Source organism: Lissotriton vulgaris, chromosome 7 (genome assembly GCF_964263255.1).
Source record: "Lissotriton vulgaris chromosome 7, aLisVul1.2, whole genome shotgun sequence".
Classification (NCBI taxonomy): Eukaryota; Metazoa; Chordata; class Amphibia; order Caudata; family Salamandridae; genus Lissotriton; species Lissotriton vulgaris.
The window spans coordinates 1138009657-1138153835 of record NC_141695.1 but is presented as its reverse complement, the minus strand read 5'-3'; the positions used below and the strand labels follow the sequence as shown (position 1 = coordinate 1138153835).

General features: G+C 45.4%; 1 protein-coding gene across 1 annotated transcript; it reads right to left on the bottom strand.

Annotated features, from left to right (window-relative positions):
• Positions 1-49481: 49481 nt before the first annotated feature.
• Positions 49482-122060, bottom strand: STC2 (stanniocalcin 2). The gene is made up of 4 exons (XM_086931575.1): positions 121818-122060; positions 66994-67136; positions 56683-56894; positions 49482-55283 (listed from the first exon to the last, which is right to left on the bottom strand). Exons 1-4 carry the CDS (start codon positions 121978-121980, stop codon positions 54893-54895), a joined length of 909 nt encoding a protein of 302 aa, XP_086787701.1. The 5' UTR covers positions 121981-122060; the 3' UTR covers positions 49482-54892.
• Positions 122061-144179: the final 22119 nt, after the last annotated feature.

Below are 144179 nucleotides of genomic sequence, written 5' to 3'. Positions count from 1 at the left end.
AAAAGGCAGTGCTTAATTTGTGCCGGTGCTTTCCGGTGCTTAGCACCAGCACTTTTTTTATCAGGGCCAGATCTAGACATGAGTAGAAACTTCTCCCCTGTGAAAAGTGCTTCAGCGCTTAGCCCATAATAAATCCATGCCTGCCCTTCAGTCAGTAGTGCCGGTGGGTGGGCCACTGATTGGGCTGGATTTGGTTCTGACTGTGGGTCGGTAGTGCGGCAGCCTCGGCATCGTACCTAACTTTTTTCAATTAGACGCCAGCCCTCCTTATTGTCATTCAAGAGGGCGAGGCACACATGCACGAGTTACGACTCACGCAATGGCAGTTGAACATGAGGGCAAGGCCAGCGCTAGGCATGGGCAGTGTGGGCAGCTGCCTAGAGCCTCGCGCCTGCTCGCAGTCAGGGGGCCTCCCACCTATAAAGACTCCAGAGTGTCGAGGCCCAGGGAGCCCCCTAAGAGTTTACAGTTTTTCTTTTATATCATTTTTTCTTTTATGTATCAATCCCCCCTGTTGGCCACTCTCTGTGGGCCTACTGGCTGCATCTGCATGTTGATGACAGCAATCAGACAGGTAATTTAAGTGCCCTTGCCTGTGATGTGGCCCTGCCCCCGTATACATGAAAAGCAGAATATCCTGCAGGGGCACAGCAAAGGATAGAGTGGCGATGGCGGCGCATCACAATGGAAACTGCTCACAGAGGACAAGTGGAAAGAGAGCAGAGAGGCGAATAAAAGGGGCAAGAGAAAGGTAATAAATTGGGGGGGGGGGGTAGCAGATAGGTGTGAGTATGGCATCCAGATAAGAGGTGCATGCAGAGTAGCAGAATCAGCATGTAAAAGTGGATGGAGCAGGGTTTAAAGTGTGCTGGGTGACTTGAGTCTTAGACCCGGCAGTAAATTAAAATGGACATTAAAATAGGGGCCCTAAATTTAGGTCCTTTACTTAGCTGCAAAAAAATGGATCCATTGTCTGCACAATGAATGAAAGTTCTGAAAAGCAGGTGTTGAGACAGGCCCGCTCTCCATTTTTGCCCTCACCCTCAGAGTGAAAAAACAAATCTTAACTCTGCAGCAGTGCCATCCTTCGCTACTTTTAACCCATCGACCGCGGTAAGAATTCCACCGCGGTGCAGGTGAATTAATGGGTGGGCGTGTTTCTGACGGACCCCGTCCGTGCTCCGCACACGCCCACTGTGATGTCGGATGGCCGGGGGCCTTCAGACGCACCGAACAGGTTAATGCAACTTCAGCAAGACTTGTTATAGTTCTTTCAGTCTCATCATTTCAGAACTGAAGCATTTTCAACATTATATACAAGGAAACTGTAGATGTTGCTTATTCATCTAATGCAATTAATAACCACTGGCAAAGCCAATAGTCCTGGCTTGTTGTAGGTGTAATGTTACTTGTATTATTTATCTGGAAGCAATGAATGAAGCAGCAAAATGCCAGTTGGGCCGCACGGTATGCTATGCACAGATTTGAATAGCTTACATGATTTTAAGTCACGCCCCTTAATTTCATCGGCCATGCCCCTTTGAGAGACCCCCCCAGTTATTTCATCCCGCTTAAAGCCCTGCTGTCAGGTCTGTATGTAGGCCGTTTTCAGGGCTAGTTGTTAACCTGCTTCAATGTCAGGTGAGCCGGTTTTTACTGTTGATTTTTATGATATTAAAGAAAACATTGCCTGCAGCAAACTCATATCAGTACAGTCTTCATTATCTTACAAAAAAACGTATACTGCATGTCTTTACAAGTTGAAAACTGCCCTAGTTTGCAACTATGGGACACTTTTCTAATGGGGGCCCTTTTTATTTTGGTACATGGCCTCTTTTCTGTCCCAGTCTGATGTTGCATGTTAGGCAGGGCCACTGGAATAGTGCGATTGTGCGGTGGCGGATATTTCTGCATAATAATGCATTTGCAACATAATCCATCATCTGCTGCATAATCTACAGATTTTAACAACAACATTTCTTTCTATCTCAAACGCTTCAAAAATTAGTAAAAATGCAGCTACACATCTTGCCACAAGTGGGAAGGCCCTTTGTAAAGCTGGATTAGTCAACTTTCTGTTCCCACTGCTAAATTTGTGGGTTATATTGGTACTAATGGGTGAAACCAATGCCCAAACAGTGTTACCAAGTTTAAAAATGGCAAAAAATGAAGTAATACTATTTCAAAAGGTGTCACATTATGCAGCATAATTTGCATTTTCTTGTCGCATAATTTACTCATTTTGCCATATAATTTAGCCCTCTCCTGCTGCATAATCCCAGCGGTCCTGGTGTTAGGGTAATCCATGGCAGTGCTTTTGTTCCCGTTTATATTTCCCATGCTTTACTTAATCTTTAATTCCCCAAAAGTGCTATTTCCAGCATGTGTGTTTCTGTATTTAATTTCACAGCATATTACTCTTGGATGATGCTGCCTTTGTACTGAGTCGCCGCCAGGTGTTTATAACAAGCTACAGTTGAGCACTTTGGAGTTGAGGCTGCAGGCAGTACACATTTCACACTGTGCCTGTCTGTGGGTCAAAATGTTTTCAGATTACAAATCATTCAAAATATGGCTTCTCTGCAGAGCACACAGAGCAATGGTCCTGCATTCTAGTTGTGATTCTGTGCAAATGTGTGTGAAGGAGCTACTTATTGGTCAAAACAACAATGTGAAAGTAAAATCATTTATTGTTGTTACTCATTTAGCTTAAACAGTTAACAACCATTGACAAAACCAATACTCCTGGCTGTTTTTAGGTGTATGTCAGTTGTGTTATATTTCTGGTTTCTTGCCGATATCTTGCACACATTGATACCCAAACATGATTTCCCTCAGGGGCAATCAGGTCTCTGCCGAAGAATAGGTTTGCATGTGTATGCTACCAGTTGATTTTAGAATGAAGACAAATTTATTAAAACCTTATAGAGACAAATCAAGGGTTCTCATTTTTAAAGGATCTCATACCATATGGTGCTCTCTTTGGTGGCTGGTGGAAGTAAGCCAATCACCCACATGGGCAGAGTCAGCAAAAAAATCTTGGATTCATTTTCCAGGATCTTCTCTTGTTTTCAGAATATAATAACCATTTTTTATCCACTTGCCTTTACTACATCAATACGCAACAGACAATTATTCATGTTCTGCCCTCTCCCTAGAGGCTGTTGTACAGTCAATTATCTTCGCACTAGATTGAGCAAATGCCCTTTTCTTGGGTTTTCTGCCTTCTTGCATTCAGTACCCTTCAAATCATTCAGAATCGTGCTAGGCTCCTCATTCTAGATGACTGCATCGTTATTCCACTTCCACTCAACTTTAAGCTGGGATTTTGGTACGAAACCCTGTACCGGCACTATCCATTTGCTGTTGTGGACGGCATTAAAACAGGTCTATCTTTCTACAGCACTCCTTACGTTCAGTCCAGAACCCCATACTCTGTGCCAACCAAACTCCTGTGCCATCCTAAAATTTAGATGCCCCTGATTGGAGACAGATCCTTTTCCTTTCTAGTTGTGCTGGACTGGAACTAATACCCTCTTGAGCTATGGTGTACCTCCAGTCTTTTGGAAATACACCCAAAACTACTTTCTTTTCTCTAAATTAGTAAAGTTTGCACCTCTCTTTTAGACATCTCATAGTGCCAGAATCAGAGTGGGCGGTTAGCATATCATTTTCATTCATCCCATTCAATAGAACATTAACCAAGTTGAATTCATTTAAACTTCATTTAATCTACTTAATAGCAATTTAATATCTATGTATGTATTTTATTAGGATTAGTAATGCTATTTTAAACATGTTACTGATATCCAAACTAGGTAAGTAGCTTCTTGCAAAGCAGCTACATCAATGCCATATAAATAATGACCAATTGATATTACTTCCTATGATGTCACTTTGTGGGAGGTTAAATCTTATGCAAATTATAGGGGCCTCGCATGTTCCTATTCTGCCCGGGGCCCCACATATCCTAGGACTGGCCCTGCATTAGGGCACTATTATTTGAAGGAGTGAGTTGTGCAGTGTGCAACAGCAGGCCTCTAAAGTCATTTACCGTAACTGTAACACCGCAAGTAATCAACCAATGCTCCTTTTTTTCTTGAGCGAGGTCGCTGTGGTGCTTGCAGTGTAAACTTGGTATGAATGAGCAAGCCCTAAATCATGCCACTTTAGCCAGTACTGTGTGCAATCCTGGACAACAAAAGGGTTAGAAAATGCAATGAAAATACGTTGCATGCAATTAATTATGAGATTCAAGGTTCCTTATGTGTTAGCACTTGATCCAAAGCCCATATATTATCCCAGTACTCTAATGTTCTTTTTTGAAAGTCACAGACGGTCCCGTTCTAAGAGCTCCAAAAACTCAATCAGTAATTTCAACTGAGACATCCACACGGGAGGAGGTGGGGGGTCAGAACTAGAGTCAAAGTCGAATTTTTGATCATTTCGGTCATGCGTCTTCCGAGCCGAACCCCACAAATTCTCAATGCCAGGCATCGAGCACTAGGGGGGATCTGTATTTATACTTTGGCTCCTGATCAAGTGAGACCTAGAAGTCTTGTGAAAGTTCGAGTTTTGAAAGGACAAGTAAGTATCTGAAGTCCAGGCTCCACAGTGCCAAAGCCAGCAGGCCTCGTAATAAAGGAAGTAACTGTAACTGACTTAACACTTCGTAACCCAGTAAGTAACCAACGCTGATTTTTCTTGCATGTAGTCACTGACGTAAATTGTTGTAATTAAACTTTGAGTGTCCTGCTTATTGGAAATACAGTCCTAAATACTGGGGTACGGGGTGTTCCACTTCCCCACATATCAGGAAGGATTGTCTGCTTATTTTTTAATTAATCATGTTGTTATGAGCTGCTGGATGCAGTTAATATGTTCTCGTTTTTGGCACTGCAATGGTGTCCTGAGATCGGGAAAACTGTTGTGAAAATATTTGCAGCTTTCGTTAGCTGCCTTGAGGATGGTCTTACTTTATGGTGGTCCAGACAGTGTATGAACATTATAATTTGGAAATATATTCTAAGTTTAGTGGAAACCTGAGATCAGCTGGGCTACATGCTTCTCTGTGTACTGGTGATTTGTTGTGACTGGTTTTGTGTGTCATACATCAATGCATTAAACCCCCTTGATTGCTTGATTTCAGAATCTATTTTGATTTTACTTTTCACGGGAGATAGAGCTGGAATTGGCCAGAGTGAGCTGCACTAAAGGTTTAATGTAAAGTGTGATAGAAGACATTAGCCTTTTGGACCAACAAAGCCACTGTTAGCTTTTTAGAGGCTCATGGGCAGGGCTGAAATTATATTTCCCTAGGCTAGCAGTTTGATTTCTCTCTACTCTGCCATCAACTGCCATTTCTATAATGGGCAGTGGAAAGTGTCACCAAATTAGTAGGTTAGTGAGGGTCTTGCCGTGAGGCAGTGAGTAAACAAACTACTGTCCTGTCACCGTGGGACTTAGGAGTGCACCTTCCCAGGCATTAGTGGGGGTAGAAAGTACAGAGAAGTAATTCAGTGTTTTTAGATTCACTTACAGAGAAAGTGGTGGCTTTCATTTCTCTATATTAAATAGGCACTATTTGAGGTGCATGATGTCATCTACTAATACATTTTTTATCAGCACCTGGGTGCCCTCGGCACATTAGTGTGTATGAAAGTGCAGAAACCAGTAGCACCAGTTGTTGGTGTACAAAGGAAAGACCATTGATGATACTCAACATAAAATTAACAACTGCAGCTTTCTACTCTGTATCAAGAGGAACATGAGCAGGATACCATTCTGCACGGCTATCTATGTAAGAGATGCAGGAGTGGACTGGCCTACAGGAAAATCTGGCAGCTCCTGAGTGGCTGATCTCACAGATCTATAAATGGGCTGGTTTTGTTTATTGGTTTATGGGCCTGTTTTACTGTTTGGAGTGATGGTTTTTACAGTTGATTTCCTGATATTAACACAAACACTGCTTACAGCAAGCATGCTTGCATACCCTGCAAAACACTTATACAGCATGTCTGTACAAACGTATAACTGCCCTGATTTGCAAATGTGGTCCACATTTTGTAAGCTATCTGATTTGCTAATGTAGGCCACTTTTAATATGGTGCCTACCTGGCCTACTTTATATTCCAATCCAGTTCTGAGGAGGTGGCAGTGGAGCTTCAGGCGTTACAGCTAGGAATAGATTCAGCCACCAAAATATATTCAGGGGCAATTGCATTCTGTGGTAGAACTTGAAGGAGTTTTCAATAGCCCTCAGAAGCTAACGAATAGTCAAGCATATTTGGGAGTATTTATTGCCCATAATACGAAACATCTTTGACACTCCAAGACATGTCTTTGGAAAAGTTTTGCACTAACTCTGTTTCTCACCTGCCACTTGACCAAAAACTACCTTATATGGAAATCGCAACATATTCTGTGAGGCAAGTGCTCTGAGAGGTGACAATGCAGTAGACATGACTGGCTCATGAACATGTCAAGCTGAGCCTGAAGTTTTTGGCCTCTTTTCTGTGCTGCAGTATGTCCTTTTGAAGTCATAATTCTGTCAGGAAACTTTCTGATTGTCTTGTTGGCTGGTCAATTTCGACGTATCGGTCCTTTATAAGTAAGTGAACAATAATTTTAAGCAAACCACTCTGAGTTGAGATACCTTTCCTTGCATGCTTCCACTGAAACACATACCTTTCGCCCTTTGGGAGGTCCAAGCACAAATCACCTGTTTTGACAAACTGGATTTTTTCTATGATTTTAGGCCTGGCTTGACAGTGCGGCTATCTGGAGACGTATTGTTACTAGTTTTTTAAAATATGCATTCACTGGGGTTTTGCTACGCCCATATGAGAATTTCTCTCACACCTTTTGCAGTTGCCTGCTTGACTTATGATTCACCTTCCTATGGAGTGCTTGGATTTTCATGCTTGCGGGATAACTTTTCATCTGAAAATACACTAAGTCATCACTCACTTAGTTGTTTAGCTCACACATCCAGTCTGTAGAGGATGGGATTGGATGGAATTATTTTCAGTATTATTCTTTATTGCAGTTGGCTTTTTAAATTATTTTTCTCACTATTGCAGTGAGCTATAGTCACTACCACCATCATTACGAACATCACCATTATCGTCATGCCTCCTCCAGTACCACCATCAACACCAACCTCCCTACCACCCTTATCACTACTATTACTATTGTCATCAATACCACCACTGTAGCATTTGGACATGCCTGTGTTCACTCTACTTTCTGAAAGCCAGACTATTGGCTTTGACTTTGTTTGTTTCAACGAGAACCAAAAGCACAATGTCAAGCTCTGTGATGCCAATCGTTCCTTGAAATATTTTGCACCCTCATGCCAAAGCCACCTATCATGGTCTGTCTGCTAATAAATGTTCCTGGGTTTAAGACAGGCCTAACATATTATTCAGACAAAAAATTGACAATTAGGATCTTCCATTGATGATTTGCAAAGGGATCAATCATGTGGCCAATATTGCATGTGTCATTCTGAATTGGCATGAGGCATGTAGAAACTTGGACTTGTTTTTTGGAGGTAAGATCCATGTAGTGCCAGGTGTATCCAATTTAATATTGTCAACACACTTATTTCTTGTTGTGATATCTGTACAATAATTACAATGACATTCTGTAGAGGCTTCTGTTTGTGCTTCCATAACCTTCCCTAGAAGTGGCTGACTGAATGCAACCCCTAGATTGTAGTACCTGTTTGACTATATTGAATGGCCATTAGGTGTTGATGTTGCAGTCACTTCAATTTGTTCCCTTGCCACAGAGACTACCTGCATAATCAGTTGTAGTCAACAGATTCTTACATGTGCACAATGAGCTTAGAGAATTCCAGATGTTTCTCAGATATTTCATAGGCCCGTCTGGTTTTGGGGCTATAACCTCATTACCTTAAACACTTTATTTCTGTACCACTGATCTAATAGCAGAAACACCTTGAGTTCAGGTAGGTCTGGCTGTCTGGTTTGTGTGCAAACTAACAGTTGGTAAACATGTGCTGTGTAGAATCAACTGTGAGTGGCCAGCATTTATTTATAGGGTACTCTAGGAGTCATGAAGGGTAAAAGCTTTCACCCTGATCTGCGATATTGGATGAACTCCGGCACTGATGTGAATTTTCCTGTTGAATCTAGCAAAGGTAGTGACAAACGGAATACCCTAAACTCGATAATAGCTGCAGATGTACAGGTTTGGTAGGATATCTGTGATTGGGTTTGGTGTGGGAATGGTGTGTTTAACATCACAGGGGACAAGATAAGTGGGGGGTGTAGGCCACTTGCTACAGCTGGAACAATTTCCAACTGCAGCTTAGTGCTTCTGAGGATTCCTCTCTAATTTCTTAGCAATTATGTAAAAGTTGTATCTTTGAGCTCATGACACACAATTAGAGTCTGCTAAAAATTACAAAACAAAGCACTTTTGCATATACCCCAGTATTGTCCTTCCCCACATTAGCACATGGAGCACTGGAATATTTTGCTTGTCTCTTTTCAATACTTTAGTCATTTTAGCTAATTTGTTCTAAAATTGTGATTTGATTGAGTCTTTTTCAAAATTTCTGCAAGGCAGCGGAACCTCCTATAAAAACATATTTTGATGAAGGCCCCCTTGTTGGAATTTAGAATGGATATTACATCTGGCTTTCAGCTGTGCCAGTTGAGGTGGAGCCAATAGAGGATGTGGGGGGAGCCAGTATAGAAAGAGGATGAGCTGGGGAAAATGGGTTTGGCCTCCGACAAACAGTTGAGCACCTAGACTTTTACAAATTAAGCACTGACAGTACTCCTCGTGTTCCTAAATGAGTGCTGGATTTGGAAGTATTTACACACAAATTGGAATAAATCCCTGGGAGACAGAATGTGGCTACAAATATTCTTTGTAGGGCACTCATGGAAGATAGTGATGTTGAAGAAATGTTGTATTGCCTAAATTTCGAAGTTGTCGTTAACTGCAATTTCAGAGAAGGGTGGAGTTGGACAAATATATGGAACTAGATCCCATTCTTAACAAAATTAAAGATAACGTTGTAAATGGATGGTCGGAAAAACTTAATGAAATTAACTTCTTGGCTGCTTTATGCATTCTCCCTTTATTCTCAGATTGTCCTATTTCTAGACAATCTATGTGAAAAACTGGTAGACATGACATTGATAGCGCCATTATGATCACAGATGTGGTGGTTTTCTCTGCTGTCACCTGGAAGTTGCCCCTCTGTGGATCCCCTGCCCTCATCTCTCTCCAATGTTGTACTAGCCCTTCACCAATCAGCTTGGCATTTGATAGAAGAGGCTGCAGCATCAGTGAGGCCTCTCCTCATCTTTGGTTGTTTTTGTCCAAAAGCCTTGCAGGGTTTCCACTGGGAAATCATATGAAAAACATTGGTCTTCTTTTTTTCCCTAGAGTCCGAATCAGGAGTGTAATACAAGCTCCTGCAGTCCCTGTGGGGCAGAGGGACACCGTCTATTCAGGGGCCCCATGCCTTTTATGGTGGCCCCATTCAGCCCAAGGTCATTGAATATCATTGAGATATAGGAGATCCAGGGGCCCCTTTTATATTTTGCATGGGCCTCATAATTTTACTTTATGCCACTCGTCAGAAGCACTCCTTGGATACGCCAGGGGCGGCTCCTCCATAATGGCTGAGGAGCATCGCCCCACTGGTCAGAGTCTGTCACAGAAAAATTTAATGATATTAAAACAATAATATAATATTATTTTTCTGTGACTGGGTGACGGTGTTTTGGGGTGGGGCTGGGCCATGACAGGTAGGAGTGGTGGGCACTTAGAAGTGCACATGTAAGTTTGGCTGGCAGTCTTAGGCCGGCCAAACAGACATGCGCACTTCTATTTCTCCAACACAAATATGTTCACAGCCAGGTTGGAGAAAAGTAGCAGGCTCCGAGGCAGTGTCTGAGTGGCATACCAGGCCGCTCAGACCAGGGAAACAGCCATTACAACGTGGCTGTTTCCCCACATGTTATTACATCGCATGCGTTACAATGCATGCGATGTAACAACGTGTATCCATTACTACGCATGCCATTACATGGCATGCGCTTTAACAAAGCATACAATGTAATGGCGATCCACATTGTTGTGAGGAAACTGAGGCTGTTCCATTTCCTTACAACGTCGTGAACTGTGCAGACGACATGAAGCAGGAACCAGGAGAGAGGAACCACAAGGAGAGAGAGGTAAGAGGGATTGGGCTAGGGTGGGAGTTACTTTTTTTAGGGTTTAGGGTAGTGTTGGGGTAGTGTTGTGGTGTTTGTGTAGTGTAGGGTAGTGTTTTAGGGTTTAGGGTAGTGTCGGGGTCGTGCAGTGTAGTGTAGTGTTATTGTAGGGAGAGGACTAGGGGTTGTGGGAGGGTTGTGCAGGGGTTCTACATTAGGGTTTAGGGTAGGGTAGGGTAGAGTTACTTACCTAGCAAACTTGTACCAGGAGTATACCTTTACCACGCATGCCTTTGCGTTGTAATGGCATGCTTGGTAAAGGAATAGTTGTGGTAAACTTTTGCGATGTAATGGCATGTTGTTGTCATTGACATTGCGTAGTAATACCCGAATTGTAATGACACGTGTGGTATTAGTATGCGATGTAATGAGACATATTCCTCGGACCAATCCTGGTGCTGCTCTCATAGCAGGAGAGCAGTGTCTGGATTGTCTGGTGAACCTGTGCCTTCCCATAGACTGCCAGGAGTGAAGCACGGAGGGGGCCGTCGGCATCGGAGCAGCGAGAAGGAGTAGTTTCTGTCCTGTAACTCCAGTTCTGTAGTAGGGGTATCTCTGTTATAGTCATAATCTAGTGAATAGTCCCGCCCATGTGCGTGGACCCCGGCAATCAAAAATAATCTCTTAAGTTGTCAAAATAATGCAGAAACTGCAAAGACACTTAAGAGAGAATTTAAAGACAAATAATGCAGCCTATATCCACAGGCTACACTGTCCAGTACTTCAACTAGAAATTCCACCAAAAATCACCACACACAGCACAGCCTGCTAGTTTCTACCATAGAGAAACTTGCCTCCCCCAGTCAAAGACCCAGGAATGATAGAGAGGAAGGTAGGGACAGACAAGCCCCATAGGCTGCCATTATGTGGCTTAAATAGGATACTGTGCCTTTAAGAGAACTTTCCAGAACTTCTCCCAGTATCCCAGAATGCATAGCAGGTCCCTCTACTTTCAGTTCTTTTTGAAGGCGAAGCACGCCAGACCTGTCGCATTCTTTACATGATGAAAATCTCCACCGGGGAGGAGGGCGGGCGCTTATGACTATAACAGAGATACCCCTACTACAGAACTGGAGTTACAGGACAGAAACTACTCCTTCTGTAGTAGGGGATCTCTGTGTATAGTCATAATCTAGTGAATAGAATGGCAAGCCCATCCCCACACCAAAGCGGCGGTGGAGAATAAATACATAACGCCACTACTGTGCGAACAAATTTCGCAGCGAAGCCTGCCCAACCTGAGCGTCTGCCCTGGCGTCAGTGTCCAGGCAGTAATGCTTAGCAAAGGTATGAACCGACTTCCAAGTGGCTGCCTTGCAGATTTCCGCAATCGGCACATTACGGAGCAGAGCCGTCGTGGCAGCTTTGCCCCTGGTGGAATGAGCCTTAGGCTTACCTCCTACGGTCTTATTAGCCTTTTGGTAACACAATTGAATGCAGGACACAATCCACCTAGAGATGGACTGCTTCGAGGTCGCAAGACCCGTCCTGACCGACCCATAATTGATGAACAACTGGTCAGACCTACGAATATCCTTGGTTTTATCCAGATAAAATTTCAACACCCTCCTAACATCCTGGGAATGAAGAGACTTCTCCGCTGGGGATGAAGGGTTTTGAAAAAACGTAGGCAAAGTTATCGTCTGGTTGACATGAAAATCAGAAATAACCTTGGGAAGAAATTTAGGGTGAGTACGCATAACAACCTTAGCAGCATGAAATACAGTATAAGGTTCATTACAACACAACGCCTAAATTTCACTCACCCTGCGGGCCGATGTAATGGCCACGAGGAACGCCGCCTTCCAGGACAGGTGCTGCAACGAAGCCTTATGAATAGGCTCAAAAGGCTCCTTCATCAATCTGGACAGCACCACATTCAATTCCCATGAAGGCGAGGGAAGCCTGACAGGAGGGAATACTTTCTTCAAACCTTCCAGAAAATCTTTGATCACAGGGATCTGGAAAAAGGAAGTCTGTGAAGGGCATTTCCTGTAGGCAGTCAATGCAGCAAGATGAACCTTAATGGAATGGACATTAAGGCCAGACTGCGCCAAATGCAAAAGGTAAGGAAGGATGACATCTTCCTTGCAGGTCGTAGGATCATGGTTCTTAGACTGGCACCAGATACAAAACCTCTTCCACTTGTAAGCGTATGAAGTCCGAGTGGAAGGTCTCTTAGACTCCTTCAGTATGTCCATGCAGTCATCGGGCAGATTCAGATGGCCATATTGCACTATCTCAGGAGCCATGCCGCCAAACTCAAAGACGAGAGGTTGGGGTGTAACATCCGTCCCCCGAACTTCGCGAGAAGGTCCGGCCTGCACGGCAACCGAATGTGAGGAAGGAGAGACCGGTGAAGTAGGTCCGTGAACCACCACTGCCTGGGCCACTCCGGGGCGATGAGTATCATCCGAGCTCTGGACCGGGCCAGCTTGATGAGTACCGCCGGAATCAGGGGAATGGGAGAAAAAGCGTACAGAAAGCTGTTCGTCCAGTCGATCCATAACGCATTCCCCAGCGTCCCTTGTTGGAAGTACCTGGAGGCGAAGTCTCTGCACTTGCTGTTTTCGGCGGTGGCGAACAAATCTACGTCTGGAGTTCCCCACCTTGCGAAGACTTCTCCTAGTACTTCGTCGTTTATGACCCATTCGTGGTTTTCCTGAAGCAGCCTGCTCAGCGCGTCTGCCTGAACATTCTGCACACCTGGTAGATGGGTGGCCGTTATCGTCAATCCTCTGGCTAGGAGCCAGTGCCAGATCGTCTGCGCCTCCTGAGACAGAGTGCGCGATCTCGAGCCCCCCTGCTTGTTGAGGTAATACATCGTGGTGGTATTGTCCGTCTGTACAAGCAGAGAGTTGGCCTGGAAGGACGGAAGAAAGGCCTTCAGCGCCAAGTGAACAGCCCTGAGTTCCAGGAAATTGATGTGATACGTGGCCTCCGTCGGTGACCACGTGCCTTGAATCTGTAGAGTCCCGGAGTGCGCTCCCCATCCCAGAAGAGACGCATCCGTCACGACAGTCTGCCTGGGTATGTCCTTGTGAAAGGGAACCCCTTTGAGGAGATTCTCCGCCGAACACCACCACTTCAGAGACTGAACAGCATGCAGCGACAGTCGAATCTTGTCGTCCCAAGATCCTCTCCTCTGATCCCACTGGTCCTCCAAGCACTCCTGCAATGGTCTCATGTGCAGCCGTGCGTGTGGCGTCAGGAAGATACAAGAGGCCATCGATCCCAGTAGAGAAGACACCGTCCTCACTGTTGTAGATGGAGACGTCATGAGAGCCTGAGCCTTCCGAAGGAGTGATAATCGTCGCTCCTCCGAAGGAGACACGCTTGCTGACAGCGTATTGATGGAGGCTCCCAAGTACTGTATGCATTGGACCGGAGTCGGGACAGACTTGGCCATGTTGATGTGCAGCCCCAACTTGTTCAAGAGAACGCACGTCTTCTGGAAGTGTGCTCGCGCTTCCGAGAAGGAGGATGCCTTGATCAACCAATCGTCCAGGTACGGGTAGACGAACACCTTGTTCTTCCTCAGGTGTGCTGCTACCACCGCCATGCACTTCGAGAATGTTCTCGGCGCAGACTTCAGTCCGAATGGGAGTACTGTGTATTGATAGTGATTGGTGCCGACTTGGAACCGCAGGAACTTCCTGTGTTTGTGTGCAATGGGCACATGGAAGTAAGCATCCTGTAGGTCTATAGCGCAAAGCCAGTCTCCCTGTTGCAACTGAGGGTAAATCTGATGCAACGACAGCATGCAGAACTTTTCTCTGCGAATCCATTTGTTTGCCTGTCGCAAATCCAGAATGGGCCTGAACTCGTTCTTGTCCTTCTTGCGAACCAGGAAGAACCGGGAGTACAGACCTCTTCCTCTCTGAGACCGAGGTACGTCTTCTATCGCCCTTTTCCTCAACAGGATATCCGCTTCAGCCTGAAGCTCGCGCAGCTGAAACTGCGAGGTGACCGGGGGAATAGCTGGAGGAGGGCTGGTGAACCGAAGACTGTATCCATTGCAAACAATATTCAGCACCCACTTGTCCTGAGTAATTTTTCTCCACTCTGCCAGAAAAAGTTGTATGCTTCCCCCTACCGGAGTGGGTAACGGATCCGGGGGAAGTAAGTTCCTAGGGCCTAGACCCCGCCTGGCCCTTGGGCGCCGGAGCCGACTGCTGGCCTCCCCTGCCCTTCTGCCGCTTCTGGAACGGCTTCCGGAACTGCTGCTGCTGTTGCGAGTGCCCTGAAGCCTGTCCTCGTCCTCGGCCCTGTCCGCCGAACCGCCGTTGGAAGGGGCGGTACTGCTTCTTGGTCTCTTTGGGCTTTTCCAGGCCCACAGCCGTCAGCGTTTCGGCCTCCGCCTTCATGCGGGCCATTTCATCATCAGCATGTTTCCCGAAGAGGGTCTCACCGGAAAACGGCAGATTGGCCACCCTCTGCTGTGCGTCCGGTTTCAGAGACGTAAGCCGGAGCCATGCGTGGCGCCGTTGGTTGATCCCGTGGCAAAATCCGTGAGCCGCCAACAGGGAAGAGTCCGCAGCCGCGCTGATTATCTGGTTGGCCACCAGCATCCCCTCACTCAGGACTTTCACGAAGTCTTCACGCTGCTCCCGGGGCAAATGCTCCGCAAAGCGCTCAAGGGAGTCCCAGAGGGCGCGGTCGTAGCGACCCAACAAAGCCGTGGCACTCGCCGCTTTCATGGAGGTCGCGGAAGTACCACAAACTTTCCTCCCTGCCGAGTCCATCCATCTCGATTCCTTGTCCGGGGGAACCGTGGAGGTCGGGGTGGTGGCATGCTGCTTGCGGGCCGCCGTGACGATGACGGAGTCAGGCGGAGGCTCAGCCCTCAAAAAGGCCGGATCCGAGTCGGGAGCCCGGTACTTCTTTAGTAATCTCGACGGAGCCGCCCTCGTCACAGCCGGGGTGAGAAACAGAGCCATAGCGGGTTCTTCCAGGCCCGGCACCAGGGGCAGGAGAGGACGAGACAGATGCTTCTGATGTAGCGTCTCGAAGATGACCGATGTCTTCGGTGTAGGCACCGTCAGGGAAATGCCGAGCTTCGCCGCGCCCCGCAACAGTACATCCTGAAAGGCCACCAGGTCATCTATCGGGGACACTCTGGTGTCCGGTGACCCCGATAGGGTAGGTGAATAATCCCTGGTCCCAGAGGACCTCGTGTGCGAGCGAGATTCGCGCCTCCTATGGCGGTGCCTCGATCTCGTGGATGATCTGTGCCTCGATCTCTCCTTCCGCCCAGAGCGAGAGCGAGACCTGCCAGCTCGTGGGCGCTCCTTTGGTTTGCGCGGAGGGGTCTTCCTCGGCTCATCACGAGGTGTCTTCGGTTCCTCCCGGGGTTTCGGTTTCGGAGTCCCCTTGGGAGGAGCAGGCAGGGACGGCAGGGAAGTGGACCTCGGCGGAGGAACCTTCGGCTGCGGTGCGGGCCCATGCGGAGGGACCGGAGGTGGAGAAGGGTCCCCTGAAGGCAGTGGTGGATTGGGCGGAGGGTCCTCCTTAGGCACAGGGGGGAGGAGTCGGAGTCCTGGGCCGGGACAGAGTGTACACCTCCGAGTACACCGAGCCCGGTGTCCCTTTAGGCGAGGGGTGCGGAGAGCCATCCCCATCCGCAGGCGACCTCTTCCTCTTGCGACCACCGCTGGAAGTAGCGTGACTCCTGGGACTAGAGTCCCTTTTCCGCCGTTTTGGAGCGGGTGATCTGCTCCTCGACGCTGACCGCTGTCTGCTGGACGCAGAACGACGCTTCTCCGGCGTCGAATGATGTCTCCTGGACTCCGGCGTCGAGCGCCGTCTTCTCGGCGTCGACCGCCTCCTCCTCGGCGCCGAACGTCGACTCCTCGACGTCGACCTCCGTCGTCCTCTCGACGTCGGGCGGGCCGCCCTCGACGACGAGCGCCGTCGTCGTCTTGATGTTCCCGACGTCGAGGAGCCCCTCGACGTCGATCGGCGGTGTCGCCTCGACGGCGATCGACGGTGTCGCCTCGACGACGACCGACGGTGTCGCCTCGACGGCGAGCGTCGGCGCCGCTTCGACGGCGAGCGTCGATACACGTCACTGTGCCTTCGGCGTCGGTAGGAAGATCTCGACGTCGACGAAGACGATGACGTCGACGGCGGCCTCGACGTCGGCTTCTCCTTCGCCGTCGAACCGTCCCGCCGTCTCGACCCGGAGCCCCGGGGAGAAGGGGAGCACGCCGTCGTCATCCCTCTCGACGCCGTCGTCGATGCCATCGACGCCGACGGAGAATGGGATCGTTGGCTGGACTTCCTGCCCCCGGGGAGCCCCCCAGGGGCCTCAGCAGAGGCAGAGGGATCCCTCCCAGGCTGCCCAGACCCACCTGCAGCACGTTGACGCCTATCCTCCAGGCCAGCCAGCCTGATCTTCAATCTGTCCCTGAGGGTCCTAGCAGAAAGTTGCTGGCAGATAACACACTCCTCAGGGCCATGATCTTCTGGAAGGCACACGATGCAGACATCATGGGGGTCGCTTTTGGCCTTCTTCCTCTCACATGCTGGGCACTTAACAAAAAGGCCAGGCATTTCGGAGCCCCAAAACGCCTAAAAAACAGCACAAAAGTGAGAAGAGAACACCAAGCAGTAACTGCAACACTTTTAAAAGTTAAAAGTGCAAAAACGAATTCAATAAACCCTTGAAAAAGGGAGAGCTCAATGCCAGGGTCCTGTAAGCAGGAGCCGGAAAAAAGAACTGAAAGTAGAGGGACCTGCTATGCATTCTGGGATACTGGGAGAAGTTCTGGAAAGTTCTCTTAAAGGCACAGTATCCTATTTAAGCCACATAATGGCAGCCTATGGGGCTTGTCTGTCCCTACCTTCCTCTCTATCATTCCTGGGTCTTTGACTGGGGGAGGCAAGTTTCTCTATGGTAGAAACTAGCAGGCTGTGCTGTGTGTGGTGATTTTTGGTGGAATTTCTAGTTGAAGTACTGGACAGTGTAGCCTGTGGATATAGGCTGCATTATTTGTCTTTAAATTCTCTCTTAAGTGTCTTTGCAGTTTCTGCATTATTTTGACAACTTAAGAGATTATTTTTGATTGCCGGGGTCCACGCACATGGGCGGGACTATTCACTAGATTATGACTATACACAGAGATCCCCTACTACAGAAGTAAGGTTTTTTTATATTACTTTTACCCTCTAATCCCTCCAGTCCTCCCACCTCCCCTCCCCTCCCCACCACTTTCGTTGTGCTGCGGTCGTCACTTGAATAAGCAGTAGCCACGAACCCAGGTTGGTTCTGAAGTTTCTGCAGATTGATTTTAATTTGGGCCTAGTGGTATCAGTTAATATTGTTCCATTGCAGTGGCTAAGACTGTCTAGGCTCTCAGGGGGTAGGCTTTACATATGAGGGTTAAATAGTTGTCTGTTTAGCTCTAGGATTGCCCTTAAGAAATTGCAGAAGGGGATGTGTGAAGGGGGGCTTCCAGTTCTGGATCTCAGGAAATACTATTGGGTTGCCCACCTAATTAATGTTAATGGCTGGGTCTTTGCCCTACTGGAGGAATCGGCCTAAAGAGTGGACTGGTAGGCATTGTGTCCGGGCAGCCATTTGGGGGCACTATACTGTAGGCGTGGAAGTTCCGCACACTTACCATCACATACTAAAACGGTTGTCAATATTTGGTACTGAGAAACTAGAATGACTTGGTGGGAAAGAAACTTACTGAACAGACCCCGCTATGGGAAGGGGACTAGCTGAAGGAAGTGCGCACACTGAGGGGCTTCCGGAAATGGAGCCTTATAGGCATTGACGGGCTGAATGACATTTGGAAAAACGGACCAATGGTGTCTTTTGAGGGTTTGTGCGAGGAATTCCAGATGAGTGACAGAATTTCTTCATTACTGCCAATTGCGCTCGGCGCTATGCTGCCACATGCAAGACGGGTCGGTGCTCCCCGAATATACCCCATTGAAAGACAGGCTTCTTCAGGACCCCATGATACAGAAGGCTGTGTCGCTAATGTATAAAAATAATGAATAACACCCCTGATTGTTTGGGTCCCCTGCGTGAGGCCTGGGAAACTGATGTGGGCCTGCTGGAAGATGATGACTGGGTGGAGGCCCTCCAATGCCCCAGGGAAATAGCCATTAGAGCTTGCTTTCGTTTGATCCAGCTCCGCATCCTCCACAGATTGTATGCTTCAAGAATGGCACAGGTACACATTAGGGGTGGGGGCTCTGAGGAATGTGCCATGGGGTGTGGTAAGAGGGGATCATTCTTTCATATCCTATGGTCCTGCCCCAGGCATCAGAAGTACTGGAAGGGCATTGCCCGTGTGATGGAGGCGGTAGTGGGAGCACAGGTTCCCCTAGATTCCCGATGGCACATTCTTGGCGTCACTGGCGAGCTCACATGGCCAAAGAGGTCCAAATCATGGCTGGCATTGGCAGGGGGTAGCCAAGAGGAATATTGCACATGCATGGGGAGCGGCGGAGCCCCCGACAGTGGCTGCATGGCTATGCGACATGGACTGGTGCTGGGGTGCAGAATGGGTGGTGTATCAAAGCCGGGGATGCCCTCACAAGTGGGAGAAAATATGGGGATCGTGGACATTATATAGGGGTCTGTGAGGGATTTTATGTGACACCTTTTTGGGTTTTCTGGGAGGGCTTCGGGTGTACATTATTTGGGGGTGGAGAGTGTTGCGCCTCCTATTCCAAGATAATTAATGTGACATACTGCTTAACCAGTGTCAATTTGAGGTTTGCTCTCTACAAATGTATGATCACTTGCTTCATCTTCAGCTTGTTTTTTTGCATTAATAATAAAAAAAATAGTTGTCCGTTATGGGAGTTTGCTCTGTGATGTCCTGCTACTAGAGTGACTCATTACCCTTTGCCGAGACTTTCCATTGGTGCACCAGGCTTTTCCGAAATATCCCATTAAGCCTCTAGCAGATGTGCTGTTCAAGTTTTTGACACTCAAAGTGTACTTGTTAATCGTCATCACTTCTGCCAGCCATCTGGGTGAATTAGATTAGTTTATTCCTCATAGCCTTTAATTTGAGAGTGTTTCTAAACCAACTAATTTTGCATCTTGGTTCAGGCTTTTATCCTAAAATGGTATCTACCTTTCACCAGGAGCAGGAAATTATTCATTCTTCTTTCTTTTCAAATTGTTCTTTAGAATAGAAAGTCAAGTCAAGTCAAGTCAAGAGATTTATATAGCGCGCTACATACCCATAGGGTCTGAAGGCGCTTGAGGAAGGGTGTGGAATTACTTGTCGAATATCCAAGTTTTAAGTTGCTTTCTGAATGCTAGGTGGTTCTGAGTAAGGCGAAGGTGAGTGGGAAGTGAGTTCCAGGTTTTAGCTGCCAGGTAGGAGAAGGATCTACCTCCCATGGTGGTTTTGTTGATGCGAGGTACAGTGGCAAGGGCTTGGTTAGAGGATCGTAGCTGGCGGTAGGGGGTGTAGAAGGACAGTCGTGTGTTGAGGCATTCGGGTCCAAGTTCGTGAAGTGCTTTGTGTGCGTGGGTTAGGAGACGGAAAGTAATCCTCTTATTTACGGGGAGCCAGTGGAGGTTTTTCAGGTGACCAGAGATGTGTTCTTTACGCGGGATGTCTAGTTTGAGCCTGGCTGAAGCGTTCTGGATGCGTTGGAGTTTTTTCTGGAGTTTTGAGGTGATACCGGCGTATAGGGTGTTTCCGTAGTCCAGGCGGCTCGTGACCAGTGCGTGGGTGACCGTTTTTCTAGTTTCGGTGGGGATCCAGCGAAATGTTTTTTTGAGCATGCGAAGAATGTTGAAGCAAGATGATGAAACGGCGTTGACTTGTCTGGTCATCGAGAGTGAGGAGTCCAGGATGACGCCCAGGTTCCGTGCGTGGTCCGTCGGGATGGGTGCTTTTCCAAGGGCCTCTGGCCACCAAGAGTCATCCCAGGCGGAGGGGGAGGTGCCTAAGATGAGGACTTCTGTTTTGTCTGAGTTCAGTTTCAGACGGCTGTGCTTCATCCACTCGGCTACTTCTTTCATTCCTTAGTGTAAGTTGGTTTTGGCGGTGTTAGGGTCTTTGGTGAGTGAGAGGATCAGTTGAGTGTCGTCAGCGTAGGAGATGATGTTGAGATTGTGTTGGCGGGCAATGGCCGCAAGGGGGCTCATGTATACGTTGAAGAGGGTGGGGCTGAGTGACGATCCTTGTGGCACGCCACAGATGACTTCAGAGGCCTCTGACTTGAATGGTGGGAGGCGGACTCTCTGGGTTCTTCCGGTGAGGAACGAGGTGATCCATTCCAGTGCTTTCCCTTGGATTCCGACATTTCTGAGGCGCTGTAGAAGGGTGCTATGACAGACTGTGTCGAAGGCTGCGGAGAGGTCGAGGAGGATGAGGGCGACTGTGTCTCCATTGTCCAGTAGAGTTCGAATGTCGTCTGTTGCTGCGATGAGTGCGGTCTCAGTGCTGTGTTTGGCTTGGAAGCCGGACTGTGAGGGGTCGAGGGATTTGTTGGTTTCGAGGAAGGTGGCGAGCTGGTTGTTGGCAGCTTTCTCGATGACTTTGGCCGGGAATGGAAGAAGCGAGATGGGGCGGTAGTTTTTGAGTTCGGTGGGGTCAGCTGTGGGTTTTTTCAGAAGGGCGCTGAGTTCTGCGTGTTTCCAGCTTTCCGGGAAGGTGGCGGAGTTGAGGGAGCAGTTGATGACATCTCGGAGGTGTGGTGCTATGATGGAGTCTGCTTTGTTGAAGATGTGGTGAGGGCATGGGTCCGTTGGGGATCCTGAGTGGATGGAGTTCATCAGGTGGATGGTGTCCTCAGTGGAGATTGGGTTCCAGTCGTTAAGGATGTTCAAGGGGGGTGAAGGTCCTGCAGAAGGTTGGGTGGGTTGGTGTCCGGGTCGGTTGTCGAAGCTGTTGTGGATGTCTGCGATTTTGTTGTGGAAGAAGGAAGCTAGGGAGTCGCAGAGGACTTGAGAGGGGGTGATGTCGTTGGAGTTGGCTGATGGGTTGGTAAATTCTTTGACGATGTTGAATAATTCCTTGCTGTTGTGGGCGTTGTTATCTAGTCGGTCTTTGAATGCGGCTTTCTTGGCAGACCAGATAAGTTGGTGGTGTATGCGGGTGGCGTTTTTGAAGGCGTCCCTGATGTTGGTTTTTGGGTCTTCTTTCCAGGCCTTCTCGAGGGAGCGACAAAGTTTCTTCGATTTCTTAAGATCATCGTTGAACCAGAGTCTTTGTACCTGCTTGATATTGCCAGGGCAGTCTAAATTTACATTTCAGGTCCTCTATTTATCAACTCTGTGATTCTCCTTTTGCGAACTTTAGTGTTTTTTGACAGGGGTGCAGGGCTTCTGCTTCTTCTCTTACTATCAGGATTTAAGAGGATATTTACAAAAAATGTCAGAACGTGTTTTTACTCCAAAATTGTTAACACTGAGCTCCAACATTTTTTAAATGCAGGAATGTGCTGTATTTTTGTAAATAAGGTGCACCCCTGCGTTTCCCCTAGAGCTAGTGCCAAAAAAGCTGCCTGCGCCATGTTGCAACGGTGCCTGTGCTGCAGAAGGGATTTTTTATGAGCAGGAAGGGACACCTTTCTGCACATAAGCAATCTTTACTGGCGATTTGCTGTTTCTATGTGTGCTGAAGCCCACATGAAAAGAGCAAAATGCGAAAGACCAGATATTTCCTGGTCTTATTTTTGGCACTGCCCCATACTTTGTAAAAATTGGGCAGCGTCAATAAGCAATGGGTGTTGCGGTGGAATGCCCACAGCAACACCCATTGCCTGCCCCTTTGCCGCAGCAGACTGCTGCGGTAAGGGGCATATTTACAAGGTGGCGTTAAGCCACATTAAGTGGCTCAATGCCACCTTGTAAATATTGGGTTGAGAGCAACGCCAACGGAGCGTCAGAAAAGGTGATGCTCCGGTAGTGTTATGGGCTTGTAAATATGCCCATAAGTCTGTAATTTACAATGCATATTAAACACAGGTATTATGCCAGGTCATTTCACATGAGGAATGACAGTATCTTCGGCAGAGGCTCAAAACATTGATTATGCTGGAACCTGAGGCAAACCATCCATTTTCAATTTAGATTTTATGTGGAAAACAAAGAGACCCTGTATTTTGGGCCAAAAGTTTTGTCAGCTGTTATTCCCGACAGAGTTCTCCCGTAATGCCATTTCTACTTTAATTTCAGATGTGTAGATTTACTTCCGGGGTATATCAATTTCTTGCGGATCAGACTGGGTATGTTTTAGTACATCCTCACATTATGTAAATATTGGGATGAAGGCAGATGAAGGAGGTACTTTACCAATTACTTGCCAGGAATCTTCATTACGCGATTGCTCTTCTACTTCTCAATGTATTTGCTCCTTACCTCTCCTGCCCTTATTCTTCGACATTTGTTCCCAAGTTCTTGGTGAGGACAGGAAGTGGTGAGGTGATAGTGCCCTCTTACCTTACCATTTAGTGGGCAGGGCCTGGGGAAAGTCTGTAGGTGTGAGGGAAGGACTGATATTTCTTACTTTTCTAAAAATTCATGTGGTGTCTCAAATGGGGGACACGCCTCAAAATATATACAAACGGGAAACATTTTCCCTTTATATTATATAAAACATAGCTCTAACAATTGGTTTATGGTGATACTTGACACCGCTGACAGTATTACCACACCCTAGTGACCTTTTTCATCCTCCTCTACTTCTGTTTGACAGAAATAGGACAACAAGCACTGGCAAAGACAAATATGTCTTTTCTTTGGAACTTATTGGGTTTGTCAATTATTTGTAGCCATTCTGTGTGGGAGCCCCAACCCTGTGTAACATGGCTTAATAATATAAACTGCCTATGACATAGTAGTTTATTTTTGCATTTTATTAAAATCTCGGAGTTATATTGTTAAATTAAAAAAATGATTGAAATCATATTGTTTTGCAAAGCACGTGAAGGAAGCAACACGGACTACTGAAAGAAATGGGGGTGGAAGCAATAAAGAGGATGCAAGGAGAAGATGCAACAGAGAGAGAGAACAATGTGGAGAGTGGGCAATGAAACTGGTCCAGTGCAGACCTAAAGATCTTTATTGTTTTTTTAGCTCTGTGAAGGGTTTGCTCAGTTGCAAGGAATAAAGCTGAGCCTGTGTTTGTGCAGAGATTTGGAAGCTGTAACTGAAGGCAGAGGTCCTAGTATGGTCTGGACAATAGATTAGGTAAAAGGTCCAGTCACAGACTGGGATCACGGAGTAAGGGTCATATATATAATTAAGCGGTTGGCAAAAATAAGAAACTGACAACACCTTGCTTGATTATTCGCCTGGTACTATCCGAGCTCAGTATTTCAGTACAGTTTGAATAAAGTGCATGCACTGAGGGCAATGGTGGCTGGGCACGATTCACAGAACTAACTTAAGGCAAAATTCTAAACTTACTACTTTTGGTATTCTCAGAAGTTAGGATTTTGTCTTAAGTTTGTCTTAAGACAGATTTGAGACAAAATCCTAACTTAAGTCTGTCTTAAGCCTGTCTTAAGCCTGTCTTAAGTTTGTCTTAAGACAAAATCCTAACTTCTGTGGATACCAAAAGTAGTAAGTTTAGGATTTTGTCTTAAGTTAGTTCTGTTAATCAGGCCCGCTGTGTTTGATGCTGTAGTGCCGCAGCCCCGGAAGTGCTTACAGAGCCTATTTTGGGGGCTGCTATCCAAAGAAATGTAACAGTTTTGATGTTTCATTGAGAATTTTGCGGGTTGAAGCTGGCGATCACTGTCTGCCGGCATGTGCGCATGATAGAGCGCGCAGGTCACCCGGGTCACAAGTTTACCAGTTTTCACCCCGCGTACTGGGCCCTGACGCGAGAGACCAAAACTAAATTTTGCAGTGAACCGGGTGATTTCTTGCACGCCAGTATGAGTAATTCGGGGGGGGGTGACTCTTTCACCACTTACTATTCATGTACCTGACTTACCACAGGCACATTACTCCCAAACGGATCAGGAGCTAGCAGTGGACAAGTGACAGGTTTCCTAGGAAAGAATATACTTTATGAACAAAAATACATTTCCACTCTTATAATCTGTAAAATGACCACAGACGCCTGATGGGGTTAAAAGTTTTATCTAATGATTCAAAGTAAATATGTCAGGATAAGCAAGATACAAAATAACACATCAAGCATTAAGATCACAACCAAAATATAACTATGAATTAGAGCAAGGACCATTGAGTATAAGTGGATACTAAGGGATATGAGTATTTATAGAACACGCAATTCAACATAAGTATGAACTAAACGAGAGACCTGAAGTGTATACTTGGACTAAACTACTTATGCTATTCTTACTACGTTCACTGCAACCATGCTAAGGGAAAAGGGGAAAACGGGAACACACTAATAAAATATGACAGTTCGTTACTTTCCTACAGGTGGGGAGAGAGGTGGAACAGTTCTAATAAACAATTGCATATAATCTGCATTTCCAGGAGATAGGGCAATATCACAGGCAAGAGTGCTTTATTAAAGAAAAGGAGAGAAAGTGAGAGGAAGACGCGAACCCACCAGCAATAATTACCTAATTAAGAATGAAGACTAACCCTGGCCACGGGTCAGTTGGAAGGACGGGGACAAGGACCCTCAGAAAAGGAATGCCAAAATGCGAGCAGGTACAGCTCACGGACAGTCAGGACAGGATACCCCTCAGGATTTGGGTCAGGACTGGGCTTCACCAAGGTACGACCAACACCCACAGCTTCGGAAGCAACGCCTGCGTTACCCCTCTCTGCAAGTAATCTGCCAGTAACCCCGATTGGGTTTTCGAATTTCCCAGCAAAGTGCTTCGCCAGCACTTAAGACTATTTCCACCCCTAGGAGATTGTGGAAAGTATGGACAGAGTGCTCCGCAGCACTCTAGATTGAGCACCTATAGAGATCGTAGGGTCAGTGACAGGTCTGCTACTCGGGCAAGTCGGACAATTTTCCTAAGCTAAACTAGGGCAATTATACTGTGTGGGGACCCTTAGACCACCCACCAATGTTGCAAGTGACAGTTTCTCACATTATGATTGGTCAGGAGAGGTGTCCTGGTCATTGTCACCTCCTAGAATTCAGTGTTCTCATCGTACGTATTTAATTTTGCTTATCCGCCCCTTGGGTTCACGTTCCCATCCATAGGAATACAGTAGAAATTGCGAGAGTACAAGGTATAGCAACAATGTCTCTGCGTTTCAAGGTGATTTTCATCGTCTTGTGCTGGGTTCTCAGGCGCATTGGGCTTCAGGAGCCAGCTGGCTTGTTTCAGCTTCTGCGCAGTAGAGTTTCTCCCAGGTCACATGGCAATACTCAGAGGAGCCTCATCATGGCGCCGGTTATGTATTTTCCAGCCCCCAGAGACGTGATACATGAAAAGTAAGCGAGAACAAATTAAATTCACACATAAAAATGATCACACTGTATACCGTGAAAAATCTTACACACCCCTTACTTTATAACAGCAATAGTATTATAGTTTAGTGCGAAAAGACAGATAGGCTAAAGCAGCAGTTGCAAGCGTAGAGCGTGGTGAGAGACAAGCGGCCATGTTTGCAACAGTGCGCATGAGCACAGATTCCCTCCAGAATGCGAGTGCGTCACATCACATGGGTATGACCGACGCATGCGCAGACTGAATTTCAGCGAAGCGGCCATTTCTTTAGTGCAAGCTTTGTGAAAATGAAAAAACACATAGGCAAGCCTCTTGGGGACACCCGTGTGTTGGGGAAAATGCTAAATACAAGACGGACAGTTGGATTAATATGATTATAATTTAAATGAGGCTCATGAGTGCGAGCAAGTCGCTTTACGTGCGAATCCTTGCTCCATCAATCCCCTCTTTGATGATATTTACTATCATCACTATATAACGGAAACAGATGCCAACTCTCATTCTTCCATATCATTCATTTCAATTTCAACAAACTTGTTGTTGATTTTTCTTTCAGCTTCTCTATGAGAGTGGTTATTCTTCACCTTTTTGTAGATTTCATTCCTTAATTCTTCTAATTCTAATTCATCAATGTTTCTCTTCACCCCTCTTTTGTTTACAGTTCTTCTTTTGCACTTTTGACATTTACAGCAGATGAAAATTATCAATACAATCACACCTATTCCAATTATTGGCATCAGTATTTTCCACAGAATGTTTCTACCTAAGTTAGAAAACCAACTACCTATAGAGGAGAGACCTCCAGTCAGTCTCGTCCAGGCACTGTCAACCTCTAATGGTTTGAGCTCTTTTTCCAAATTAGTTATGTTCTTCGCATATTGTTTTAATTCGATACTTTTGTCAGGAATGTAGGTGCAACAATGTTGCACCTTCAGCATTCTACAGACTCCGCCCTCTTTTGCCAATAAGGTATCAAGAGCAAGGCGATTTTGCAAACCCATTGACCTGATCGCAACCATTTCAGTATTGACCAACAGGAATCCAGCAGCAGTGTCAGTAGATAACCGATCCACTACTGTAGACAATTTGCAGATTCTATGAGTGTTCAGAACTACCCCCATTCCAGGTATCAGTGCACTAAAGATATCACCTATAATTTCACCTACACTTTCACGTTTACTACGCACTAAGCCATTAGTTTCTTCATCATTGCTTCCAGCAGCATTATTCACATGGTATATCTTCGGGAAAACAATGCCAAAGTAGCAGCTTCCATACCAGTGATCCGGCAATTTGAAATAAGCCTTGTTCCCACATATATAATATATTCCGGGAAACACAGGTTCTGACCCATTTTTAAAACCCCAACCTCCAATTACCTTATAATTATATTCACACTCGCTGGAACCAATGAATACATTGTTATAATATTCTGCCCTTTCTCTATGCAGACAAAGTTTTCCTTTTCGTTCAAAATCCAGCAACAAAGCAGGATTAGCTTCGCCTTGTGAGGTGTTATCCATGTGCTCGGCCCACCTAGGGATTCTATCCTTTTCATCACTTGCTTTCTTCTGAAACTTTTCTCTTCTTCTATCTGCCATCTTTATGAACATCTTTTCCTGCTCTTGCAGAGAACAGGTCAGATTAGCTTGTCTTGCTTCATCTAAATCTATGTTACCTATAGTCAGAAAGTATTCTCCCATATAACGAGTTACTTCACTTTTAATATGTACAAGGTTCAGATGTCCTCTAATAGGAAGTTCAGAAAACACTACGTCAGCATTTGAATAGTAGTACTGCAAAGTGCTTCTATAAAATAAGCTAGCTAATATACTGCAGGAAATTCCGTAGGTTAGGGGCAAGTGGTGGTATGTCACGCCTTCAACTACAGAAGTGGGTAGCTTCATGCAGACATAGCAGTCTTCTATTTCCATAGCTTCTACATAATGCACTAATAAGTTAGCGAAAACATTTAAATGCGTCCGGTTTCTCATCTTGTGAAAGTGCAGTTCACCCTCATCTGATGCTTCTAAATTCTGTCGTGTGTGTCTTTGCTTAACTGGCTTGTCATGTCGTTCTAAGCTTCGTGGTGTTTCTGCAGTCTGTACAGCTCCTACGTCTACTGCTTCTGGTTCAGTCGGGGACAAGTTAGGGTCTTTACTTATCATAAACGGTAAAAAGACGGTTAATCCTATCCACATCACTATTAGCATTGCTATACTACACAAGCATATCTTACAGCAAGTTTTACAACACCCAAATCTGGATCTCCCAGCCATGCTTGAATCGGACATTTTAGCTTACAGGTGGCTTTTGCAACCCCTCTTCTTTTCTTTACACCAAGGCTTCGCTCTGTTTTGTCTCAAGGAGGGTCTTCGTCCGAACTCCGATCAGTGACGGACTCCTCGTCACTTTTCCCACTGTGATTGGGCTCATCAATTTCTTCCAGCACCAGGTATGTCCATTCGGAGCTTCTGTGACTTTCAGTGGTCGAGGACACTTGGCCTTCCTCGTGCACTCTTTTATTTTTCTTCTTGTGCTTGACAGAGTCTATTTCCCTCCCTGTCTGACTAGTTCCAGGTCTTTCATCTATTTCTTCTGCCTGGTCCTCAAACTGGTCCTGTTCAGGTTCGCTTTGTAGGTTTTCTTTGCTTTTAGGTGAACTGGAGTCTGATTCCTGAACACGTTCATCTATTTCTATCTGCTCTGGTTCATGCACTTCGTTCTCTTCACTGTCTTCCGCATGAACTTCAGCCCTTACCACTATCTGTCCCTTCCCAGACTCTGGAGTTTCAGGTGGAGTGTCGACGTCTTGATCTGTCCCTACTTGGCCTATTTCCTGATCAGGTGTGATGTGTGTCTTGTTGACCTGACCTTCTTCCTCTAGTTCTGTCTCACCTGGACTATCCCACTCACTGTCTAGGTAGGAATATTTCCTGGTTCGTATTGGATCATGAACCTGGTCGTCGGCAGGGTACCACTCAACGTCTCGACTTGTGCTCGGCAGTTCGATGTCAGCGAGATCCGGACTCTCCTCGGGAGTCTCCTCAGCGGCGCTGCCTTCAGCCTCAGTCGCGTTTTCTCCGGTTACCCGCTTTGTGTGGCTGGCATGGATCCACTTCGGCACACCAGCACACTTTACAGCAGTAGTGGTGACAAGAATCACTTGTCTCGGCTTTCCCCACTTTGGTCCAAGGCAACTTTTCCGGGTGTGTTTCTTTAACACCACCCAATCGCCTGGTCGTAGCTTATGTGCTGGAGTCTTGGGCCATTCGTCTTCTGTCTCTCCAATCTGGTGGGAGATAGAACGCACTTGGTCACCCAGCTGCTTGCAGTATTCTAGCACCAAATCATCAGTAATGCTTAGCAGTTTGTGTCCAGGTACCCATGCTTGTCGCATCACTCTCCCCATTAGTACCTCATGGGGGCTCAGGCCTGTTTTTCGATTTGGAATACTTCTCAGACTCATCAGCACCAGGGGCAAAGCGTCTGTCCAGTTCATTTTGGTGGAATCACACATCTTCGCCAGCCTGGACTTAAGCGTGCCATTTATCTGTTCAACCACCCCAGATGCCTCGGGATGGTAGGCACAGTGCAGTCTTTGCTTCATTTTAAAGGCCTTACAGAGCTCTTCTAGGACGTCGTTGGCAAAATGCCCACCTTGGTCTGTTTCAATCGTCTCAGGGATCCCAAACCTAGGTATCAACTCCCTGAGCAATAGCTTGGCTGTAGTTAGGGCATCATTTTTCTTAGCTGGGTAGGCCTCCACCCACCGGGAGAATAGACAAACTATGACCAGGATATATCTATATCCCTTGCATTTGGGCATTGTTATAAAGTCTGCCTGCATTCTGACAAAGGGACCTACTGCCTTTCTGATGGTACTCTGCTCCACTACAGTCCTCTTTCCTGCATTGAATTGCTGACACACTAGGCACCTCTGGCAAAACCTTTCCGCCTGGTTCCTGAACTTTGAATTATAGAACACCTTGTCAAACTCACGACACATGGCATCCCTTCCCATATGTGTTGGTTCATGTATCATTCGGACCATGGGATCTATCAGACTGTCGGGCAGCACGGGCACTCCAATTTTGTCTACCACCACACCGTCATTCCTCATTCTGCATTCATTTTCACTCCACCTAGCTTTTTCTTCCCTGCCAGTTGACTGTTGTAAGCCTTTCAATTCATCCCACGTTGACACATTATCAAACAACATCAGTTGGCAGCTGTGTCCACCCCACAACCCAATTTGGAGGGACATTTGGTGTCGGGCACCAAATTGTGCGATTTGGTCAGCGTACCTATTCCCGGCTGTCACATCATCATTTCCTGATCTGTGAGCCGCACACTTGACCACAGCCAATTCTTTGGGTAATTGAATAGCTTCCAATAATTCTTGTACCACCTTTCCGTTTCTGATAGGGGTACCTGAGGAAGTCATGAATTCTCTTTGTAACCATAGTTGGCCGAAGTCATGAACAACCCCGTAACAGTACTGACTGTCGGTGTAAACAGTTATTCTTTTGTTCTTTCCCCTCCTACAGGCTCTTGTCAAGGCGATGAGCTCAGCTACTTGGGCTGATTTCACTTCACATAGGTAAGAGGCTTCTATGGTGTTTGTCAACGTGACAACAGCATAGGCAGCACACAGACCCCCACTCTCATGTCTTAAACATGAGCCGTCCACGAACATTGTATGATCTCCATCAAGCAATGCTACTTCTCTGATGTCAGGCCGGGGCTTAGTGCTGAATTCTGTTAGATCAATGCAATTATGTTCCATTTCACCCTCGCCGTCTATATCCAGGGGAACAGGCAACAGAGTTGCTGGGTTGAGGACATTGCACCGAGAAATTGTTACATTCTCAGCACCAATCAAAATTCTCTCATACTTAGTCAGTCGACTAGGTGTGAGATACTGGGTCTTGGTTCTTGTCAGTAGAATCACAACAGAGTGTGGAACATATACGGTGACAGGATGTCCCATTACAATATTTTCACTCTGTTCCAGACTGACGCAAGTAGCAGCTACTGCTTTCAGGCATCCGGGCAGTCCAGCAGCCACCGGATCTAGAGTGGCTGAGAAATACGCTACAGGACGCCTGACCAGCCCATGCTCCTGGGTCAGGACTGAGAGCGCACAATTTTCTCTGGTGTCACAGAATAGTTCGAAACGCTTGGAATAGTCTGGCATGCCTAATGCAGGTGCGGTACATAGACAATTTCGCAATGTTACCCATGCGGACATGCTTTCGCTGTCCCAACTGACTGGGTCTTCCACTCCTTTCTTGGTCATTTTTATCAAAGGTTTGGCTAGATTTGCGAAACCCACAATCCACTGTCTGCAGTACCCCACAACTCCTAGAAACATCCTCACCTCTTTCTGAGTTCGGGGTAGATCCATTGCTTTAATTATCTTGATCCTTTCTGTGGTGACCTTCCGGATCCCTTTCTCTATCTGGTGCCCCAGATATTTTACTGAGTTTTTACAGAACTGCAATTTGTCAGGGGATACTTTATGTTCTCCCTTTCCTAGGTGATTCAGCAAGGCGATGGTGTCGGTGACACAGTCATTTTGAGTTTTAGATGCCACTAAAAGGTCATCTATGTACTGTACCAAAACGGACTCTCCGGGCAATATTAGGGTCTCAAGACATTTCTTTAAAATCTGGTTGAAAATCCAAGGACTTTCAGTGTACCCCTGAGGGACACGATTCCAGACATAGATATGGCTGTCAAATTCAAAACTAACAAGCATTGGCATAGCCAATAGGTCTCGCTTTTGGGACCTTATAAGTATTTAGTTAAGCAGCACAATATCCTTGGTGCAACGATAACATCTGTTGCATGGCTAAACACTTATAAGGTCCCAAGGGCAAGATCTATTGGCTATGCCAATGCTTGTTTCTTTTTATTAGAGTTGGTATTGGAATTGACAGAAATAACCGTTTATTAAGATTATCAGATGAATTAGGTGCCTCTGACTGGAAGTAAGTGAAGTCAACGTCCCTTTAAGGGGCACGAGCAGACGAAAACAATAAGCAACACCGCAGTAGGAGGAAGTACGGGGGCAAAAAGCAATGGGGCGGTGTGATGGAGAAAAAACATGTCCCTCAAACCAATTGCAACCAGCCGTAGGACACATAAATAAATGTATGAATTCAGTACTTGGTGTAGGTTCTCTATCAAAGGGACAACTCAAAGAATAAAGGACCTTTTTGAGTGTTTTTTAAAGACACAACAGGTCACCGGGAAGCAACAGTGCACATACGCTGCCTGCAGGCTCATTAAGTTAAAGCCATTTGCTTTGCTATACAATACCATTAGCAAAGAAAATGGCTTTAAACTTAATTAAAGTCGAGACCGTTTGCATTTTCAATGCTTGCTTTCCATTACAGACGGGTTTGGAATCCGCCTCACGTAAAGCCCTGGTTTTATTCCAAGTTCTGGTCAAAAGTGAGACGTCTAGGAGTGGTAGATTTAGGGAAATCTATAATCTCAAACCCCCTCGTCTTTGTCACTGACTGAAATAAGGAGAGTCAGCGATTTCCTAGGAGCGACAAAAATGATTGCGTTTACAAATACATCCTGTCTCGTGCAGATGTCGATCAAAACGTTTCTTACCTTACAACACTTTCTTTCCTGGAAGAGCCGTGCTGGTGCACTATGTCGTCATCGAACTGTTCTGCCTTCCTGCCCGCTAGCCGACTTTCCCTTGGAGTGGCTAGAGGGCAACAATATCAGAAAATGCCTTTCACACGCATACACCCCTAGAATCCCTGGATGGATGTGTGAAGGGGCAGCAGAATATACCAAAGGCTCTTGAAAGCATGACAAAGTTAGGAAGAAGACGCTTGCTTGTGCTTCCCCATATGGCCATGTTTGAAATATTTAGGGGCGGTCTTTTACCTCAAGTAGAAAAGAGACAAACCAAATCCCCAGAGTTTTGTAATGAGATTCACATCATTGTAGATGTTTTATTAAGAGTTGCTAACTACTATAAACAACAGCACGGCTCTGTATTGTCTTTTTTAATCTATACAACATATTGATTAGTTATGCTCTAAGGAACTTAATTAAGAAAAAACACTCTCGAAATATTGAGCTCAACTTGTGTTAGGTGTCAGTGCGCCTGTGGACAGATTCAAAAGAATGTTTAATCTTAGCAGTTATGCACAGCTTCCTCTCGCTAACAGCGATGTCGGGATAGAAACAGAGGATGGAGAAATTACACATATTCCGACCTCCATAATGTTACGTACATATTAAAGTAAGCATTCGTAAGAGAGAACGGTTTAATAATACATAGAACTACCAGTTTAAGTATCCTCTGTATGTTTTTATGATCTTTAATAGTTTTTTTTTTGTCCTTCTACAAGAAATTTACAGACTTGACCCTTTTTAAACATGACCATCACGAGCATAGTTGTTTCGTTTCATTGTCCAATGTCATGTTAAACCTTAAAGTCTGTGGTGCTGGGCAGGCAGTTCATTGTCTTGGTGAGCTGAGAGGTGGGTATGGCGCATGTGCAGAGTTACTGCATGCCGCACCTGCAGTTCTGCAGCGGCCAGCCACATGGTTGGGCTGAGGTTCCTGTCTGGTCTGTGCAAAGGGGCCAAAGCAGGTGAGAGCATTTTGTCTAACGTTTATTCAGATACACCACTCAAGAGATGTATGTGTAAAATGCCTGCCATTTATAAGGGATGAAAGAAGAGCGGATAGGACCATGAACTTGCGCAGTTTGACCTCTATGAATGAGAAGAGTGTTAGGAAAGCTGCAGCCTGCAGGATTACGAGATGCAGTTTGGTAATTTTCTAAATGCGTGCTTCCGACACAACAGTATGAACAGGAAATCTGAATGGGCAACGCTTGTATATCAAAAACAGTTTTTTAAAAGCAACAAGGACAGAAGCACTCATCAGCTCTTTAAAAGGAAACAACTAATCCATGTGATAACGAGCCAACAATAGCAACGTGGGAAGATAACACCAGATCTCTTGAATTGCAGTCTGTGGGAAAAGGGGGCCATCAGGTCTATAAATCAGCATGCAGCTCAAAGTAAAGAAATAGAAAAAAACATCTATTTCTTTACTTTTGCTATAATCGCGGTACTTGCTCTTACCTTTTAACATTGAAGCGCGGGTCCCGCGATTATAGCAAAAGTAAAGAAATAGATGACTTTCTCTATTTCTTTACTTTTGCTATAACCGCGGCACCCGCGATTTACTTTGTGTGTTTGCACATTGCATCTGATGAAAGTCTCCATGCCTAATAAACCATCTCTCCTTCAAAAAGCACCAAAACATATAGGTGCTGAATGTCATTTAGTACACGCACTTGGCCACATTGATGTAGGCCTGCCACTTAATTCCGCCCTGCTTAGGCTACCACTTACACTCTTGGGAGTTGTGTCTCTTCTGTAAAATGCCCCTCGCCACAGCAACTGACCTGAAGATTCACGTGAAGGCGTTGGTCAAATGAGCATATGTCCTTAAAATAAATAATTCATAACCTTAGGGATATCCAAATGCGGTGGTTCAGGCAGTATGTAAAACAAGGCTGCACATCGACACGCCCTCGGGACAGCGAGTTGACACGCGCCAGTTGGCTCTCTGATTGGTTGACAAGGTTCACCAATCAGAAACCTAATTTGGTAGTTGCCAACCAATCAGAGAGGCCCGTGCAGACAGCCTGAGCTTGGCGAGATGTAAAAACCAAGTTGCTTATTCTCAAGCGGCAAGCACCGATAGCTTGTGGCAATCATCATAAGACTCGCAGGTTTCTATTTCCGCCCACTCCACCGCCCACCCTATGCAATTGGTTGAAAGAATCAATCTGTATTTTGATTCGCTTAACTTGTATCTGCCAATTCAGAAATTTCCCGGTTTCTACCTATCACGTGCTTCGATTCCGGTCTTGGCTCCTCTCGATTGGTGGAACCAGTAACTCGTGCTACGGACATTTTTGTGCTGAAACGCTGCTGCCGCTTTGGGCCCCGACGATGAGAGAACCGTGAATGGCAACTCCCCCCGCTCCGCTCCCCACCCCGCGGATAATTAGAAGAAGCACAGACCTGCACCACAGAGGAGCCGGCGCGCGCACCAGAGGAGCGGGGGCAAGGGAGCGAGAAGACACGCTGAGATGAGGTAGGAGATGTGTGTGTAAGCGCCGGGGGTTCTGTGTGTGCGTGTGTGTATGCTGGGGGGGGGGGGGGGGGGGGTTGTGTGTGTATGTGTGTGTATGCGCGGCGGGGGGTTGGGCTGTATGTCTGTTGGGCATGTGTTGTGAAAAGCCTGCCGGAATCAGAGCGCGTGTTGACGCGCGCGACCTGATCCCGGCAGGCTGCTGCTGCGTGCGTGTGACAGTCTGTTCGCCGAGACGAGGTAGGGGATGTGTGTGTAAGCGCCGGGGGGTTCTCTGTGTATGTGTGTGCGTGCGTGGGGGTCTGTATGGGTGTTGTATGTGTGTTGTGCATGTGTTGTTGTGAAAAGCCTGCCGGAATCGGAGCGCGTGTTGACGCGCGCGACCTGATCCCGGCAGGCTGCTGCTGCGTGAGCGTAACAGTCTGTTGTCCTCTCCCCTTGAGTCCTTGAAAGCCGGAATGATAACAATAGTCTCGCTCTGCGACAGCAGGCCTTTGGCCTGCAATCGCAGGGCGAGACCTAAAAAGGAACTTGCTTTCTGGATGCAATGGGATGGAAAATAATGCATGGCACAGGTCAATGACAGTGAACCATTCCGCATTCCAAGGAATCTGATACAAGATTACGGCAGGGTTGGGCACAATGGGACAGCAAGGTACAACAATTTGGTTTACCTTGCGCAGGTCCTGCACTACTCGGTATTTCCCACTAGGCTTTTTAATCCCAATGATGGGCGAATTGCAGGGACTACTCATTACTTCTTCTATGATTTCTGCTTCGAGCAATCGGGTAATTTCAGTTGCGACTCCTGCCTTTACTTCTGCACTCATTTTGTACTGTCTTGTTTTGGGATATACTGCATTTGTCTTAATTGCTATCTTAACTGGGTCCACGTTTGCCATTAATCCTACATCTTTTCCTGAAAAATCCCACACTTCTGGTACTACTCTTAACTGAAGCTCTTCAGGTAAGTCTTCAATTGACAACGTTTTAATGTCAGCATCAGGTCTTACTAACATTAGTTTGTACAAACCATCTTCATCGGGGGTCTGAACCTCGACGCCCTTTGGTGAGCAAAAGATGGTGCAGTTCATTTTGCATAACAAATCACGTCCTAACAGGTTCACAGGACTGGAATCACAGACCACAAATCTGTGCATTTCTTTAAAGTTTCCTATGGAGATTTCCATAGGCTCAGTTACTGGAGTACTTATTATCTGATTTGAGACACCCACTACTTGGATAGCTTCTCCCGAGAGGGGTAGGTTAGGAACATCCACTGTTCTCACAGTGGACCGGGTAGCACCAGTGTCCAACAGAAAGGGGATGTCTTTTCCCTCAACCTTCCCTTCAATGTATGGTCCAGTCTGGTCTACCGGTAAGGAGGCGCCAAGTACGCACTCCTTGTCCTCCCCTCTCAGGCCCCGTCAATCTTGTTCATCACAGAGAAAAGAGTCATTTAACAGGTACTGTGGAATCGCTGCATTGCTTCCATTCTCTCCCTCCCATATTTCCGCCCTTTCATTCTGCTGTCCGTGGTTCCTGTAATTCTGTCTAGGAACGCGAGGTACTGGAGGTAGCTTTACCTGTTGCTGGTTCTTTTTCGTCCCCTCTTTCTGCACCTGTGGATTTAAACCATTTATAGGGGCATTACCGGCCTGCAGGTGTGGACACTCGTCTCTCCAATGCCCTAACTGGCCGCACCCGTGGCAGGGGAACTTCTTCATAGCCTCTTCCCGACTCAATTTTGCCCGGGGCTTCCCTCCTCCCCCAGCAGTGGCATTCTGAGCATTATTATTGGAATTCAATTTACTTAACTGTTTTTCTTGCTGTTCAGCCAGTTTCACTTGTGCCCACATTACCTTTTCCTTTAGGGCTTTCTTTTTATTTTCGATTTCATCTTCGCAGTATTTTGCGTATTTCAGGACATCATCTATTGGTTTTCCCTGCCAACTTATTTTATTATCTCGAATCCATTGAGATATTTCAGGCCTTAATCCTAGCACGAATCTGTAACTGAAATGGGTCATGTCTTTCATGTCCACATTATCGATACCACTATAAGTTTTAAATACTTGCAGTAACCTTTCATAAAAGGAATGGACAGTTTCATCACGTTCTTGGGTGGTTCTATCTATTCTGGTCCAATCTGTCTCCTTTGCGGGCACCTTTTTCTTGAGGTATTGTATGACTTGCTCATACTTCCTCATTACCTCAGGTGCGGGAGCTCCTGTTTTCTCGTCCCTCGCATATTCCTCACTAGGCCAATCAATTTCAATTTTGCAGTCGGTCCACAAATCTACAGGGACCACAATGTCGAAAAACCCATCTAGGTCTTTCAGAAGACATTTCTGAACTTTTATAAAGCGTTCAACCTGCCTGTACCAATCAACAGGCTTTTCCCGTAATTTCGGGAAGTCATTTGTAAATGACACAATATCCTGTCGGGACCAAGGGACATGGACATATTTCCCTCCCGGGACCTCTCTCATGGGACACAATTTTTCCGTCGGGGCTACTTCTTTTAACACAAATTCTGAAGCTTGAGACTTAGCCCTGCTGTCTTCCTTTTTCTTTGCCCACCGTGTTCTCCATTTCCCCACCTCTCCCCATTTCTGCAAGAGTTTCAATAATTCCTTTATCTGGATCTGTTTTCCTACCACATTCAAGCTCTCTAAGTCTTTATCCGAAAAATCTACTCTGTAGGGTTTCTGAAGGATCTTGGAGCGACTGACATCGATTCCCATTTCTGTGGCTGTGTCCATTATTCTTTCATGGAGCAATCTAGCATTTCGGGTAAGATTTTTACTGATAAACAGTAACTCTTCTTCACTGTATGAGTTTAAGCGCTCTAATCCTACGTTTCCAGCCATCATTTCTTCTATTTCTATCCTTAGTTTATAGATCTCTAACGGTCTGGATTGGGGAGTGGTCTCTTTCTCCAACTCTTTGGTCCATCTGTCTAGTTCTTCAGGTGATACTACTGTGGCACTCCTAACCCCAGATGCACTTTCAATCAAAACTTCTTTTGGTCTACTCTGACTTCTTGCCCCCGACATGCTAGTCCTAGGTTCTCTAATGGGCAAATCCATCAGAACCACTGATTCACATTCACTCTCTTGGTCGTCATCTATGAATACTTCCTTTCTCGGGGGTGGAATGCTAGGAGTAGGCATTATGGGGGAAATAACAGGAGGACGAGGACTAGCCAGGTTATCCCTATAAAGAGGAATAGCGGGTCCAATGGTTACTGGGATAGTCAGGGAATCTGGATGGGGATGTATCTGGGCTATGGTCCGGACTAATTCATCTCGCTGCCTAGCCAGGGCTTCCTTTTCTTGTTCTCTCAAACCCTTTCCTGTGGGATTGTCATGCAGTACTTGAGGTACCAAGGGAGGGTAAATACTTGGGGCAGTAGGAGTAACCAATCGTGGTGGTCCTTCTCCAAACGGCTGATAATTCGGGACCGTGGATTTTGGTCTGCAAAACCCATCTCCTTCACTGGTTTTACTGTCTGTACCTGTTCCATCTGTCTCGCTATCTCTCCGACATCTGGGATATTTGGCAAACGGGTTTGGTGAATTCAAAGGCTCTGACTCGGCTACATAGGGAGGGGGGTTTTTCATCAATAAATCTTCTAGGTGCTCATCTTCAGAGTCTCCTACGGGCATTGAGTGATGGGTCTTTTCTTTACTTTTTCCTTTCCCTTGTTCTAATACCCCCATCATTGGAAACAATCCCTCTGTCATCATGCTTTGTCTCCACTATTTCATTTTCTGCTCTTTGGTTTCTCTATGGACCCTCGGATACCATTTACTCACTCCCTTGTCCATCCGGGGTCTATCTCTCTCCAAAGCCTCAATTTCCCACTCTTCTAAGGCTTCGTACTGGGTCAATCTGGGTCTGGGATGCAATTCATTCATGCGGGCCCTTAAGTTAAACAGGATCCTACCATTAAAGGTACCATCAATAGGAAATGCTAGAACTCCGTCATCTGCAGTATACTTTGCCCAATTCTCTAGCCACACACAGGTATGATACCCCTTTTCAAACATCATGAAGGAAGCAGGAGTATTAGGTGGAGGAATGATCACACCCTCTCTCGTTCTAATGGGCTTATCTGTTTTAAAGAAATTCTTTACCTTGTCGGCAAATGACATTTTTCTCTTTATTCCATACATCATGTGCGGTCTACCTCGTATAATCTGTTCCTTATAGAAGCCTGAGTTCTGTGGATTAGGTAAGTACTCAGGATACCACATATGTCTTTCCAGGCTCGCTTCTAACTCGGCCTGATTAATTTTTGTTTACTCTGGTACTTCCAATGCTAGCGCGACTCTTATTTCGTAGCAACCAATCAACACTGTGAATACAAAAATTCTTATCCAATGGGTGCGCGGCCTTTCGTGAGACCAAGTCCCACGCTCCAGCACTCACCCCTCCCTTACAAATTCGGCTTCACTACACACCCGCTGTCCTGACCAATACCAGCGCGGCACGGAGTGACGTCAGAGCAGCCTTCCGCCCGACTCCCTCCTTCACAAGGTAACGGAAACTTTTAACTTTTCCTAAAGTGCGGGTGCAAAACTTAGTTACTAACACACAACGTCTGCCACTATATTTGAGTGTTCTAAATAGGTAGAAAAATGTTCTCTCACTACAAGTAAACCACTTCTGTCTACTTTTCATTCACTCTGGATAGACTTCTTTGCCTGTCCCTTCACACTAGTAATATAGAACCTGTTATTCTTCTGACTCATCCACCTTAGTCGGGGATATGTATTGAGCCAGGATTTCACCAGCGGACTATTTTACTTACCAGGCAAGCCTCGGAGACCCTATTACTCCTCCCACAGGTGACCCTTTCTAGGTGATATCACAAGGGAAGTTTTATACAAAGGACTCGTGGCTATCAATTATACAGATGCAAAAAGATCCTAATTAGTGCTTCCAGGTATTTCTTAACCCTACACTAATGACTCTAAACAAGTGACTTTTCCAGCTAACCGGATTCTACTCACCGTTAGCTATATACTTCCCCGGGGATTCGGACTACACTGAACGCTTACAAACAGTTCTTTGTTAATACAACATGTAACATTTATAGCAGCAATGCAAAAATCATATACATTTACATATAAATCCTTAAAACATTTCAAAATTTGAACCAATACAGTAGAATTTAGCAGCACATTTTTATTCTCACGGTTTGTTTATTAACTATCCTGTCTACCTATCTTAACTAGTCCTAACCATTACCTCTGCTACCAGAAAATTACTGATAGAGCGCGCAGGTCACCCGGGTCACAAGTTTACCAGTTTTCACCCCGCGTACTGGGCCCTGACGCGAGAGACCAAAACTAAATTTTGCAGTGAACCGGGTGATTTCTTGCACGCCACTATGAGTAATTCGGGGGGGTGACTCTTTCACCACTTACTATTCATGTACCTGACTTACCACAGGCACATTACTCCCAAACGGATCAGGAGCTAGCAGTGGACAAGTGACAGGTTTCCTAGGAAAAAATATACTTTATGAACAAAAATACATTTCCACTCTTATAATCTGTAAAATAACCACAGACACCTGATGGGGTTAAAAGTTTTATCTAATGATTCAAAGTAAATATGTCAGGATAAGCAAAATACAAAATAACACATCAAGCATTAAGATCACAACCAAAATATAACTATGAATTAGAGCAAGGACCATTGAGTATAAGTGGATACTAAGGGATATGAGTATTTAGAGAACACGCAATTCAACATAAGTATGAACTAAACGGGGGACCTGAAGTGTATACTTGGACTAAACTACTTATGCTATTCTTACTACGTTCACTGCAACCATGCTAAGGGAAAAGGGGAAAACGGGAACACACTAATAAAATATGACAGTTCGTTACTTTCCTACAGGTGGGGAGAGAGGTGGAACAGTTCTAATAAACAATTGCATATAATCTGCATTTCCAGGAGATAGGGCAATATCACAGGCAAGAGTGCTTTATTAAAGAAAAGGAGAGAAAGTGAGAGGAAGACGCGAACCCACCAGCAATAATTACCTAATTAAGAATGAAGACTAACCCTGGCCACGGGTCAGTTGGAAGGACGGGGACAAGGACCCTCAGAAAAGGAATGCCAAAATGCGAGCAGGTACAGCTCACGGACAGTCGGGACAGGATACCCCTCAGGATTTGGGTCAGGACTGGGCTTCACCAAGGTACGACCAACACCCACAGCTTCGGAAGCAACGCCTGCGTTACCCCTCTCTGCAAGTAATCCGCCAGTAACCCCGATTGGGTTTTCGAATTTCCCAGCAAAGTGCTTCGCCAGCACTTAAGACTATTTCCACCCCTAGGAGATTGTGGAAAGTATGGACAGAGTGCTCCGCAGCACTCTAGATTGAGCACCTATAGAGATCGTAGGGTCAGTGACAGGTCTGCTACTCGGACAAGTCGGACAATTTTCCTAAGCTAAACTAGGGCAATTATACTGTGTGGGGACCCTTAGACCACCCACCAATGTTGCAAGTGACAGTTTCTCACATTATGATTGGTCAGGAGAGGTGTCCTGGTCATTGTCACCTCCTAGAATTCAGTGTTCTCATCGTACATATTTAATTTTGCTTATCCGCCCCTTGGGTTCACGTTCCCATCCATAGGAATACAGTAGAAATTGCGAGAGTACAAGGTATAGCAACAATGTCTCTGCGTTTCAAGGTGATTTTCATCGTCTTGTGCTGGGTTCTCAGGCGCATTGGGCTTCAGGAGCCAGCTGGCTTGTTTCAGCTTCTGCGCAGTAGAGTTTCTCCCAGGTCACATGGCAATACTCAGAGGAGCCTCATCATGGCGCCGGTTATGTATTTTCCAGCCCCCAGAGACGTGATACATGAAAAGTAAGCGAGAACAAATTAAAATCACACATAAAAATGATCACACTGTATACCGTGAAAAATCTTACACACCCCTTACTTTATAACAGAAATAGTATTATAGTTTAGTGCGAAAAGACAGATAGGCTAAAGCAGCAGTTGCAAGCGTAGAGCGTGGTGAGAGACAAGCGGCCATGTTTGCAACAGTGCGCATGAGCACAGATTCCCTCCAGAATGCGAGTGCGTCACATCACATGGGTATGACCGACGCATGCGCAGACTGAATTTCAGCGAAGCGGCCATTTCTTTAGTGCAAGCTTTGTGAAAATGAAAAAACACATAGGCAAGCCTCTTGGGGACACCCGTGTGTTGGGGAAAATGCTACATACAAGACGGACAGTTGGATTAATATGATTATAATTTAAATGAGGCTCATGAGTGCGAGCAAGACGCTTTACGTGCGAATCCTTGCTCCATCACGCACGCCTAGTCCGATGAAGTCGGCTCGGAGAAGAAATTTCCTTTGCTGCAGTAGTTGAGGGCAAATACATGAAACATGAATTAAATTTTCTCCTGTGGCTGCACAGATGGCAGCTTGTGTCGTGGTTGGCAGAATGTAGCCAAGGCAGGAGATGATCTAGATATTCCACTCGCCCATTCTTAGAGCCACGAGCCGGGCTTTAATCCATACTGGTTAAGTACAGGTTATATAGCTCTGTTGCTCTATTGAAGAGTACGAATTCATGACCGACTACGCGATGCTCTCTAGTTTCGAATTATTTTGTCCATTGAGGATGTCAATTTCTTAAAAACCTGCTGGGAAAGATGTTTACTCCAGGCTTCGGTTAGTGCGGTCACTTAGGGCCATATGTAGGTGGGGTAATACAGGTCGGTAATGGTGAAATTCAGTAAATTTCACCGTTACCGACCAGTATTTAGGGATTTGAGATGTAGGAGGCTGCACATAAGGAATCAGTAATTTACTGATTCGTTATTTTAAGGAATCGGTAAAATACCGATTTGTTATTTTAAGGAATCGGTAAATTACCGATTCCTTAAAGCCTACGTAGGTAGCACTCAAGTGACTGCATTTTAGCCTTGAGGATTTGTTATTTACCACTAACTATAAGTTGGTGGTAAATACCGAATTACTCTGAAAAAGCAATTTTTTGCTTTATTCTCAGTGCCATGTGGCAGACATGCCACATGTGCACACATGCACGATTCAGCGGTGCAACAGAGTGTCAATGTGACACCCGGCCACCCTTGAATATGTTCCCCCTATTACCGATTCGGTATTTACTGAATCAGTAATAGTGAATGACTTCCAAACCCATAGGAATGAATGGGAATTACCGAATCGGTAATACCGAACATTACCGAATCGGTAAAACGTACTGAATTTTTACCTACATACTATTTACCGAATCTCAAATACCGAATCGGTAAAATTTGCGATTTAAGAATCGGTAAATAGAGATGACCTACATATGGCCCTTATGGCCATATTATCAAGAACGGCGATAACATTATTGCCGCTTTAGCGTCAGGAAATTGCCACTAAAGCGGCGGTAAGGGGCTTGATAATATGCCCTTGTGAATTCCCATAGAAGCCCAGGTTCTGGTGTGAACCTGGGCTTTTATTGGGAATTCACAAGGGCATATTATCAAGCCCCTTATCGCCGCTTTAGCTGCAGGCGCTAAAGCGGCGATAATGTTATCGCCGTTCTTGATAATATGGCCCTCAGTTTGGAGTCATGATGTCAGTATGATGATCATTGTCCAAAATGCTTGTGTTTGCTCCAGAATAAAGCATGCATGGAAACGGGGGCGCCAGTCTGAGCCCGCGCCCAAAGTTAAGAAAACAACTGCCACTGGCCCAGTACTGCACAGTCATTATATATTAGCTTAATCACAGAGGCATTTGGGCACAGAAGTAGCCATTGATTCAATAATAATACGTTTCGGGCGGCTCAGGATTGGTTCAGAAGGTGGCCAGCTGGTAGCCAGAAATCTCAACACAGCACATGTAACGCAGTATGACAACCCGCTACCTAAATACCTTTGTGCTTGTACTGGCTAGACTAGAGGCGAGCCTGCTTTAGAACTGAATGGTTTACTGCAGCCGAGGCAGGGCAGGTTGGCTTCTCCCTGGATGCACCACTGATAGCTGACCGTGCATCACTTACCTCTGGGTGGAGAATGACTCCCCAACAGATACCGTAGTGATGGAACAAATGAATGGATTTTGGTAGTACGGAAGTTGCAATTTTGGAATGTAGTGCTCATAATGAAGGAATGGACATATATGAGTCCCAGGTAGTCATGGATTAAGTAGACAGAAGTATTTTACCATGACTGTGGCATTAGTCAATTAAGTGGTTGTGTACATATATTTTATTCTTGAATCATTTTTCCGAGATGTTATCAATAGTGTTTAATTGTGCTAATTTATATACAATCAACTGTGTATGAATGAAATAGTGTATTTATGATTAATGCTCTTTTCACACTGCTCTTTACATTTTCATGTTCAGCAATTTATATATAGATGCCGGATACCCAGAACACACTATTAACGCTCTTTAGCCTAGCACTGCCCTCATCAGAGGCACAACCATGCTGTATTTTGCCCCATGGAATGGTCCACCTCTAAAGGAAACTGCATTTTTGCAAATCATCACACTACATACCCTTTACCCCACAAGAAGTGTCACCAAGAGGGTAATAATGGCATTTGGTATCTTACTGTGTGCTTTCAGATAAGCATGGTTCTTTCTAATCAACCTGTTTTTAAAGACTCGACTCTCGTCATGTGGATGAAAAATAATTTTACACTAAAAGAATGAATGAAATAACTTGTAAAGCGCACAGCCACTCTGAGAGAGCCGGCGCTGTGACTCTGCAAAATTAGTCACAATGCGAAGTATGCTCTTGGGCAATGCCAAACAGCGGCACTCCCCCAAGTACAGGATCTTAACATCTTTATAGACTTTATAGTGGACATAACCGAGCAGGAGTTTTAACAGGTACTATATGAGGAATTTCATTAACCTTTGCAAAGTATGGCAGATGTTTTTTGCCCCTTGCATGGGAATGCCTGTACATCCCTAAAGAATATTCCTTGGCTCTCAGATCATAGTGAAAAACCCTCCATGTATGCAAGAGCCGCAAACCCACTATTCTGAAGGCGTTTTCCCTCTGCCACACAAATACGTTGGGCTTCTTTTAGGGCTATGCAGGGCCAGAACAGCTCTTGTTTATCATGGAAGTACTTGAGCTTTCAGAAATACTGTGGTAGTAATAGCTGTTGAAATGTTTAGAGTTGAGGATTCTAAGTAACCAAGTTGACAGCCATTCCCTGCATAGTCATTTTGTCCCGAGAAAAAAGATTTGTGTGAGTCTATGGGCAAGTGCAGTTGACTCCTGACATTGTTATCCCGATTGTCCTTTCTACTCGAAGACTGGAATCACTCATCTGGGCTTCTCTGATATCTAAATGGTGTAAGCAAGATAGATAGAACATAGAGGCATTGTAGGAGGGCATCAGGACGAGCACACTAGGGTCCTCTAGGTACATATGTGCCCAAATGGCACGTGGAATCTTGGGATATCATTGTTGTAGTGGGAAATGTTCAGTCCTGGGCTGTTGCAAGCTGATCTTGACAATATGGAGATTAAGCAGCAGCAATAGTTGCACAGCCCTATCCTCAAACTAATGGATTCAGAGAGCTTCTAATTTCTTTGCATCCACGCCAATGCTTTGCTTCGAGACAATCTGACTGATGTAATTGTCATTGGAGTGCCAGAACTGGCATTTGTCGAAAATCAGCTTGAGGGCTCGCTCTCAAGATTGGTGGAAGACTTTTACCATCTGTTGTTAATGTTGCTTCGCTGTCTTTCTGAAGACTGATGTCATTAGGGTGCATTAGGGCTTATAGTCGAATCACGTCTCCCACTGTGTTCTACTTGAGTCCCTGGAATGTTGCCAGAGCTCAAGAGAGGCCCTTGGACATCTGTTTACATTTTAATAGACCAGTGGCGGCATTCCTTCCTAAAGGAATCTGATGTTATTCACTCTGGAGTTTCAGTTTCAATTGCTAACTCCTGGAGAGTAACTGGTTTTCAAAACTGAAAACCAGTTACTCTCCAGGAGTTCGCAATTTTTGATTATACTGTGCGAAAATGGTCCAGGTTTTTTTTAACCCAGATATCACAATGCTCTCTAATGCCATCTGGCACAATCACATAATTACCGATAATCCAAAATTATTCTTTTGTATTCACTAAGTGTATTACTTCTTCATGTAAAGCACTGCAGTCATCCCTTAGTCCCTTATACTCTTTGAGACGAATTGTGACAAGTTCGCCTGTGAGGGCTGTCTGACTTCCACTCAGCTGCCACCCGACATCCACGCTCTAGGAGGAGGATAGGCTGCCTCCCAAACCACATCAATTGTTACCTGAGGCATCGGTGTTCCAGCTGAAGTGCCCACTTGTGATCTTGTACAGTATTGTGTTGTGTGTTTAAAGTTAAGTACTTTTTCTATTGAAAGTAAAAACACTTGCTGGACCAAAGACATAGCATCTCCCACAATAAATGTCTTTTTAGGTAAATAGTTGGGTACAGGTGCTTTCAGTCGAGTATGGTGAGGTGTCTGTCTGGTTTCACCAGATAATTTTACATACACAGAGACAAAAACATACAGTCTCTCCCTCTTTCTGTTTTGAAAGTGTTTCCCCTCACTTAGTACCCCTACCAATCTACATTCCTCTCTCTTTCCACTGCCCCTTAAGCCCCTCTCATGCTCCCTGCTTGTTGTATAATGTATTTAACATTATATGCCAGCATGAATGTTGGAAACTCTGAAGACCACCCCCTCAATCTTACTGACCATGCTAGGCTCCTGTGCTGGACCTGAATATGTTGATTCGGACTGGGTGTTCTATTGAGTCTGTTCCCTCACGTCATATCCCTGAGTAAGCCTTGGACTGCTCGACTTCACTACCCTGAGGGTTACGTGCTAAAGAAGTGTACTTGGTGCTCAGTTTTAGGCTCAATAGTAGGGTAAAACCCCAGGACACCAGTGGTAAATGCAGGGGCGGCTGGTGACATTTGAAAGTGGTGGGGCGTAAACTAATTTGCATATTGCACCGCAGCGATCGAGCGCAGCGAGCGAGCCCGAACCACCTTGCATCCATCCATACATCATTCATCCATCCATCCACCCATCATGCATCCACCCATCATGCATGCATCTACCCATCCATCCACCCATCCTGCATCCATACATCATTCATTCATGCATCCACCCATCCATCCATCCTGCATCCATCATTCATGCATCCATCCACCCATCATGCATGCATCCATCCATGCACCCATCCATCCACCGAACAATCATTAATGCACCCACCCTGCATCCATCCATCATTCATGTATTTTTATGACCATATAAAAATACATTATGGACTCTAACAAGCCTTTAGGATTGATGTTGAAGGATGTGCCAGTTTACATATTACATCACCCCTACCTTTTTATGCTGGAAACCTTCTACCGCCCATGTATTTGCCATCCTGTAAGCCCTAGGTATGTACTATACAAATTCACATACAAACATACACCAACATGCATGCAATAATAAATGCATATATCATGCTATTCCGCCTCTACCGTTTGTTAACATTTTGAAATTTTATAACCTTAGTTCAAAGAGTACATTATATTTGTGGTGACAGATGTTAACTCATTTTCTGGAAAATGTTTATAAAATGAAATCTGTTGAAGGCTGTTGTTGCAACTATCAAAAATGAAATTCTGAGAATTTTTACATTTCCAAAACCCCATTCCGTGAAATAAACGGGTGACCTGGAATACACGCACACATTTCTGCAGCAGATGCTTTAACACACGTTTAACACTATCTCAAGTCATTTGTGCAAGCTAGTGGCAGCAATTACGTTTAATCTTGGAGTATTACTATATGTCGACTCGCCACATATCTTACCTTGTGTGCTCCCACACGCGTTTCATACCCTAAGCATATGCAAATGACCCCCTGACCCGTCGCGGCTGGCATGAAGGGGCGAGAGTTAATTTAATGAAAAGAACTTACCATGCATCTCCTCCGGTCCCGCAAACTAACTTCTCCCCGCTCTTTTCTTTTGCTGCTCAACAGGAAACTAACTGCAGCGCCAAATCAGGAGATTGGATGCGACGGGGGGCCGGGTAGCTGGCATTTGATAGGGCATGGGGCGACATTACTAAAAACACGTCACCGCCCCAACATGAGCCTATCTTTAGACGCCTGCACTAAACTAGGCATGCGCAGCATACCTAATGGGTCGTGAATGTGAGTTAGGGGCAACGCTCCTCACTCACATGCGCAGTCAGATGGCCCATCTTTTGGACCCCTGCTCTAGCGGCTTGCCTGCGTGCGCTGTGCGCACTTTCACAAGTGAAGCACAGGCCGGCCTGGAAATGTAAAAAGACGAATTGTGAAAGCAATTTGTCTGCTTACATTCCTGTTGCCGGCCGGAACTGCAGTGTGCAGTTTCTTTTGCGGGGCGCTGCCCCGGCGCCCCTATGGACCAGCCGCCACTGGGTAAATGTCTCTGATTGTTGCACTCTTAGCCCCGTGTCCCAGGGCGGTCCTGGGGCTCTCAAAAATATCACTGCATTTATAAATTGCAGATAAGGCACATTGCCTTCAACAACCGCATAACTAAGAGAAAGGGGCCGATCAGCTGTCCTAGACTCTTTCCGAACAGCATAAGCATTGAACCATCTATAACTTCCACTAGCTCAGTAAATACATAAATGGGGGCAAAACTTCATCTGGCACTTCAACAGAGGCAGAAATACAGAAAATGAAATAGCTGCACTTTCAAATCCCCCGTGAAGTCATACAAAGGTTAACATGTGTCCTTTTGTTTGCAGCCCTGTGCATTCCTTTTGCAAAGTACTGTTTATTGGAGCGTACTATCTAATTGGTTTAAATTTGAGCCAAAGCTACAACTCCCAGAAAGCATTGGAGTCGTAACCCTTGGCACATGTCCACTTACAGGAAGAGACAGATCTACACTTATTTTTTCCAACAGTAATGCTACTTAGAAACAACAAAAGCTGAAAATATATTGTGGTTGTGTACAGTGGCAGCTGCTATAATTGCTTAGCAGTAAGGAAGCACAACTAAAAATCTGACAGCCGCCATCTTGCCTCTTTTCTCCAATCCTGGACTCTGACTGCGCAGGCTCCTAGAAGCAAAATCCCAGCTGGGATTGGTCGAAGTGGCTTTGTTGGCCATCAGACAGTGCATTGAAGCCTGGAAGTGTTTTTCCAGACCGGCCGTGCAACACAGCTGGATTGAAGAAACTTAACTGTGCATGTGTGCCTGGCCATCCTAGGCCGGCCGGCCAGACACACATGTAAACGTAAAAGTGCTCACCACTCTTCCCCCTGCCATGCCTGTCCAACAGGATTGCCTGGCACGCCCCGCTGAAGGCTCGCATCGTCAGCTGTTAGGCAAAAATAATGATAATAAAATGCTTTATTATCATTATTTTATTTTTCCTTTTTTAGCAGGAGACGGCAATATTCCGCCATTACAGAGAAGGCACCCCTGGTTCTGTACAGTATTATCAACTTGGTTGTGTACTGTAATATTAACGTTTTTTTCTGAATCAGGGTGCAGTGCAACAGTAATATAGAACTTTAAAAACTGCCTTCAAGAATAAACTCCACTGTTTTAGGCCCAAGTTAGAGATTCCTTTCATTCTGAGAGTTACAAAAAATGAGACTTTGATCGTGTGACTTTCAGATACACATAAAAATAAGTTTAATAACACAACAGCAATAAATAGTAATGTTGAATGTGGTTTGCCAATAACATCAGACAATGGTATAAAATTATATTTTGTTGTTTAAACAAAAATGTACTTGTGGCATAAATATATACAACACAGATCATGACATAGGTTTTAAATTACCATATCCAGCAATTGTGTTTTATTCTCTCGCTTTTGAAATGAAGGCTTTACAATAAATAGAACTGTTAAATATTTACAGTAATAGCATATACAGAATCAGTAGATGCACACAAGAACCCTCTCACACCTACATACTGTAGCATACAGAAAGTTATTACCAGGGATCAACATACGCACAGTTTTTTCATTTAAAGAACATATTCTGTGTTTTTCTTGACTTTTCAAGGTTTGTCTATCTAGAATAATCTGCAATGAGTGGGTATGTTTTATTGTAATGCACACTGTGTACTGGATCGCCTCTAGGCACTTGGGTGAATTAAGGGTGTAGACGTAGTACTTGCCAAAGGTGCAGTGCTGTGAGCACTGGAGCCTGATGCCCTCCCCAACACAGGAGGTCCAAACTGTTATACTGTCGCTTTCTTTACTGTTCGATATGTCATGATATTTCTTTATTTTATTTGGTATGTACTTTCCACTTATTTAAAGAAAACTGTCTTTAGGCTTGTGCTTGTCACAAACACTTTCGTGTGGAATGCTGCAACAAACAGAAATTACATCACTCATCAGTGCTACAGGAAAGATTGTTTTGTAAGCACATAGGCGTGAACATGTCTGGAGCTGATTGCAAAGTTTGGAGTTGATTGTAGCATAAAACAAGGTTAAAAGTTAGAAAACAATTAAAAAAAAGAGTTCTGATATGCTTTCTAATGGCGATAAAAGCAATTAATTTCTGTACGTCAAGGCTGAGATATAAGAAAAGAGACATCTGACCGATTGTGTCAGCCTTTTAGGACACGTTAGGCTAACAATCAGTACCCTTAATATGGGCGAATGAGAAACTGACCTGCTGCAACACTGCTTCCAATTGCATCTATATGCCTATTAATACAAAGTATGCCTGGTTACGGCTAATTGTGGCCGAATTCTATTGCTTTTCAGAGATATTGGCCTGTCAGGTTTACCTGTATGTTTTTAGTTTTCCCTTTTTAGAAAAAAAGTCTTCTGCACTAATCTATCTTTTTTGGGGAAATTGTTCTTTTTGCCCTTTCTGAGAAACACAACGAATATGCATTGACTTTATGTTATTCAGTTCACACCTGTTGGAAGTCTGTAGGGTCTACGGGTTATCCCTATAACATTAGCCCAGAAGGGTAATTCTGGAACATAAACTATTATGTTCCCCGCAGTGCCTCTATGGCAGAACATGATCAGTAGGAACGCCAAATCCATACCACTGTGAGCCAGACATTAGAACTCACCTCTTACATAAAGATCATTTACATATATCCCAAAAATTCCCACACCTGTTACAAATATGCGAACGCGAAGGAAAGAAATTCAAAATGGCACATTTGTATTACGAATGCTGTAAAAATGTAACATATTGTTTTCCTAGCGATTTTATAAAGTAACATAACTGTCCCTAAAATGTAGGATTGGTGAAAGAAAATGCACTGTGGTTTGATGACCCCTGGTTTCTATCTTATTAGAAAAAAAATACCTAAAGTATACGCAAATTTACATAGGCTACACATATGTACAGCAAAACAACCTTATGATAAAGAAATAATACAAAACGTGTGTGCATGCTGAGGTGATGTGTTGAATTTGATAGTCCAGGGATGTGTCCATGTGATTCTGGGAAAGAGTGACCTCACATGAACTACGCACATGATGCCAAAAGATAACTCCAGATGTTTTCCTTGGCTCAGCATTGATGAGAGGGGAAGGTTTAGGATCCGGAATGGCTTTCCCAATGCATGCAACTTATTACTGCATATTAGGAAAGCCTTCCCCTAAGGGGACTTGAAATTCTGTCTCTGCATTGACAAACACAATTTGCTTCCTTCTGGCAGGAGTATTTTTAAAGCTCCCAAGGTGACAATGAAAAGGAAACCAGTGAGAAACACAAATAAATGTCGACTTCACTATCCTGAGCCAATATTTTTTTTTAAAGTCCTTATGTAAGATGTCTTTAGTTCAACAAGGTTCTCAGCTCCGTTCTCTCCATCTTAGCTAAATCACTTTGCTGCCTGGAAGATAATTTGAAATGTCTTCCTGGCTAAAGCTTTGCTAGAGTGCTGCCCAGACGGCCAGTAGGAGGCAGCAGTTTCAGCTGAGGCAAGATGACTGGGTTAGCCACTTACAGGCTTTAAATAGCACCTCTCAGACTGACAACATAGGTTATACAAAATGCTAGGGATGACAAAACAGATGACAGAGAGCAGGAGCTTTTCCGTATTAACCTGTTTGGAGAGCCCTATAGATGAATGGCGTGCACTGAAAAGGGGCATTGTTAAACTCAACTCCATGGTCTATGTCACCAGAGTGTTCTCTTTCAACAGAGATGCCTTGCATGGACACACACATTCTCCTTTAAGAACCTTTTTTCCACATAAGTCTGGCCAATTGTTGTATGTATGGGTGGTGCATAGAGAGATCTGGAGGAGGTAGGTTGGTATGGGTACAAAACAATCGAGTCTTTAACTGTCAGGAGTGTTATGATGAGAAAACTGGACACGGTTTTTAGGGTAGATAAGAAAGATTGAGAAGGGAATGGGGTTGTTTACATCCCACATACAATATTGTATGCTCTAATTAGCAGCAAATGTATATCTTAGAAGAAGATAACAGTTGAAGACAGGGATATACAAAAATAACACTTTTTTTGATTGAAGGATAATATGCTGGTTCCAAGACAATTTGATATTCTTTGAATGTGGATCTACATGGAAACAATTTATTCAGATTCTCTTAAAGTCCTGGAAGCATAGGGCTTAATCCAGGAGTCATGGCCTCTGCTCCTCTCAATGCCAAATCCTTGCAGGATATGTGGTAGATATAGAGAAGTGCATCTTGGGAGTAACTTTGCAATAGAGATATATTTTCAAGAACATAGTCTGTGTTTCCTGAGATGACTGCATGTCTGCTCTGTGGTGGAGCTTGTCATTTCCTACAGATGTAAGAAGAGGACCACTCAGCTTAGGAAGGCAACTGGACTGCATGAAGGGATGGGGCGGGGCCTTTGTATTTAGGTAACACCACTTCCCTGTTCAGGTGCCTACCCAGAGACTAGCCTCAAGCAGAAGGTCTGTAATGTAGCACAAGGAAAAAAATATATTTTACTTCACTTCCCTCGAGGCTGCATGCTTTCCCTCTGTCGGACCCTAGAATGAATTGGAGCAAATTGGGCTGCTGGGTGTTATAACACTCCTGAACCACGGTCACAACTATTTTAACTACAACTATAGTTATCTACTTGAAAAGAAAAGATATGTAATATATGAAGACTGTGAAAGAAAAAGAGGTATAGTGCATTAGAGTGCATGAGGATCCCACCATTAATTGTTCAATTCTGACCTTAGGTGACCAACTCTTAAGGTAGCTTTTCGGAGAGATTTACGTCCCACAAATATAAGGGGACAATGCTCCGTTAAATACACAGCATGGAGCCCTACTGAGAATTTTTATGAAGCATTGTTGATTTTCTTTTTAAGTAGTGCATCTGATCAAGAGGGCTGCAAAACCTTTTCTTTTTACTTTGATAACCCAGTACACATCTAAGATATCAAGTCCATTCAAGGAATTTAGACATTGGTCTGTGGAGGGCAACAAAAGGTTTGACTACAGAGAAAATATGCTTCATGAAGGCTGAGGTTGTGTATTGTGCCTCTCACGAAGAGAAAGCGTACATAATGAAAAGGAGGTCTGTATACTCAATGGCACTTTAGTGGATTTCAGATCAGAATGCACTTACCTAGGAGAGAGTGGTTCACAAACCTGAATCCTGTAGTCAAGAACATTCCAAGGCATGTAAAGGGTTCAAAGAATTGGTCACAAGAGTTTTCTGCCTGCTTTATGCCGCATAGAACAAGCACATTTACCCGTCGCTCACAGCTGGAGGGTGGAGGGAGTGCATACACCCATTTGCTTGGGTGTTTGTATTTAAGAGAGGTGGTTGCTACTCAGTTTACAAGAGGTAAATTGCCCAATGGGTCAATAATGCAATTCAAATGTGCCGGTACATAGCCCCTTTGCTTTTCTTTCTCCTTAATAGATTCTCAACACTTGCAAGAAAGGTTGATCCCAGTGTCACACTATCCTTCCTTGTCAGTCTTCACCTTCAGTTTCCCGGGTCAGTTTTCACATTCTATTTCTTTCTGCCTCCCAGTGTGTTACAATCTATGAAAGGAAATAATAAAGTAGAAGGTACACCTTTCTCCTCACTTCACGTTCATGCGGTTATTATGCCGTGATGAATATGGACATCTATGCCTTTACACTTCTGCATTATCACAACTCCATTTGTTATATATAAGTTCAGATATGAATTATTTTCTCTACTTGCTACTTGTCCCAATATTGAGATTTACTTTCGTCTTTGCACTAAAGGATATCGATTGTTTTTGTGAACACCAATGATATATATCGTTTTTAACAATCAATTCCAGCTTTCTCTTAATCTCCTAAATAGCTTGCAAAATATGTCGCTAAACAGACCTGACTAGGTTATCGCCTTTTAACAATTATTGCAAACTGTTTGTTACGATGTACATGTTATTACTGTAGGTTCAATGAAGTGATTTTTTTTTTTAAACTAGTAGACAACTTTTATCACGTTCAACAGATAACCGTACTTGTTCATCAAAAATAGCTTTTTTGTATGAACATAAAATTCTAAAACTACTTTTTAGAATATCTGTGAATTGGGCGGTGGAGAGGCACGGAATTGGATAGCAATCAAGGGTTTTAATGACTCTTGTATATATAAATAATCGCCAGTAAAAATGTGCTACATGTGCCTTTGTCCAATATATACGGAATTTGAATACTCTGAGTTGATGATGTAAGTCCTATCTAGGGGAAATTATTCTGCTGGAAAAAAGACGGCAAATGGCGGAAATGGAAATAAAAAGGATATTAACTGCAATAAATAACTTAGGTTAATTTGTTAAATAGTTGGGGAGGCAACAGTACTACCATGCACTGCCCTACTTTGAGGATGTGAAGGGAAACATTACTATGGGATTTGGCACTGCTAGCGGAGTGCGTGGAAAATCTGGACGTCACCATCTCTCGTCAATATGTAATGCACAGCCCAAGAAGGCCAAATATCCCAGAATGCACAATGTATGACAAAACCCTTGTCAATGGTAAATGATTTGGAATGTCCATAGTTACGAAGACTGACTTGTAGGTGACCAGTGTGGTGGGGAGGAGTCAGACATCCTTTCACCTGCGGATATCTGATGACTCTACAAGCTCTTCGGCCTGGTCACCAGTGGCTTGGGGGATTCTAGGAACCTGGCTTCCGGTTCTCACACGGACATTCATTGGTCCCCAGCCGCTCTTGTCTTTATCTCCTCTGACAACTTTGAAGCCCTCCCTCTCCGTCTCCAGTTGAGGGGCTGGCTCCCCTTCTCTGCGAGGAACTCGGAGGACATCCCCAAACTTCTTCTCTGGAGCCAGGGTGATATCTGCATGCCCAGCCGAGCTGCAGAAACTCAAGATGCTACAGAGGCTTCCCCAGTTTTGCTCGCATTGGGTTTGGATGCTGTGTGTGATTGCTTCCTTGACGTCATTGCCGCAGGTCAGCAGAATGTTCACAAGGTCTACATAGGGCCTGAGGGTGAAAGAAATGCAACATTTAAAGTCAGTTTGAAAAATTCCTTGATAAAAAGTGTTGCTAAACACAATAGACACGTTTCACAGCAAGTAAGGGTTGCTATGCCAATCCAGTATACAGATTTCTCTAGAGACAGAAGCGTAATGCGAAAAATCGTCCACCCCCACCAAACAAATATGGTGAAAGACCTCTGACACTGTCTGCCCCACCAGAAGTACCATCCCTTATACCAGCAGAGTTCTTTCCAACATACATGGGCAGAAAGAGAAGCAAGGTATGGAATCTCACCCAGCTCCCTTTCAGAAACTTAAATGTTCAGTTACTATATAGTACATTTAGCAGCATTTCAGTGTTTCTGTGCTCTACAAATGTTGCCAAGCAAGAGAACTCTGCACGACAAGTAAAGTAGTGTGCCCAGGATCGCAAAATATATTCAATGGGAGATGCAAGGAATAGAAGGCTGCTCCTTTCGTTTCATAGTAGTAGTACATATTTTGAAGTATGTGTTCATTTAACAATCTCACAGAAGACCTCCTGCATGAGCAGCCATACATAGAGAGAATTTAGGAGGCTGCATTTGCCCTGAGGCAACTTGTGTCAGCTATCTGTATTTCTGTTTCTGTGCAGGTTCTGTTGCAGGAGGTGGGCATATGTAGCAGGGGAAGCTCCTCCCAAAGAGTGGAGGAGTGTCGCCCCGCCTGCTGCGAGCGCAGCAGGCAAACACTAATAAATAAAACAGTACATTAATAATGCAATTTTATTTTGCCACCAGCTCACCCTGTGTACACCTCGAGCGTGAGGGCAGGGGTCGGATGAATCCTGCGATTGCAGGATGACTGCCTTCCCTGTCAGGCACATTTTGGATTGGCTGGCAATTTTGCTACAGCAGGGCTGACATGGGCACTGTAGACCCAGCAATACCAGGGCTGTTGAACAACCGGGGGTTGCTGGCACAGGCCCACAGCCTCCAAATGAGCACTGGGTTAACCTGCTCCCACCAATCATGGAGCTACTCCCACGTTGAAAGCACCAGGATTGGCTGGATTCATGTTTCTACTGAGCAGGAAGGAAGTCCTTCCATTCCTGCTTGAGGGACCCCACAGAAAAAGTGCCGCACCAGAGGAAGCACATATATGGTGCGTTTGTAGCCATCGTGCCCCACCATATTTTATTCTCCTGTTAGCCACCACTGATATGTAGATATTAAGAGATTTTCCAGTAGTCAACTAGAAAAAGACATGGGGCACAATTTACCCCTTACTGAAACAGCCATTTCAGACACAGAGAATCTCTGAATACAGCCTATATACAAATAATACATTATAAGTCGTTATTTTTAGAGTTAATTTCAAATGTTTTATTTCTTTGTAACAGCAGTGGCTGCCTCTGTACTTACTCGAGGAGCATGAGATCTTTGAAGTGGATCATCTCCACAATGACCTGGACGTTCTCCCTGGCGGCGGAGCACAGGTCGTGCTTCTGGTAACACTCGCGCTGAAGCTGCAGCACCATGTCTTTGATGGCGGGGCACTTGCGGCTGATGCAGCTAAACTTGTGCCGCAGCCCGTGAGCCTTGCACTTCAGAGCATCTTTGATGAAGGATTTACCCTGGAGAAATATGGACAGAAACAAATTGATTTGTTTTTTGAGTGTACTTGTGAGACTTATGTCTAGTGTTACAGATATGCAACTCTGTGATCATTCAGGTCTATCAACTTGACTATACATGTTAAGGCTAGGACGAGCACGGACATCAATGCATAACCGCAGTTGTTTCTTGTTCTTTCATACACAGATCAGGAACAGAGACAGATATGGGTGCTCCCCTTAAAAAGTCTGTTTCCAAGATTAGAATATACACAGGGATGAGTGCATTGAATTCAGTTTCACCATGGGATGGCTGCACAGCATAAAGTTCCTTTTGAAAACATCAACTCCTGGAGATGTAGGTTGGTGTACATAAGAGGATAGCCACTACTTGGACTAGGGATCAACACTGTAACAGGTGTACACCACGGTGCTGGATTCCATGGCTCAGGTTGGACATGGAGATGGGAATACAGTGTAGGATACAAAAGTCTCAGAGTAGGGAGGTGTAGTGAGCAGGGTGTTCACTGAGAGATGTTCAACAAAACCTTGAATTTAGGATGCAATATATTCACCTAATAACTTTGCAAACAATCCAGGACAGATAAGATAAATAATTAATGAAAAACATTCAAAAATCCATCACTCATTTAGATCGAGAATTGACCTAATTGATTTGAATTCAGTGATAGTGTACAACTTTGATCACCTATGAAGATTACGAAATGGTCGAATAAAGGAGTGCTCCTTACTAAGATCCTGAGTGAAATCTGGGATAGAACAAAACTGCAAAACACACACTTCCAACATTCAAGATGGATCGTTATCGGTCCGGCTGCAGGTATACAGTGGTTCAGGATCACTTGGGCAAATTCTGTTTGCTGAATTTATGGTAAGCTACCTCACAAAAGTGCAGACATTCTTCCGCACATACTCTACTTATTGATTGTAGCGTTGGTATGTTTCACATACTCTCACTATTAAATGTTTGCTATCTGGCATCCAGTCATAGTTGCACATTACTCTAAGGCCAGGCTGGTTCCATCAACCCAAAATGCTGCATCTTCATCATGACTCACTCACACTATGGGCACTGCTCTCTTCCTCTTGTGACCCGCTTAAGTTGTGATGTGGCCTAAAGGAATGCTTTGATGCTCTGTTTCATAATGATATTGGTCAGAAAGCCACAAATCCCTCTTGAGGAAAAACCCCTGAACCCTCTCCCTACGAAGGCAACCTTATTAAAAACTGTCAGCAGTGAAGTTATCATACAAAACGAATTTTAAAGTTGTACAAAAAGATTGTGCGCTCTGGGAATGCAATAATTGTGCAAGAAGACTTCACTGCTTCGCTTAAGTGCGCATGTGCAATTGGGAGCTGGAGGACTTATCGACATTTGGGAGCTATTACATATAATCATACACTTGTTTTTGCAAAGTTACTCTTGTTCTTGGGATTCTCTAAAATCCCCGGCTGTGAACACAGAAAGATAACCCTAACTCAGCAGATTTTCTGCCAACAACAGATCTGTCACTCTGCAGTTAGAGATCTTTGGTTGTATCTGGACGACATTGTTGGCCTTCAACTTCATATTACGGGAGTATTGACTTTATAAGCCGCTGCTGTTTTTAATGATAAATTACTCAGCCAGTATACTCTTGATCGAACAGAACTGACCGTCGTGCTTGGAAGAGTCCTGGATTTTTTCCACGTGGACTCTCATTTTGAGGGCTCCATGGCACATAGTACCTCCTTTAAATTCTATGGGCCAAAAAAGGCACATCGGCAGACTCGTCTGTTGTTGAGCTTCCTGAAGATGAAAATTGACAATTGCACAAAGTAGTGGCAAATCCAATAGATCTTGCCTTTGTGACCTATTGACTTTGCTCATTGTTTTTATCATACTGCGCAGCACCCAAAATGCTGTGTAGTTAGTCTAAAGTAAAAAAAAAAACCTTTGGCAAAGTCCCCTGCTTCTTTTTAGAGGCATGCAAACCACACCTGTGCACCCCTAGAAAATGAGGGCAGCACTTTATTTCATTCTAATAATCAAACCGAGTTGGATCAGTAACTAAAAAGAAAAGAAAATACACAAAAGAAGGGGAACAGAAGCAGCACAGTGGAAGGTTGTGAATGATAAAGGAGCATGGGGAAAGTGGGAGATGAATGGTGAACAACACAGGGGAAGGTGAGGAAAGAGGAAGCATCACACAGTCTGGCAAGGAATGGCAAAGCAACAGGGGGGAATGGGGGGTGAACGGGGAAGCAACATGGGATAGAGGGGGAATGCCGAACAAACACGGGAGGGGACATGAAATAACAGTGGAGGAGGGCTGGAGAGGTATGTGGAGGCAACATGGAACTGGAGAAAGAAACACTAAGGGTTAGGGCGAGGAAGCATTATGGAGAAAGGTGAGAGCAAAATAGAAGAGGATGGGAAGAAGCAGTCAGGCAAAATAGATCAACACGGAGTGCAACAGGAGAGACATTTTCAAGAGAGATGTACTCACCTTAATGGAGTGCTTCACATAAAAGAGCAAAGAAGCAGTGGCGGCCTGCAGGGATCGGTGGTGGGCGGGGGGATGTAAAAACTAAAAAATAAATAAAACCACTTACCGTATCGCTGCCTCCCACATCACTTCTCCGCTGGACTCGGCTGAACCAGGAAGCAATGCCAGGCTCCCCAAACCAATCACAACGCTGCAATGCAGCATTGTGATTGGTAAGCACCCAGGCTCCCTTGACCAATCACAACGCTGCAATGCAGCATTGTGATTAGTCTGAGCGATGTGGCTCGGTGCTCAGACGGAAACTGGGGGCCTGGGCATGTTCTCCATGCAGGCTGTAATGCAGCATAGAAGAACATGCAAAGTGTGCATGATGGTTTGGCCGGACACCAAGGACCGGCAAATGCGTCATTGCAAATTTAGGAGTGGGCAAACCACTCCTGCCCTGAGAGCAGACCAGCCCCACCCGCCGCCTGCAAAGCAGATGTAAACACTAAAATGATAACAACATCACTTTATTATCATTTAATTGTTCTTTAGTTACACTGCTTAAAAGCAGTGAGGCGACGCTCCTCCGCCTTAGCGGAGGAGCCGTCATTGTAATGTAGGGATTGAAAAACAGGCAGTGGATGCTGTAATAACAGCTAATCAAAGAGATTGCAAAGGGGCACGGCTTCATATGAGGGACATACACAAGATTGACAAGCTGGGGCACGAAGAAGAAACAAGCAAATGAGAGTGAGGGTAGGAAATGGAGCCTTGGGAAGGGAGTCTCAAATCTCACATTCCCCCCGAAGTCAACCCTTTGGAACTACCCTTCGCTCCCAAAGTTGATGGAATGTTTCCTGGAACTTCTTACACATGCCCAGACACAGCGACTCCATTGCGGGTACTTAGTTAATCACAGAACCATAAGCATTGTCATTGGTGTGCACCCCATCGGCAAACACGCAGGCGTCCACACTTACACAGTTCTACAACACATGAAATCTGGTCTGTCTTGTTCATGCTTGTATGGTAGTGGTTCCCACTTCCAACACAAATGTTATCAGTTGTGGGGTTTCAGCAATCACATGATGCGGAAGAGCTAACGAGAAACCCCCTCTCTAATGATATCAAGCAAATACATGAAACATCTGTATCTTAAGACAAAAAAGCATTTCTTGTCAAATTACAATCTTTCTGGTGAAAACCCACAGCACATCATCAAACAGTTAATTCAGCTGAACATTTCTAGACGTCCTTCTTCAATGACCCAGCAGGCAAGGACGGTAATAGGTCGCGCTAATGAAGGCGTGCTGTAATTACAGAACTATGCACTGGTTCGCCCCTTGAGTTTAAGTCTGTGCTTATTACTTTGCTTCTGCTTAGGCTCCCTGCTGCTGCAACTCCTTTCTACCTTTCTAGGAATTTTGTTTGAAGTTGATTTCATATTCAGATCCAAAATTCCTCCTGCTATTATGGTCTGTTTTTAGATTTGAACAGACGCTTGCTGCTGTGTGAAAGGAACCTGGGGTTAGGCACGTCAAGGACTGTATATCTCAAACACATGGCAAGATAACCCACATGCTAAGTTTCAGGAAATGACTGAAGTCCTACACCTGCCTTGCGTCCAACCTCGCCGCCTGACTTTTGGGAGAGGAGGGTGCATGTGCTGCCCTGCGAGAGGGAGGGGTTCGCTGTTACGCAACCAGTGAGAGTTTGTTCTGGGGTGTGTTGTGTTTTGTACGTCTTTGAGTTTCTCTACTCAGTTGTGATGCAGCCCCATTTATCCTGTTTTTGTGTTTTGCTTACGTGGAACTCTCTGAAGAAATGTCTGTTGTTTGTGTGGTGTGTGTTTGTGTTTTTTTGTGCTCCGTGTTCAGTTGAGGACAAAGTGTGAGTGTTCTGTGCTGCTGATGGTGAAAAAAGGCTAAATCTTAAATCCTCAGTTTACATCAAACTGATCATAGTGTTGAAAATGTTGGCTTTCTCCTAAAGTAGAGGGTGCGAGGCTGGCAGGTCTGAATCACATTTGCGTTTCCCGTTAAACTACATCACGAAAAGTTAGAAACCAAGGGACAAGGATGTATTCAGATACCACTTATCAACAGTTTCACAAACGTCACCGTCTACACAATGAAGCCTCTCCGTCGCATCTCACTATACACTGGATACCTACAAAAGCTACAAGCTATCCTCAAACTCCTAATCTCCAAGCTTGATTATGCTAACAGCCTATACCTGTTTCATCAAATGCAAACAAGTTTCATCAAATGCAAAATACTTTTCATCCAAAATGCCACTGCAAGACTCCTTCTCCCCATTCCTGCAAGAGAATGCATGACTCCCGTTCTGCAATCAGTCCACTCTCTACCAATTGCTAGAAGAGCAATTTCAAAGGCTCTCTGCTTTGTTCACAGAGTATCTCAAGGAAAGCGACTACTATACCAACAAGAAATACAAATAAAAAAGAAAATTGTACCCCCGGCTTGCACCACAGATCATTATACCACCTTACTAGAAAGAATTATTAGGCACGGCTTTCTTGGTACAAGTTGTCAAGCTCTGGAACTCACTACCAGACAAGAGTCAATGCATTCAGTAGCATATACACTTCATGATTGAGTAGAAAAACAAATGCTATTTTCAAGATTACTACATCATTCTACAACCATACAAAAGAACCTTGAAAAATAATCACACATTCAAGTACACACAGGGAACAGGCCAGCCAGCGTACAACTGTTTATATCCAGGTACATTCTGAAGTGTTGGCCAATGTATTGGGAAAACTATAGTAACAGCAATGCATATGTATCCTTCCTGGCCAGCACAAATATTAATACAGTAATACTCAGTAGTCAGGGGCAACCAATTGTAGTTCATCTAGGTCCCCTATACTGCTTGACCATCTTACACTCCTGTAAGGTAAAACGGCTATGGGGCATGTCCATACCCAGAATTCTACCAGTCCACAGCAATAAACCACCCAACAACAACTGAACTGGCATACAATAACTGAATAGATCTGCCACATGCTGCTGTCCAACTAAGGCTTTAATGAAGTCTAGTATGACAGGTCCCAACAACCCACATATCATGGCTGCTTTTTGACACCTCACAAAAACAATCAAATAAGGGGCGATTGTTGCAAAGTCCATCCCAGCAGATCTCTTTACCGCTTCTCCCTCCAAACTATGGCTGCTCATGACCATAAATCTTAAACCAAATATCTCAGAATAAACAACCCAGTGAAGTAAAGGAATACAATTAAGGAACCGGCAGACCTGCCCATAGCTGCTATCTCACTGAAAACTGTGTGCCTATGTCTCACACTTCTTCATATATCACACTGCTAAGGGCTGTGTCCTGTAACTCAATAACCACTCTTGTGTGATCATCACGTATGACAAGGAGATGCTTCCCATATAGGTTCAAAAACGAAGATAAGCCCCTTTCAACTATGCACCCTGCATAGTGTTGCATACTACCCATGTAGGCAAGTGCTTTAATGATCCACTCATAAATGTTCCAAAACAATAGAATGCAACACATTGGATTTCTCTGTCTACATAAAATGTAGAGTGCCACATATTAAAAACAATTGGACAAATGCAAGCAATTTATATAGAGTTGCACACATGTAGATGCAAAGCAATAGAGTGCTGTAGGTAGCAAAAGGACTGATGTTGAAACTAAGTTAGGGGAAGGGCCAAATATAAGCGCAGCACTGACAAAGGTATTTTACAGCACTGGTGATGGACAGTTCAGCATCGACATCTTAAGAACATCTTGGGTGCCAGCATCTATTAATTTATAAACTAATCTCTATATCATTTGTAATGGACTGTTTGGTTATAAAGATGCATCGGAAAATCTCGGAGTTTAATGTATGTGCTGTAGACAGTGTACTCAGATACAAACAAGTGCACAGCTGTACCCTGAATATATTCACACATTCTTCACGAGTCTCTTGTTACTAACCTAAGACTTTATGGTGAATGCCGCATGGAACAATGGGTCAGCCCACTGCAGCCACTTTATGATGTGCACTGTGAGTGACTGCATTTTTATCTAATCACATGTGCAAATTGTCCTAAAAAGAAGTGCACTTCAGTGCCATTAGTTTACCAATGTTTTTTTCAATTCTTTACAATTTATTTATTAAAGTCACCCTTATGTTTTACAGTAGGCCTTTGATTACAGTAATTTTGAGCTAATACCTCCTTTTTAATTGAGCCAATATGAATCATATTCTTCTGTGATGTGCATTAAAATTAGAAAAGGTTTCTGTACCAGTGTGTAGTACACCTACATGCCAGGAAGCACCATACTGAAATTATATGTGAAGGCTAATTATTTTTAAATGAAAAATTTGCATTGTAAGCTTTATGCCAGCACATCTAGTTAACAGAATTTTCTTCTTCTTTTAATTTTTTTGCCATACTCTTACATAGGCTATAATGCACTTGTAATACGCCAGTCGGGACAACCATTACATTTTGTGGCAGAGTAACTGTTTGCCAAACTCTAAATAAGGTCCTGAATCGCCATATATTTGATGGACAGGGCACTACAATCATCTGCATTGTATTTATTTATTTATTTAATTTTATTTATAGGCTTATATAGCACTGGACTCGACTCCCGAAGGCGTATCTCTCCGCTTTGTTCGCCCTACAGGTAAAGGTATAGTGCTCACCAAATTGAAGACAAGGGATGAAATCAAAACAGAAAGGTCTTCAGCATTTTTCTAAAGACTAAATGATTGGTACACTGTCTAAGGGTAAGGGGCAATTTGTTCCAAAGGGTGGGACCCAGAAATGAAAGAGCTCTTCCGCCCAGTCTCGCCCTTCTTATTGAAGGAACCTGAAGTAGGTATTGGTTGCTGGAGCGGAGGGTGCGTACTGGGTTATATGGGACAAATTTCTCCGCCAAGTACGAAGAACATGAGCCAAAAATACTCTTGTGGATTATACAGCAAGTTTTAAATTGCACCCGTGCCCGGATCGGTAGCCAGTGCAATTTATCCAGAAGAGGGCGCGAGGGAGTTCTCGGAGGGGCATTGAGAACCAGCCTTGCAGCGGTGTTCTGGACCACCTGAAGCCTAGCGAGTTATCAGTAGCTGATATCAGTAACCCATTACAATAGTCCAGGCGACTAAGCACTAGGGCCTGGACCAGAGTCTTTCTGGATGTATCCGGCAGCAAGGGAAATACTCGTCTAAGGAGTCCAATTCCATGCAGGCAGGACCCCGCTGTTTGGCTGACATGATCCTTCAGTGATAATCCCTGATCTAGTCGAACCCCCAGGATCTTTAAGGTCTGCTTGGGGCTAGGGACGGGGCCCAGATCTAATGGCCACCAGTCCGGTGACCACAGCAGTGGCGCATCTCCAAAGAGCATGACCTCAGTCTTCCCTACATTGCATTGCAGGAAGTTTGCTGCCATCCATTGGGACACAGCCCTCATCTCTTCCGAGAATGAGTGTTTCACTGCAGCTGTCAGGGTTGTAAAAGGGAAAAGCAGCAGGGTGTCATCTGTGTATGACACAGGAATAAATCCATATGATCTCATGAGATCCGCTAAGGGGGGCCACAAACACATTGAAGAGTGTGGGACTTAGGCATGAGCCCTGTGGTACCCCCTTAGTGAGCTCTATCGGGGCCGAGCGGAAGGCGCCCAGGTTGACACTCTGCGAGTGGCCCGATAGGAAACTCTTCGACCAGGACCATGCCAGACCCCCAACCCCTATCTCCTGTAATCGACTGAGTGAGATGTCATGCGATACCGTGTCGAAAGCCGCGGAAAGGTCCAACAGCACTAGAATCACAGAGCTCCCATTATCCTGTGACATTCTGATGGTATCTGTCACAGATAGGAGTGCTGATTCGGTGCTGTAGTTGGGCCTAAATCGGACTGGGAGCCGTCTAAGCCACCAGACAGCTTGATGAAACTCGACGGGTGGGTGTTAATGTGCTTTTCCGTCATCTTACTCAGGTAGGGAAGGAGAGATATAGGGCGGAGGTTGGATAGGTCCGACCAGGGGAAAGTAGAGTTCTTCCAGATTGGGTTTACAATGGCCTTCTTCCAATCTCGTGGTACCTGGCCCTAAGCAATAGAGCAATTGACCAGAGTTTGGATCAGAGGGCCAAGGGAGTTGCCCAAGGTGGAAGCAGTTCTGGCCGGAATGAGATCAAGCGGAGACCCTGTCTTGATATGACCCATAAGTGCCTCAATGTCACTTAAGTTGGCAGCTGGAAAAACTGTGAGTGTCTCCGTGTCCATGACCCGGGGCTGAGGGGGGGCTGTAGAAGGGGAGTCCGTAAGACAGGTTGTCTTGATGATTTTATCATAGATCAGCTCTATCTTATCTTTAAAGAAGAGAGATGTCATCACAAAGGGATTGTGAGAAAACGTCCAGGCTTTCACAACCCGTAGGTTTAGTAAAGGCTTGTAGAATCTGATATAGACCCCTCGAGGAGTTGCCCGCCTCTGCTAGTTGCAAGGCTATGTGATTTTTCCTGGCTGATCTAATGTTTTTATGGTATATGGACAGGGTAGCATAGTAGCCCTTTTTGTCTGCTTCCAGGTCACTTTTCCTCCATGTTTTTTCTAGTTTCCTACAGGCCTGCTTATCTGAGCGCAGTTGGTCAGTATACCATATTTCATGACGAGAGGGAGGGCGCTGTTTGCATAATTTCAGAGGGGCCAAAGAATTGACTACAGTTGAAATAGCTGAATTGAATTTAGATAAAGCCAATTCAGTATTGTCAGAGGCAGTTATGGGGGTTCAACTAGAGCTCTCTGAAATTCCTCTGGGTCACTTTATGCCATTGTCTATGCCAAAATGAGGGGAGGAAAGACCTTTTACTGGGCTTATCCAACCTTAATAGGGAGAAATCAATGACAAAATGGTCTGACCAATTCACCAGGGTGGAGGCATGGCATACAATCTTAGAGGAGTTCGAATAGATCATATCTAATGTATGGCCTGCTAGATGAGTAGGGCCTTTATTATGCTGTGTAAGCCCTAATAGTGACAGATCTGCAAAGAAGGATAGTGTCTCAGGATTATTTGAGAGCTCCCCATGCACATTAAAGTCCCCTAAGAGAAGGAAATCAGTTCCAGTTTTAAAGTGCGGTGCCAATACCTCCACTAGGGAAAGTGCAAAATTAGCACTTGGTCCCGGTGGACGGTAGACAAGAGCTCCCTTTCAAAGGTTTTTGGGTCTGGTATTGATCCGAAAGATCATATTTTCCATCAGGGGAGTACTCCTTTGTTCGACTATTGAGACATTGATCCCCTCCTTATGAATGATGGCAATGCCACCACCAATTTTAATAGGACGGTCCAACCTTACAATTTTATACCCCACCGGAATACCCAGCGTAATGGCAGGTACTGTGTGGGGTTTTAGCCAGGTCTCACTTAGAAAGCATATCTCGGGCTGGGCAGTAGAGATAAGATCCCATAATTCCGTATGATGTTTCGGTAGGGAGCACACATTACATAAGAAGCTCTTCCAGCCGGTCGCCTGCTGTATTCCCCCCCCCCCATTACACCCCGCCACAGTGGACAGGTGGGAGGCCTGAAACCGGCAACCGGTAAAGTTGTTCTATTTTTTTTACCTGTGCTTTAAATTTCCCAGCGTTGTGCAAGAAGGTCATGCAGATTTCATGAAGGCCACGTATTTCGCAGGAGTTGTTCTCGAAGCATTCGAAGACTCCACAGCCAACATCTCCGGCGTTGACCAAGCAGTGCTGGATCTCAGCTGCGAAGAGGCATAAAATACAGTTAATGCTGGCATTCGAAGGAGAGCACACTGAAAAATGGAAACAGGACATATAATTTGCACTTTGGTATTAAACAGCACTTAAAGTCATGCACGAAGGGATCTATCTTCAAAAAAGGATTTAACTATCAGTTATGGGTGTGCAAAATCACGTCATTGTTTCATGCACATTTTTTGAAGGTCCATGAACTTGTCTTTAAAATTAATTACATGCTCATAGTGAAATGAGGTCTGACAGTATCTCATGTATCTTTTTTTAAGCTGTTAAGGAACTCGCATACAATTTGTTTTTGTGAGAACCAGCCTTCACCAAGACTGTTAACACATGGTACACGCTTGCTTAAATTTTTTTTTAGAAATCAGCATGAAGCATGGCTACTTCTAATTATTCCAATTGCATAAAAGAAGTAGACATCTTATCCATGATTAAGGCCATGCATCAATGTAGAAATAAGCCATCTGTTCCATGGTTTACGGACAGGCTTGGACAAAAGATGCAATGCTGTAGGAGACTAGAACGCAAGTGGAGAAGAGAGTATAGTTCCACAGAGAAAGCTAATTATAAACAAAGTATGGAAAAATACAAGATCCTACTGAAAAAAGAGAAAAAATCGACACCTCTAAAAATTCTACTAAAGAACTATTCCAGACAGTCATGAATTTGACCATGGTCCCTTGAAGAAATCTTGTAGATTGTAGCCAATCTTTCTGCAATACCATGGCTAATTTCTTTTTAGATAAAGTAGAACAATCTATAAGAAATTCTCTCCCACTAAGAGTGCAATCCCAGAGGAGTACAAGAACAGCAAGTAGTGTCAATACTTTCCCTCATCAAAAAACCCAGCCATAACCCAACAGACCTGAACAGTTATCGTCCTATTTCACGCCTGCCGCTCCTAGCTCAAATTGTGCAAAAGGTGATAAATGTTCAACTGATGGACTTTATTTAGAAGAACCACCTTCTAGACCCTATGCAGTTTGGTTTTAGAAGTGGCCATAGTACTGTGATAGCCCTGATGAATGCAGCTGAAGAAATCAGGGCTGCTCTTAACCAGGGAGGGAATGCTGACTTGGTTTTTGCTGGACCTTTCCACAACATTCGACAAGGTCGATAATGGCCTGCTTACCAAGAGCCTTCGCAATATTGGTATTGAGGGGATGGCTTTGACACCCCTAATGTCGTTTCTTACCATGAGAGAGCAAACTGTAGCCTTAAAACAGTTTGCCTCCAAACCTTTGGTACTGCCATGTGGAGTGCAACAGGGGTCTTCACAAAGTCTCTCTCTTTTTAATGTTTATGTCACATCACTAGCCATCCTGATTAGGTCCTTTGGTTTTTCTCTCATTTCCTATGTCAACGACAAGCAAATTGTTGTGTCTCTGTCCAATAAAGACAGATTTCATGATTGCATGCGCTCTGTAAGCAATTCGATGAACAACAATTGTTCAAGGTTCTAGAAATGCTTTATTCGGCTGCTATTAAAACAGACATAAAAAACACAGCACAATTAAACACAAATTCCATTACAGGTTCTATACAAAAGTTTAAAAAACACAATTCATTTACTGTTAAAAAAGAAGAAGAAACCAATTGCAGCCATTAGCATTCCAAAATAATTATTTACCTGATAAATAACATCGCTTTTAAAAATTGTGCTAGCCTCCATGCTATGGGAAGATAGAGGTTGTTCTGCTTGCAAACCAGGTTTCCATCTGGTCCCTGTCATGGTGGTCAGAAGAATTAGGAACTCTACCTTCTCCAGTGAAGAAGGCGCAAAACCTAGTGGTTGTCACGGACAACAAACTTACATTAGGAGACCAAGTTAACTCCATCACATCATATCCGTTTTACACCCTGAGGACTATAAAAAAAACACTCCTGTTCTTACCCTCAAATACACAGAAAACAGTGGGGACTTAATTAGTGCTCTCAAAGTTAGACTACTGTAATAGTCTTTATCTCAATATGCAACAACATCTCAACATACTCCATACCGTTAAGAATGCGGCTGCAAGAATGCTAGGTATCCCAAAACATCAGTCGTCTCCTGATTCCTTCATAAGCTACACTGGCTCTCAGTCAGACAGATAATTGGGTTTAAAGCTTTACGAACAGCCTATACAGCACTGCATGATTCTGGCCCAGCTATCCTGAAACAGAGTTTCAGCTGGTGCGATTCACCTAGAAACTGACGCTCATAAGGGAAAAAAAGACTCAGACTTCCCAAATTCAAACGTTCCTTTTGTGTTAGGTACTGCTAAAATCTAGAATTCACTACCTCAACACAACAAAGTCATGCCCAGCCTCTTTACCTTCAGGGAAGCATTTAAAATGTTGCTTTTCACCAACTAATAGTTCGCCACCTTCGGTTTAGCAGTGCTAGCGCCACAAAGACACCCACGGGTATTTGTACGTTCTATAAGTATGTATAACACAACACCATTACTGAAATTAAAATGAAGTATATTGTCTTGAGTACCCTATATGTGGCCTAACTTTTTATAATAGATGAAGCAACATTTTAGTCTACTGAATGAAACTCATGAAGGATTTTTATACAACTAACATCCTGAACTTATGCATTTGAAGGGGCTCTCTAAAGTGATCAAAAAGGAGGCTTGAAGATGTCTAGGTTCACACAAACAAGCATGGAAGCCGGGACTGATTCCAATTTTTCTAGTTTCACATTACGTATTTGAGCCACTAGGTGTATATCATTCTTCTTTTTTACATCAAATATTACTGGTGTCTTTCGTTTTTGGTACTTGAGGTTAGAGAGTGGGTGTCAGGTAGAGGCAATATTAAAGTTCGGCTCGTTTTGGGCCCTGTGGTTCAAGACGACCTCGAGCTGAGCCACAGCCTGGCATTGGCTTGAGTATTCAGTGCCTCACCCACCTCTAATTTTTATCTGAAATGCAAGAGGGGACCTTTGTAGCAGGATTACACCAAACAGAACAATAAATTAAAAGTTAGAGAACAACAATTCACATTTTTAATCTGCGAAGTTATGAAGACTTCCAATCTCCCCAGTTTATTATTTAAATATTCGTGAGCAAAGAGTGAAACACACAAAGTACTAAAGAAACTAAAATAATTGGCCCAATTAATAGGCCTGCCTTGCAGTTTGAGTCCTGACTAAAACATTAGGCCAGCTGAAGTGAAAAACAAAAATCCATGATGATTGTTTCTATACAATACCGGCCCCCAGTACCAAAAACCGCCCCAAAAGGTATAAACCGCCCCCACCCCTCCGGCCCACAGGGGAAATGCCTGGTGTCTGCTACGCCAGCCCGGCCCTGGTTCCTTGTGCTTTGCAAATTAAGCACTCCATAGCAGTCGGAATGATACATCAAACCGCCAAGAGACTGAGGTGAGTGAGTATTATTGGGTGGAGTCAAAGCCCACTCTATGTATATTTTAAAGCACTGCTAACTAATTAAAGGGGGAGGCATATTCAGTGGCCAGAAAAGAACACGTATTGCAGAGAACATTCTGCAAAGTAAAACAATCTGTCTATCATAGGACTGCAGGTGGAAAAACGTTGCATTCCCAAAGTCGGACAGAATTAGAAAATATTGCCCTACTTTGCCAATAAAAAAAAATCCATTTCGCAAGCATTTGCAAAGAAAGGGAAAACCATCACCCACCTATAGATGTAATACCACTTTTTGAAAGAGAACCCTTTGGTTTTCCAGAACACATAGGCAAGGACACGAAAGCCACCGCCAACATGTGTAACGCTTTTGAATACAGGAGGAATATAGTCCTGGAATCAGTGGCCTCCTTTCAGTTGTGTGACTCCTAAACATTGTTTTCTTTCGTGAAGTTGAGACTATTGGAAACTGCCTCATCTCTCTTCTGCTCCGAGCACTACATCTCCTTACTTCAGGACCTGGGACAGCACTAGTATTCACCTCGCATTATAATTTTATTTCACTACACGTGACAACCTTATTGCCCACCTCATCTTACTTCAAGGCAAATACAACAATATTTTCAAAGGAATAAGGAGCCAGCATACAGGGACAATGTGAATCAGGTGCAGAGCAGTGATGAATGAATAAGAATAGTTAATCGTAAATCACTCTTGGAGGACCTAACAAAGTGCATGAAGCTAAGCACAAGCAAAAGGGGAACCTTAAAACTCCATATCGTTTTTACACAAGGAACAGGAAGCTATCATAATATGTATAGCAGTCGATTAAAACAATGTAACCTCAAACCTCCACTAAACACATGATCCCCACTAAATGTGGCTCAATTCATAGAGCTCTTAAGTATAAAGAGGTGAGTTTGCCTTGCCGTGGTTCAAGCATGCGGCCAACACAGATCTCTGCAGCTGAGCCATCTTACTACCTCTATCATTCAGTTATAAGGCCCAGGACACAGCCCAGAGATAGGCGAAGGATGATATTGCAAGAGCCGGAGAGTAGGGCCAGTCTAAAGTGTTGATGCAGGATAGGAAATGAACAGTTTACATCATGCCTGCAAAGTAGCATGCCATCAATGTTTGTTTCACTATTGAAGTGCTGCAGCAACAAATGGTTATATCACCCCAGAAAGATGGCAGGCAGAGTAAATACTGACAGGATTCTAAAATTTGACCTGCAAGCAAGGCACAGATCCATGCGGTGCATTCACTAACAATGCTAATGTGAATGTGAACCTCGAGTCGCCCAATGCTCTGCCTCATCAACATATACATGTGCATTTCTATTGATCTACAGACTACCCCCACACATGGGGCATATTACCAAGCAATAGCGATAATTATCGCTATTGCTTGGTTAGCGTAAAAAAATTAACGCTGAGCTGCGGCGATTTTTATTGCAGATAAACCTTGGTATTACCAAGGTTTATCGCAAATGCGATAAAAATCGGCCGCAATGCATGAATATCACTGAAAAGTCCGCGATATTCATGCATTAGCGAGCTAATGCTCTTAGCCATGTTATCCAGCTCCCATTGGATAACATGGCTAAGAACTGCTCAGGGCAGGTGTTAGCTTTTGGAGATATTCGCGCTTAGCGCGAATATCTCCAAAAGTTGGTAATAGGAGATAGCGATGTTAGCGACTGTTTTCAGTCGCTAACATCTTGGCACGCCCACTTTGCATGTCATTAGTGATCAACATCACTGACATGCAAAGTGGGGCCCAAGATGGTATATCTCCTACTAGCTGTCGCTAACTGGTGTTAGCGACAGCTAGGTAATAGGGAGATAATTTTATCTCCGCTTTCTTGGCTTTTAAAGCCAAAAAAGTGGAGATAAACCCCCTTGATAATATGCCCCAAAATCCTTTTGCCAAGCCCTTCTTTGACTTTGCTGCAGAGACTATCTTAAACCATCCTAGCTGTTGCATTCTGGAAGAATTTGAAACAAGGTTGACTAGTCTCACTTACATCAAGCTAAATGTGAACTCTTTAAACTATAAATAATCAATTTTCTGCAGCATGTACCTCGACCCCTACATACACCTGGATATACAAACAATGCAGTATTTGCCTCTTCCAACAACATCTCAAGGACTAAGATCTATCCTGTCACCTAGAGTTATCAATATGTGGTAATATTTAACCTCTCTATTACCTCAACACTCAATACCAGTAACCTTACAAACTACAGAAACACATTGAACATCAGATCTTGGATGAAACTAGACCTAATAAAGTTGGACTGACTCTGAAAGAAGCTGACACTCCAGCACCACACCAACGTCTATAATGACTCCATTACAAAAAAAATGTTTCTGCTGTATGGCAGAAGTCTTTTGCTCATGAAGAGAACTGCATAAAAGGTTTGATGAATTCCAGAATCCTTAAACATCAAATTTAGTGTGACCTACTCACTGAAACGAAGTAATTTAAAGGCTGACCATTTCACTTCAAAACGAATAGACCTGAAAATTGACCTTGCTAGTTAAAAAGAAGACACGTTTACCTCCTATCTCACTCCCACAATAACACACATAATAAATCAAGGTCCCAAGCTACTCCTTTTTAAACCCCTGCCCCTGAAGACTTCCCCAACACCACAAGAGCTGCTAATTCATCCAGATTCCAAGCTAACCCATGCCTGGCTCACATATTCAAGGGCATCCTTCTCAGTAGCCCAGCTGCATTCTCAGTCAGAGACAATACCAATCACTTCTTAGTGACCAAAAACTTCTAAAAGCAAACTCAAATCTTCTGACCAAACCCAAATAATTTTTTTTTTTTAAACAACATGCTTTTGATTCTACCAACAATGGACCAACATCTAATGGTCCTTTGTAGGTAAGTGCATCATAAGATCTGCAACAAATCAATATCAACATTATTTGGAGAAAATAGCCTACACTTGGATAATGAAAATGGATTCTGCACCGGCCATGGCACTAAAACCGGACTGATAACAACATAAGATGATATCTGAACTACTTTTGACTCAAAAGAAGCTGAATACTCCTCCTTGTGCGATCATATGGTCCATCACTTAAAGCTTCTGTACAGAATTGATGACAAAGGAGACAAAGAAACTGCCCTGAATCAGACTGCCTCCTAGCTTGATCATTATCTCACTTCACTGATCTCCATAGAACCATTAAACTGAAAGCCTGGTGTGCCCAAAAGTTCAAACACTGCTCCTGCCTTGCACAATGTAAACCTCAGTCTGCTACCATATTTATTTATGTCATTTATAGAGCACATGAATCACCCCAACCCGGGTATCTCCGCACTGTGACGGCTGTAGACAGCTGAGCCCGGTATTTAGAACAGCAAGGTTTTTAATTGCCTTCTGAAAGATAAGTAGCAGGGGGAGAGTCGAATGTGTATGGGGAGCTGATTCCAGAGAGTTGGTGCAACATAGGGGAAGGATGCACCACCCAGTCGGTTTTGTCTTATGCGAGGCACAAAAAGAAGCTCTTTGGACCCAGAGCGTAGGGTCCTTGAGGGGTTGTAACGGGTCAGTTTATCTGCGATATAGTTAGGTCCTAGGTATTCAGGGCTTTGTATACCATGCAGCAGATCTTGAATTTGATCCTTCTCCGAATCGGCAGCCAGTGCAGTTTCTGGAGTAGGGGGAGTGCGGGTGTTCTGGGGGGAGCATTGGTCACCAATCGAGCAGCTGCGCTCTGGACCACTTGCAATCTATTAAGGAAGGATTCTTTAGCGTAGATCAGCAGAGCATTGCAGTAGTCCAGGCGACTTGTAGTCCAGGCGACTTGCAACGGGATTAAGGGGAAAACTATGCAAAGCAAGCTTAGTACATGGAACTGGACTTGGCAGGTGTGGTGGCGTGCTGCTCTAGATTACGTTTCTGATCAATTTTTACCCCTAGGTTCTTTACCACCGGTTTGGGCGAGGTTGCTGGGCCCAGATCTCCAGGCCACCAGTTTGAAGGCCATCTTGTTACTGCTTCTCTGAAGAGCATTATTTCTGTTTTCTCAGCATTCAGCTGGAGGAAGTTATTGCTCATCCAGTCAGTGATGGATCTCATTCCCCCAGAAAAGGTGTCCTAAATGTTGGTGCAGTTTTTGTCAAATGAGAGAAGCAGTTGTGTGTCATCGGCGTAGGAGATTGAGACAAACCCTAAGTTTCTTATTAAGTTAGAGAGTGGGGTGACATATATATTGAACCGGGTTGGGCTCAAGCAAGAGCCCTGGGGAACCCCCTTGGTGACATTGGTAGTATGTGATCTGAAAGGGCCTAGGTGGACGGTTTGTGTTCTTTCAGCTAGGAAGTTCGTCATCCATTTTAAAGCTTTCCCCTCAATGCCTATGTCTCTAACCCTTCCTAGCAAGACCTGATGAGAAATGGTGTTGAATGCAGCAGACAGGTCAAGCAGTACGAAATCAAGCAGGTCAAGCAGTAGCAGATCTCATGTTCTTGTTCAATTTACTTGCTATAACTACGCTGATCACAAGTAAATAATCCTAAAGCTACAACATTCATCAGAGTTTGAATCCTGCACTACTGGACACAAGCAGACACTGCCTGTAAGCAGTTTTCCACTGGATGTTATCCAACTGCCTCAAGCTAATTACCTCAAAGGCTGGTTTACTTGCATGTGGCAAACGGACCAACTCTCACTTTTCAACAATGTGGTTTAGAACACCAGGAACCCCGCCATACCTCCCAGCTCATGTGAGGAACCCAGGTGTGATTTCTCTCCTTCATGCCACAAGGAAATAAAGTAACCAGTTGAACCTTCATAATAATGATGATCTACCTTTGGCAAGGTTTCCCATGCCTCAGCTTTTCTCAAAAAGTTCAAGCTACCATCAATCTAGTCTTCCATCTTGGCTGCGCCAACAGGCTATGCCTTTAGTGCAAATGTTAATGCTATTGAAATTACAGAGAATTCAGAATCTATAAAACAAAAAGTACCTGGCTGTTGCAGAAGGTGAGCTTTGTAAGTTGGAAATCAGGCATTCATGAACATGCCGATTTTACACTCTTTGCTCTACTTCATGTTTATGAACAGAAACGTATACCATAATGTCTTTGTTATCTTTACCCATCACACACCTGACCCAATAAGAGGCATGCACCATCCAACATTCTTACAACAATACACTCTGAAAGAGTGCCTAGGAGGCTGATGAAAGTTAAAGCCATGGGTAGCCTCCTTAAGGGTACAAGGTGCTGTATTGATGCCCTATACAGTACAATACAACACATCAAGGTACCTACTTGGCCGCTAAATTAATACAATTTGTTTTTACCGTACTGAAATGGTAGAATCTGCTCCACATTACAGGAATAATTCGACTACGATTGTTACGGAACACATTGTGTAAATTACATAATAATACTGCCCTAATACCACAAACCCTTTGAAATCAGGCACTGAACTAGTCAGAATTAATCGAATGACATTTTTTCTCTACAAGGTACTGTCCTATGTTGTTCATGGAGGAGTTCTTTGCTGTGCAGCTATTATGAGAAGTATGTTGACTGCTGAATCTCAAACCTACGCCATCAAACCTGTCTGTGGAAAGGGAATCTCAGCAGTGCTCCAGTTCTAAATAACACTTACAACAAGTATACCCTCATTCAAGCACCCACCTGTCTGAACTGTGAACAATTTAGGGGCATATTCACAAAGAGCTATCGCGGAATTAACTGCGCTTTATCGCAGCCAAAGTCGTGATAAATGTACCCCACCATTCACAAGGAGGTGCTAACAGCACCACTATTCCAGCGAAAGCAGCAGCAAAAAACATTGCCAAAGAGGACCCCCGCAACTATCGCTAATGAGATGCAGAGTAGGCGATCCCATGTAAAAAGCCGCGACAACACCACACCTCAACATTCACAACGAGCAGACAGATCGGCGATAAGAACACAAAACATGCGATTAGGCGCGTTAGCAGCTGGAATTTTACACCTGCTCTGACCTGGTGTAAAGTCGGACGGCAGCCTGCACCACAATAGGGAGTCCTGCCCAGGGCGTCATCGGAAGGGCAATAGATGCCATGGAGCAACTGAGCATGCAGCACGGACACACAAGAGGGCCACAACACCCACCCGGCACACCCCCCCCGACCACCACAGAGGCAGCACAGACAATTACAGCGGCTCCCCAGGAAAACGCACCTGCCTCACAGGCACAACATCTGACAATGTCACTGTCCATTACAGCCTGAAAGAGACAACCATCCTACGCATCCTGGTCATCATTAACTAACAGGCCTATGGCACCAATATAGTGGACAACCAACATCCCACCCCACACCAAGCTGCTGGCTGTGCACCACCAGTTGGCCCCTGGCACACCCTAAACAACACCCGCCAGAGTACGCAGAGTCTCACAGCCAGCCACATCCAAGACCCCCACGCTTGTCCTGGACATCACCATCATCCTGGCACCCCAGTTCCCCGAACGGCCAACACAATGCGCAGAGACCGCTGGAGACCAAGCAAGGACCATACGCCATGCATGCATGTGTAGGGGGCAATCCACTGCGCCCACGTTCCACCTGTGCCCCCTGGTGACCCAGCACACAATCAGCGTAACAGGAAGCACATGTCACACATCAATGTGCAGGCCACATCCGAACACCGTGGGACCCTTACCAATATCGCCTCCAAATACACAGCCAGTGTGGATGATCCCTTTACCCTCCCACAGTCCAACAGCAACCAGCCGTCCCAAGATCGCACAAAGGGAAATGCACAGCCCCTTGTCAACTTCCCAATTAACACCCCACTCACCTCAACTCCACAACCATGCAATTCACAACTCTGGCAATGCACAAGTCACAAAATCACAACCAACATGCACAACAACATGCCCACCCTCCAGACACAACTGAACAACTCACAATGGTAACCTAGGCAAGCCGTCAACATGAGCCATCAACGGCATGGCACCTCAGCCACACAATAGCCGAATGTGGGGAGAGGTGTCAACCAGGCATGTGTGAAGGATGCAGTCGAACCATGATTGGGAGAGTACACAATGCCAAGTGTGGAGGCGAAGTACTGAACAAACCACAGTATGCAGAACACACCCATATCCACAGCGACATACACCTCTGGTGAATGGAGTGTAGTGGACGCAACCATGTCACCCCAGCCAGTGGTGGTCCTTGCGGAAATATTGCCTGTTACGCCCCACCCGTAAGCCTGAGCAGAGAGGGATGGGCCGGCGTACGCCAGTCCAGCGGAGGGGTGTGAATAAAAAGCGCGTAGCCCTGGCCGTTGTCCTCTTCCAGAAAGCCCAACGTCTCTGCCAGGGTGGCGCCTCCCACCCCTCCATGAGGCCGACGCCGTTCTCGTTAGCGGAGATGCCTAAGATCCTGTGCGCCTGCCATACCCCGGCCCCACTGGACCACGGACTCGTAAAGGCCTGACCCTATGCAGCCAGGCCACACTGATCAGCATCCAACACCGGCGTGTGTCAAGGAGGGCCCACCACGCGCCAGTGTAAGCTGCAAGCCTGATACTCCCTTCGATCAGAGAAGCATAGTGCCATATGCGATTCTTACAACATATCCTGCCACAAACCCTGTCCAACGCCATCCGGTGAGCCGCGCTGCCACAAACCCTGCCCAACGCCATCCGGCGAGCCGTGCTGCCACATACCCTGTCCAACGCCATCCAGCGAACCGTGGATGAGGGACCAAGACAACCCTATGGACCAGTAGGTCTCACATCCAGCACCTAGTCGCGAATCACGATTGGCTGAGTCCACCCCAGTAGACGAAGAGAGGAATAAGAGGACGAGGCGGCTCAATCCGGACGAAAGCCGGGTCACAGTCACGGAGGTGACCGGACACGTGGTGCCACTGTACCTTAACTACGCAGGCAGGTAGGGCCACCAACCTATGCCGGCGACCCTTGGTGAATGGCCTGTGCTGTCCACTGCCTCCGGCCTACACTGCTCTCGGCCTAGGCTGTGCTCGAGTAGACCACAGATTTGGAATAGAACTTTGAGTATGCAATGGTTGATTACACATCATTGCACACAAGGGAAGGCCTAAGAGGATGTCGCTTTGCAAATTGGCAGATACAAAAAGATCACCGTTACAGAGGTGTTGGTACATTATCGACAACGGCCCTGGTGTCACTAGCGCTGTGCATCGTGAGCCAAAGACACATGGCTGTGGGCCACTGCTGACCGATGCCTATGGCCTACACTGCGGTCCAGTAGGTCACAGAGTCATGATTCAGCAATGACGGAGTCCATATCAGTGAACAGGCATCATCGCAGTCTGCATCCCCAGTCAGCCCCGGTGCCATTAAGTCTGTTACCCCCACATTCATGGACACTCTCTGGTCAAACAGTGGTGGCGTCGGAGCCTATGGACTAGGGGGCAGTTTTCACCCCCATAAAGCTGATACCGAATTGGTGGTGGCAACGGGCTGTCGCATTCCACTCCTCCATTTGCTGCTTCCTGATAAAAATCAAACCTTTCAGCGTCTTGCCCTGGAGGACACCTTCCACTGTCCCCCGAAACACTCCAAAACATACACCTCGGACAATGATGGTTACCCGCTCAGGTTGCATGGCCCATCTGACTGCACCGCAAGTCACCGTCCCATGGCTGGGTGCCTGTGCTGGCTGCAATGCATCCGGGGCCACCAACTCTGTGCTGGTCAAGTCCGGGACCACTTCTCCAGAGACATAGGCTGGCCCCTGAGGCGTGGTCCTTGGGCTTATTAACGCCATGACTCTGTGGCCTTGCGCTGTACGCAGCCTCCGGGCCCAAATGTGTCCCACTAGGGCGAGCCCAGACCGGCTCGGACGACGCATCACCGCAGGATTCCAGGGAGAGGAGGTGGACATTAGCGGGAGCACAGTGGGGGAGAAAGAGATAAGCTGGAGAACATATGCACTTTCAAGGATTGCTTAACCAAAAGGAAAGAAGTTCTATGAAAGTGAACAGTGGAAGGATGGAAATCAGCCATCTCACTCATTGAGATGGTAAAGATATTATGCTACACAGGAGGACAAATACAAGATCGGCGAGCTGGGACAAGGAAAGCCATCTAATAATATGCAAGCAAATGAGGGTGACAATAAAGCCAACCAATGGCAAGAAATGGGCTGCCAGCACTAGTGAGTTCTTGGTAAGCCCACAGTGGGTATTTTGCAAACAGGCAGTTTGTCTGGTAGGTTTGACCTAATAAAAAAAATGGTGTTAAATCTGTTTGAAAGAAAAACTCATAAAAGCAGGCATTACAGACTGATGAAATCACCTATGCTTATGAAAAGAGTGGCAGTCTTTGCTTGGGCATGTCACACATTAGCTAACCCAGGCATTGCACTCTCCATTTTAGCCGAGTGCCTGTTCTTCGTCAACCAGCTGCGGCCGCTGCAGGTTAGAGCGCTGGGGCCTGGTTGGGGGGAGGAGAGGGGGGGGGGGTTACGGGGGGCAGGCCCGGACTGGCCATTGCGGGCACCGGGCAATCCCCCGGTGGGCCGCATGGTTGGGGGCTGGTTTTTGCCCCCTGTGGGCCGTTTTTGTAACAGGGCCGTTATGCTGCAAAAACGGCCCTGTAACAAAAACGGCCAAAAACCGGCCCTGTCACAGAGCGCGGTCGCACCTCCCCCTCCTCCCAGAGTGGGGGGGGGGGGGGGGTGGAGGGGGCCGGCCGAGCTCTTTGCCAGGGCCGGTTTTGGTTCCAAGTCCGGCCCTGACGGGGGGAGGAGATTAGTATTTCGAGTGACGACCATGGAGGAAAATATTTATTTATTTAATTTTCCCTAGTGGACGTCATTCGAAATCCCCCCAACCAGCCCCCCCCCGCTCTTAACTGCAGAGGCCGCCGTCAAACCCCGCTATAGGACACACAGCCAGGTGGGGGTTTTGATGGGCCTCTTCGGTCTGCAACTCAGCAAAGGGTGGGTAGGCTAGTGAGCGAAAGGATGGGTGAAAAGATAGATGGGTGAGAGAAATGGTGGATAGGTGGGTGAGTGAAGGGGTGAATGGATAGATGCATAGATGAATGGGTGAAAGGATGGATGTAAGGATGTATGAGTGAAAAGGAGGAATGATGGATGGATGACGAGTGAGTGAAAGGATGGATGATACGTGAAAGAGTAAAGGGATGGATGGATTGAAAGGCTGGAGGGATGGGCGAGGTGAAAGGATAGATGAATGAATGTATGAGTATCAGGATGAATGAAAGAATGGCTGAAAGGGAGGATAGATTGATGGATGGATGACAGGGTGGATGGATGAGTGAAAGGGTGAACGGATGAGTGAGTGGAAGGATAGATGGATGTGTGATTGAAATGGTGGATGGATGGGAGAGGCAAATTGTGGATGGAGAGATTCATGGATGAATGAGTGAAAGGTTGTATGTAATGATGAATGAGTGAAAGGAAGGGTTGATGGGTGGATTATTGAAAGGATGGAAGGATAAGTGAGTAAAAGGATGGGTCAATGAGTGAATGGGTCAATGGATAGATCTATGGGTGGATGGAAGGATGGATGGATGGATTGACTAAGTGAAAGGGTGGATGGATATATGACTGAAAGGATGGGATGATGGATGGATGAGTTGAACACTTGGTGTAAGGATGTATGAGTGAAAAATTTGATGGATGAGTAAAAGGGAGGGTAGATAGGCTGGATGAAAGGGTGGACGGATTGATGAGTGGAAGGATGAATGGATGAACGAATTAGTTAAAGGGCGGATGGATGGATGAGTGAGTAAAAGGATAGATAAATGTGTGAAAGGGTAAATAAATGTACAGATGAGTGAATGGATGGGTCGAAGAGTGGATGGATGGATGAAAGGATGAGTGAAAGGGAGGGTGGATGGATGGAGTAAAAGAATGGATGGATGAGCGAAAGGATGAATGGATTGATGGATAGATGAATGGATGTGTTTGATTAATAGGTTTGAAGCTAGATTTGGATAAGGATGGATAGACAGATGAAAGTAATGGCGACATACTGACTGTTCGGTGAAAGACTGACTGAATGACAGAATGTAAAGGTGAAATGGTGATTATTAGCAGGCGGATGAATGGCTGGATCAAAAGATGAATGAACAGATACTTGGATGGATGACAAGCAAGCTTTTCAGGGTAAGGTTGCAATGACTTGCTTCACTTGCCTGGGGTCAAAAGTGCTTTGGTTCATTTGGCTACTCCTTTAGCTGTGTGTCCTGTGCTCAAGCATCATAGGGAAGAGACAACTGTAAAGAGCAACAGCTGTTAGTGCCTGTTCAAGAAATGTGAGGGCAAGTACTCTGTGTAACGGTTAAGAGCGTACAAACATCACCTCAAGGCTACACTGTGGGCTTCAATGTTCACTTGCTGTATATATTGTACTCAACTGTGTTTTTTGCACCTAAGTGTCATACCACCCTGTGGCTGATTTTCCATCTAAATCTGTTTGTCACCGAAATACCATATTTGATGATGAGATTTTGCATCTCATGGTACATGCTTAACTTAGTGTACATTGCAGCTAACTCCGATTTGTTCGGTCTCCTCCCTCTCCTCCTCCATCTACACTATTCTTGCAGCACATTCCCAAATATTCTGTCCCTAATGCTTCTCTCCTTACTCCTTTACTGCACAAGTCTATGTGCATTGCCACCTTGTCACTACTGCCATTAGGAATAACAAGACTTTGGAGCAATTCTGTTTGACGCCCCAAGTGGGACGGTATACCCAGGCGTGGCTCCCGTGCACAGTGGCGCAAAGCTATACCCGATTGATCAGCCCTAATAAGGGCGAAACCGGTCTTGAAGGTGCTTGTGTTCCGGATAATTATTTTGCCTAGGTTAAGTTAAATTAATACGTTAATTATTTTGATTAGGTTCGGTTTAAGTTTAATTAATCATTATTCTTACCGGCGCTATGAGTTGTGAGTTATGCCACGTAGTTACACAACATGGCACCGAGGCGCCTGGTTCCATGTCTGCAGTGCACTCCGCAGTACGTAGAATTCACTCAGTGTTTCCACTCGCCAAGTCTGCACCGCGGGGAAGATATTTTAATGGTTCCTAATGGAATGTTCTGAAGGGACGCCGAACGGAGCAGGAGTTTTGGCGGAGCTCCACTTGCTGTGGGTACGTACACGTCAGAGCGCATGAAATTCAAGTGCGCCACCGTACGTGGGTAGAGCGTGGCACACGTCATCGGGGCCAACTGATGTCCGTGCTCGGTTGCACGGCTCTCGGGTCGGAGCCATGTCCAGCAGGACCCAAACAGAGCCGAACACTGTGAGAGAGGCTCCATGCCACGCTGCGCTCTGATGTGGTCATTTGCACCGTTCTACAATAACCCTGAACATTTTTTTCGAGACTAGCAGTGCTTTAAATGGGCCGGTTCTGTCCGGTACTGAGTACCGGCACTTTTTTATTTTGAGAGGGAGAGTATCGGCACTTCTCAAGAGAAATATAATACTTTTAATAGGAAAGTACCGGCACTTCTGAGAAACAAGCAGAGGTACTTTACACCGTACTTACCTGCACTTCTGTTTTTCCATTTCAAACACTGGAGACTTGTGCTTTCCCACCTGTCTCAGTTATCCTCAAAATCGAACATCTGTGCACTTTCGGAGACCCTTTTGTGAAATAAGGTGGCATTGGTGTGGTAACCGTTTCCCCGTTGCTACCTGACTACTCATTTAATCGACCCTAGAAGGATGAGTGGACCAGCCAGAACTCAAACGTTGAACAATGACGTCAAGTAGAGTTTCCTGTAGTGGCAGCATTAGTACACTGAGCTGCAATGGCACCTACGCCGGTATGGTTCTTCCCAGACAGAACCACGTGAGTGAGGGAAGACAGAGCATGGAGTGTTCGCCTACGGGTGGTAAGCAGTTCCTTCAACAATTTTCAATGTTTCTTTAATGGTCTCCTCAATATAAATTTGTAGTCATCAGTAGCAAATAGATTTCCCATTAAATTCGCCTGATAAACTCGTATTTCAATTGCATTCATTCTGCCAAGACTGGAGACATATGTACGCTATAGCACACTTGAGATTCTGTGGCCACTTCATTTTCCGCATATTGAACAACTGCATTTTTAGTATAATCCACCACCCGCTTCTTAAATTACGAATTTCAGCAAAGAAAAGTATTCTATCTCCGACCAATCGAAGTTTCTAAATAAAAGTGCACACCAGGGCCCCCTTCAGAGGCGCTCAATGAGGCAGCAGGTGCAGTGGCACTGGATTCAGGACCCTTTTTATGGCAGTATTTTACTGCTCAACCAGTGTTCAGGTGGCCATTTCCCTGATTGCTTTAGGGGCCTTGGCTCCCTCACTATGCCACTGGGCTCGCAGTAATATAGTCTTTGCCTAACGCAATAATTCACCTTTAAATTGCTGACTGCTGTATTCAAGTGCTAATCTGAGATGAAAAGTCTACTTAGACAGAATTAATGTGTGTTAAAATAGCATTATAGTGAAAATATGTTGCCACTGAAGTGCTGCTTTAGGCCACTTGATTTTCCTTTTATTGCTGCATAATTTAGTCATCCTGCTGCATAATGTTGTCCTCGGTTGCTACATAATTCCAGTAGCCCTGTAGAAGTGGGGTGCTCTTTATCATGTGCCTACGTCGAGTACTTTAGCACTTTCTTGGAATGTGTCTTCAAAGAAATAGCTTTGACTAATTTAATCTTCTGCTGATTGGATGACCATTCCTTGCTGGGCTGGTGGAGGTGGAGGCGGGGTTTACACCAGTGAACCGACTCATTGCCTTGCCTCATTAACCTCACAGCTAACTTTGGCGCCCCCCTGGCAGCTGATAAAACCATCGGTCCTGCCACCTCTAGTCTTCCTTTGTATTGTGTTGATGGGTTTAGGAGGAGGGCTGAAGCACTTGTAGAGCAAGGGAAGTCAACAGGTTTCGCTAGGAAACGTGTCGGTATCTCAGTTTTTTATAGGTTTTTCAAAAGGGATCAAGATATAATCAGCATATAAGTATTGTCATACAAATGTACTAGTGATACATATGAAAATAATCAAAGAGAAAAAGAGCAAAAAGCAATCAAGAACGATATTTACAAATATGCGAGATCAATTGTCTCAACATAATTTATTAGTGTGACAGTGAACATTCACACTTAGGTGAACACTATACCCCGAGTACACAGCTACTTATGGGTTACAAATTCAAGGTTGCAGCAAATCTAGAAAAGATCCCAAATACAGTCAAATCATTGCAAATTATTGTTTAGTTTATAAACCATTTTCTCAAATGTTGCTACTTTGATACCCTCAAGCCAGGATTGAATATGAGTAATTAATTACATGTGTCTTTCAAAAGCATAGTATGTTGACTAGCTTAACCGAGTGCTGTGGAAAGCCATTTAAAAGTGTGTATGGATATGGAGCAATTCAGAGATGTCATGCAAAAGTGCTATTGTGCTATGAAGGAAAGGTTAATAGGAGATTAGTTCTTCAAATATGTCTCAATCTAACACAAGAATGTATGATTTTTCTGATATTCCTACAAAATATGGACTATATTGCAATCAGGTTTTTGGCATTTCCAAAAGAGGCAATTTGGACTAAGTTTGGCTAAGCTTAACTCGGCCAGACACCAGTGCCTGCGGTGTAGTATTTAAAAGTAATTGAATTTAAGATGTGAATCTTCAATCCCTATCTTGTATTTTTCCAATACAGTGTCCCAATCCTTATCTGAAAGCTTTAAGTTCAGACGTGAAAACCACCAGAGTTGTAAAGAAGAGAAGGTGTCTATAGAGAAAGAGTGATCAAGTAAGACGGCATAAAGATTGGAGACGATTCCCCAGAAATGTTTCCAAGTATGAATATTGTGCACTATTGAGGCATGGAAGGCTATATCCTGAGTTTTTGCCATACTTAATGTAACAGCAGAAACAAGCTGAGTATATTTATTGATTTGTGATGAAGGGAGTCCAAATTCTTGTTCCAAATGTGAGAATAATTTTAATGTGTTGTTTCGTGAACATGTCAATAACGTGGATTATTTTATGTCTTGCCCAAAGAGGCCAATTAAGCTAGGCCCACTTATGCACAAGGTCTGCATTGTTCCAGAGTAGAGCATGGGAGTGTGAGCGATTAGGTATGCTTGATAGTGTATGTGCTTTCTGCCCGGCTAACTGTGATGAATAAATAATTGGATGAGCGGAATTCGTAAATTGCAGACCTTTAGTATAATAAATCGCCAGTTCCATGGCAGACTTGAGTAACAACTGTTCAAACTTAACCCAGCAGGGAAAAATTCTGTGAGTAGCTAACATATAGAGAGAATTAGCAAGTGGTTGCGCAATCCAATAGTTTTCCAAGTGGGCAAGGCATAAACCACCTTTCACCGAGGACAAATACAATTTTGGGCCTTTCACACATGGTCTATAACCAACATAGATAAATTGGGAGATAGTGGTAGTTATTGTTTTGAAAAATGAACATGAGATTGGTAGTGAAATTATCCTGAAAATGTTGTTGAATTTGGAGATTGTGTTAATTTTTATTATATGCACTCTACCCCAGAGTGATGAGTTCAGAAGCTACCAATGTGGAAGTATTTTTTCATTTGTTCAACTACGGGGTTTAGGCTATCCATAACCATGTTTTTTAATCCTTGATTGCTAAGTATCCCCAAGTATTTTAAGTTTGAATGGAACCATTTGATGGGTAGGCCACTACGGGAAGCTTTAGTATTAATGAGAGTCAGTGGAAGTGCTTTGCATTTGGTCCAAATATTTTTATAGCCAGAAAAATTTGAAAATATGCTCACTTGAGAAATTAAAGAGGTTGCGGATATCTTTGGATGCGAGAGAGTTAGGAGGATATCATCTGCATAATAAAAAGGATTTAATTCCCCCGGTGACAGTTTGAATTCCTTTAATGTCAGTGTTATTAAGTATGATTCCAAGGACCAGAAGAAATAACAATGGTGATAGCAGACAATCTTGCCTTGCGATTGACGTTAAAATATGGGGATGTTAAGTCGCTGCGTCTGACAACTGCAGTAGGAACTGCTGTGTGGTGTGGAACAAATAAGTCCATTCTACTCTGTCTAAAGCTTTCTCTGATAAATGTAAAGGAGTACTTTCTCTTTTGTATCCTGCCTCAGTTGCTATAACATGTGTGAAATAGTGTGGCGATGATTCGTGGATGAACGTTTAGGGATGAACCCGACCTGAGGTGGGTGTATTAAAAAAGTAATGATCGAATTATGATGATTAGCCAACATTTTGGACAAAATTCTAATGTCCAAATTTATTAGTAAAATTGACCTGTACCTAGAGTACTCAGGGGGAACTTTACCTAGCTTTGGGATAACCGTGATACCGGCCCTTAAGAAATCAGGTGGCAGAAGTTCCACTCGTAGTGCCTCATAAAAAGACAGATCTTAAAATCAGAATAGTGTGATTTTTGGTAATCCTGTAAAATTCAATGGCTAACTTTACATTTGACCATGCAATCAACCGTCTTAACTATATAGTCAATAGTGATTTCTCCCTCTAAAGCATCTTTTTGTCCCAGTGTAACTTTAGGAAGATTGAGTTTGGAGAAAAAGCATCTTCTTTTGTCTGATATAAGAAGTTTGTGGATGTGTAAAATGTTTCATAATAATTCTGAAGTTGAGACAGAAGTTCTGAAGGAAGAGTGTGTAATTCACTCTCAGAATTTGGAATAGCGGGGATTGTTCTAGATGATTCTTGCTGATGGAGTTGGTGAGCTGGCAGTCTCCTATCCTTTTCCCCTCATTTGCAATGGTATTGACGAATGTGAAACAAACATTTGTCTGCATGAGATGTATAATGATTATTAAGAGCAAATTTCACAGAAAGTAGTTTCCTCTTTATGTCTGGGTATTGTGTTTGGGAGTAGATGGATGTAAGATTTAAAATGTTCTTCTCTAAACAGATTCTAGAGTTGTTTGCTTGTTTTTTAGAAACTGCCATGTCTCTTCATTATCAAACCCCTCAGCATTGTTTTTCCAGCTCCCCATAATGTACGGCGCTAGGTAGAGAGTGTTTGTTGTACTTTAAGAATTGTTCCACATATAAACACAATTGGCTTTTTCTTGTGGAGCCTTATATGAGGGCAGGTTGAGCCTCCAAGGAGGTTTTGGGGGTAGGGATAGTCCTAGATCCACTTGAATATCTATGAGATCATGGTCAGATATACTACAGGGAATTATATTTGTATTCAGTACTAGCTGCAAAATAGAAGGGGAGACTAAGAAGTAGTCTATTCTTGTATCTATTGAATGTGGGCATTACATGAAAGTATAGACCCTCGCAGTATATATCAACCTCCAGGGTTCCTACAACACATGATCTTTAAAGAAGTCTAATAGGACATGTCTATCTTTATTGTGGTGGGGATCAGGTTGATAGAATTCACTTTTTGATGCCCCAACTACCCCTTCTTATATGTGAGTTAGCATCATATGGCTAACTAATGAAGTTCGTATATATATGCACCTATGTTGAATTATCCCGCTTGCTATTTTTCATATTCAAATGTACGTGTGACTATATTAGTTCCTTAGCTTAGCCTGTGTGCCACCATTTTGTGTATCCCTCTGTGTCCGCGGGCCTTACTCGCTCATCTGCCCCTCCCGCAGGAATACAGAATTTCACTAAGACAGCAGTTTTCGTTTCTCGGCTTACTGTGGCCGAAACTAACAAGTCTCTTTATCAGTAATGTTCTCATGCCCCAGAGATGCCGAAGCCTAGCTCCATGGCCTTGAGTAAAGATAGTGATGTATCCCTTGCAGGTGCAGATGCCTGCTGCATGATGGCATTGTTCGCTGGTCTGGGTTTCAGTAATTTTCCACAAGGGGCGTACCCCACTGAACTGTGTGGCATTATAATGTATTGCTGTGATGCAGAGAGTCAGTCCTCTCGTTCGCACTCCTAGGAGTGAGGTCGGACAGGGCCCTCTCATATCGTGTTGTTTGGCCTAATAAAGACTTTTGTTTATTCTTCTCCACTGTCCGACTGACTTCCTATATAATTACTATAGGTGAGTGCGGTAAGTCACTCGGGTGGATTTGAGCCACGCTTATCAGATGGCGCCCGAATAGGGACCCCGCGATAAAGATCTTTCTCACCCGCAGGTGGGTAGCAGAAGACCGGGGACCCGCTGGTCGGCACGGTGGGCCCGGGTACCCATCTGATGCCGAGCTTGGTTCTCGCAGCGCTGCCCCACCCTGCTGATCGAGAGAGGTCCCGGTTCGGATCTTACGCCGGGGTCCAGAAGGCGGAACTCGAAGCTGACCGTGTTGGTCCTGGCAGCCGGAGGTGGAGAACGGTAGAGGTCGGTGCCGCCTACGGAAGGTGAGTGGTCCACCTGTGATTGTTTCAGGAACTGGAGTGTTCCGGGAGACTAGGGTGTCTCCAGTGGTTTGAGGAGCCGGTGTGCTCCTGGGGCTAGTGTGCTCCGGGGAACTCAGAGTGCGAGCAGGCATTCTGACAGACTTGACGAGGTTGGGGGGAACGTCTAGATATATTGTTTGTAGTGGTCCGACCGGGTGGTACAGTGGTGAAGGCGTGGCTCATTGCGGGCGGACTCCGGTGCTTACCCTGAACTCCTAGAGTGGTGGTTCAGTGGAGGTGAGACCTGGGTCTCCTGTGGTAAAGTGCGCAGTGATCCATAGTGCCGCGCGGGGAGCGGATTTGTTCCCCCACCCTCAGAACAGTTAGTGTACTGTTCGGTCTGCGGTAGGGTCCAGGTTCCCCAGGACTTGGTCGACGGGCCTTGTCCCATTTGGTAACACGTGTTTGGAGGTATTGTATATGTGTGTGCGTGATTTCCCAATGTATAATTATATGTGTGTGTGAACGAGCTCGAGCTAGTGAGTCAAGGTAACGAAGTTTGTTGACCGAGAAGTGTTTTGAAAATGCCGTGTTTTAGTAAGTTACGATGTTTTGGATGTTGTTGTCGACCCTCAGATACTATACTGGCCGAGAGCCAACCTGCACCCCCTGAGGGCACTCCAAGCTTTGATATGTACGTCAAGCATGGATTGGTCCCCCTTTTGTTTGGTACTTTGTGGCACCGGTATACTGCTGACAATGTGGATTTACAATGGCCCTTGACGGGTTCTTTCGATGAAGCTAAATTGGATTATTTACAGGACAAATTGTTTGCTAGGCTTAGCCGTCAAAGCATGTTTGATTCCTTAAGGGTGTGGCAGAAAGAAGCCAGGAAGCGAAAGTTGAGAGACGAGAAAGAGGCTTTTAAAAAGTCCGCGCAGACTATGGCACAGAAAGCGAGAGAACATGTTGGGAATGAGAACGCGCTGCGTTTGGAGCGCGCAGATAGGCTTTGCAGGTTGAAAGAAAATAAAAGTTATGTAGTACGAGAGGATGACCCAGATGAGATGGAAGACATTTTGAATACCCGACCCCCTCTCCCTTATGCCCCGCAGTCTTTGTATCCCTCCTTGCCAGTTTCGGCCTCCATTAGTGGGGTCCCGGGTCAATCAGCGAGTGCCCCTCAACCTAGTGCAGCGTCTGCTTCCCCGCCCCCGACACCTCTTGTTTCTTTACTCCAGACCACTTCACCTGCACCCTCCCAATTCTCTTTAGCACTCCCTACTGTTTCAGCTAGTACCACCCCCAGTCAGGAGATGTTAACGCCGAGCCGAGGCGCAGGGAGCGGACTGCTCACACAGGTACGGAAGTTGCTTACGCGTTCTACAGTTGGTTTGGATGAGAAGAGTATAGTGGCTAATCAGGCATGCCAGTGGGCAAGGAATAATATTTACTCGTTTGAAGATATTTGGTCCACAATGAAAGATTTTGAGCCCTTGATGCAACAGCACACTTTGTGGCATATGTGGAATGTATTGATACCGCTATGGGAACAGGGGTATGGAGGTGTGGCTCCGGCGACTTTGCAAGACATACAGAGTGGAGCTTTCAGAACGAATACTGGGGTGAAGGAGGTGATGCGTACTTTGAAGGCTCTACTACAGTATAGAAATGAATTGCCCTCTGCAGGTACGCCCCATTTTCCAGGTATACATCCAATGCGTGAAGTGCACCCTATTTTTCATCCCGAGATCCCAGAAATGTTAGATCCAGTAACGAAGGCTGTCACCAGGAACAGGATAGATGCACACTTCCAGGAGCAATGGGTGTACACGCCATGGAAGAGAAGTGAGGTATTATCATTGAAGGCTCAGCTCCCAGATTCTAGGAAGAACCCGACTGCCTACTACAAAGAGCTAACGGAAGCTGCGTCTTCCACTGTAATGACTTTGGCAGATGTTGAATTGTTTTTTGGGCTTTTGGTCCCAGTTGATGTGTGGCGGCAGGTAAAAGGTACAGATCATTCGGAAGAATTAGGAGGTACGTGGCAGGAATTACAGGATTGGGATAAGGAACGTAAGCCCGGAGAAAAGCCGAAGGCTAAGATTCTGGCCTTGCCGGGGCGCATAATAAAATACATGCATTCTCTCATTCCCCCGAAGAAGGTAGATTGGGACAAGTTGACGGCTTGTAAGCAGAAAAAGGATGAGGCAGTCTCGGACTTCTTTACGAGGTTTGAAGAAACGTTCATAGATTTTAGTGGGCAAGATGTGTCACAGGACGGAGGGTTGCGACTTTTTGTCAATAGGTTTGTCATGAACTTATTGCCCGAAATTTCAGCGAGATTGCAAGCGTCGGAGAGCACGTGGACAACGTCCTCTCCTTCTGGTATCCTCAGTATGGCACAGTATTATGAGCACAGAGAAAATGAGAGTAAGGACAAGCAGGAAAAGAAGGCTAAGGATTTGAAGACTAGGGTTTTGTTGCAGCAAGTGGCTAGGGGCAGAGGAAGAGGTGCGGCGCCGGGTCGTGGTGGCGGTTTTGGGAGAGGGGAAGGAGTATTTTTCTCGCTTTGGATTACCTAGGGTGATCTGGAGTGATAATGGTACGTCCTTTAATGCAGAATTAGTCACGCTTATCAAGGTTTACCCAATCTGTCAATAAACGGGTCAGTAGTAACATTCCAGTCTCCCACTAGTAATACTCTGGAGGAGCTGAAGGATGTCAATAGTCTGCTTAGATGGGATATAAAGGTAGTTTTATAGTCCCATTAGAGCGCATATTGACCAATCTATTAAAAATGTGTTGCGTTTGTGGAGTTTAACAAAGATGTATCTGCCTTCTGTCTCTTCCCATTTTTGCAATATTTTGTAAGGCAAATGTTTATTAAAAAGAATGGCGTACCAGCATTTTCTTTGTGGTATGGGGGTCTGTGTTTTTATTACTGGATGTAATACTTGTATGTACGACTTGACCTACACATTCTTTCTTTTGTTTTTAACTTTCCTGTGGAGTAAGATGGGTTTCCTACAACAATGCACTATCTGGTTTGTTGTGGCCAATATAAGTATTTTTTCCTTTTGTTAAAGATTGTCAGATCATTTACGTTCAAAGAAGAATTTTTTAGCAATCTCGTACATGTTGGTTGCATGAGGTTGGGCAAAGTGTTAAAATTGAATGGTAGGGTAGGAGTTATATATATAGTAAAAAAAGAAAGAGAATACATAGTAAGTGTTGGATTTGAAACTGTATGATATAATCTTAATTAAAGTATGAATCATATCATTGATGTGAGGCAGTAAACTCTAAATTAAAAGTATTTTACTAACAGGTACTTCATAGAGTGGATGGTCTAGCAGCTATGAGAAAATCATTATAAGAACAGTTTTCAGTTGTGTGTCTAACAGCAGGTGTTCAGACAAAAGTGTACAATCAACTTTTAGCTGGGGGAGTGGGTATAAGATGACGTGGGACTGAGGGGAGGCAAGACCAACAGCCCTAAAATAATCAAATAACAATACCCAGTGTGCAAACTGAATATTGAATATCACAAATAACATTGCAAAGATAAAACAACAGTGAGCATTATATTTATAAGTCATGTCACAGCAAACAATAGGGATAGCACCTATAACACAGTATTTACAAGATCACGGCTCAATAAGACTAATCAACGTAATGCAAGAAAGCACAGAAAAGAGAGAGGTAACCTAATTAATACATTACAGATCTTTGTAATATTATATCATGATTTTATAGATTGTGCATATTCATGTTTTTAAAGGCGATCTTATTTTATCACTTCCTGTCGACAACGTCCAAACTTCCTGTTTGCCTCCATGGGACCAATTACGAGTCACAGTTTAACATTTGCCAAGGTTCGTCTAAGTCTGATGTAATGACTCTGTTTGATTCACATATAGTTGGTGGAGATGGCTCCTCATAATCCATCACTGAGTTGATGTCAGCCAAGTCATTTAAGAAAGTTTCCAGGTCATATGGGTCGAGATATTCCTTGAATTTTCTTTGTTGCGTTATAATAATTTTTGCCGGTTCCAATGCCCCATATTTGATTTCTCTTTTCTTTAATCTAGGACAGAGGGCTACATATTGACTCCTCTTGAGGTTAGTGGGAGCTGAAAAGTCTGTATTAATAATGATTTGGCTTTGTCATGTAGGTATGGACCATGTTTCTTTGCTTCTGTGATGATTTGTCACGCCTGTTGGTGGCTTAAGCAACAAGCCAAGAAGTGACGAGGTTGTAAAGTATGAGTTGAGATTCTTGAGCATACTCAGTGGGCACTCTGAAATCTAAGGTGGCGAGAAAAAGTAATTTTCATCAGTGTAGGAATTAGATTAGTGAGGAATTGAAGGATATCATCCTTCTCTGATTGTTCTGTAAATCCAATAATTTTGATGTTCTACCTTCTGCTGCGATCCATCCAAATCGATATTTTTTGGGGGAGATACCAGATATCATGACTATGGTTGAGGGGTTTGTCAAGTTGCATTTCAACATCTGTGAGATGACCATCTGTTGTTTGCATGCATGATTGACATTGGTTGTCCTCCCCCTTAAAGAGTGAACTTCCAGAGTAGGAGCAGTTACTGTGTTATTTACTGAAGTGACCAAGCTTTTATTGTCCAACAGTTCTTTGAGTATAGTATCCATCGCTGGCGACGGAACATCCTGTGAATTTTCCATGACATTTGAAGGAACTTTGGCAGTTGAGTCCATCAGTAGAGCTTTAGAGTACGATAGGTGCCTAGCGTGCTTAAACCTCAACATGGAGGTAAAAGTAAAAAGGGATGGGGAATTAGCCCTTCTCCTTGCTATAAAAGTATGTTGTAGGCTTTTAAAAGGGAGCACAAACCAAGATGGTAGTTGTAAAAGTTAGAACTGGGTTAAGGTTGATTCCCAACTCAAAAAAAAATATATAATTCCCCGGCACTAGGCACCTCAGTTGACTGTATTCACCTATACTCCTTTAATTTTTCTCTCCACTTTTCCTCCCATCTCCTCTTTCCTTTCGATGTATTTAAGAAGGGGTGAGAAACTCGTGTGTGCCAGAAATCCCACTTCCTCACATGCCCTGCAAGTAAATTGATTCCCCGATTCAGACCATGTGTAGATATTACAAGCAATGGCTGGGTAAGATATCAGTGCGGCCAAGAAAACACTTGGCATGCCTAGTGTCTGATTCACAGACTCAGTCGGGCCTGGAGTAGCTCTGGAGCAGATAGGAAGGGAGGCACATTCTGTCTTCAGCACATCCGCCTATCTGTGTTAGGGGGATCCACAGGAGAGCGTGGGCGTCATTCACAGGCACCTCCGCAATGAAGTTCCCGACAAGCCCAAGGCACCGCTGGATGGGCAACCTTGCTGGGAAGCAGTGCAGCAGACTCAGCCTGCTATCCACCAGAAACACTCAATAGTTCTTCCCGATAAAGTGCACCTAGGAAGTCGAGGATTGGCTTGGGCCTCACAAACGCCCTCAGAGCCTCAGCAGAGAGCCACCATTTACAACAGTGTCAAAACCCACCTCCAGGAAACATGTCTCAGCCTCAGTTTTATTCACCAAGGTGGTAGGGCAGCAGGATCACTCTAATTATTTCCATATATGCAAGGAACTGAAAGTTAGGGAAAGGCTCGAGAGTGCTAGAGGGGATGTAAGGAGACCCACTGATCTGGACAAATCAAACAGGATGGCGGGGTGCCACCCACAGGTCTGTACCTCAGAATATAGAGCAGCCTTATTTAAGCCAGCTTTTTGTATGGCCACTTAGAATTCTTGAACTGGTGGCCGATCCCAAGAATGACTTTGGTTAGGGGTTGCTCCTTAAAAATATTATATGTTTTGGTGATTCCATTCAGCCTCTCTTCCCAGTTGGGGAGGGAGGAGCATATAACTGTTAGGCAACCTTCAGGATGCTCGTGGTGCCCTGTTTCAGGGCTCTGGATTTCATTTACCTGCATGCCAGGTTACTGCTTGATTGGTGCATGCTATTGGGGTGCGTCTGTCAAGATTACATTTCAATAGAGTCTTTGGTATGGCACTACGAGCAGCAGGGATCTACAATTCCAATTTCAGCTTGCATTCCTTCAGGATTTCAGCTGCAACTTCTGCTTTTGGTTAGAGCTGGGCCTAGCCAAGAGGATTGGAAGGTGAAAATCAGACTGCTAAAAGTGCTATGTGTGACATATTCTCATAAAGGCAGGTGGAAGAGGTCACCTGAGTTCCATCTGCTTTGCTGTTTTCGCTTGGTATCAAGGAAAACTTTCATTCCTTCTCATCTGTGTATTCGGTGATATAGTCATGGTTAGATCCTATGCCATTCTTTTATCTAAAGTGGTGCTGTGATCTTTTGCCAAGGAGAATTAAACGACAGGCCAGTAAAATCGGTCTATAAGTGCATTTTTTTGATGTTGGTGTACTCCGCTTGCGTCAACCCAGACTGGTGCTTGATAGACTGATTGTGGGAGGCTTATGCTGCCTTCCCTCATCATTATTTACATTGATGGTAATGACCTGGTCAATCCTGGCACCAGAAACTTGATTGAACTTTCGATGGCTGACATTTCCTGGTTTGCTAGCAGCTTCCCTGATGCAGTTATTGCCTTGTTAGGTATCATTCCCAGGAAAGTATGGAGAAATGGTTAATCAGTGAAGGGTTTTAATTAGGGGAAGCACCTGAACAGTTAAATGACTAAAACTAAGGGCCCCGGCCAAGTTCTTAATGTAACAGTTTCCGCTCCCAAAGAAGGGATCAGGGCCAGCTCAGACACTGACTTAAATTAGACCGGTGGAATCTCTGTCAAGACATAGGTGATGCAAGTGGGACAATTAAAATGATTATAGTTGAAACAAGTTTAATATAATGAACAGAAGTGTATTTATTTACATATTTTAGCTGGGCCATATTTTACTGAAACTATATTTAAATTAATATGGATCTTTTTCTGATGCTGCACATTCCTATCACTCCTGTTGTTTCCTTCCACCCTGTCCCCCTGCACATCTTCTCTCCCCACAGGCTCTGCAAAGCGAAGAAGACAAGTTGATGTAATAGAAATGTACTGCATGCGTGTATTGGATTGACTTTTTCCATGTTCCTAAAATTGTTTTTTCCCAAGGTCTTTCCACTGTACTTCGGTTGATGGGCTGAGCACTCTTCTACTGGTGTGTAGTCCATTGTTTAGAAATGTGGAATATTAGTTGACCTTTCTATGACAATGTGATGCAGAAAAGGCTCGATGTTTTCTTAAAAATGGGACAGTGTAACAGACATTATGACATTGCACACTCTGATTTGCTCAAAATGTGTTACTTTAATCATGCCACGATGAACTGCAGTTTTTTTGGGTGTCAGCCAGGTGACCTTTTTCCACTAGAAAAGCTGTCCGATTTCTTTGTAATTATGAGAGATAGATTTTAAGAAGACTTTCCTGTTCCTCTAGGGATGCTGCCTGATTTCTTATGATACTGATGTTCAATTGGGACTTAAAATAATTTTTATTTCTGATTATATGCTTGCATTTTGAGACACCATTTCAAGTATCACTTACTCTGTACCGCTTGGTTTTTGAGATTTTGTAATAAAACCCTTTTAACTCTTCCCTGAACTAGAACTCAGTTATTGAGTGGTCCCAGATACTTTTTTGATACTCTGCTAAACTAATGTTGGGTTTTTAAAGGGGAGGGTGCCTTTTAGCACAAGATCAGCACAGGAGCGGAACTGCCTAATGCTCGCTGAGTGCGAGCGCTTCCAACACTTTGTGTATTTTAAGTGGCTGTGTAACTTCACCTTACTGTGCATTTCTTCTTTCTCTCCTCCTTTCTACACCTGAGGCGGAAAGCCGGGTGTACTCTTACTATCTCCTTCTCTTTTCTGACGCTCGATCCCTCCGCTTTGTTGGGTGGTACCCACATGGCTGACGAGGTGCCGCAGGATATCTCGGGAATTGTAGGCTGCCTGCATTGGGAACGGCCATTTTTGGAGGAGTCAGGCACGCTGGTCGGCGGACCAGTGGTGCGGGCTGCCTCACTCTGCCTGCTCATGTATAAAATTGAGTTTATGGTCTGCCCCATGCTGATTGGAACCCTACCGCAATTGACTTGAGGCAGAGGTTGGGTGCGGATGTGCGGTGGCAATTGTGAACTGCTTTTAACCCATTTTTAAAACATATCGTATCCTGCGCTGATGACTAGCGCTTTTTAAACATTTTCTAGCTGCTACATTTTGTGTTTGTTCTAGCGCCGTGGGTCAGCGCCTTACAGCTGCTCACTAGCGCCTATCGGCATCTTTCTATTGGTGCGGTCTTTTTCCAGCTCCTGCGCTGACTACTAGCGTTGCCATAATTCTTAGTCGGAGCTGCTTTCACTGGCTCCTGCTCCAACACTTTGTGTATTTTAAGTGGCTGTGTAACTTCACCTTACTGTGCATTTCTTCTTTCTCTCCTCCTTTCTACACCTGAGGCGGAAAGCCGGGTGTACTCTTACTATCTCCTTCTCTTTTCTGACGCTCGATCCCTCCGCTTTGTTGGGTGGCAACGGCATCGCGGGGGTTCCTCTTTCACTTTCTCCATACCCACACGGCTGACGAGGTGCCGCAGGGTATCTCGGGAATTGTAGGCTGCCTGCATTGGGAACGGCCATTTTTGGAGGAGTCCGGCACGCTGGTCAGCGGACCAGTGGTGCGGGCTGCCTCACTCTGCCTACTCAGGTATAAAATTAGAGGCACTTTCCTCCGCGGAGCGGACGCGCTGTGCGGTCGCGCCTATCCCGCGCCAAAGGAGTGCCTAAGGTAAGCCCGTCTGCGCCCGTCAGCGTACCGGAGGCGGACGGGTGCGGGCAGGGCTATCTGCCTTGGGCTCTCATAAAGCATGCTTACTGTAGTGTTGGTGAAGGAATCAGGAAGCAGACGAAGTGGAAGGTTAAGGTATTTATTCCAGTTAGGTTACAGGACACTCACCTATACCTCGCTGGAGCTTCTCTCCCTTAGGGGCGATACAGGCAACTGTAGTAGTATTTTTCCTGGGAGGCATGCCTTGAAAGAGCGATGTCCTATTTGTGGCTGGTGACTTACCCGTGTGCCGGCTCCACCTCCCCATGATCCCCCCAAACTTCTACCTTGTCTGCTTCTCAACACTAGATCCCTCACCAGGCACTCCCTAGACATCTACAACCTCTTGACCGAGGCAAACCCTATATGTCTCTTTCTAACTGAGACCTGGTTGGGTGAAGCCGCGGGCCCGGACCTAGCAACAGCCATTCCCCCCAACTATGTCATTATCAGGAAGGATAGGACTTCGGGCAGGGGTGGTGGCATTGCTTTGATTGTTGACAAACGCTTTTTGTGCACTATTACTCCTACTGATGACATTTGGGGCTGCGAATCCCTTGGATTCTCCCTATCCCTGTCACCTCACCAAGTGTGTGCAGGGCTTCTTATATCTAGACCCCCTGGTCCCTTGGGTTCTTTTTTTGACGATCTCCACGCGGTGGTCTCTGCCTTATGCATGAGAACGACTCACTGCCTATTGCTGGGAGACTTTAACATTCATTTGGACTCTAATACCTACACTGATGCCATTAAGCTCCTGGATGTTGCTGCCCCACTAGGTTTGTCGCCTTTTATCACCGTCCCTACGCATGAGAAAGGCCATACTCTCGACCAAGTGTTTTCCACCTCACCTATTGTTGTATTTCCTCCCGAACCTGTGCTATGGTCGGATCACCACTTAGTCAACTTTCAGATCCCAGTGACAGATACATCTTTATTCAGGCCTCTAGAACACTCGCGGCAAACGTCTAGAGTTCCATCGTGTATCCCCTGACATGCTGGCGCATGCTCTTTCCATCCATCCGTGCCAGCTGTCAGGTAGTCTAGAGGCCGATCTCGATCTTCTGCACAGATGGCTAGTCGATAGATTCGACGAGTTAGCACCTGAGACTAGTTCCCGCAAAGCCAACAGTCGGGCATCTGCCCCGTGGTTCACGGCCTCGCTCTCCGATCAGCGGCGTAGGTGCAAGAAAGCGGAACGTACCTGGCGCCGGCATTATGAGGTAGCAAATAAAACTGCATATAGGGAAGCCATCAAACTCTACCATAGTAACATCACGTTAGAGAAAAAAGCCTACTATGCTAGAAGAATCGAGGCCGCCGCAGACACTAGTAAAGAAATTTTTCTTATAGTAAAGGAGTTTACCTCACCTGGCTCTGTTCTGCTCACACACTCTCACTCTGAATCATGGGTGTTGCATCTCGCTAATTTCTTTACTACCAAAATCAAAACTATTCAAGACTCTTTCCCCTCCACAAATCGGATTTCACCCCCAGACACTAATCTCCCTCTGTACACGTCCTTCTCCGGTGAGGGTCCCTCCCTGTCGGAATTTCCCTCTCTATCTCTCTCTTCTTCTTCTGAGCTTCTTTCCAGACTCAAATCTGGATCACCTCAGGACCCTTGCCCGGCAAAATATCTTGGGAAAATGGCCTCAGTGATCAATTCATTGATCAATCCGGTGCTCAATCTCTCCTTGAGCACGGGTGAGGTCCCTCAGGCCTGGAAGCACGCCCTGATTCTGCCGTTGTTAAAGATGCCTTATCTTGATCCTTTGGCCTATGCCAACTACAGGCCCATCTCCCTCCTCCCGTCACTGGCAAAAGTGGTGGAGAAGCATGTCCACATCTCTCTCTCCACCTTCTTGGAATGTAACAACATCCTTCATGACACCCAGTCGAGTTTCCGTGCCAACATGAGTACGGAGACCGCACTCCTTGAAGTCACCGATGCCATCCGTGAGGTGTTAGACGAAGGTGGAAAGGCCATGCTGGTGATGCTGGACTTGTCGGCGGCCTTCGACACCGTTCCCCATGGCGGTCTTCTTTTAAGACTCTGGGAGATCGGGCTACGGGGAGCGGTGTTCAGCTGGTTTAAGTCCTTCTTAGCGGGCCGCCGCCAAACGGTCTGGGCCCCCCGTTCTCTGCTGAAGTGCCGCCATTGGAGGTCGAGGTGCCTCAGGGCTCAGTCTTGAGCCCCACCCTCTTTAACATCTACCTGGCACCCTTGGCGGCCATGGCAGAGTCCTTCGGTGCCCAGATCGTTTCTTACGCTGATGACACCCAGCTTCTCTTCACCTGCAAGAAGGGCTTGGACTTTGACGGCGTGCAGATCAGAGGCTACCTGGGGGCAGTGTTTGAATGGTTTGAACATCATAGCCTCAAATGCAACTCCGATAAATCGGAGCTGCTGTTTTTTGGCTGTCCCGCCGATCCCAGATGGCAGTCTTGGTGGCCTCCGGCCATATTTCCTCCGTCGGCTGTTTCCTCCAAGGCAAAGAATCTGGGAGTGCAGATTGATGAGGGTCTTACTCTGAAACCTCAGATCCGAGGTCTTGTTGGAAAGTGTTTCGGCATTTTGAAAATGCTTAGGAAATTTCTTCCTATGCTCTCTCTTGCTCATCGAAAATTCACTGTACAGGCCATAATAGGCTCCCGCTTGGATTATTCCAACGTCCTCTACCTGGGCATGCCTGAATACCTGTTATCACGCATACAGGTAGTGCAGAATTCGGCTGCTAGAGCCATTTATGGTCTTCATCGTAGAACCAGCGCAAAAGAGCTATTGGGAAAATTGCATTGGCTCCCAATTAAGAAACGAGTGGCCTTCAAGGCACCTACACTAGCTTTCAAAGCACTTCATGACTCTGGAGCAAAATATATTAGAAATCGACTGGCCTTCTACATGCCGTCCAGAACGCTGAGGTCAGCCTCTCTGGCCTTGGCATTTGTTCCATCCATACGTCCGGCCCGGATCGGGGGTCGCTCCTTCCGTTATCTGGCACCCAAGCTATGGAACTCCTTGCCAGCTCCTTTGAGGAAAACCACGAATTTGTTGACTTTTAGGAAAGAGTTAAAGTCCTGGCTCTTTGTTCAATAGTTTCCTGTCCCTCCACTGCTCCCAACAGTCGCATCAGGTTTTTAAAGCTCCGGGACACTCCTCGGAGTAGCTGAGCGCTATACAAATCATTAATAACATTAACATTAAATGTGGATGTTTTATATTTTGGGGTGTCTTCATTTTAGGGTTTGGGGCTCTGCTCCCCCAATAGTAAATGATGTATTCAAATTAAACACTTTGTTTGCAATGCAATACATTTTGCCCAAGATTGATTCTTAAATCCTAAAACAGACACCATATCGGTTCATAATTGTGTGTGATATCCTGTTCTTGGGGGGTCACCTGGGCCACTCTGGCCACTCCCAGGGCAGGATTGGAGTATGCTGCAACGAGGAGCAGGCCTGGTGGAGGACAGGCCCAATAACCACTGTCATGTTATAGGGCTTGTTTAAAGCGGCCACCAGTGGTGTGGACTTTAGACCTGTGTGATAGGCAGGGAGGGGGTGGTCTTTCTCTAAGGCCAGCTGAGTGCATGCCCAGCATCAGGTTAACAGTTCAGTATCAGGGTGAAGCAGCCTCTGTTTTCTTGAACTTAGACTCTTCCTGCCACACCATGCTGCAGATTGCCATCTTTTGCCTATCCATCCACCCAAAATCAAGGAATGGTGTTTGGTTAATTGTCTGGTAGAGGAGATTTGGTTATACTTGTGGTTTGGGAAATTCTGGATTGCTTTTCATATTTTTTGGGTTAATCATCAGGGGCGAAGTAGGCTTGTGGTTGTCTTCATGCAGACATCCTGTATCAAAAACGTGTGGTATTCTTAAAAATGGTTGATTTACCCCAAGCATAGGCTTTGGGGCTCTAACAGTAACAGCAGGATGGGGGTCACTTACAGGGCTGGCTTCAACCCTTTATGAGTCTTCCATATAAATCCCCTGGGTATTGAGGGAGATGGGGCTTGTGCTAAGGCACATCTCTCACAAAGGTCTCCGGGGTTCCCGACAGGAATGCCTATGTCATGGTTTCAGGTCTGTATCTGAACTGGCCCACATTGCTGCTTTGGGAGCAGTTTTCCATTGGGAATTTGGCATCCGCCCCTTCGATTTACGCAAGAGCCCAAATTATACAATGAAGTTGGGATAGGTCAACCATTAATTTAGTGTTTGGACTTGGGGGGGGGGGGGGGGGGGGGGGTTACATGGCATGAATCTTTTTTGCCCAGTATATAGTGTACATAAGATTGATTTCTCAGTAATTTTTCTTGCCAACATACTGTGTATTGTAACAAAATCCTTAATGATGTATTCGAGTTGAACTCTTTTTGTGGGTAATGTAATAAATATGGCCTGAGATTTAATCTCTAAACCTAAAACAGATGCGGTTTACGGCACTAATATCTGTGCTGTCTTGCTCTTGGGGACAAATCATGATGCTGGGTCCCCTCCTATGTGTGAAGAGACTGACATAATACAAAATCATGAGCAGAAATGATCTTGACCATTTTAAGGCAGAGTAAAGTGTTTGATGGGTTTATACATAGTTCTTAACCATAGTGTTCAGGCTGTTTCCACCCCATATGTTTTTCCAGCAGAATTTAGACACAGAGGAAGATAAAATGATGTGCCCTGGATCGCACAGAATTGGTTAACGCAGATAAACCAGCACCCATGTTTCCTAATTCCAGTGTAAACAAGCATTGGCAAACAATTACATTTTGAGACTTGATTACAATATTACAAAAAAAAGAAATGTTTGATGTCCATATACAATGCAACTATGCAATAAAGAATTTAATGAGTGATGATTTACTATACTTCTGAGAAGTAAAGTAGTCCCTCGTGCTCTGCAATGCAAACAATGCACAGGAGGTGATATGATACATAGAAGCGCCAATTGCATGAGGTTAGAAAGTAATACTGCTGTGGGGTGGAGTCACTGTCCACACTGTTTGTATGTTAATAATTGATTAGAACATGTAATGCTGACAACAGTGCTGTCAACGGAGACCGAAAATCTTAATCCCTTGTTCCAATGTCCTTAAAGCTCTGTAATTCACTTTACAGCACTGTGAGCCCACATCATCGGGAACTGTGCATCCTCTGTTCAGGAAAAGTGGCAATTGAAGCGATCATCTCTTTTGATTTGGATTATTTTTTTACTGCATGTGAGATATATATACCATAAAATTATACACACCTGAAAAGTAGAAATACACTATTAGGAGAATGAAAAATTGCACATAAGAGACACGGCTGCGCAGAGAAAAAGAGGCATTTTTTAATTTGTCAGCTTTAATGTTCTTAACCGTCCATGTTAAAATACAACTTAGCCTTTCCATCGAAACTCCTTTTATTTGGTCAAATGTTTTTTGCTCGTCACGTTGGAAGGGAAGATGTCGAACTTGGTTGAAGCACATTGGCTCTTTTCATTAACAGAAATTCTATCACACATCACAATAGTGTTGAAGCATGAGTAAGGCTTGCTGCTATCTGGGAACTGGCAGACTAGGTGGACCGTGCTTTTCTTGACTCCCATCAATGCACATATTTGCAAATGTTTACACACAATTCCCCCTCGCTTTTTACCCTTACAACAAGAGGCCTCCCCCTACGCCCTTTCCCCATAATTAAAACCCTGCTCCTCCACTTCTGTTTTCAGTCTTTGCCTCTCTTTCATGGCTGGGTGCGCTTGCTGCAGCATTTTTTTGTCCAGGGCGCTCCTGTCACCGCCAGGGATAGACTGGCGGAGGCAGAGTCTTTAGGGAAACGAAGCACTGACAAGAGAGTTGAAGACTTCAGACAGGATTCTTCTTCGTTTGTCAATTTTGGGCCTGACAGGAAGGGTCGCAAACCAGTTTAGAGGCAAGATGGCCGCCGTGTAGGACGGCCGGGAAGCAGTGAGACCGAGGAGATGCCGAGGAGATGTGGTTTGGATGCGGTTTTGAGAGCATGAATCAGGGCGCTGCCGGCTATACACCTACTAACCCACACCAACGAGGTCTGTGAAAGATGTCGGATTAACGTTTGTAGAAACGGCGGAGTAACCAAATAGACTAAACGACCGCCTTATGCTCCTTACCTGCCGCCGGCCGCTCAAGCGGCTTCTGCTGGAACTGACCCAGGCATTGAGGTCGCTCACGTCAGGAGACATACCCGGAGCAGGCCTGCTAGCGGAGTGGAGCTCACGGAGTTCGTGGCTCAGGAGGCAGCAGCTGCATCAGCAGGCGAACCTGCGGCAAAACCCACGGCAAAAGACGTGGCAAAAGACGTGGAACTCCCTGGAGATTGCGGAGGCAGAAAAGAGAAGGGGGAGCGGTCAACTGGACTCAGGGGAGCAATTTGGTGACAAAGAACGGAGAAGGGAGATTATGGCCCCCAAAGCGAGTGCAAGCGCTAAGGCAGCCTCAAGAAGGAAGGCTGCAACGGAGTTGGCAGAGATAGCTGCGGAGAAGGAACATGAAGGTAATAAAAATAAAAAATAAACATCCCCGCTGAGAAGACAGTGCAGCAACAAGCCGCAATGAAGGGCAAACAAGGTACTACCCCTATTTCAGATATTTTTCTAAAAGTTATTAAAGAAAAAGATCCTAATAGTGAGGCTTCAGCTGAGATGTCAGAGGGGGTTTGCTGCCCGAAAGACGATGGAGGGGCCACAGAAGATATAGTGGACACCCCAGTTCAATTAAGTGTCGTAACAAACTTAAAAGAGAATGCTGGCCTTCTGGGGGAAGCTGAGGATAATACCCCCGTGACTCTGGACACAGATATAGCCCCCCCAGTGTTGGAGGAGGAGGCGGGCGATAAGAAGGAAGCACCCAGTGAGACTTTTTTCTCGGTTTCAGAGGGGGGGGGGATGGTCTGAGGAAGACGACAGCCTGGAGCAAGAAGCCAGTGGCTCGGTCACTGATAGTGACCTGGACCAGGAGGATTTCAACCCCCAACAACGGCGGTGAAGTCCAATACTGGAGCAAATACACAGGGTCACAGATGGGATCATCCGACTACCAATCCCCTACTCGAGAGCCCGGGAGGGGAAGCGGCACAGATGTCACTCCTGGAGGTGATACATCAGGAGATAATTGCGCACAGGGAAGAGGCTCGCCAAGAAAGTCGCAAATCACAGGCGGCGGTGAGAAAAATGCAAGGGGTAGTAAGGAAACTGACTAAAGTGTGTGTGAATTTGGGAGATCGGGTTACAAATTTGGAGGAGAGAGTGGTATCCACTGAAGCAGAGACAGCGGCCACCTCAAGCAGGGTAGATCTCCAGGGCGAACAGATGACAGATGTACAATGGAAGTTGGAGGCGTTGGAGAATAGGTCTCGACAGAATAATCTACGCGTACTGGGGATCCCGAAAGGATCAGAGGGGTCAGACATGAGAGCTTTCGTGACCAAACTATTCTAGCATGCCTTCACAGAGTTGAAGGGATGGGACTGGGCAAGGGAGATCCAAAGGGCCCATCGCACCCCTTTCAAAATGCATAAAAACGCCAAGGAGGGGAATAAGCCCAGAGCAATTCTTATCTTTCTGGGTAACTATAACCTGAGGCAGGTAATATCAGAAAGGGCAAGACCGGACCTGAAAAAGGACGTGGATGGTTTCACTTTTTTTGTTCGCCTGGATTTCTGCCATGTTACCGTGGAGAGGCGCTGGAGACTAAGGCAGATGATAAAACCATTTCAGGACAAGGGTATGCAGGCATATCTGATTAACCCAGCGCAGTTAAAAATAATCAACGGTGGTAGAACATTGTACTTCTCTTCCGAGGTGAAAGCTAAGGAGTATTTGGATGCACAAAGGGTTTAGCAACACATTGAAGAGCAGAGGTGACCAGGGATCTAATGGTTAAAGATGAGTTTAAACCCAACGTGTTGATAAGCTAGAATAAAGAAACTGGTCAAAGAGGACAAAAGATGACTTTTTGATGGACAAAAAAACTAAAAAAAGGGGGGGAATGGTTATCAGGAATGATGTGTGGGGTGTGGTGTGTAGGGTGGTGGGAACATGGGTGCAACAGGTAGGGGTTCTAACTTAAAAAAAAAAAAAAAAAGGTTAGGTTATGCTTTTTTCTTTTTTTTGTTGTTTTTTTTGTCTCTTATAAGTTCTCTTATAAGTTATCAGAAATCTCCTCGGTCTCAACTGCGAGCCATCACGTGCACAGACCAGTAGGTCTGAGCGCCTCTGAAAAGAGGGGGTGGGGGGAGGGGGTTGGAGGGGTCAGAGGGGGTGAAGGGAGGGAAGGTAGGGGAGGGGAGGGGGGAAGGGTGGGAGGAGAGGGGGGGAGAAAAGGAAAAAGAATCGAGATGGTAATGGGTAAGGAGTCGGTAAGTAGCAGAATAATGGATAAGAACAGTCAGATTGGATGCAGCAGTAATACCAACGATGACACACATTAAGATCTGTACTATTAATGTAGGGGGGCTAAATGACTGGAAGAAACGGCAGAGATTGAGCTATTTCGCTAAGTTTAATAATATAGATACATTATGCATACAGGAGACCCATCTGCCTTGGGCCAAAAGGAATTTACTGAATATGAATGGTTATGCTCTATTAGGGTGTTCATCGCAATCCTCAATGATAAGGGGGGTTGCCATCATGGGAAAATGCAATGTGGGGGGGGGGGGGGTGAGACGCACCAAGTCTGATGCGACTGGCAGATGGGTTCTAGTAGAACTGAATCTAGGTATTACATTGTGTGTGGTCTATGGCTCGAATGAGGATGATCCAGCAGTATTTGATGTTTTGGAAGAGGAGCTGGCAGATTGGGAGACCTCCATTGTTTTCTGTGGAGATATGAATATCTCGGGTGATTGGAGGCAGGGAGTTAAATATACGGGACGTAAACCCAAGGTATTTCGGGCATTAGGCTCCTTGCTGCAGTCGCATGGGTTAGCGGATGTCTGGGGGGAAAAAGAGCCCGCTGATCCAGGTTTTACTTATTTCTCGCACCCTTGCCAGAAATACTCTAAGTTGGACTACTTTTTTGTCTCGGTAGGGGAGCTATGTAATGTTAATATCGCCAAGCTTCCCAGAACAGTTTCTGACCATAATACTCTGATATTACTATACAAAGTGCACAATATATTGAGGAAAGCAACAAGGTGGACATTCGAAAGGAAATTGTTAAATGATGATAGGTTTGTAAAACATCTCAAACAATGGGCGAAAGAGTTCTTTGACGTCAACAGATATAGTTCATCCCGTAATGGGTTGTGGGAAGCCTTCAAGGCCTCTTTAAGGGGGGAAACGATAAGCTGTTCTGCCAGGTTAAGGAAGGAGGATAGAAATATAGTAGAGAAGCTCATTTCGGAGTTGCCGATGACAGAGAAACGGCATATAGAGGAAATAGGGCTAGGCCATGATGGTAGGGAAACGGGGGGAACTATGGCTGTGATCAAGGGAGATATCCAGAGGGTGGTTACACAAAAGGAAACCAGAGAGTATCAGGCGTCAAGAGCAAGGCGTTACGAGACAGGGGAACAAGCTGGAAGAGCGCTAGCACTGCGGATTAGGCAAGAAAACAATAAAAATAATATTCCCAGAATCGAGGATAATGGGATAGGGTATTCAGACCCGAAAGAGAAAGTAGGAGTGTTCCAGAAATTTTATCAAAAATTATATGATTAGGAGGCGGGGGGGTCAGCTTCATGTCAGGGGATCGGGCCTGCATGCCCGGTCCTAGACGAGAAAAATAGGGAGGAGCTGGAAAAAGATATAACCTTGGATGAGATAAGGAATGCAATAAAGGATCTAGCAGCAGGGAAAGCGGCTGGCCCAGATGGGATTCCGCTGGAAGTTTATAAGATTTTAGAGGAGGAAATTGCTCCACTACTGCTTGACTTATTTAATGGCATAATCTGCTCTGGGGAGATTCCTGATTCCTGGAAAGAGACCAACATAGTGGTATTTCACTAAAAGGGGAAACCAGAGAAGAACCCGGGTTCCTATAGGCCAATATCGCTGATAAATGCTGACACCAAATTATACTCTAAGGTGTGGGCAAAGAGATTGGGGGGGATCATTGGCCAGCTCGTCTCCCCGTGGCAGCATGTATTTGTTCCAGGTAGAGGTACCACCGATCACACCTCGCGTGCCATCTCGCTATTTGATGCTATGGCCGACACGGGGGAGGAATGGCCATGATCCTCCTCGATGCGGAGAAAGCCTTCGACCGTGTGGTATGGGGATTTTTATGGGATGTCCTGGTCAGAAGAGGCTTTGGAGAAAAGTGTCTGAAAGCAATCAAGGCAATGTATTCAGATCCGGTTGCTAGGATTACAGCTATGGGTGTGCGTTCGGAGGAGGTGGTAATTAGGAGAGGTACCCGTCAGGGATGCCCTTGTTCCCCAATACTTTTTTCACTTTATATAGATCCCCTGATCAGGGAAATCTTAGCCTCAGATAAAATTTCCCCAATAATAGTAAATGGTCACACCACCAAATTATTGGCATATGCAGATGACCTGGCAATTGTTACCACTAATCCGCAGACAGCAATGGTGGAATTGAGTCAACTGGCTAAAGCATATGGGACCTGTTCTGGGTATAAGCTGAATGAGGAAAAAACATTAATAATCAGTACAAATAATATTTATAAAGCCGATCAGAGGTATGTGGAGTCTGCAGTATATCTTGGGGTGAGGATCAATGCGAATGTTGATAAAATTATACAGGAGAATTATGTACCCTTGATTGCGGCAATTGAAAAAGAACTAAGAAGAATAGATGTATTACATGTATCCCTGATTGGTAGGGTGAATGTACTGAAAATGTCAATGTTCCCTAAATTACTGTATTTATTCCGCGCTATTCCTTTATTAGTTGATGAGGGCCTGTTGAAGAAAATGGAAGCTGTTTTCTCCCAATTCGTGTGGCAATATGGTAAAATACGTAGGTCACTGGCCCGACTATCTGCATCTCTGGAGGGAGGGGGACTGTCTGCACCAAATTTGAGGCTGTATCATTGGGTTTGTTTAATGATGCAGATGAATGTCTTATTTAAATATGAAGATATAGGTCTGTTGACTGGTATGTACAGAACCCCCACCATATATGAGCTGTTAGTAGGTGAAAGAGCATTGGGGCTCTTTACACGGGAAATCAGCTATAGATATTACAAAAGGAGTAGAAGCAACGTGATGCTTAGTGCCTGGGGACCTGGAAGTCGATAATGAGATTCTTGAAGATACCGAAAATCAATAGCACACTAGATCTCTGGAGGTCAAACCCATTCGTTCATTTAGGCCAGAATAGCAATAGTAGGTTATGGAAGGGGCTGAGTGTTAGATGTTTGGGGGACGTCATGATGGATGATGAATTAATGGGGTTTGATATACTTCAGCAAAAATATGGTATACCAGCCAGTCAATGACTATTATATAGACAATTGGAAAAAACAGTCAAGTCAATCAGACCCAGGATCGTAATTCAGGAGATTAACCAAATTGTGGATTATGTAAGGAAAGGTGGCAAGAAGATCAAAATTGGGTATAGCTATCTTTTGCAGGGTCTGGGAGATGACATTGAAAAAACTGAATCGTCTTGGGCTCAAAGAATTGGGGATCCAGATGTAGACATCGATTATGCTTTAGTATTGAATAAGAAAATACTGAGAGCGTCAAATCTGAAGGCCCAGCATTATAAGACTATTTTTAATTTGTACTTCACGCCTGTCAAGCTGTTCAAGTGGGGTAAGGGAGAAAACGACAGGTGTCCTAGGTGTGATCAAGGTCCTGCAGATCTATCCCACATGTTTTACCACTGCCAGAGTCTTACTCCAGTTCTCAAAGAAATTGAAAGGTTTTTAACGGGGCAGCTAGAGCAACAGATTACTCTATCCCCAACGACAGTTTTGATCGGCAGGGATGGTAACTTAAAGATAGAGCGAGATGTCGAAGCTTTTATTTTTCTGTCCATGTCAGTTTTTCGGATTTTAATATCGGCTGGATGGAAAGACTCTGTGGCCCCCACGTTTCAGATGTGGATAACGAGGCTCCTGGGAACTCATAATATAGAGGAATGTCTGTATGATTTTAAAGGAAAGAGGTCGAAGGAATTTGGCAAAAAGATATGGGCTCCCCTTAGAAAATGGAGAGAAGTTAGATAAGTAAGATTGAGAGATCTATTGGTTTTAATTAATCTAACTGTTTATATTCAGTATTGTGGGACCTCTGTGCCTTTTTAACCTGGTCTTTTATTGTTGCAAATGTAAGATGTATGTATCAATTTCAATGTCTGATCTTATCCTGTTGTTTTATGTACTTTGATACCCGGAACCATCTCAATACATTTTTTTTATTTTTTTTAAAAGGAAGGGTCGCAAACCAGCCACACAGACCTTGAGCAGGTGGATGGGTTCTCTGATTTCTTTGGCTTATTCTCAGTTTGGTGTTCCTTCTCCTTTGGGGGTACAGAGCAGGACAACTTGAGTTTTGTCAACTTCTCTAGCTGAGTCTCAGTGAGCTTTCTTGTCTGAAATGTGGAGTGAGGGCACTTTGGCAATCCCGTGTACCTTTATTAAGCATTGAAGAGTCTCTCAAGGTCCTACAGTGGAGGATCTTTTTAGGTCAACGGTTTGTCTGCGATGAAGTAACCACAGTCTTCTTTGTGGTAGTAAAGAGTGTTGTTATGCAATGTACTCATTTGTCCTGGCTTTCTTTAGATTGGGTACATCTCATGTTTTAAGGAATACAAGTGAGAGGGGCAGATGGGTAATGCTTTGATTACTTTTCGTTAACTGCATTACTCCGAGTCCTTCTCTCACTTGGATTCCTTACCCCTTTTCTGTCCATTCCCACTGCCTTCTAAGGGGCTTTTTGATAAAACAGGGGTAGAGGAGGGGGAAGGGTGCAGGGAAGGCATGGAGGCCTCCTGTCGTAAGTAATCCAAGCCAGAGAAGGACTTGGGAGTAATGCAGTTACCTGTAAACAATTGAAGCATTAACACTGCTGTGCACGTGGCCATTTACGGCTCAAGTAAACTGTTGTAAATGAAATGCAGACACTCCAGGGTCCTTTTAAGGTAGAAATCTTCTTTTAATGCAGTACAGATAAAAGGCGTGTAACTCATCAGCTGACCAGGCACCAACTGACCGTGCTGGACCACAGCTGGATGAGATCATATAATAAGAACATAGAATGTTTCTCTGCATAGTCATACAGGTAAAAGTAAAGAAAGACTATGAGAGACTCTAACAGGTAAAATGCTATTTACTACATAAACATACACTTTATTTTGAGTTGCTTGGGTGGCTGAGCAAAACGTAAGTAGATTTGGGGACAAATAAATATTTCCAGGGATAAGTCAGCATATGCTGCTGAGTAGAGGAGACTGCCCTGACTTTAACAAATGGGGCATACCTGGCACTAGAGCATCCTTCCACCGTGTCTCCTGTCCAGAGATATGTTTGCAACAATGCCGCTCAGCTTCGCACTCACCTAATGTCAGCCTGTAGCGGCAAGGGTCAGTGTAGGAGACACAGCAGCATTTCTACACCCGACGCTCTCTCCACCCAGCAGAGCTCAGTAGTTGGTGCTCATCAGTGTTAGAGAACACCCCCGGCCCCCTTTGATTTAATCCTGTGACAAGAAGAACTTTGTAGGAAAAGCAGTCTTTCTCTCCACCCTCTCCCACACCTCCCACCTAGTCGGCCTCTAGTGGTGGTCGTGAGAAGAAGCTCCCTGCCACCTCCCTCCACCCTTTTCCTAGTGGAGAGAGGTAAAATGTATCTGACCTTGTGTAATGTAAATGGAGCTCAGGTAAAGCGTCTGATAGTACTTTTGGGTTGAGTTTGCGCTATACATAATTACAACAAAAACAAAAAATACACAACCTCGCAAAAAGGTTGCCTGGAAGAAGACTGCCGCCCTATGCACTCTCTCTTCTCCTCTCCCAAAACTCCGTCAGCAATGGTGCTAGTGAATGAAGGGCCTAGATGGAGCGGCAGGCAGAGCTGGCCTCCCCCGGGCTGCTTCGTGAAGTGGAGCGCAGAAACAAGGGATAGATTGGGTAGGGGGGGCTCTAGGGGGAGGTTAGGTAGGCGAGGGGGTGAAGGGTCAGCCTCTTTGGACGACTCCTTCAGCTTTAGGCATACTAGGATAGATAAGGTTGTCATCCAGGGGTGGATTGGCTCTGCGGGCACTCGTGCAGGCCGCCCCCCCCTTTCCAGTCCACAGAGAGCACTGACAGGGAGAGGAAAGCAGCGTTGATGGGCGGCTGTTCAGCAATCTGCTGTGGCCTCTCCTTGACCCCCTGCCCTGCCAAGCAATCATGCTGATGGTGGGCTGGGGGTGGAGTGATGGTGTGCCAGAATTGGCCTCCCTGGTGGCCAGGTGTTGTTCGGGCCTTTGAGCCATTTTCACCTCGACCCCCCTGGGGCCCACCAATCCAGAAACAGTGTTTGCATTAACACCTCATCCACATCCCTTCTAATTCAGGACATAGTGGGTGAGAAAGAATGGGTCTCGCTATGGAGGCCAGGTGATGTTGGGACTTCACACCATCTTAGCTTCCCCCCACTCCCATGGATGGCCCAGCAGCTGTGTTTTTTGCTTTATACCCTCTCCTGTCATGCCATTGCCCTGAAGCACTGAAGGGCTGGGGAGGGCAGAGTAATTTACAAATGGCTGGGGCCAGGTGCTCCTGCGCTGGAGGGCTGGGGAATAGTTTTGTAATAGTATGGGGTCTCGCTGCTTTTCAGGTGCTCCTGCGCTGGAGGGCTGCGGAATAATTTTTTTATAGAAAGGCGCCTCGCCGTTTTTCAGTAGCTCAGCATGTAGGACATTGTCACCTTGGCCGTGTGTCCTTCCCAAGAAGGATATCCTAACACTTACATTCCTTGTGTGTTTCATGAAAGGGCACGCCTTTGAATGTGAGCCACGCCCCGCAAATGTGGGCCACTTTTTTCGTCAGTGCCCAGGCCAAATTGTGATCCCAATCCGACCCTGTTGTCACCCACCCACCCGGCAGAAGAAGGGTCAATGGGGGCAAAGAGGGAGGTTGTTGATGCTTTGAAGAAGTTGACGTTCATGTTGAAGTTAAACTGAAGCTACTATATTGCTGCAAAACCTGTTCTATTAAAGTGGCCTTTTACGCTTCACCATGGAATGGCGTATGGTTATTGCATGAAGAAGTATGGATGAAACGACTGCCATTTGACATCTTCTCACTTCCAAATCAGCCCCTTCCCTACTGCTGAGCCCTTGTCAATGCTGTTCCCCTGCTTATCCAGTAATGCGAGAGAAGCAGCCTGTTACTCTCCACGTGTTTGCAAAGACTTCGTCTGCGAGAATCACTGACGCCGGAGAGCCTGGAGAAGCTCAGGTCACAAGCTCCACCCCTCCAAGAAAGCCTTGTGTCCATGCTGCACTTTGACCACCATTAAAACACTGCCCAGAGAAGCACAGTCCATCACCCTACCCAGGGCTTTAAGTGGTAAAAGAAACTGGGGGTGCTCTAAACGGGGCGTGGCAAATTTCTTAAAGGGGTGTGGCCTATCTGAGTAGGGGCGTGGTCTAAATCAAGATAACCATCATTGTGTGCTTAAGAAAATCATTAAGTCACATCCAGCAAAGGATAATGAATTAGGCAAAAAGGTATATTTATAAGTATAAGCCATAAAATACCAAACACTTCCAAAAACATGGAAATATATTTACATTACTTAGAAATCTATTGCAGGATTTCCCAAAACCCTTGAAGATATTCACTGTGTCTATTTTGCTGGGGTTTCTCACAACAATTTTCTTCAGAAGACCTTCTACCTTTTGCCAGCCAACTCTTTACATACAACTTTGCGTCAAACGTTTCAAATGGCGGACAATTGAATTTTACCCAATAAGCATGAAGAAATGGTCTCTACAAGAAGAGAGGCCCTTGTTGGACAAGCAATTATGTTCATTGCGCTGAAACCTCTCTCGCAATCCGCATTACTTCCTGGCAGGGTGTCCATGCAAACTACTAACTTTTGTTATACTTCAGGGGTTTTCTTTCCTCCAAAATCTTTGAAAAGTCTAAAAGCTTGGTTAGTATCTCTTGCTGGCTGCTGAAACTCTGAAAACAGTTTCTGGATATCTGTTTCATCTGTTTCACCATATAGAATGCATTCATCACAAGAAGGCAACTGCTACAATGACGTAACGGCTTATACAGTGCATGGGCATGCTCACCCGAAACACCAACAAAAACCGGGACGTCTGGTCACCCTACCTTTGACTTTTGAGGCCTGAAAATAGAGCCCTCTAGATAACCCCCCCAAAAAACTGGGGGTGCTCAGACCCCCACAGACTCCCCCCCCCCTTAAAGCCCTGAACCTACCACCACTCACGTGGGAGGGTACCAAGAGCGAGAAGGGACTGCATGTACTATGCATCACTGCGCGTGCGCGAGGAATGATGAAATATTTCGCATAGGCTGCTTGCACTATCCGAAAACAAGGGATTTAAAAGAAAACAAAACATATAACGTGCAGATGTCACATGATTTATTTACTTTTCCAAAACCTTTCTTTTTTTCTCCCAGGCACAGTCGATTTTGGAATTAAAACTCCATTGGCTCAAAACGTTGCTCCAGAGGTTCCCGTCTGCAGTTTTTGAAACAAATGTGCAATAAATCTTCCAGCCCAGGAGAACATGGTCGGCTATTATTAGCTGCAGAGCAGCGGCCTAGAAAGGGTTGTTGATAAAACAGCATAGCTAGTTATATATTTGTGACATTTTCAGGCTTTCAGTGCACTAGGTGTGACATTTCAAGGCTTATTTATGTGTGACATTGTGAGTGACACATTCAGTACACCAAAAGAGTTATGTTCTGGTAATGAGAAAAGCAAACAAGCATTTGCAACGCAATAGGTCTCGCATGTATACTGTGACGAGTCCCAAACAAGGAAGAACGTGGCCATTATAATTGAACATCTCTGAGAGATGTTTGTCTTCGGTTGAGAAAATATATTTAATGCGTTGTTCCTCATCACGTCCACAGACATGGAAAGCAGTGCACTTCAGTGCTAGGCTGGTGTGTTTGGGCTGCTTCGGGACTCCTTTTGACTTTTCCAATGTTTTCCAGTGTTTTTATTATTTATTGTATACTGCATATGTTTGCAAAAATTAAAATAAAAAAACAATACTGTACACTTGCCAAGGCCAAACCTCTTAGCTTTGTCATTTATTGTTTAAAGTTGTCCTACCAGCGCAGCTGCTACGCTATTGCTTGCCATTTACAGGGTAAGAAAGTGTACCCACTAGTACTTGGGGGCGGGGGCTGGAGTGGGGGTTCGTAGGGCTGAAAGGTAAGGAGACAGGCAGTCCAGAGGAAGCCCTATATGAAGACGCGATGTTTATGGGATAGAAATGGAGGGTTATACCTCGAATACCACGACAGAATAAACCCATTTGTACTTGGGGGGAAGTGTTAAATCCGGATTGGCATCTGATGGAAGAGGGCCATGAGCGGAGGAGAGCTACACCCTGTGGTGGAGGTCCGAAGACACTTGACCTGAGAGAGGGAACAGTCCCGGGGTCAGGGAGATCCTAAAAAAGACTGTGAAGGAGTAAACAGTAGGGAAAGACTGTGAGGAGACCTGCACGAGGCAGCAGTGGAGTGTAAACAGGGGTCTCCTGCTAAGGGCAGGTAATCTGCGCTCCAAGCGGGGTCCCTGCGGTGGGAAGACACGTCTAGAAATTAGGAAAGTGCTGCCAGGTGACATCACACCTTCCACCAGTGCAGATCTGGGGTTTAGGTGGCGATTATTTTGTCATTTAGGTTCCCAGTGTTTTGTATGGGTCTGTAAGTCCCCGCATGCTACAAATGAGCAGTTGACTAGGAATCCGATATTGGCTAAAGAAGTCCGAACTGACAAGATGTTGAGCAGCTTCGAATCTCGGAGTCGGCCCAACATCCTTTGATTCTGGGCAGATCACTTATTCTCCCTGTGCCTTCAAAAAATTAACTTGTCCATGCGTGATGTAACTGGTGCTCATGTAAAGCGCTCCAGTGCCTTCGGGTCGCTTTTGCACTATATAAAACTGCAAAAAAATAAATGGGAGCTTATGGCCGCTAACTTTTTGTCACAATGCAACGTAGGGTGGTGGTGCTTTTGAGGAAATCCTAACACGTTGGTTCAATCAAAACTAAAACAATGTGGAGTTGGACTCACTTCCAAAGGGTTCTCTTCTCCGTCTCTTTCTTTTCAAGAATAGACAACATGCACGACGGAAACTCAACAGTCAAGCCAATGTATGTTTACAAACGCAGCGCGCGCTGTTGTGTTACATGACGCCGCCAGCCTGCTTCCAGGTCCAACCTGTCCTCAAACTTGCACAGACACAGTATGAGCCCTCTCTGCTGTTGCCGGTAGCCTGGAGTGAGTCACTTTTCAATTTTATTTCGTCAGGAAGTCAGCTTTGTCATTGAATGTGACAAAGTGAAATTAAATTCTGCCCTTTCGCTGTGCACATGACAGGGAGGGAGGGAAAGTTAAAGCGCACCATGCACGGGTTGTGCCGCAACGGGCCGCACGCTTGCTCATTGCCAGTCCGGGCGCGTGCATATCTCCTGTCCCCCTTCCGATGAAATACTGACTACAATAGATCACGCCAAGGCAAGCAGCACATGCGCTGCGTCGCTAGGCAAGACCTAAAAAGAATCTCTTTTGGGTGATGTAAATAACTTGAAACAACTAAATATTCAGAAGTTAGTATTGCAGCTGGGGCACTTAGTTAGCTACTGTTGGTGGACAATCCTAGGTCATGATTTAGAAGTCGGATGTAACCCGAAAACTATCCTATTTCTGCAGGAAATGCTAACCCTGGAGAACTACACCACTGGAATTTCCTATGTTGCAGGAAACTTCAGTGATTTTTGTTCCAGATTTAGCATATCGATAAACTTGAAGATTCTCAATAATTACCCACTTATAATTCAGCCCCCTAGACTGGTAGGAAACGAACACGAACTATCCACGATTCTAATATTACAGATCAGAAGGCTCCTGGCAACAGCTTTCTCTCCTCTTCACCCTTTGCCAATTATTATTATCTTTCTAGCTATGTGTCTTCCTCCTATACATTTAACTGTTCAGGCTCTATGTCTACTCTTCCTCCTCTCATTCTCTTTCATCCCCATCTTCCCTCTTATCTTGTCCCCATGTATCTTCTGCTTCTGTCTCTCTGCTCCCAATCTACACCTCTCCTTTTTGCTCATCTCTGCTCTCTTCCTTCTTCTTTTCATGTCTGTCTTATCCTCTCCATCTCCTTTTGTCTGTCTCATCCCATTATGTCCCGTTTCCCTTTCCTTCTTTTGGTTCCACTATACAACAAAAACCTTGGCTAAACTTTAAGATGAAACACTTAGAAACAGACGAAGGGTTCGAGATCAATGATGATGAATTAAAGTGCACCAGTCACCTTTGACCAATTAAAAAAAACAATGATTTACTCTAGATGGTTAGGTGCAAAAGAGACTAAACTCTGTAAACAGGTGTTCATGTGACAAGATGCACAGCCTAGGTTATCTCATCAGTAGGAACTGCCTCAGTCACACACTCAACCTCTGCAGCTGGCTCACACTTCTGTGTCTGTTGGTACAGGCGGAAGCATGCCAGGACTGGCATTGGATAGTGCTCTTTAATAGTGCAGCTCTCGTGCTGCTTATCTCAATGCTGCTTTCATCAGAGACGTTGCCTTTGTCTGTGCTTGACGGGCGTGGGCTCTGATCAATCAGGGGAATTGTAAGCACACTACTCGCCCGTGAGGGTCTCAAGGCGGTGGGGGGAGGGAGGGGGGTTGGTCCGCAGATCTGTTTAGCCAAAGGGCCAGGTCTTGAGGGTCTTCCTGAAGGTGTTCAGGGAGGGGGCGCGTCTGATGTCTGCTGGTAGCTCATTCCAGGTCTTGGCTGCGATGCGAGAGAAAGATCTCCCACCTTCTCTGGTTCTGTGGATGTGTGGGGTTTCGGCCAGTGCGAGGTTAGAGGATCAGAGATTTCTATTGGGTACGTGGAAGTTGATTCTGTCGTTGAGGTATTTGGGTCCGTTGTTGTGGAGGCATTTATATGTGTGAGTGAGGATCTTGAAGGTGAATCTTTTCTCCACGGGGAGCCAGTGGAGACTTTGTAGGTGTTGGATGATGTGTTTGTGCCGGGGGATGGCGCGGAGGAGTCTAACGGCGGTGTTCTGTATTGTCTGGAGTTTGGGGAGTAGGGACATGTTGATGCCGGCGTAGAGTCTGTTTCTGTAGTCCAGTGTGCTGGTGATTAGTGCGTGGGGGATTGTTTTCCTTGATTCAGCGAGATCCATTTGAAGATCTTGCGGAGGATGCGGAGGGTGGTGAAGGAGCTGGATGTGACGGCGTTGACCTGTCGGTTCATGGTGAGATATGAGTCGTACACGATGCCGAGGTTTTTGGTATGGTCTGAGGGGGTAAGTGGACTTCCGAGGGCCGCCAGCCACCAGGTGTTGTCCCATGCTGAGGGTCTAGTTCATAGGACGAGGACTTCTATCTTTTCTGTGATAATATATTGAGGCTGGTGCAGCGCTTAAACTGTGCTGCTGTCCAGACTGTACATGGACTGAACTGTTCTGGGGCTTCAACAGGTGAAGAAAAGGCACCGGAAGGTGAGTATTGGCCCCAGAGCTTGTTACGCTCATATTTTTATGTGAAACCAGATCAAGTGAGAAAGCTTAGCTAGGCCTGGAGACCACACCTTCACTGTGAAAGTTTAAAAGGTAACTGCAAAGTGAACAACATAACCGAGGCCAGTGCTTAATTTGAGCCAGTGGTTTCCAGTGCTTGGCACTTGATTGTCAACCCTGGGACTTATGACAGCCAGCCGCATGGTGGTGCTGTTTTACAATTTTGTGATGAACACAACAACAGTTGTTTTAATAATTCTATATACATTACAAATAACTAATACCTGCCACCCAAAGCTACAAAAATAGCTTGGGTGGCAGGTATTATTAATTTTTAATGTATAAAAAGTCTAAATTGTCAATATTAGATCAAAGGGAGGTGCAATCTCCATTGGTCTCCTTACAAATTAAGTATTGCCCGGGGCCCATGCCGCCACACACCCGCACACCATAACAATGAGTGGCCTCTTCTGACCTGGTTGATAGTGGCTAAATTGCCTCGGTTAGCAGCATATAACGTCCTGGTTGCTTTCTTTGTACTACACAGAGGAGCCTGCTGCGCCTCGTGGACCATAGAAGCTACTAAATGTGTAATATTATCATTTTATTGCAGTGTTGCAAACACTGGCGCTAAAATGTTGTTACCTTAACCCCTTATGTGTGGTGTTTAGTGTATTGTCTTGTGAGTTATAGATGATGGGACTCTATTAGTAGAAAAGTGACGTAAGTGTTTGGGTGTGGTTGATAGAATTCATGAAGTAGAATGCTCAGTTAGTGTTTACACACTGAGGAATAAAGATGTGTAATACCAAGCTCCGTGTGTGGCATAATCCTTTACATGTACGGAGGCTGGAGAGGATGCAGCACTTGGCAGCGCAGAAACAGTCAGTGAGCTGTTTGTTTTACACTGGATTCCGCGTGCAGGCAACTTATCTGGATACCAAGGTAGAATCATGCTTTAAGCCTGTGTCCAGAGTCATGCCTAACAGGTGTGGACATCTTACTCCTCAATACTTACTTAGGTACATGCCTAAATACGTGCCTGGGCGTCTGTACTGTAGACATAGGGCGTGGGCTGGAGGAGGGGGGGGGGGGGGGCAGATGGGGCCCGTACTCAAGCTCTGTTTATCCTGGCCCCCCACCACAGCTACTGATTATGCCAAAAGGCAGCACAGAAACACAAGCATGCACTGCACAATCCCAAACACAGTAATTTGTCCCAATCCCTTTTACCCAAAGAAGTGTGGGTTACTTAGAATGTAAGTATATATGTATACATACATACATGCATACGTACACACACACACACACACACGTTAAACCATTTTTAGGAAGCAAATGCACACTGTCACGTGAGAAAATGTTTAGACATACCAGAGTAGAAACATGTCTAAGTGTATAAATACATATGTGCATGCATTTCTAAATACACATATTGGAACATATTGATGCAAAAAAAGAGGAAATGCATGTTGGCAAAAAGTGTCAAGAAATATATGCATAAAACATGTGCCAGCTTCATGCCCTAGGACCATGAACCAACAATTATGGACACATGCCTAAACACACGTAAAAATACACATATCTGAAAGCTTACCTAAATCAATGTTTAGAAACAAATGTATGGAAATATGCTGAAATATTTGCATATAAACATATGACAGGAATACTTTGGGGACATTCATGCAAACATTTATGAATATATACACAGGAACACATTAGAAAGCATGTTTTAGTTCATGTATAAATCATGCATGGAAACATTATAGAAATGTAGGAAATCCGTCGTATGTGCATGTATACAAACATGTGGTGCAATGACCAATACATTTGTTGAAAGATATCAGAATGCATGTATAGATGCATGCTAGATGAGAACACAACCATGCGCAGGAATATGTGTGAACCAGGGTGTTGCAAAAAAAATGGTGCAGCAAGTGCACTGACACAGGGGTACAAAAAGTATGAAGGATCCATAGAACCCCCAATAACACATCTTTTTGACTACTAAATCAGAGAATTGACCTTTCTTGGTTATTTAAATGTGTTTTCATGGCATCCTTGCCACGCCTCTGCATGTGGAAGCATGACAAAATACACTAATGGCAACGTGTGTTTGGAAACATGCTCAGGTGCACAAACTGGAACAAAAATATATGGTAATATGCGTCGGAAACATACCTCTCCTGCCAAGATAAATGTTTAGGAACATATGCAAGGAACTGTGTCTAAATCCTCTGTACTCAAGCACAGGCGGTGCTGCCTCACCTCGCGCTGTACGTGCCCTCACAGTTTAACCACTATCTTCTGTCAGGGGCACTCGCTTCCTTCTTCCTGGCTCCCTTCTGTAGGGGGTGCCCTCCTCCACTACTTATCACTGTACAAGGTCGGTCTCCTGCTTCACTCATGCGTTCCTAGACCCATTCTAGGAATGGACAGCACACGTAAACCCTGAGTAGGACACCCTGAACACGAATGGTGCACAAACATCCAGCACAGGATCAACGTGCCATATAGGTGGGTAGTGACATCCAGCACTTTAAATGGAAAAATAGAAGTGCGGGTATCCTGCACCAGAGTACCTGCTTGATTCTCAGAAGTGCCGGTACTTTCCAAATAAAGGTATTATGTCACTCTTGAGAAGTGCAGGTACTCGTCCTACCCAAAAAAAATGCTGCTACCGGCACCGGCACATTTAAAGCACCAGTGACATCGCACATCTAGAATGAAATATTACATACACAACAACCAACAACGCACTCTAGACAGAACAGTGACTGCACACGCATCCAAAACAGCACATATATGCTTTTACTCAGCACTCGCCACCGAGACAGCAAACTACATTTCTGCACGGGAATGATCCTGCAAACAGCCCTCTCACATGCTTAAGAGAGTGAGGACACCCACCCACAACTCTCTGATGTTGACACTTTCACCTTACACAGGAATGTTAATGCAAAGGTCCACGCGACCGAGCGCACGTATTCACGAACAGAATCAGCCAATTGAGACCTTGCGACCGTTTGGAGTCAATGTGCTCCCGAGAGCGCTGTGGTGCCGCACTAGAGGCATGGTATGCGCTATACAAAGAACAAGAACACGAGCCTGAGCAAATTGCATCAAAAGAATAATTCGTCTCGTAACTAAAAAGAAAGTGAGCCAGAGAGATAAAGAGAGGTGAGAACGAGAGCACGAAGGAACTAGAAAACGTACGAGGCTGAGAGAAAAAACGTGAGAGGAAGAGCGTGTGCACAGGTACAAGCTGCTGTTGGCGCGATTCTATACGTATAAGTTCTATCAGTGAGGCACGTGGGCGACTTACCAAGAAACTAGTGCCTCGAGACAGCCGGGGTCGATAGAGAGCATTACACAGAAGCTGAAGTTCTTCATTCACTCACTCACCGGTGTTTTGCAGCGAAAGGCGCCCCTTTTGCTGGATGGTCAGTTTCTCCCTTTCCAAGGGGGTATCGGGCAAGTCGGTGCCCTCTGTGCCATCCACCATGTACAGGTCGGCCAGCAGCAGCAGCGCCACGGGGGCTAGGGTGCAGAGCGCCTGGACACGCATGGTGGTGGAGGCGGGAGTGAAGGAGCGGGAGAGTACACTGGCTGCTCACTCAGAAGGGCTTCAGAGATGGACTGAGTTACGGGCGCCGCGAGAGCCTAAAATAGAGAGGAGCTCTGGTGTCAGCCCATGAGGGACTCGGGCAGGTGCTGTCCCTCAACCGGCCAATCAGAGAACGGGGGACGAGCTACACACACCCCACGGGGAGACGGGGGCCCACCCTTCCCCATTCACAGCATTGCCTCCCAAAACACAAATTACGTTCACTGCTGAAGCCATCATGCACACTCCACAAGCACACATCTCCCTTGCTCGCCACACGCTCAGCACTCAAGCACACACCGATAACACACCACGGATTCACCCTCTGCACGTGCTCACCACGCACGGGCAGTTCACCAGAGCGAGGGAAAACGCCACACAAAGACACGAAACTCCACATACTAGGGACATGCAAATACACCACTAAGCACAGCCACCACGCACGTCGCACCCCACCCACTCACGCAAACAACACACGTCCACACACATTTAGTACCCGTAATAAACTTTACATATGCTGCTCCCCCACCCTAAACTTGGACATTTTTGCCACATTCACCAGTTAGCACACGCTTACCACTCACTCACCCGCCATTTCACTCTGGCCGTACACCCACCTCGTACATAGCACAGTAAAGACGCTCTATCGACCCCCAAATGATAAATGACTGAGCCAGCCCAGCAAGGATCCGCGAGGTATGGCATAGGTAATGCTCTCTCAGCTTCGTCCTCGATATGTATCTCTTCTAGCGTTTTGTTTCAGTCTTAATTTGCGGGCTCGTGTGACAACATGGGCTTTGTAACCATTCACGACAGGATCTCAGTGCCGTTGTTGTTTTACCAGATACAAAATAGGCGATGCAACACAAGTCAGAGTAAAAAGACGACATCTTTATTATTGTTCATATTCTTATTGCCTACATATGTAATTGAATTAATAACAATAATAACAGTTTTTCTAAGTATTCATATTGTTATTGTACACATTGCTAGGACCTGTTCTAACAATAGATGCATCATGTATGCAGCATTTAAGTATTAGTTCATAGTGTCATATCAGCATCTTTCATTAACATCCTCATTATAATGACCATGCTCCTTTCTGCCGTTCCAGCCCGCCTATCCCAGGTGCTCCTCGCTCACTCCAGCTGGTCAGATGCCTCAGGGCTGCCAGGGCACTCGTGCTCCCTCCGGTGAGATCCTGGCACTATGCCAAGTCCACTCCACTCACAATGATCCATGATCCCTCCACGTGCCCCCTTCTCTCCATTGTGCTCTTTCTGGCCTTCTTTTCTACCTCTCCTGTCTCCCAAAGCGCTCTGAGTTGAGGCGACCTTAGGATGGAATGCATTGCTATACATATATTCAACAAAACATAACACAACATTATCTGATGCTCTATATTTGACGTGTCATTTCTGCATTTCATATAAAAACTAGATATGCCTGTCTCTGCCCCAGCTCTACCGGCCTGCCTTAGGCTTCCAGCGTCTTGCATAAACTCTCCATTGCCCTGAAGACCCTGACCCACCCTGTTCTGAAGCACTGCAAAGTCACTACGTCCTTCCATATGTGATAGTCCTACCTGTAAGGTGAGAGTCTACACCACCACCGCCCTATTCGCCTTCCAGACACCCCGTCATTACCTGCAATCGCATCTGTTCCCTGTAGGCTAACATGTCTGACCCTGACACAGACCTAAGGACCTGTGAGAGGTCCCTCGTGTCCCGAAGTCATTCCGTTTCCCCAAGCCTACTTCCTGAAAGCAGGGCGTGACAGCCTACAGAGGGCATTAGAGTTAGATTGGTTCTATTAATGGACCTTTCTTGTCGGAGTCATTCCGTAGTCCAACCAGTGATGTAGATGTCACACCCAGGGCTTTAATTGGGATGAAAAAACTGGTGGGGGGTCTCTCAAAGGGGCGTGGCCAATGTAATTAAGGGCGTGGCTTAAAACACGTAAGCTAAAAATCTGTGCTTAGCATAGTGTGCTGTCCGACTTGTGTTTTGATCCAGATATATGATACAACAACAACAAGTAACATCATACATAGAACAAGTCAAGACTGTTGACTTTGTCAGTGGCTGTTAGTTGCATAAGATAAATAAGCAGCAACTATGACTTGTATATAATATTGAAAAAGCTTCCACTTAAAGCCCTGGTGACACCATTACAGTGTTGCTGCTCCCGAGTTTCAAAAAGAGAAGGGAAATACAGAGAGAAAATGACTCTTTTGAAAGGAGTTCCCTTCCCTTACAACGCTCACCTGGCCTGGCGTCATGCCGTAACTTCTCCACCAGTAAGAAATGAGCAGCGTGAGCACCGTGCATCGACGTGCCTGCTGTCGCTGCAGTCCGGAGAAAAATGGACCGCCTGTGCCAGGGCACAAAACAGAGCCCGATAGAGACCCGTTTCGAGCCCCCCTTTAAAAAACTGCTGGTGCTCAGCACCGGTGTGACCCGGCCCACTTTAAGCCCTGGTCATGCCCCATAGCTGTGACCATTGCAGCCAAGCACTTCCTTCGCAGAAGTAAGTTTGAATGCCCCTACAACCCAGTCCCTCTCACAGTTTGCTCTGTTAGAGCTGGACCCCAGCGAGTTCTGATGTACCAGACACCAGCGGCGGCTCCTCGGCTAAGGGGGAGGAGAATCTCCCCACTGCTCTCTGAGCAGTTAAAAAGGGAAAGATAAAATGATAATAGCGCAATGCTATTTTCTTTTTCCATACCTGCTCAGTTGTTTTCAACTGTTGGTGTGGTGGGGGCGGGGCAGTGCTAGGCTGTCTAGAGCAGGGAGAGGCGCACTTGGTATGTTCTCCTCCCGGCTGTATTGCATAGCCGGGTGGAGAACATGCACAGGCTCTCACTCCCTGTCTGATCGCCAAACCAGATCGCTCAGACCAATCACAACGATGCTGTCATGCTGGTGACAGGGGCGTCATGACTGGCTTGGGGATTCTGGGAGCCTGTGTGCTACCATGCTGCCCGGAGAAGAGAAGAGGGCGGAGGAGAGGCGAAGGTCATACCCAGGTTAGTGCTATATTTTCATTTTCATTCCTCCCTCGCGCCCCATCACCCTGCTCAGTAGCAGCCGCCACTGATGTACCTGGGATACTGCAAATGCATTGTCCCACTCTCCAGGAAGCCACATAGCTCCAGGGGCACAAATGAAGGCTGGTCTATGAGAATTTGTGGCCACCGAGGCCTGCATAGACACTGGAATTAGGGGTGCAGGGTGTGCAGCAGCACCCCCAAAATAACTATTCTAGACTTCTGAAGGCAGATGAGAATGGATATGACATAACATTTTTTGTCTAGTTACATTAGCTGTTCATTCAGAAAGAGGTCAAATGTCAGCCTAGTTTTTCAACAAATTGCTGCTTATTCTTTTAACATGTAGACAGTTTCTACATTTCTTTCTCTTACTACAAAGTGTGAGACATTTGTAAAGTGAACTACTAGACAATCTTGCTGGTGTGAAAGGAAATGCTGTAGGATGTTGTTTTCTTCTAACACACAACACTATTTAAAAACCTATAAAAGAACTGTACAAACAGTTCAAAATAAATAAACAGTTAGGAGAGCATTAATGAAGCGCTTTTTTTCTAATTCTGAAGTGTGATGGAGAAAGATTTTGATAGGATAAAATCAAATAAAAAAACGGAACTCTGTGAAGCCTAAATTACAAATATTCACTGAAACCCAGTTTCCACACATTATCACTTGTGAGCTATATCATTTGTATGGGTGGGCGGAATTTGCGTAGTTGCGCTATGCAAAGCGCCGTGAAACGGTAAAAAATCTTGAGAACGCAAAAGTTCCGCGAACACGCGGAATTGCTTGTTCAGCCCGTTCGTGATGCTTTTTTCCTGTTCGCGAATGCTGTTTGCGTGCTCGGGCAGAAATATCTCACGAACACGCACTTTGAAAGCGTGAACAAGCAAAAAATTCAGCGGAGCCGCGGATCGTGGAATTTTTGACAATTCGGCGTTCTTCGTGGAACGCGAAATTACTCAAATTCCGCAAGCAGAATGGAATTTACAGCCCAGGCCTAATAATTTGTTCAGTAAAACTGTATGTCTGTGCAAATTTAGTGGTCATTTTAATGGAAAATATTCTCTCTGTAAATGACAGTATGCTACCACAATATACTTTAGTAATATATTTGTGACAGTGTGCCCATGAAATGCAACAACAGCTACATACTACACCCATATTACTATCATGCAGAACGGGCGTAGCCAATATGTGACCCTTGTTCTTCGTGTGATACTTCAGAATCCCTATGAGTTCAGTGATTTAACATATATGGTAATGCCCCCACTCTGAGAATTGTTCCAGCGCCACTGGAGGTGAGGCGAGACCTCAGCAGCTTGGTGGGAAGGCATAGGTGGAGCTGCAAAGTGCTGTTGTGCAAATCATGTTATGAGGGGGAATTGGCTCTGCTGGGCATGACTGGCATACATCACTGCAAACGGGCACACAAGAGCTCCCACTATGCACACCAAAACGGCTCACTCTGGCTGATCGAAATCATTGAACCTATTATTGTGGACTTTACTATAAGTGCTGTACAACCTTTCCAGTTAAAAGTGTTATTTCTGCATAACCAATTATAAAGTAGCTCTCAGACGAGAGTTGCATAATGCATTTTTTGGGATGAGCAAAGTGAATCCCTACATCTGCAAAATATGGCATAGTTAGGGAATTATACACTCTACAAAGATGTGCGAAATTCCCCGCTTCTCTTAGAGGTACATTTTCGATTCACCCGTCCAATACCCTGCAGCCAGATGTCCTGCCAATCATGTACAGAAAATCAGACTGTAGGGAATACAAATCTTTCAAGTTGATAAGTCAAAAATCTTCTGTTCTATTAAGAACATGGAGGCAAAGATGATGCTTGGAGGCAGAACATTGAGGTTTGGTTTAATACTATGTTTTGAATTACACAAAGAAAAAGGAAGGTCTACAGTGACAACAGGTCTTATAGGGCCATGTGGCCCTTGATTGGTGGTGGGGTGCGATGATAGAGTAGTGACTCATGGGGAGCCGCATCGCTGTTTGGGATGCTGGTTGCTGCCTAAGAAGGAACAAGGGCTGGAGGACTACAACTCCCAGGGGGGCACGCTGTTAAGCCCACACCTGGCTCGCACCACCTGATCTCTGCGCCTACTTAGCGCCTCGCCGCTGCCGTGGGAGCCGCATCGCTGTTTGGAACGCTGGTTGCTGCCTACAGAGGAACAAGGACTGGAGGACTACAACTCCCAGGGGGGCACGCTGTTAAGCCCACACCTGGCTCGTACCACCTGATCTCCGCACCTACTTAGCGCCTCGCCGCTCCCGCTGCAGCGGGAGCCGCATCGCTGTTTGGGACGCCGGTTGCTGCCTACAGAGGAACAAGGACTGGAGGACTACAACTCCCAGGGGGGCACGCTGTTAAGCCCACACCTGGCTCGCACAACCTGATCTCCGCGCCAACTTAATGCATCATCATCCTCCCTGCGCGGACGTGCCGGGCGAAGCCCGGGCCAAGGGCGCGCCCATTTTAGCCCGTTCGAGACCGGATCGGGCCACCCCTCTTTCACGTGGCGCCCTGTACATCCACAACAATAAGTTAAACTGTAAGTACCAGCTTGGTTGATCATCTGTACAGCAAGATGTCAGCACGTGAAAGCAGAAGTAAGGGTGTGAATTCAAGTGGGAACTTAACAGGGACATTGGACAATTTTATAATTCGGGCAAATTCAGTTATTGATCAGGGGATAATTTTAATGGAGCGACGGGTTTCCCAAGACCTTGCCCTAGCGAAAAGATCCTCTATGGGACACCTTGCTAATGCCCGTACCCCTGAGCCACTACCCCGAGTAAACATAATAGACGCACCTGTGACTGTACATAACCCCCCTCCTTCGCAGGCTCATGAATTCACCTCATTAGCTGATCAGCTTCAAATATCCATGGCTGCAGAAACGTCTATAGTGTCTAACTATAGTTCACCTGAGAGACCGAGAGGGAGCGATACCGAAGAGGAAGCGGGGGGCAAATGATGCTGCTAGAGGCAGAAAGCCCAAACTTGCCAAACAATTCTTCTCCGTCGGGTCCGGGCACTGTGACTGTGAATCAATTAGAGACAACTGGGCCTTCAATGCCGCCCGAATCCACTCCCTCTGTGTCTAATCCTGATGGTACAGCTTTGCCATTGGAGGATTTAGTTCTCGCCAAACTTGGTTCTTTATTAAAGTCCTCTTTTAAATCATTTGAAGACAGGCTTCTACAAATTGAGCATCGGCTAGCCAAGATCGAGGATGCAACACCTAATATTGCGGACAATATAAAGTTAACTGGGATGTCATTGGGTATTGATCAACAGAATTCTGTCCAGGGGGGGGTGTGTGTTGCATGCTATTGTTCCAACCTTAGCCACACCCACATCAAATGTATCTATAGCTAACTCGTGTGCTCCTGCAACATTACCTGTCATTTCAACTATAGGGGTGGACGCTGCTAAGCCTATTTAAACCCCCCGGGACGTATCCGATTCAGTACCCTCTAGGAAGCTAAGACTTGATTTACCACCAGAATCAAGCCCGTATACGGTAGTTTTAACTGGGGTACCTGAGTTAAGCAATCCGAATAATGAGTCATTCATGTCACTGAAAAATAAGGCAGCGGATTGGCTTAATAGAAACAGACCACTTCCCCGTAATGTTTCCTGTGAAATCCTGATGGTGCGTAGGGCGCCCTGGGTAGGGCATAGGCCAAAAGATATACAAGGCGATTGTGTGCTTGTGAACTTCAGGGACCCTCGTACCGTGGGACATATTTGTAACTGGATACACTACAGTAATGGGTCATCGATTCAACCTCTTCCTCTGACATATTTTTATCTCGTGCCCCACCATTTAGATATGGAAGGGGACTGGACTCTAGTAAGGCACAGGGGCAGAGGAAGGGGGGCCGGGGGCTGGCATATGCAACCATAAATACCCAGTCAAATACCCACACAAAACAGGTATAGCGGACTAGAAATGGTCGATTGACTTTTTATTCCTGGTGACAACCCTCCCGGAGTATCTGACATTGGGAGAATTGTACAACATGAGGGAGCGACCGAAGGACGAAGTAGCCAAATACCCTGTGCCGACCTATTACCTGTGAGGGTCAGTATCGCAGTTAACAATGTTGACCCCTTAGGGAGTATGTCGGGAGCCCAAACCCCGTTTCCCGCCGAAAATAAGGTTTCGGCTTATAATGTTTTCTCATGGAATATTGCTGGGTTGCCAGGAAAGGTGAAAGATCCGACTTGGTTAGCCTTTACAAAATCCTTTTCGGTGATATGCTTGCAAGAGACCTGGTTGGTAGAGAGTGACATATTTATAGAAGGTTATAAAAGTTTTTTTGTACCGGCAGAGCCGTCACGAAGTGACAGAGCTAAAGGAGGATTGGCTGTGTACATTGACTTAGCCTTGTTCTGCACCGTCAAAACAATACCTACTCATAATACTGACATTCAAGCAGTGATGGTTTAAAGAGGGAAGGAAATGGTATCCCTGATTAACTTCTATAATGCCGTAAACCCAAGTAGGGAGTGTAAGCTTGATGATCTGGGCAACTTTGTTAGGCACCACTGCGAGAGCCTCTCCCATCGGATGCTCATTATGGGGGACTTTAAGGTACACCCTTGTGGGAACCCTAAGAACACTGCTATTGGATTGTTGGGTTGTCACAGGATGGAGGGCCTCCACTTTGATCATTCTGGCCGGGGGAATAGGTTGAATGAACTCATGAATTAATTTGACCTAATCTCTGCCATGTCATTGGTGGATGATTGTAGCTATCAATTAGTTCCTACATTTAAGAGCTACTCGGGGGGGGATCTTTTATTGACCACATCTTTTCTCTTTATACAACTATATTAGGATTTAAAATTCAGGAGAACGCACACAGTGATCATAATCCAGTCTGTATTTTACTGGGTGGCTACCTTCTAAAATCACGAGAAAAGACGCCAAATTGTGGTGTTCTTAAATGTACAGATGGAAGGCGCCGCCTTAAATGGGCCAAGGTGCACTCGGACCAACTTTATGATAAGATCCATAAATCCTGTGCTACCGAGTTATCACTGTGCGTGTCCCCTGTATCTTTCCCCCCAGACATCCTCCTTGCATCCGATGGTATTGTATTAAAAGTAGGTGAAATGCTAAGTGTACCATCGTCTGGCCCTGTTTGTAGGGATCCCAAATGGTTTGACCACTCCTGCTCAAAGGCAGGTAGTGAATTAAAGGCGGCCCTAAAACTAAACCCTAGGGACCCCATACTGGTCAGGGCATCACGCCTGTCTTATAAAAAGGCCTTGGCCAAGCGCAAGGCAGAAGTGAGGGATAATATTTGGCAAGATCTGTTAGACCCCATTACCCTTGGTAACAGTGAAAAAGTCTGGGGCATTATTAACAAACCTCTATTTGATACGGTAGGTGACACCTCAGTTGGCACGAATATCACTGAAGATGAGTGGGTATCCCATTTTAGTCTTATTTTTGACAGTAACACTCCACAGTCAGAATATGATAGAGGTGAACAAAGAGTAAGTCCACCACTTTTTACCATTAGCGAAGTCGAGAAAGGCATCATGGGGTTATCAAGTAATAAAGCGCAAGGCCCTGATGGCATGCCCCCTGACTTATTTAAATCAAGGGTATTTCTCTGGGCGCCAGTCCTTACTGCTGTGCTTGGGGGACATCCATGATAGTACCAGTATTTAATAAAGGGGACCGAAATAGCACTTCCTGTTACAGGCCGATATCTTTAATTGACTCTGTGGTCAAAGTAGTGGGTGGAGTGATTTTGAACAGACTAACAGCCTGGGCAGAAGAACATGGGGTGATCTCCAAAATTCAATATGGCTTCTGGCCCGGACACTCCACAATAGCGCAGTGTCTCAACTTATACGTGGTCCTAGGAAAATACACCTTAGCGCAGCAGGGCACCATCCACATGGCGTTCATGGACCTCTCTTCAGCTTTCAACTGTGTTAATCTGGGAAAGCTCTGGGAGGCCATGGGCGCCATGGTGGTGGAGCCTAATCTGGTTAATATTCTGGTGGATTTGCATCAGGATACTAAGGCTAACGTGAGGTATTCACAGGACCTTAGGATGTCCAGGGACTTTAGTGTCCACAGGGGTGTTAGGCAGGGCTGTATTTTGGCCCCCTTTCTCTTCAATTTATATATCAACAACTTGGAGGAGTTTTTAATAAATACTGGTGCTGATTACCCCTATGTCGGTCGTAAGGGTCTGCCCATTTTATTATATGCGGACGACGCCGTTTTGTTGGCTAGGACTGCAAGAGGTCTTCAAACACTATTAGATGCTTTTCACAGTTTTATGAAAGCCCGCGACTTTTCTATTAACAATACTAAATCCTTTATAATGCAATGCAGGTAGGGCAGCGTAACAAGAAGCCGTCTTCATTTCGGGTTAACGATGAGAAGGTCCCTACAACAAGAACCTTCTTGTATTTGGGCGTCCTGTACGACGATCAGTTAAAATGGGGCCCATCACTCCAGAGGAAAAGGGGGAGATAACTCGGGCTAACGCTGCTATCTTTAATTTTGCCAGGAAAATGGGCAAACACCCTATTGCTGCACTATTAAAGATCTATCAGGCAAAGAGTGTAGCAATAGGAAGCTATGGTAGCAAACTCTGGGGGTATGTGGCAGCTAACGACATTGTGGTGGCAGAGAATAATTTTTTGAAACAATTGTTGGGGGTCCCGAGGGGGACTTCCAACCTAATAGTGCATGAAGAAACCGGCTCTCCTTTTATAAGTGATACCTTAGCAATACGGCCACTAATTTGCTGGTTAAAATGTTGGCTAAATAAAGATTTGACTTTAAACCACCTACTCCTGAGAGAGGCCTTATCCCTGGATAATATGCTCAAAATCCCGTGGCTAAAATATTTGAAAGACTGTTTCTTTGGTATGGGGCGTTCAGAACTCTTTTTAAATCATGATTCTATTAGGCTTGCTGATGAAGAGTCTGTGAGGAAAACTTTTTCCCTTTCACAACATATGCATCGCGAAGAGGTAGAACTAAACAAACCTAGTGTCCGGAAACATGCTATCTTGAAGACTACACCTTCCATGGAGCCTTATCTATCTTGGCCGATGTCGGGCCTTGATCGATACCTGCTAACTAGGTTCCGACTGGACTATTTCCACCTCATGTTAACCGTTCCAAAGGTTTCCCACTGAGGTCAAGTGCTACCCCCCTGCGGCTGCGACAATGAGTCTCCGCAGGACCTGGTTCACTTTTTATTGATCTGCCCCTTTTACGATTTACCTCAGAGGTTTTACCTAAAGCCCCTTCTAAAAAAACTGAACTTCACCCAGGTTACACCAGCACTCTGTTACCTGCAATTGTTAAACCCCAAAAGTACATTATTTGTGATTGGTTTTCTAAAATCTGCCCTAAAATTTAGAAATAGCATGGAGGGTTAATTACTTAGTACTGTCGTCATTACTACATTCGCCTAACTGTGATCGTTGATTTTAATATGTGTTTTTATCTGTGGGTTGCTATTTTAATATCTGCACATCAAGTTTTATTGTGTTATTTATTAATTATCCTGTGCTTTTATGGTTGTTTCTGTTTGAATAACCGAATAAAGATTTTGACTATGACTATGACTCATGGGATATGTAGTCAATATGTTTTTATTTTGTAATGTGATTGGCTGCTGTGTTTTAAGCAGGAAGGAAAGAGAAGCATAATCTGCAGCCTCTGGTAGGATAAAGAATTACCTGCAGTGGGGAAAGGAGAGATGTGAACAACCATGGTACAGTTTTGGTAAGTGTCTGCCAAGCAGCACTCTTGTAGTACTGTGTGTCTGCTGAAACATTTCCATTTCAGCATAAGGACTTTCCCCACCTTTTCTTAACAAGCTTTACCAAAGCCAATAAGTCTCGCCTTTGGGAACTATTAGCTTTGCTAATGTTTTTTAGCCATGCTGCACGGCAACCCTAATGCTGTGCAGCCTGGCTAAAGAAATATTTAAAAAGCCTATGACGTGGCTGTCCATGTCATTTTGTAGGGGTTTGCATTACGCATGCATGCACCTAGAAAATGAAGCTGCTGTTTTTTATTGTTTGAAGTTACTGATCTGGGTTGAATTGTAACTAAAAATAACAAAAATTTGCAAAAGCGTTTTTTGTGTTTTTGAAGCGGAGGTAAGCAACATGGCTCAGTTCAGAAGTAGTGAGGTGGAATCAACACTGCGGGAGGAATAAGCAACATGTGGGGGTGCTGGTGGGGAGCAGAAGCAACACAGTGGTGCGAAGAGAGAACAAAGTGGAGTGCTGGAGGAAGAAAACAGGTAAATGCTAGCAATGTGGAGCAGGCAGAGGACAAGTGTACAGGTGAGAACATGGGGGAGTACACCAGGGCGAGTGCAACATGGAGAAGGTGGGTAGAAGCACACAGGTGACAGAGAGCAACACGGAGTCCAGGGGGAAAGAAGTACAGCAAAAAATACATGCAATTCCATGGTGTGCTTAACACAGAAGAAAAATTGCTTGATAAGCAAGAATTCGAAGCATAGAAACTAACTAATCAAGGGAGATGGCAAACAGACTATTTATTCTCTATGGTAGGGACAAACACAAGATTGACAAGATGGGACATGAATAAGAAGCATTCAAATTAGAGTGACAGGAAAGCCAACCAATTGTAAGCAATGGTCTTAGTATGATTTTCAAAACCAAACAGCAGTGCTGTCTGGTAGACTAAACCTAAAACTCCACCAGTGTTTCAAGATACGGGCTTCTCCGCTAGTTAGTTTCTGCCTGATGCCAGTAGACACATAAAAATGACGGACAGCCTTAACACCTAGCATATAGGCAACCACATATAGGCAACCATTATCTTTGCACCACGTTACATAACCCATGCACTTACGCTGGCAAGCCATACCCGATTACCCATACCAAAAACCTGTTCACATTTCAAACCTGCACCCATGAAGAAGTATGAATTGTAACATAGTGATGCACAGACGATCATTTTCCAATACTGGCAAGTACACAGCATTGTGCACAGTTTCTGCCGGCAAGGCTCCCAGGTAGGGAGGTGGGTGCTTGGAGACTGTGATTGCGAGAGAGATCACAATTAAAAATAAAAAAAATCACTTACCTTGCCGCCCGGGGTCCTGCATCTCTGCTCCTGCTCTCCTGCTCCGACTTCAGGAAGCAGGCAGCCAGGCTGCCTTCCCTAAGCCAACCGCAACGCTGCAATGCAGCATTGTGACTGATCTGAGCGCCGTGACATGATGCTCAGCCAGGGGTTGGAGGGGTGGGCTTCTTCTCCATGCAGACTGTGATGTGGCCTGCATGGAGAAGTGGGAAAGTGCACATGAATGGTTTGGGTGGCCCAAGAAGGCAGTCATTGCTCACTTAGGAGTGGGCAAACCACTCCTCCCTTGCCCTGCTCCATTAGCAGAGAAGCCCGGCCCACCCCCCGCCCACAATTGAAACATAAAATGGAATATAACTGAAAGGTATTAACATTTTATTATGTTTTTGCTTCTAGCACTGCTTGAAAGCAGTGGGGCAATGCTCCTCGGCCATAGCGAAGGAGCTGCCACAGATTGTGCAGATGCGCAAGCAGGGATATACAAGTGAAAATAAACCGGCAATCTTATGCACAGACATATATAATTAGCATAGATTTGCATATAATTGCTAGTTAAATGAGCACCAAATATTGCATCCTGATCAGCAGCGGGCCGAGCGCGTGCTGTATGATGCAATAGCCTATCCACCCCTTCCCCCTCCGGTCATTGGATCTCTCAGCCTCTCTGCCCCCACTATCTCTGCAGTAAGAGCAGTCACATATTTCATCACTTCTTTAAATGTCAGGTCTTGTGACTTTTTTGGAGTGTATTTATTGTTTGCATCGCCTGGCTGAGCATCTTGAGTACAAACGCCTTACAGAGGCTTCATTAAACGATGCACCAGAACATATCTGGGGATGAAAACAAAGTAAGTTCATGCAGTGTTGCACAGATTTTCTCTTGCACACTGCTTGTAGTTCTTGGAAGTACTATGATTGCCACCTGTAATTCACAAAGTTTTCTGCACGTGGGCTTTTTCTCCTTACACCTGAGATGCAAGCACATTTTAAAGCGCTGGCTAACATCCATCTGGTTCCAAAGTCGCGAGGAAACTGTGTAAACTTTGTCCTCCAAGAAAATAGCACATCCTTTTTCAGCCTCACAACGTGCAGAAATATTGCTAGATTGCGCAGAAAATGACATTAGGGTGTAAATGTTTGAAAAGTAGGAACTCTGCAAACTACAGGTAGGCCAGTTGTCAGGATTTTTTGGTTGAGCATTTTTAATGCTGCTCTGATAGACCGAGAAGAGTTTTAGAGCCCTTTCAGTGGTGTAGCGGGAGGGTGGGGGTCTGCCCCGGGCGGCACGAGTTTTGGGGATGGCGGACCCCCACCCCTTTATTTCCAGAAATCGCCCAGCATCCATGCTCTTTTAACATTTGGCTGCCGCAGGCGGCAAAGGTACGGGCCGCCACAGGCCCAATTAGGCCTAGCTACGCCACTGAGCCCAATTTATTAACCATGGGCAAATCTTGCGGATTTGCGGTCCGCAAATTCGAGCGAAATTGTGAAAAAATCAGCGAGTTTGCACGAAAATCCACGAAGTCGCGGATTTGCATAATGTGACCATGACCACGTGTGTCTGTAACTTTTCCACCGCGCCGACAGGCGCCGAGGTCCCTCGGGTGAGCTGTCCATCATAGTGAAGAAAGGGCGGCAAGAAGTTGCATACCCTAGAGTGTGTGGGGCGGGGCAAACGGGCGGGGCTTCTATGTGAGTTCACATTCCTCTTGTTTATAAAGGGTCAAAGACCGATCAGAGCACCAGATGAGGAGAAAGCAGCCTCCTGTTCACAGAAAGAACACTGGGATTGCGCTAGAGAAACTCGTGGATGCAAAGACCTCCATCAAGGATTACATCGAATTGTAGACAGTAGATATGGGGAGGAAGCACACCTGCCTAGCCTAGACCGTGCTCACTGGTTGTTTGGGCGGATTATAATGCGTGACTGAATTTGAGCTTCAACTCGGGCACCTGCTTTATCTGTAAGTGCTTCCTCTTGAGGTTTAATTTTTGTGACAGGAGCATCGTGCCAGAATGAATCCTGCCTGCATATTTATCCACGAAGATGCCACCGTGTTGATACCTCTACTGCAAAAAAAAAATCCGCCCACGAGCGGATTTGTGGATTTTTCAGCAATTTCGCGAGATTCGCGGATCACGAAATTGCCGAAAATCCGCAAAATCCGCGAGCGGAACGGATTTTGCACCCACCCTTACTATTTATACAACACTTTGTATAATAAAAACTTCGCACACCCCAGCATCAGAAATAAGCACTAGGGTGAGGGAAATGAGCGAGACAACACGAGATGGTTGCATAAGCTACTGTGACCACCACAGACTAGGGCATGTTCTGATGTATTCTGCACGACATGTCGATTACAAAGAATTGCAACAACCAAAGGACCCTCTGATGTGAAGAAAGAGGTGTCTGGGGTCCAAGGCTGTCAGGTTTGTGGCAGAATCAATCTGAAAGAGCCTATTACAGTGGGAGAGTAGGTTGGGGTTCAGGAAGCAATAGGCCTGAATGTAACAAATGGTGTTTGATTCGTAATGAAAGGTATTTCATGACTCAGTATCATGCACCCATTCACTCAAGGTCTTTGTCGCAGGAGAAAAATGAATTGTCCTGATTCAAACCTGGTCATCACCACTGAAATACCAATGTTGCCTTAGCCAGAACTGCACTGTAGGTGGCCCTGCCCAGTATAGAGATTGGGGCCTAAGGTCCTCACTTGAATGAAATGTTTTATTTTAGGGTTAGTGTGGGGATTGCAGTGTATTATTGGGTGAGGTTGTGCGACCATACAGTGTAATACACTTGCAAAACTGTATTTGGCCCAGTCAGGCTCACTTGTAAAACCTTTAGCTCAACCCTGAATGGCTGTGGCTTCGAGCAGCAAGGCTTAAAAACTGAGCTAGTGTAAAGCATTTAGAAGCACCTAACAACAAATAAGAAAGCCATGCAACACAAAAGAAATCAGAGATCAATTTCTAGAAATTGATTATACTTTTATGAATTTTTAGGCACCAAGATAAGGAAAATCCACATGAGGGTTCCGGAGATGTAGATTTTTAAGTACAATTCATATTGCAGCTTTTTCGTCCAAAGCACAAACAAGCGTTGGTAATCATAAAGTTTAGAAACTTTTGAAAAGTTTGAAAGAGTTGTGTTCGGTTCCTCCAGCCTGAGTTGGAGTACCAGTTTCAAAAGGTACATTGTCTGGGGGTCCAAAAAGGAATAGTTGGACATTTCCTTGTTACCAAAGCAGTCTCAAGTCCACTTCCAAGCTTTACATGAAGACCGCCATAAACTTCAATAGAGTGGTCCTAATGTTGGGACTGAAGGATGCTGAGGATGAAGAAGGAAGCTCTGAGCGCTGCGTGGTTGATGGCGGTGTCCTTACGATTATTCTTCAGTCCACAGGTAAGGTGGGGCGACTTTGGCCACAGGGGTTGGTGTTCCTCGAAGTTCTCTTTGAGCCAGTAGCAGTCCATTTGTGGTTGGGCTACCGATTTCCAGACACAACGGGTCTAGCGGTATCCTTTGGTGAAAGCTGGCTTCTGTCTTTGATGACCAGCCTGGAAGCAGATGACAGTCCCAGATTCAGCAGACTCTGGTGCCGCTTTTGGCCATAGAGGATTGCCCATCGGTGGTCAATGTTGATTAGAAAAATGTAGCTACTGACTTACCCGGATGGGCTACTACAGCTTTGATGGCTCTGGTGCTGGTTCCATGGTCAGCAGACTGACCCTTGTAGTCACTGCTTTGGTCTCTGGAGCAACTTTTTAGTCAGCAAGGACCCCCAAGCACAGTCCTCTTATTGCTAGCCCAGGGTGCGGCAGGTGCAATACAGCAGTCAGTGCAGCCTATCTTACCAGGTCCAGGGGTCAGCAGGCCAGTGCTTCTTCAGTCTTTTCTCCAGTTCCATTGTGATCTGAGGTTCAGGCAGCAATGGTCGGTAGTGGGAGTACCTGCCGGGCTGTGACGTGGGGAAGGAGAGGGGCAGGGTGGGGGGTAGTAAACTATGGATTATGGAGGTTTACAGGTAAGTAAGCATATAAATAAATAAAACAAATTTTGTTGCGTGCACTGCATCCCTAAATGCGATGCAGTACGCGCAACAAAATTCGTTCTATTTATTTATATGTTTACTTACCTGTAAACCTCCCTAATCCATAGTTTACTACCCTCGAACCTGCCCCTCACCCTCTTGGTAGCCCATCCTAGAGGGGTGGCTACCTGTGGTCTACACGCCCACGGCAAAACTGGTGCTGACAATGGTTTACCCATTCTGTTCCTGCCTCCAGCCCATCTACCTGAACAAAGGGGTAGCCCTGCATGAATGTGATAGCCATTTGCCCCCCTAAGGCGGCGTCTCCCTTTGAAGCTTGCCTTTTGGGTCAACACCCTGTGTGGCGTCCTGCAATGGGGAGGTACCCTCTGCAGCAGATGTCTATCGTTCCTGAGCCTTGTGACACTCACTCTACTCTTAAGGAGGGCAGATGGCTGGTGGCCAGCAACTGTGCAAGGCAACTGGACAAACAGGGCAACAGAGTCCCTACTTTTTAAAAGTTGCTTATCCTTAATGTGGCAATAAATTTGCCTTGGACACCAAGTTGGGTTAAAGCCATGATTAATTTGATACAGTGAAGTCCCGTTTTAGTAGTCCCGTCCATTTTAGTATAGTTTATATGTAAAATGGAGTATGTCTCCCAGTTTCCTTATCTGGAACTTTCATGGAATGAGCACTCAATTTGCCCCAGGCAATGCACGACTAGTGTATCCACTGCTTGTGCAATCTATTGTATTCTGGTGCTTGTTATTTCACTACCCCCAATATTAGCACATTAGTGATTATTGCAATACAAGTAAAGTACTACAAGTTCCTGAATGAAAAGAGAAAAGAAGAATGGAGGTCTAACATGGGGCACCTAGGGTGCTCTGAAGTATGGATTCAGGAGAGGAAAGTCTACAGTAGGCCTTCTGCTCTCATACCTCTCTGTTGTACATGTGATATTTACATAGTTATAAGAAGGTGCATGTTGGATCATACTATGCGCTAACAATGGGTAACACCTGTAATTACTTAGGGCCAGATGTAGGTTGCCCAATACCGGTCGGTAACGGCCGAAATTACCGAATTTCGGGCCAGATGTAGGTAGGCTTTTACCGGGTGGTAACGGCCGAATTCGGCCGTTACCACCCGGTAAAAGCAATTTGACATGTAGGTCCCTGTAATTTACAGACTCGGTAAATTTACCGATAGGTAAATTTACCGAGTATGTAAAATACCGAGTCGGTAACATTATGGATACCGGTAAATTGGTATGTAGGTGGGACTCTTCTGAGTCCCACAAGCAGTACAAAATCGGTATTTTACCATCAAATAATACTTGATGGTAAAATACCGTTTCAGGTGTGCATGCACATGTGTGCATGCACACCTATGCCATATGACAGGCAGACCTGCCCTTAGGGCAGGTATGCCTGCCACATGGCACCCGAGCCTCTTTTGGGGGTGCCAGAGGGTGTCAAAGTGACACCCCCTGCACCCTTGTGGCTATCGGTATTTACCGATGTGGTAAATACCGACCGGTAAATGCCCGTTCATTCCTATGGGCTTCAAAGCCCATAGGAATGCATGGGCATCAACTGGTCGGTATTTACCGCATCGGAAATTACCGACTGTTTCCGATTCGGTAATTGCACATCTGCAATTACCTACATCTCGGTATTTTTATTTTCCGACCTCTGAAATACCGAGTCGGTATGACTCGGTATTTAAGAGGTCGGAAAATAAAAATTACCTACATCTGGCCCTTCGTCCGTTACCGACCGGTATTGGGCTTTTTAGATGTAGGTGGCATTTTTGTAGGATTCGGTATTTTACCGAATCAGTAATTTAAGGATTCGGTAAAATACCGATTTCTTAACATACCGATTCGGTAAATTACCGAATCCAGGATGTAGGGAGCACTCAAGTTAGTGCATTTCTCAGTTAAGTATTCGTTATTTACCACCAACTAGAAGTTGATGGTAAATAAGGAAAACCTTTGAAAAAGCATTGTTTTTTGCTTTTCCAACAGTGCCATGTTGCAGACATACATGCCCTTAGGGCATGTATGTCCGCAACATGTGCACCCATACACAATTGAGGGGTGCAACAGGGTGTCAAAGTGACACCCTGCCACCCTTCAATGTTTCCCCCTTTTACCGAATCGGTATTTACCGATTCGGTAATTGCCATTCATTCCTATGGAATTTTACAGATTCAGTAAAATTTACCGAAACATTACCTACATACTATTTACCTATTCTTAAATACCGAATCAGTATGATTCGGTATTTAAGAATAGGTAAATAGTATTTACCTACATCTGGCCTTAAGTGACTTAGGGCCAGATGTAGGTAAAATTTTTTTACCGACCTCTTAAATACCGAGTCATACCGACTCGGTATTACCGTGTCGGAAAATGAGATGTAGGTAATGAAGGCGGTAACAAATACCGACTCGGAACCAGTCGGTAATCGGAAACGGAATTTACCGTCTCGGAATATACCTACACGGTAAAATCCGAGACGGAAAAGCCCAAACCGATCCACCGGTGCCACGGCCCATAGGAATGAATGGCAACTTCCGACCCGGTAAATACCGAGTCGGTAAACACCGACCCGGTAATTACCGTGTCGGAACTACCCGCCGAAGATTTTGAAACTGACAAACATGTGCGCCTGTGAACCAATCAGGTACTTCAACCACACCCAAATTTCAAGCCACAGGGGAACTAACCAATCAGATCCAGCCACCACACCCCAGTACTTGGGACAGGCCACGCCCATGCAGGTGCAGAAACAAACAGTCAGGAGAGCAGGAGGACAGAGTGTGGAGCAGCCTTACCTGAGACAGAAATACACTGCAAGATGGAGAGCCAGGAGGCACAGAGAGAAGCTGCAGAGCGCAAAAGGAAGCAGAAGTTCAGCCAGGAGGAACTGCAGGTGCTGATTTCGGAGGTCGTCAGACATCATGGCAGAATTCTAGGAAAGCAAACTCTGCATGTTGCAGAATCCATCAAACGCAGCACCTGGTTGGACATACAAGGCAAGGTAAATGCCATTGGTGTCACCCACCGTGACCTAGAAGACCTCAAGAAACGGTGGTATGACATCCGCATTATCACCAAGAAAAAGCTTGCTGCCTACCGCAAGGAATGTGATGCTACAGGCGGAGGACGTAACAGAGGCCCCAGACTCACCGACATCGAGGAGATGGTTGCATCCACCCTTGAGAAGGAATGTATACACGGAATAGGAGACGCAGACAGCTCAGCAAGAGGAGCCAAGAAACCAGGTAAGATGCAAGAACACTATCATTTACCCTTTTACCTATTCCCCTCACATGGCAAATCAGACTCCACAACAGGTTCAACTAATGTCCTGCAATGCATCCTGTGAAATGTAGTCACGTGTAGATCAGAGCAGTCAGCGTGCATTGCAGCAAGGGGAGCAACAGACAAGTAGCATAGGCAAATGAGAGACAGGCTAAAGTGCAATAGAAGTGTATTTTATCACATGACACAGGTGATCAACATAACTGACTCAATGTCCATGTCTGTCCACAGGAGAGTCAAAGCGCAACACAGCTGAGGTCAGAGAGAAGAGGAGGGAAGGAGCCGGACCTAGCACATCTCACGCAGGGCAGGACCAAGAGCAGGCAGCCCCGATACCTGAGGAGGCAATTGCTGAAAATCCACAATCCCCTCTCCTATTCGGTAGTCAGGACACAGGAGCGGCAGAACTATCACCCACCCCCACATCACCATCCCCAGTGCTGGGAAGAGTCAGGAGCCATGATGTGCCCCCTCGCAGAATACTGCAAACATCATCGGAGGAGGAGGAGGGTGGCACACAGGACAGAGGCAATACCGAGCAGCAGCCCACTCCCAGAGTCACGCGGGCCAGTGTCCGAGGGCGACGTCCACGGGAGGAAGAGGATGTGCGGCAAGTCCAAGGTGTCTTCTGCGGACTGGAGGCCACCATGGTGAAGGTGCAGCGCCTGCAGGCGAAAGCAATGATGGGGGTTCAGAGGCACGCACGCACAACAAATGAGAAACTGGATGCAGTAGGCAAGGGCATAGGGGACATGGCAGAGAGCATGCAATCCATGGCGACAGGAATATCGGATATCACACAGTGCATGACTGTCCTGTGTGACAAATTGGACAGGGACCATTTGGCGAGACGCAAGGCCCGTGTGGATGCGCGCAAGCAAACCACGGCCCTGAACACGTTTGCAACTGCCATAGTGCAGTGCTGCAACAATTTAAGTGAAGGCATGGCCAGGATGACCTCTGCAATGGAGCTGGTGCTCGCGCAACAGACTGGCACTGGAGGCGACACTTGTGCTGCCGAAAGCGAGGGGTCCGCCAGCAGGAGTGGTGCAGGCACTCCTGTGCATGAGTTACGGAGGAGTGGCAGGCGTGGTGGAAGTGTGACAGGCCAGCGTGAGGACATAGATTCACAGCCACAGCAGCCCCGCCCTGTGGCCCGTGCCCACAAACAATGACTTATCACTCCAACCAAGGCTGTAGTCACGGTGGTGTTAACCGTGACATCACACTCATGGAGTGTTTGTATTAGTGAGCCCAATGTGAGCTAACAATGCTGTGGCGTAGTGAATATTAAACTACTTCAACAAAGTTACATTCATGCCTGTGTCTCTTTACTCACTCAGAAATATTGTTGTGTAACCTCTGCCCGTCTCAGTCTCCCATCTGTAGCTGCTGCTGCCACTGAAGCTTGGGGCTCTGCCACCTCTGGGTCGTCATCAATGTTCTCATGATACGTGAGCTCCACCTCAGTGCCTTGCTTGGTGGCGAGATTATGCAACATTGCACAGGTCGCTATTATTTTGCAGCAGATGATTGGGGTGTACTGCCGTGCACCTCCACTCTTGTGGAGGCAGCGAAACCTGCTCTTTAGGAGCCCAAATGTGCGCTCAACTACGTTTCGTGTGGATCTGTGAGCCACGTTGTATCGCCTTTCACTCCTGGTGGATGGGTTGAGGTAGGGAGTGAGCACGAAGGACCGCAGGGCATATGCACTGTCGCCTAGGGGGAGAAAGATAGACATTAATTGCAAGTACATGAGACGTAGATCTAATGTGAGTGTCAGGGTGTGTCAATGTGATTTACCTAGCAGGTATCCATTTCCGAATTCTCCGGCAAGTAGGCGCGTGTATATTCCACTGTTCTGGAAGATGAATGAATCATGGCTACTTCCGGGGAACTTGGCTACGATGTCAGTGATGAGGTTACCTGCATTACATATGACCTGGACGTTGATGGAGTGCGTCGATTTGCGATTCCGGTATATGTGCTCTGTGGCTGCAGGTGGACAGAGTGGGACGTGGGTGCCATCGATGCAGCCGATCACGTGAGGGAAGTGTGCCAGGTGATAAAAGTCAGTCTTGGTTTTGGCTAATTCTGCCGGTGTAACAGGGAATGAAATATAATGCCCCATCCTCTGCATCATGGCGTCAATAAACCGCCTGAAGAAGCGGGACAGGCAGCCCTGGGACACGCCACCCACTGCAGCTATCACACTCTGGTAGCTACCTGAGGCCAGCAGGTGTAAGCTACATAGCACCTGGACATGAGGTGGGATCGCATGGGCCCTGGGTGTTGGGTGGTCCAGGAGAGGGTGTAGGTCCCTGATCAATTGCTTGATGGTGTCTGGGTGTAGCCTGTACCTCTGCAGTATTTCAGGCTCTGTCAATTGGAACAGTGTAATCCTCTGCCTGTACACTTGTTCCTCCCTTAGCCATTCTCTCTGTCCTGCTGCCTGTAGTCTCTGCCGTCTTGCTATGACGTAAAAAGCCGCCATCATGGGTCCTGAGGTGCATTTTGGGACTTTTTTTATAGCCCTCCCTTGGTTACCACCTGCTTTGAATGCATGGTAAATTCCGACTAATTAATACCGATTT

Coding starts and splice junctions, on each gene's coding strand:
- STC2 (XM_086931575.1), bottom strand. CDS start 121,980: ATGCGTGTCCAGGCGCTCTGCACCCTAGCCCCCGTGGCGCTGCTGCTG. Junction 67,137..121,817: donor CCTTTCGCTGCAAAACACCG/GTGAGTGAGTGA, acceptor GCCTCTTCGCAG/CTGAGATCCAGCACTGCTTG. Junction 56,895..66,993: donor CTGGGAAATTTAAAGCACAG/GTAAAAAAAATA, acceptor ATATTTCTCCAG/GGTAAATCCTTCATCAAAGA.